Source organism: Lipophrys pholis (assembly GCF_963383615.2).
Source record: "Lipophrys pholis genome assembly, chromosome: 10".
Lineage (NCBI taxonomy): Eukaryota > Metazoa > Chordata > Actinopteri > Blenniiformes > Blenniidae > Lipophrys > Lipophrys pholis.
The window spans coordinates 16,360,473-16,501,743 of record NC_137640.1 but is presented as its reverse complement, the minus strand read 5'-3'; the positions used below and the strand labels follow the sequence as shown (position 1 = coordinate 16,501,743).

General features: G+C 39.5%; 14 protein-coding genes across 17 annotated transcripts; 8 read left to right on the top strand and 6 right to left on the bottom strand.

The window, feature by feature from the left end:
* Positions 1-5,492: 5,492 nt before the first annotated feature.
* prkacba (protein kinase, cAMP-dependent, catalytic, beta a) lies at positions 5,493-17,143 on the top strand (the record flags this gene model as incomplete). 2 transcript variants are annotated; one of them, XM_080472702.1, is made up of 10 exons in its annotated part: positions 5,493-5,570; positions 9,122-9,183; positions 9,879-10,007; positions 11,070-11,168; positions 11,317-11,399; positions 11,588-11,714; positions 12,014-12,109; positions 13,132-13,254; positions 13,561-13,725; positions 13,848-17,143. In XM_080472702.1, the coding sequence occupies 10 exons, from the start codon at positions 5,525-5,527 to the stop codon at positions 13,971-13,973; spliced, it is 1,056 nt and encodes a 351-aa protein (XP_080328828.1). In that variant the 3' UTR covers positions 13,974-17,143. The 2 variants fall into 2 exon arrangements, with proteins under 2 accessions (XP_080328828.1, XP_080328827.1); XM_080472701.1 differs by lacking the exon at positions 5,493-5,570 and adding an exon at positions 7,249-7,381.
* Positions 17,144-17,259: 116 nt separating this feature from the next.
* samd13 (sterile alpha motif domain containing 13) lies at positions 17,260-22,214 on the top strand. Its single transcript, XM_080472709.1, has 5 exons — positions 17,260-17,463; positions 17,821-17,943; positions 20,244-20,286; positions 20,410-20,521; positions 20,602-22,214. The coding sequence occupies exons 2-5, from the start codon at positions 17,916-17,918 to the stop codon at positions 20,743-20,745; spliced, it is 327 nt and encodes a 108-aa protein (XP_080328835.1). The 5' UTR covers positions 17,260-17,463; positions 17,821-17,915; the 3' UTR covers positions 20,746-22,214.
* On the bottom strand, positions 22,142-27,492 carry uox (urate oxidase). The gene is made up of 8 exons (XM_080472708.1): positions 27,209-27,492; positions 25,994-26,206; positions 24,501-24,617; positions 24,315-24,393; positions 23,675-23,861; positions 23,479-23,602; positions 22,555-22,638; positions 22,142-22,457 (listed from the first exon to the last, which is right to left on the bottom strand). Exons 1-8 carry the CDS (start codon positions 27,227-27,229, stop codon positions 22,383-22,385), a joined length of 900 nt encoding a protein of 299 aa, XP_080328834.1. The 5' UTR covers positions 27,230-27,492; the 3' UTR covers positions 22,142-22,382.
* A 2,636-nt stretch (positions 27,493-30,128) lies between these two features.
* On the top strand, positions 30,129-35,718 carry LOC308115275 (deoxyribonuclease-2-beta-like). Of its 2 annotated transcripts, XM_080472704.1 has the most exons (6): positions 30,129-30,344; positions 30,543-30,717; positions 31,394-31,472; positions 32,808-32,969; positions 33,728-33,925; positions 34,408-35,718. In XM_080472704.1, exons 1-6 carry the CDS (start codon positions 30,235-30,237, stop codon positions 34,740-34,742), a joined length of 1,059 nt encoding a protein of 352 aa, XP_080328830.1. In that variant the 5' UTR covers positions 30,129-30,234; the 3' UTR covers positions 34,743-35,718. The 2 variants fall into 2 exon arrangements, with proteins under 2 accessions (XP_080328830.1, XP_080328831.1); XM_080472705.1 differs by lacking the exon at positions 32,808-32,969 and having other exon boundaries at positions 30,146-30,344.
* On the top strand, positions 35,641-39,263 carry LOC308115276 (deoxyribonuclease-2-beta-like). 2 transcript variants are annotated; one of them, XM_080472706.1, is made up of 7 exons: positions 35,641-35,718; positions 36,673-36,770; positions 36,863-37,022; positions 37,121-37,199; positions 37,286-37,441; positions 37,536-37,727; positions 38,105-39,263. In XM_080472706.1, exons 1-7 carry the CDS (start codon positions 35,707-35,709, stop codon positions 38,437-38,439), a joined length of 1,032 nt encoding a protein of 343 aa, XP_080328832.1. In that variant the 5' UTR covers positions 35,641-35,706; the 3' UTR covers positions 38,440-39,263. The 2 variants fall into 2 exon arrangements, with proteins under 2 accessions (XP_080328832.1, XP_080328833.1); XM_080472707.1 differs by having other exon boundaries at positions 37,587-37,727; positions 38,105-39,061.
* Positions 39,264-39,344: 81 nt separating this feature from the next.
* Positions 39,345-45,774, top strand: rpf1 (ribosome production factor 1 homolog). Its single transcript, XM_080474321.1, has 9 exons — positions 39,345-39,645; positions 41,745-41,801; positions 41,924-42,004; positions 42,088-42,183; positions 42,532-42,685; positions 43,069-43,151; positions 43,829-44,010; positions 44,099-44,225; positions 44,911-45,774. Exons 1-9 carry the CDS (start codon positions 39,400-39,402, stop codon positions 44,950-44,952), a joined length of 1,068 nt encoding a protein of 355 aa, XP_080330447.1. The 5' UTR covers positions 39,345-39,399; the 3' UTR covers positions 44,953-45,774.
* Positions 45,775-45,784: 10 nt separating this feature from the next.
* Positions 45,785-48,617, bottom strand: LOC308116249 (guanine nucleotide-binding protein G(I)/G(S)/G(O) subunit gamma-5). The gene is made up of 3 exons (XM_080474322.1): positions 48,425-48,617; positions 48,127-48,280; positions 45,785-45,926 (listed from the first exon to the last, which is right to left on the bottom strand). Exons 1-2 carry the CDS (start codon positions 48,503-48,505, stop codon positions 48,155-48,157), a joined length of 207 nt encoding a protein of 68 aa, XP_080330448.1. The 5' UTR covers positions 48,506-48,617; the 3' UTR covers positions 45,785-45,926; positions 48,127-48,154.
* Positions 48,618-49,383: 766 nt separating this feature from the next.
* Positions 49,384-53,924, top strand: spata1 (spermatogenesis associated 1). The gene is made up of 12 exons (XM_080473523.1): positions 49,384-49,587; positions 49,684-49,790; positions 50,883-51,000; positions 51,189-51,242; positions 51,344-51,755; positions 51,919-52,084; positions 52,165-52,225; positions 52,369-52,486; positions 52,570-52,695; positions 52,923-53,098; positions 53,261-53,359; positions 53,445-53,924. Exons 1-12 carry the CDS (start codon positions 49,522-49,524, stop codon positions 53,577-53,579), a joined length of 1,638 nt encoding a protein of 545 aa, XP_080329649.1. The 5' UTR covers positions 49,384-49,521; the 3' UTR covers positions 53,580-53,924.
* Positions 53,871-58,794, bottom strand: ctbs (chitobiase, di-N-acetyl). The gene is made up of 7 exons (XM_080473524.1): positions 58,612-58,794; positions 57,213-57,351; positions 55,921-56,129; positions 55,580-55,751; positions 55,389-55,486; positions 54,778-54,939; positions 53,871-54,405 (listed from the first exon to the last, which is right to left on the bottom strand). The coding sequence occupies exons 1-7, from the start codon at positions 58,723-58,725 to the stop codon at positions 54,217-54,219; spliced, it is 1,083 nt and encodes a 360-aa protein (XP_080329650.1). The 5' UTR covers positions 58,726-58,794; the 3' UTR covers positions 53,871-54,216.
* Positions 58,795-63,533: 4,739 nt separating this feature from the next.
* LOC308115537 (vitellogenin-2-like) lies at positions 63,534-73,361 on the top strand (the record flags this gene model as incomplete). Its single annotated transcript, XM_080473095.1, has 33 exons — positions 63,534-63,573; positions 63,954-63,974; positions 64,081-64,232; positions 64,371-64,622; positions 64,712-64,873; positions 64,963-65,111; positions 65,292-65,436; positions 65,547-65,704; positions 65,785-65,950; positions 66,032-66,157; positions 66,243-66,461; positions 66,557-66,774; positions 66,890-66,987; positions 67,069-67,193; positions 67,607-67,708; positions 67,809-67,928; positions 68,021-68,207; positions 69,071-69,164; positions 69,286-69,471; positions 69,558-69,699; positions 69,790-70,000; positions 70,107-70,543; positions 70,653-70,697; positions 70,777-70,833; positions 70,918-71,124; positions 71,210-71,352; positions 71,485-71,623; positions 71,716-71,842; positions 71,957-72,140; positions 72,235-72,271; positions 72,671-72,836; positions 73,005-73,166; positions 73,249-73,361. The coding sequence occupies 33 exons, from the start codon at positions 63,534-63,536 to the stop codon at positions 73,359-73,361; spliced, it is 4,890 nt and encodes a 1,629-aa protein (XP_080329221.1).
* Positions 73,362-85,765: 12,404 nt separating this feature from the next.
* LOC308115536 (vitellogenin-1-like) lies at positions 85,766-94,959 on the top strand (the record flags this gene model as incomplete). The annotated part of the gene is made up of 32 exons (XM_080473094.1): positions 85,766-85,805; positions 86,548-86,699; positions 86,795-87,046; positions 87,131-87,295; positions 87,390-87,538; positions 87,624-87,774; positions 87,859-88,013; positions 88,096-88,261; positions 88,352-88,477; positions 88,586-88,795; positions 88,883-89,100; positions 89,190-89,287; positions 89,371-89,495; positions 89,615-89,716; positions 89,823-89,942; positions 90,029-90,203; positions 90,403-90,496; positions 90,586-90,771; positions 90,869-90,992; positions 91,079-91,286; positions 91,367-91,599; positions 92,030-92,098; positions 92,190-92,396; positions 92,490-92,632; positions 92,722-92,851; positions 92,938-93,055; positions 93,146-93,326; positions 93,406-93,500; positions 93,977-94,071; positions 94,169-94,334; positions 94,503-94,664; positions 94,792-94,959. The coding sequence occupies 32 exons, from the start codon at positions 85,766-85,768 to the stop codon at positions 94,890-94,892; spliced, it is 4,716 nt and encodes a 1,571-aa protein (XP_080329220.1). The 3' UTR covers positions 94,893-94,959.
* A 1,559-nt stretch (positions 94,960-96,518) lies between these two features.
* Positions 96,519-108,769, bottom strand: LOC308115535 (atrial natriuretic peptide receptor 2-like; the record flags this gene model as incomplete). Its single annotated transcript, XM_080473093.1, has 22 exons — positions 96,519-96,629; positions 97,142-97,233; positions 97,913-98,011; positions 98,447-98,599; positions 98,794-98,933; positions 99,388-99,475; positions 99,829-99,922; positions 100,025-100,144; positions 100,324-100,431; positions 100,521-100,569; positions 100,680-100,824; positions 100,949-101,070; positions 101,905-102,048; positions 102,155-102,241; positions 102,494-102,638; positions 102,784-102,856; positions 102,986-103,131; positions 103,484-103,586; positions 105,845-105,968; positions 107,500-107,632; positions 107,867-107,957; positions 108,725-108,769. The coding sequence occupies 22 exons, from the start codon at positions 108,767-108,769 to the stop codon at positions 96,519-96,521; spliced, it is 2,412 nt and encodes an 803-aa protein (XP_080329219.1).
* Positions 108,770-111,445: 2,676 nt separating this feature from the next.
* lpar3 (lysophosphatidic acid receptor 3) lies at positions 111,446-119,929 on the bottom strand. Its single transcript, XM_080472655.1, has 3 exons — positions 119,745-119,929; positions 117,449-118,200; positions 111,446-113,324 (listed from the first exon to the last, which is right to left on the bottom strand). Exons 2-3 carry the CDS (start codon positions 118,188-118,190, stop codon positions 112,996-112,998), a joined length of 1,071 nt encoding a protein of 356 aa, XP_080328781.1. The 5' UTR covers positions 118,191-118,200; positions 119,745-119,929; the 3' UTR covers positions 111,446-112,995.
* Positions 119,930-121,688: 1,759 nt separating this feature from the next.
* On the bottom strand, positions 121,689-141,018 carry mcoln2 (mucolipin TRP cation channel 2). The gene is made up of 14 exons (XM_080472807.1): positions 140,840-141,018; positions 140,074-140,227; positions 139,439-139,612; positions 137,982-138,138; positions 137,183-137,261; positions 136,979-137,075; positions 136,785-136,884; positions 136,371-136,483; positions 135,945-136,094; positions 134,521-134,622; positions 133,625-133,747; positions 130,020-130,226; positions 128,186-128,319; positions 121,689-123,396 (listed from the first exon to the last, which is right to left on the bottom strand). The coding sequence occupies exons 1-14, from the start codon at positions 140,881-140,883 to the stop codon at positions 123,360-123,362; spliced, it is 1,671 nt and encodes a 556-aa protein (XP_080328933.1). The 5' UTR covers positions 140,884-141,018; the 3' UTR covers positions 121,689-123,359.
* Between the last annotated feature and the right edge of the window lie 253 nt (positions 141,019-141,271).

Below are 141,271 nucleotides of genomic sequence, written 5' to 3'. Positions count from 1 at the left end.
GGGAAAGTAAGACTGTCTCCCTTTCAGCAGGGTAACCTGAAGGTGAGTGTATGCATGCAGGGGCATCAAGATTTGGAGTTGCATTGCAGTTTAATACCAGGATAACTGACACCAAAGGGTCATAAGGGGGGGAACCAAATACTAAAGTAAACCACCACAACAGGTTAGTTTGGGGACTAAGTTATACGAGGCAGAGACAATATATTTATTCATATAAAAGATTAGACGTATATGTGGTCTGTCAGTGGCAGACTGGACTATAAACAGACCAGAATAAAGGTAATAAATCATCAAACATGGTGTGTTATGTAATTAAGCAGTCCAATGAATAAAGCTAAAACTAAACCACGTAACCAGCAAAGCATTAACGCTGGGCTGAGCGGAGAACCGGTGGGGACGGGCAGTGCCTGTCACAGCGGAGTCGGTGTGGTACGTTCCACATCACTGGAGAGATTGTAGGCCAACCCATCTCCCGACACTCTCTATTCGGAGACCGCAGCGAATTGGATTTTCTGGATCTCGCGTGAAATGTCAAGGAAGCCGCCTGCGATCACAAACCCGAGTGCCCGCGAGCCTGGACAGGTGTATTGCAGCCATCATCATCATCATCATCATCATCATCATCATAATCATCACCCCGGATGCTAACGGGCTCTGCTAACGCCAGATGCTAACCACTTGCATAGGTCAGGTGGAGGAATCAAAGAGGGGAAACAAGCCGTTACAGTGTGGACTCAACCAGTTAAACTTGTGGCGCCGCAGGAACGTTACAAGGTCCCCGCCGAGCGAATGTGGGCGTCTCCAGATAACGTTGCTATAAACACAAACGCCTCCGATGCGCTGCGCGTTAATCCAAAGGGGACATAATGACCCCTACTCTTCCTAGCAAAGGATGCACAGACGGAGCAGCCCGTCAACGTTACCTCAATTATTCCCAGGCAGTGCAGCTCCTCCTTGGCCGCTCTCATCCGGGGGACGCGGCTGTCGCTCCGGACTCAGACGCGGGCCTCTCTCCGGAAGAGCCGCGCTTGTTTTCAATGTGTTAATGATGTCTGCTGGAGCGTTACTACTGTAAATGGACGTTGTTCCAGGGCAGAAAGCAGTCAGTAAATTGTAGTGCTCTCTTCTGCAGAGTGTTGGAGCGGCTCCACGGCGAGAACCAGGGTTGCCAGATCGCGCGAGAGAAACAAGCGAACCAGGTCTTTGAAAAAAAAAAACGGAGAGGTACCGATCCATTTCTCTCTCGACACCGGAAGTCACGCGATCTTCATGGGTGTTAGAGCATTGTTAAGTGGAGACTTCTCCCGTCTTATCCTATAATTGTCTGCAAGACGTATTGGCGGGGGCACATTTGGAGTACCCCCACTCACATTCTCAAAGGTGTTACTTCCAGTCTCAGCAGGCTGCAGGCACTGTTGATGTCCATTGCAATGGTCACTAGTGAAATACAAACCTATATCGTGTCCTGATTAAGTTTCTGAAGGACATAGGTATTTGTCAGTTTGTATCACCTATCCATGTTCCTGAATAAGTGATTTGTAAACTTTTCCGGACATCAACATTGATTGACTGTTTTTGTTTTGTATTTTAGATGAATCCCTCTGTAATTGTTAAAGGATCCAGGCTGGGGTTCATAACCCCATCATCCACAGAGTATGGCTGTCCTCATTGTCCCAAACAAAACAATGACAGATGGTGTGATACAGACAGGTCTGCAAAATCGCTGTGCAAATGCACTGCATATCTAATAATAATGCTGGATGACATTTGTCTGTTTACATGTATAAAGTGGTCATATGTTAGATAGATATGTTGGATTACTTTGATCTTGGTTGGGTACTGTAAATTAGATTGGCCCATGCTTGGCTTAAAGAGATATGTAAATAAACATACTTGACTATTAGCAAAAATAGTTCAATTTCCTAGTATTTACATTTGTTAATGTTGTAATTTACTAACAAATGTATCGTTAATTAACACATTTTAGTTGCGGAAAAGTCTTTGACCATCAAAGAATGTGAGTAGCTCCTCGAGGGAAAACATTCTCCAGTCTTCGGGCTGAAGAGAAAGCTTGAGCAGGACACTGAGGTTAATTATCATGGCGAACCTTTATACACACAACTGAAGTTTTAAGGATTGAAGTAATATGAAAACACAGTTTAACGCGTAGGCCCTCCAGCAGTTTTACCCTATGGCAGTATAGCGAGAAAATGGTCCAGGGTGGGCTGAATCAGCTCTAACTGTAAGCTTTATTAAATAGAAAAGAGCAACAAAAGACACACTTGGCTGACATACTTAGCCCGCTCCTCTTTAGGAAAGGCTTCATGATTGTTTGTTTAAACATTGAAGATTAGAAAAAAAAACTGTTAACCTCAAGTATTAGTTGTTTTTTCAGGTGGTGGTGTTAAAAATGGTCTGTCTGCTCAGGGTGTCGAGTGACTCAACTGGTAGAGTGACACCCCATGCACAGAAGCTGCACCCTCGATGCAGCGGTTGTGGGATTGAATTTGCCTATGACCAATTGCTGTATCTTCCTGAAACATTTATTGTAAAGGATGTATCAGTTTTGACCTGCGAGTATTTGTCACATTTTCATGACTAAATGTCAGCTCAGTTTATCTTTCTGTCGATAGTTAGAAGATGCTGATTAATAAATGGTGGGACTAGAGTCTGTTGATGCTGACTAAAATCTAGTTTTCACAGTTGCTGTTGGCTCTTTTTTTTTCACCACTCATCATCTCTGTCTGCAGGATCCTCCAGGCTGTCAAGGACAGGAGAATCAAACAGTTTTTTCAAAGAATCAGATCAAGGTAACTTTGATAAAAGAAGAAACTGCGCTGTTAGTAATTCTCTATCAGCGATTACATGTTCACATTTACTCTGTGACGATCTAAGGAAGGATGCATCCCAATCGGATGAGCCTGTGGCAGAACTCATACAGTCAAAGATGCTGCATTTCACTGAAATAAAAATCTTATAGTTTTGTTGGTTCACAGAAATATCAAAACCATATCAAAATCAGTTTGACAAATTATGAAGGTGCGAGCAAGCCAAATTAAGAAAATACATCTCTTTAAAAAAGCTTACAGTTATCAATATTTGCAAGTAACTGCAGAAAAATAAAAACCCGAAGTCACTCATAATAAACGGACTTGGCAACCCTGGGCAAAACCATTCCGCGTTGTACGGAGGGGGGGTGGTGGCGTCCATAAAGCGCTGAAGTTTGCAATCGCAATCTGGAACATGCAGGACATCTAGTGCCCATATCGGTATGAATCAGTCACCACATACTACACTAGCCAATTATGAAATTTGAATTGATAAAATAACGATTTATTTCGCGAACTTGAATATGATTTGTAGGTTTCAGTAACGCGCAGATACAAACACAGGGCTGCCTAGCAGCTGTGTCGCTGACCGTGGTGCTAAAAACAACCCCGCTGGTAATGGGCGCGCCCCGCACAGAGGTCATTAACGAGCTGCTGTCTCCCTTCACTCCGGCTTTGGTGGGACGTCACATCAGTCATGGGGGTAAAGATTACAATTCAACTGATAATGAAGAAAACAGGCTCTCAGTTAGATGTTATTAACTTTCAGTAGTGTGATATATTTATAAGGAAAGTAGAAAATGTATGTTGACTGATTTGGGGGGTTTTTAGACATTGGAATTTATGTGCATTACCATTTTCTCATTAAATAAAACTAATAAGAAAATTAAAGAAAAATACACAGAAGGGGCAAAATTTTTAAGTAAATGTACACTGTAGACTACAAGGACTCCTAGTTAAAGAAGAGTCTCATTTTATTAATGTACAAAAAATTAAAACAATGGCAATGTTAGCACTCTCGCTTCAAAGCAAGAAGGTCATGAATTCAAATACTAGCCAGGCCTTTGTGTGTGGAGTTTGCATGTTCTCCCTGTGCGTGCATGGGTTTCCTTCAGATATACTGTATATACTGATTTTCCGCCCATAATCCTCCCACAGTCCAAAAACACGCATGGGAGGTTAAATGGTGACCCTAGGTGCACAGAATTCCAGCACAATATAAAATATATATATTTTACCCACTATCAGTACAGGCTTTCGTAATGCTGCAGACACTTGTAAAAAATAGTTTAAGTAGTTTTTAATGCTGGTTAATAATGTGGCCCCATAAAGCATTCTAATCTAATTGGCATCCATGGCAACCATAATTTTTTGGGCAATACCTGTAAACACTGTTTGAGATATTGAATCATCTGTGAACAAATAAAAAACATATGTCAATAATGAGTTTATGTTTTGTGGATAGAGTGGTGCTTTGGGATGGGGGGGTTATGCTCTAATTTTAGGTTAAAATATGAGTTAATTGTCATTGTGCTGAAAACTGAATAACATTCAGGGATATTTATTGTTATTATTATGCTGTTGAAGGTATTAGTTTTCTTTTGATGTTTGGTTAATTGTCAGTTCACTTGCTTCCTTGGTAAAGTTATATTTAGTTCAATTGCCTATACTGATCTGATGGCATTCCTACTAGAAACATCCCTTGGAAGGTTTTGGGTTTTGCTTTTGAGTTTTGGAGTTAAATGCAATCTCTTAAAACAGAAAATCACAACTTGTTAAATATATGCTTTAAGCTCTGTAGTATTATGACTCTATTATGATTTTATTGCACCTCAAAAATGAGTCTGCTTTGTAGTGTGTGTGTGTGTGTGTGTGTGTGTGTGTGTGTGTGTGTGTGTGTGTGTACACAGGTTTGTATGAAGGCCAGCGACTGGCAACTGTCCTGTGTATAACCAAATTATAGCCATAAAAATGACAAGGTCATTACTGCATGAATTCTTGAATAAACCTTAGTGATTGTTTCTATATTCACACACACACACACACACACACACACACACACACACACACACGCACACACACACACACACACACACACACACACACACACACACACACACACACGATAATAGTATAAAATATTGTGTTTTGTGTGTTTAGTAACTTTGAACAAAATAATTATAATCAAATATTAACAAATTATAACACAAGGGGAGAGCGTGCACCAGCAATTATAAGTCATGGGTACACCAATGGTGAAACTTGTAAACTGAATACAGTCAAAATTAAAAGATGGTTTAGTTCAATCGTTCTGTATGTTGTTGCACAGTAATATTTCCATATTGACATGTATTATTTCCGACCGGTCACTGAAGGCGGCAGACTGTAGGTCTGACAATTCCCACACGACGTGAACGCAGCACAAAACGACAGCAGGCAGAGGTGAAAAGTCTGGATCATGTTGTCATTCCAGCGGAGGCATACGTGAACGACAAAAGGACCTTGTAAATAAAGACCACCGAGGCAGTTAGCAGAGCACGTCGCGGTTTTTGTCCACCAACAGGAGACATTTATGTCGTTTTCACCCCTCCAGCTAACACCAGCTGAATTTTGTTAGCTAGCTGACGGAGGACCCTGTTAGCTAACCACCACCATCGTCGCTCCCAGCCAGCTGTGAATCGCCCTGTCTTCCTACGATGGGAAACACGGCAACTGCCAAGAAAGGCAATGAACAAGAAAGCGGTGAGTATCTGGAAGGCCTCCAGCTGACCTGCTCGTTGTTTAAAGTGAGCTATTGTACACAGTGATGTCTCTGATCAAAGCCAGTGGGGGGAAGCACCGCTTTAGCAGTTGTTGACCAGCGTTAGCAGACAGCACGGTAGTATGGGCTGCAGAGCAGATCCATCTTTGGTAGGGCAGTTTACAACCTCTGTCTCCCCTCTCCTCGCCATCTCTGTCAGCTTAGCTCCACTGAAAGCCATCCCGCAAAGGATACAGTCAGGCTTTGTATTTAATTTTTTTTCTTTCAAAGTGACACAGGCGAAGATGACAGTGGCATTGCTGCCTTATTCAGGTTTTCGTAGTGTTTAATACATCATAAAACATCCGTTCTACGTGATCATTAATATCCCAATTTACAGCAAAAATGCAATATTTAACTTGAGTTGCCAAAGAAGCGCGTTTCATCTCCGAAGTGCTCACATCACGTGCCTGGAGGCAGATAACATCAGCAAACACTGGTTTCTACTGAAGCTGCAGTACAAGGCTTGGTCACTGCTAACAACAGGTACCTGATAACCAGTATAACAGCAGCTAGACCTCAAAGGCCTCTTGGTGTGGTGAAACCACATTTTGTATTTTTTTTGTGTGCGTTTCTAGTTTGTTTGTTTGATACACAACAGCCACTGGTGTATTTTTAAAGCCCCATTGGGTTAAAACTGATGAAGCAAGTCAGCTGCCATCATGAAATGTGCAATAAAACAAAATGTTAAGCTGCGATCCAAGCTCCCTTACAATGGCATCATATATTTGTATTGATGCCACACCATCTAGAAAGAGTAGCACCCTTATCAGCCTAATTACACCTGTTGAAAAGCAATTTTGCAATCTTATGTTCTGTATTAATCACATAAAAGCAATAGCCAGAGAACAGCCTATTGTGTTTAGTACGCATTTGTAAGTAATGACCAGCCTAATCCACTCAACTGTGGCATAGTGGTCTGTCTGGAGAGGTTGATCTTGACCTGCTTTCTGATTGGCAACAATTCACAGCCTCACGGACTTGGGACTCAAGCCACTTGTAGTTTTAAGTCATGTGTCCAATAACATTGTGATGCCAACTACAGAAGCTTGTTAACTTCTTATCGTCATTTGGACTTAAGGCTGTTATTTTAAGTGACGTATACTAACGTAAATCTAAACTCATTTTAGATTTTACCCGCGCAGGCTTTGAGAAAAAACGTCTGCACCTTCGGGTCAGATCACACAGGGTGACTTCTAGTTAAGAAGTTTACTGCGGAACACAACCGCCAGAGAGCACACTAACCTGAAGAGTACTTCCACTTCAGTTGGTCTGTGGGTGTTACAGACTTACACTGTGAAGTTCACATAATTCAAGTGTTTTCGCATGTCACTTTGAGGCTATTCCAGAGGGCCTTCTGTAAATTCTATATCTTTGTCAGAGCAATGAAAACATTTGTTTGACAAAAAAGAAATGTGCTTAAAAGACACCACATGGAAACAACATGGACATGCAGTTGGCCGTTGAAACTGAAGCAAAGTGCTTAAACAGGAAGCTGAACTTTCTGCGGTTATTCAAACATTACAGAGCCCTTGATAACATACAGGAAGTTAGTACCACTGATGTTCAGTTAGAAAGAGCTCTCATTTTGCCTGTTAGCTTTCTCGCTCGCATGTCAAAATGGCCCAGGGAAAAGATCAGTCCTTTGCCAGCCGTCTTTTCCACAGATACCGTAAAGGTAGCCAGGAGCACAAAGGACAGGAGAGTGAGGGGCCTCATATCTCTGAGTTCACCATCATGTGGGATCAGTTGAGTAAGTCCAGTGTTTGTATTCGTAATTGTGTCGAATGCCATCTTCAGCTGGCTGGGTTTGATCTGTTTGGAGATGGAGTAGCTCATCACCGTACAATTAATCAGGTGGTTTATGTGGTCAAAACTCAGCAGGGACTTTAGTATTTACAATTAACTTTCCTGTTTTATATGCTCAAATGTTTGTCCTTCATGGGTTCATTGAGACCATAAATAGTTGTTTTATAATTCTTTACTATTTCGAATTACCTTCCCCATCAGGTTGCGATCACGTGTATGTTCACATATTGTAAATCCACAAGGGACGTTATTCAAAGTAGATCAAGTATAACACTTTGGAGAGCAGGTCATTTGTTGTGCTTCAGTTGTTTATTTCATCTTGATATCTGTGCTCTGTCATTTGTGTGCATTTGTGTATATTTGTGTACATTTGTGTACTGTTAGTGTTTTTCAACGATGACATGTTGTTGTTTTTTATGTGGGCTTTTTGCTGTGTCTGTTAATCAGTCTTGCCTTTTCTTCTTTGTGCGATAGTGAAGTCCTGCAACAGGTCAGAAATCCAAACATAGAACCAAAAGTCTAAGGTATCTTCTGTATAGATTCAAGAACAGATTTAATCATCATTGACTTCATTGTCAACATCCAACATACATACGTAGTTGCTGTGCAAGGAAAGAAAACTCGTTATTTTTCAGTTTTACAGTCAGTTCAGTCGAGTTTTGCTTAATCTTTATACCAAATAAACAATATTTAACAATAGAAGAATGTTATTACAATGTTGTCTGTCAGATGGTATGCTTGTCTAATTATTGTCTTCTCTGGTGTCGCCAATTTGTTGTCTGAATCTAACATTTTCTTGTTCTTAGCTCTTCATAAATGTCTCTTCCTCTCTTTCTCTTCTCCATCATTTCCATCCATGTGGGTGAATGTTCCTGCAAACCCTTGGTGAACTGTAGAGACTTTTGGTATGCTCATTTTTCCATGAGAGGTCCCAAGTCATAGAGAAAACCTTTATTATCTGTTGTAGGCATAGTTTGCTCACATTATACTCCACCTAAATATTAGCAGTTGAAGTGCTGTGTATGTGCAGAGTTTCCACGCAGTTCATGCACTTTCTATTTGGATTTTTTTTTTTTTATCAACATTACAAAGTGTACCACCAGCGACACATGAGAGGCCTTTCAATAACTCTTTGACTTTGGACACCTCATGTCTGCTGTGACTTTCACAATGCATTGTCTTCCGATTGCCTGCTCTGTAGTCTTAGTTATGTTTGGCATTTTGTCGTTCTCTCTGCCTATTGTTGCCCCCCTCCCCCTCCCCTCCCCCCTCCCCCCTTTTACTCTTACCTTTTCTTGAAAGAGATGCAGAATAGCTTTTCTTGAAATTGGCCAATTCTGCAAAGCCCACACAGCTCTTTGCATCACTTTATTAACTCAAATGTCCTGCTTAGGTGTGTGTTGTTGAATTTCATAATAAAGGTATTGTTTGGTGTTTTTTTGTTTTTAAATTAGAGTCCTACTTTCCTCGTACTTGACATTTGCCTGACCTTAAGATGCGTTTGCCCCTAAACGTGTGACTTGCCTTACTTTGTTTTCCTGAACACATTGAATTGCCCTGTTTGTTGTTCCTCTGAATATTTTAACTAACTTTGCCTGGCTACTAACTTTTGTAATTATTCTTTCATTCTCTCTCTCTCTCTCTCGATTTCTTCTTCTTTTTTTTTTTTCTTTTTTTTTAATAGTGAAAGAGTTCTTAGCTAAAGCCAAAGAAGATTTTTTAAGAAAATGGGAGTGTCCGGCACAGGTAGGTTTTCCCTCTGTATAACCTGCTTCATCAACTTTCAACTGCTTTGTTTGTTTGTTTTTTAACGAGAACGGCCATAAGACATGATAGCTTTTTCTCTTTTAGTTCTTGCTGGTTCAACCCCTGTTTTTCTTAAATGCAAGTTGAATTTGTAATTTTCCTGAATAATTTTCAACGTGTAAAGATAATCTCGACAAGCTGCTTGTGAAGAACATTAATTGTCTCAATCATTAAGTATGTAAAAACAACAAATACTGTAAAATTCTACTAATCAGCCATTTAACGTGTAAATAATGACATTCTGAGTCACTTTACCATTTACCATCTTCACTGTTCACCCATTACTTTTATTGTTGACCACCTCACAGCTTTGTTTTTCCACAGTTTTTTTTTTTTTAAAGACACACTCAATATATAGTGTTATAAGTATTAGTATTGTTATTATTATACATGAGAAGCAACTATAAGCAAACATGAAGACACGATAGACAGAAAATGTCAGTGTACTCCAGCAAAATTTAACACGGTCCCATTTGAACATACAGATTTTGATAGAGTTGATTTATTGCATACCATTAGGTTGTACAAATATACCTAATATGTGAGAGAAGACACAATGTAGTGGTATCTGTCAGAGCAGAAGACGTAGTAAAATGACAAGCTGTCTGACTTTCACCGCTCATGTGTTTCCTCAGAGCACAACGTGCTTGGATGACTTTGACAGGTTCAAGACTCTGGGCACTGGCTCATTTGGACGAGTAATGCTTGTGAAACATAAAGGAACAAACCAGTTCTATGCCATGAAGATCTTGGACAAACAGAAAGTAAGTAAAGGATTCTTGTTAAAGCCCTCACAACCCAGTGTCTTAATGCGTCCAATCATGCTTTATATACGTGCAGACACTTTGTATCTCAGAAAAGGAAATGCAACACTTCCTCTCATGCAATACCAACACGCTTTCAGTGGAAACCTCAAAGCTGCTTCTGACAGTGTTTTCACTCTTAAATAATGATGTGAAAGATGTCGAAGCAGCACGTCCACCGTGGGTTACTCATACAGCAGTGTGTCGCCCCCTTCGATTTTCAGTTATTTTAGGACGGAAACGTTTGTCTTTATCCTTTAGCTTTGTAGTTTCTCCGGTGTGGTTTTTCAAACTTCCTCTTTTAATTTGGTCATGTTTTGTTAACTGGGCTCCTATTAATTGATTGAACTGATGACTTTTTGATTTAGGATGCAAACATTCTTGCCTTCACTTTTCTTTTTTTTTTTAACCCCGCCTCTGGATAGTTCTTATATAACCTTTCCAATAGAAATATTGCAATAGATTTCTCAAACGTGGCCAGAAGTTTCCATGAAAGTACATGAACAACAATGAATACATGTGTTGGCAACCTTCTTGAAAGTTTAGGTATGAATCACACTAGAGATTCTGACCTGTTGGTTGATGTCTCAAACACTGTTTGTGCTGACATGTCAGTGTAATATCTAAGACTTAAGAGTCTTCTGACAACAACAAAAAAAAACAACATTTGTTTCACAAAGAGCTACCAAATTAGATTGGCCTTTGTCTTTTTACTCGAGAGCTCACGGGCACATTATTGACAAGGGAATTGACTCCTGAAGCTTCAACAGGCTTTTATAAATGGTTATCCTCTTAACTGCTTGATCAAATAACAGTGAGTTTGATAAAAAAGTTTATATTTACAATATAAGAATACCTATATTGGGGGGGGAAAACCTTGTCCGGGTGTAATTGGATATGAACACACACTGTCAATAGTTTCATTTCATTCATTTCAGAAGTCTTAATATAAAATTGCAAAATTGTTCCTATGTGTTTATCTTCAACCTAGTTTTTTTGTGTATTTTGTTGTTTGTTTTGTAGGTGGTGAAGTTGAAGCAGATAGAACACACACTAAATGAGAAGAGAATACTACAGGCTGTCTCTTTCCCCTTCCTCGTCAGATTGGAGTACGCCTTTAAGGTACAGGACAGTCCTTTGGCATGCATGTCACAGTGCGAGATTGAATACCCCCCACATGGCATGTTTGTTCTTCTCCATTCCCAAATAGTGTGCATTCGTTACAAAGGGGCCATAACCTTATTTAAAAGTATAACGCTTTAATTGTCAGGACAACTCAAACCTCTACATGGTGATGGAGTACGTACCCGGTGGAGAAATGTTCTCGCACCTCAGACGCACTGGAAGGTTCAGGTACGGTGCACAGTTTATATTACTAAGAAAAAAAGTGATGAAGGAATGTCGTTGATGAAAGTGATGAAGTTGAGACGGATTCCACTTTAACCTGACAGTACAGTGATAACAGAGGTTTTCCTCTTCAAGTCGGAGATCACCTGTGTCCAGGTTTTTAACTTTTTCTTTTTTCTTTTTATCTCCTCCAGTGAACAACATGCAAGGTTTTATGCAGCTCAGATAGTACTCACATTTGAGTACCTTCACTCCTTAGACCTCATCTACAGAGACCTGAAGCCTGAAAATCTGCTCATAGATCAACATGGCTATATCCAGGTAGGCACATCATCACTGTCAAGTTGATCCTACAACATGAACATGACTAAAGGGTCAGTGACAAATCCTCTGTCGTATTTAAGTCACAACCCCCTGATACCTGAAATGTAATCGGATACTCCGCTCTCATAGGATTTTTATGGCATCTAACTGACTAAAAGCTGTTGTAAATTGAAGTCTCAAGTTTAATTTACACAAATAGATTTGGGCCTTTGTTAACAATCTTGGTACAGACAAGCGGCGCACATTGGCTTCACATTCATGGTCTTATCATGTTGTTGTTATTGCTCATTCCTCAGGTGACAGACTTTGGCTTTGCCAAAAGAGTAAAAGGGAGGACCTGGACATTGTGTGGAACCCCTGAGTATCTAGCTCCAGAGATCATCCTCAGCAAGGTGAGGCCTTCGAACGCAACATAGTACCTGTGGGGGGCGGCTGTGGCTCGGTTGGTAGAGTTCGCTCGCCAAGTGTCCTTGAGCAAGACACTGAACCCCAAAATGGACTGGTTGCCTTGCATGGCAGCCACCTCTATTGATGTGTGAAGAAGTGAATGTGATTAGCAGTGGAAAGCTCACGCGGTGGAAAAGTGCTACTTTCAGTAAAATTCACTTACCATTCATTTTAAAACTGGATCTTATTGTCTCGGTTCTCTCCTGCAGAAAACTACAAGGAACTGACTTTCATTTTGACGTCTACATTTGTGTTGCGATAAATGGAAATGAAACATCAATGATTTGAAACAAAATAGTTTTTGTTGCCAAACTGGATTGTGTGACAGGTTGAGTCAGTCAGATGACCTGAATCCATCTGAAAACATGTGTCTTCTAGACAAAGACTCACGACGAGGTCACTGCTGTACAGATCTGTTACGCCATTACCAAGAAAGAGATCAAACAAAGATTAATAAATTATGCTGCTTTAAAACTGAAGTGTATTACATTCACTTCACATCAGTAAGTCATTTTTTTTTTTGCCTTAAAGTTTTTGTTTCTTTAAAATCTTTTCTTTCCTTGAATTAACCGTCGGGTTATTTCTCCATTTTTTAAAAGATATGTTGAAATTGTATCGGAAGCTCTCACTTGCATTAGTTAACGTTGATCCTGTTGAAGCTTCTATGGTGCCTTGTGTGTGAGAAAAGAGGGTTAACACCATCAGGTTGTCAAAGTATTTTTTTTTTAATCTTTGTTCTAGGCCAGATGTGTCTACAGACGAACACATTCTCCCCTTTTTTTTTCATGAAATCTTAGATTCAGAAGAAGAGACATTTTTAAATGGCTATGCTTCCCGATTGTAGATCTCGAAATTCATCAATTGAAAATTATGTCATTAATCCTTCCGTCTCAAATGTAAAAAGTAAAACCAACACATGTCCTACCAAATCTGACGTAAACTGACAGTGTCTTTATTTGTCTTCCAGGGCTACAACAAAGCTGTGGACTGGTGGGCACTTGGAGTTCTCATTTATGAGATGGCTGCTGGTTACCCTCCTTTTTTTGCAGATCAGCCCATTCAGATCTATGAAAAGATTGTGTCTGGCAAGGTATGCAAAGATAGCCACGGGTCAATTCCAGGTTTAAATATTTGTGCTATTTGACTGCTCTGCCATTTCTCTTCTTGCCTTTCACACACTTGATATTCACTTGTTATCCAACCAACCAGCTGAGCACGCTGAAGTGAAACAGGGAAGCTTTTGGTCTAAACTTGTCTCTATTTATAATTGTTGTTGACACTTATTTCTTCTTTTGAGAGCATAGCTCGACTGAAGTCCGAATTCCTTGTTTGTATGCATAACCTTGGCCACCATAACCAAGACATGTGTTGTTTTTTTCTTTGCTTTTTGCATTAGGTAAGATTCCCCTCTCACTTTAGCTCTGACCTGAAAGATCTTCTGAGGAACCTGCTTCAGGTGGACCTCACAAAGAGATTTGGCAACCTGAAGAATGGTGTAAATGACATCAAAAATCACAAGTGGTTCTCCACAACAGACTGGATTGCCATCTATGAGCGAAAGGTGAGCCTTCATTCTGACTTTGCTCTATAGTGATCTGACATGTTTCACGTGGCGTGGTGTCGGTCCATCAGGTCGCTTGTGGATGTGAGAACAACTGCACATATGTTCCTGTGTATTCTCAGGTTGAAGCTCCCTTCCTCCCCAAGTGCAGGGGACCAGGGGACACAAGCAACTTCGACGACTATGAGGAGGAGGACATTCGCGTCTCGCAAACAGAGAAGTGTGCAAAGGAGTTTGCAGAGTTCTAGTGAACAGGCACGAGTCCCATCAGGGCTCTCATGTTTCGGGATATTTGCACTCTTGTTTGAGGGTTAACGTGGAACTGAGGCCATCGTGTGCTCAAAACAAATGCCTAGTTCCTTCATTCCACACAGCTGAATGAGGTCCTTTTTGCCATGATCCTGCGTGCAGTTAGCACTAATCTATACACAGGCACATTTTGCACACACCCGTTGTGCTGCATCACAAGTACTAGACCACATTTTAATTGTTTGTCTTCTTTTTTTTTTTTTCTTGTCTATGTTTGACACTTTTGAGCCCCCCCCCCCGCGTCCTTTTTTTGAGTTTGTAACGTGAAACCTAATGTTGTTCCCATTTTTCAGCGACACAATGAGTGATTGATTGTATTAGCTGGTGTTACACATAATGTGATTTGAGCTTTTGGGGAATTGAAGGGATCTTATTTTCTTTTTGTTTTGGTGTTTCAATTTGACGGAGGTTACCAGTCATCTGCCCGTTACAAACCCGAGTGTCATTTAGGGTACAGTTTGGTTTTCTTTAACCAGGAACACTGAACCGTGAACCATTACTCGTCAATCTGGCGTCCTGAGGACCTAGAATATATGTATTAGTACATTTGAGCATATACATAGAAGAGACATTTTAAAAATACTTTTCTTTGTGAAGCATGACCAAAATTCAATCAGAGAGAATTGATGTTTAGTGACGGAAGAGAAACACTGGGAACTTCTTGGAAGGGTTTCAGTTTTAGCATTCTGACACTTGAAGAGATGGATTAAGCACGACAAGCGATGTTATCAATCAGAACAATGTCGGTGCTGTGTTTGCTGATTACCTGTAGCATTGTTTATCCATATCTAGTTACAGGATAGTTCCTTTTTTTTTTCTTTTTTTTTTTACCTCAGTTTTGGTGTGGTAGACACTGAACAAGTCAGTACATCACTGCACACACGCAAAAGAAATCACTGTTTATACGACATAAAATATCAATATACGTATACGAGTTTATCAACATTGCATTTTTCAACAGCTGATTTTTATTTATTTTATTTTTTTTATATCAAAAAGGACAAGCAATGTTGGTCACTTGGACTCACTTTGTCCAAATTGGTTGCTTTTTTTTTGAATTTCTGTTCTAACTTGTGTTTAAGGAGATCAGTCAAAAAATATATATATTGTGTATCTGCCATATATGTTTTGTTTTCATTTTTATTTTTGCATGTTTGTCTTGGTTATGCAGCGAGTCATACAAGCTATTAGTGCTCTACAAAGTTTTGTTGTTGTTCCTTTTACCTTGAATTTGTTCCATAGAAGAAAATACCAAACCATTTACCTAGTTAATGAAAGAAAAGTGAAATATCATACCAGAAAAGTATTTTATTCTTCCTGGTCAATACTTATTTGACCCACCTTCTAACTTAAGTTGTAGCTTATTGTCTCTTTGCATCATTTTCTTTTAACCAACTTGGACATTGTGATGGGACAATATTTGCTCATTTCTTTTATGAAATCGGTGAAATGTGAAATTTTCAAAGGAATAAGGTCAAATGTCTGGCTTTTGAAGTTATTTTGCCTGTCATGTTACTCACTCCTTTGTATTGTTTGCGTGTCGTTGATTCATATGTTTTCCAGTCTGAGGTTTCGTTGAAGGATTCTTCTATACCATGTACTCTTTATGTCCCATTTATTCTGACGTATTGCCTGTCCTTGCTGCTGAAATGTAGTCCTTGCCTCGACAAACTCTGCTCCGGCGTGATAGCTAGATGTATTGTCTCTGAAGAGCCTGTGTGTCGAATGCTGAAGAAGGTCTACCGCGTTGACTTCTAGGTCTTTCAGATGTCAGGAAGGTTCAGCTTTTGTGGATTCTCTTATTCTTCTTTGTCTCAAAATGTCCTTCACTGGGAAGTCAGAGTTTGAGGTCATTTCTGCAGGTTGGACACTCAGGGCTGTGAGAAAAATCTAAAGTTTTAAGTTTCACACTGTGTCAGAAACAACGATGTGCTGTTGATGGCCTTTTTCTGTCGTTAGAATCTTCAGTTTCCGGTCGTTTTCGTTGTTTTTCGACACGTTGCTCGAGACTTTGCATAGAGAAAAAAAAGCAAACTAATCAAATTCAAACAATCATAAACAACCAAATGTGAAAAGGGACTGAAAGCTATTTTTAGGTACTGCTGTGGATAGTGGATATTCCTTAATTGCTAAATTTACACTTTTCTTTCTACTCAACTGAGCACTTGATAACATTTTAAGATTTCTTTCATTTCAAAGACACAGCTCTTCCTTAAGCTACTATTATTTATATTCGTAATACATTTTATTTATGGCCACCTTTCAGGACACCCAAGGTCACTGTATAAAGAACATGTTAAAACACAGTTAAAAACATATTTATATTTAGAGATTATTTTAAGATAATATTTACACTTGCATAGTTCTGAGCATATGTGAGACCCCAAATATTTTATTTGCAAAGAATTTATCAATACTGAATATATTGGATTATTTATTTGTACCATTTTCTTTATTTGACCTTTTTAAAATGAAACATTCATAGTGATAAACATGATTACCATAGTAATGCACACGGACACCTCTATTGCCTATCTAAAATTGTAGCTCTTTAATTTGAGTTATTTCTATGTTTCTCCACTTTTTTCTTACTCTGTGCAAATCAACTTCATCAAACTCCATCCAACTGTGTTTTGGCAGTTTGAAATGCGAACAGAATGTTATTGCTGAATCCACCATACTTCAAATTGGAAATATTCTGGGTAAAATGAGCATGTTTCAGTCTAAACTGCCTGTGTGTGTAAATGATCCCAGAACATGTGCAGAAACTCCCCACCTCCCTCCAGCACCATGTGTGTAATAATGTTTGTCAGATTTGATGTAAACAATCGCACTTTTCCCTGAGCCACTTCACACTCCTGACTGAAGGAAATCAGTTTATGAGTTCATCATAGCTAGTAACACATGCCGATATGGGATCAATAATCTGAAATGTGTCTGTATTTAGTTTGTGATTCTTTTTTTTTTGTTTGTTTTTTCTTTTTCTTGCACATCATTTAGACGGCTGACACGTTTTTCCCACCCATATTTACTTGTGTTTGCAAGGGAAATATACTTTGCTGTAGCAGATTTTATGTAACAAATGGTATGTCACTATAATAAATTCTTTTTATTAAAATCTGTGGCTGTACTTGGTCTGGATAGACGTTGGATTTAGGCGGTCAGATGGTGATCTGTCACATGAGGACTACAAACTCCGGCCGCACTCCATTTCCCAGAATCCTCTGGTGTCATGTGGGCGACAAGCGAAAGCGATGAACAGGGGCTAGTTGGGCTTTTACTTGATAACATTTTCATTTTATCGGGCGAAAATCGGAAATGATTAGGTACTAAAATACATCCGACATCACGGGACTTTTTTTTCTCATTCGAATCGGGATCGCAACTTGGCCGAGCAGTTGTTGTCAAGCGGGAATCCTCTGGAATAAGGTAACTGTTAAATTTTATATTAGCTCGCTGAGCTAACTATCCCTGTTAGCTTGACGTTCATACAAAATACGAAGAGGCAGAGAATAATTAATCGGTGGTTCGTCAGGTAACACTTTCTATATGTCGCCCTGCCGATGTCAGCTAATGCGTGGGCGCCCCGCGTTTGTAATGTTATTGTATTTTTAAAAGCGTGATTTTTTATTTTTTTTGTTTTGTTTTTAGGTCGTCACGATCACCGCTCAGCTCGCTGTGTTGAACACTAAAGTGTTGTTTTGGCACGACTTGTGTTTGCCGTTTTAAAAAAATATTTTTTAAATAAAATGTCGTTTGAATTGTACTGTGCTACTGTTATTCCAGCGGAGACGTCCAGTGAGCGCCGGGCTGAGAAAGATGGTGAACAATGCTGGGTTTTGAGCTGCCGACACACTGAGTTCTGCGAGAGTGGACATCTAATGAAAAATTACTGCAACGTAACAGATTGTAAGAGTCTCATTTTCTCCCCAGTTCGGTGCTCTGAGGAAACAGCTTTCACCTGCCAGCAGTCACACCGCAGCATGTCTCTGCACTTTGTTTTCTGTTTCATCGACAGCCCCCTCACGTGCACTTTTCACAGGAAAGAAATTAAAAATAAAAAACCATCGAAAACTAGATTTAGAAATACAACTGAACCAGCAAAGAATCCCTGCCAGAATTAATGAATAAGTTCTCAATTTTTGTAGGGAAAAAAAGGAAATTATTGAATTTCAATTGCAGGTTTGTATTTTCATAAAGTCTGTCTCAATTTGATGAAAATTCCAAATTTGCTCTTTTGTATATATTCCTACAGTAAAGGCTTTAACAAAGATGAATATTGGTCCAAGATAGAGTATTTCCACTAAAAAACAAGATAGTATTGTGTGATGATGGGTATTTTTGAGCTTTTAACATGTTAGAGTTTTGCACATAATTGTACTGCATTCTCACACTCCAAAAAATAAAAATGTAAATCTTTATGAAGTGACCGGTTTTTCTCAGAGGCCCTTTGGTTAATGAAAGAAGAAGGAAGTATACCTTATTCATCCCCTGGGGAAATTATTCCTCTGCATTTCACCCATCCTATCCACGGTTAACCTTAACTCCACTCAGTATGAGCAGCAGGCTGCCACAGTGTGGAGCCTGGGAGCTGGTTAAGGTGAAGAATTTTGCTCCGAGGGGCACAGTGGTGCCCTGTTGGCAGTAGGATTCATTTCTGCAAACAACAAATTGGGCAAAGGCTGGATTGTGGCACCATTTTAAGTTTTAAAAAGTTATTAAAATATATTCAATCAATTAAAATGACCTTTGCATTATAGTAGATCTCGTAATTAAGAATTTATTTTGTGTGTTTGACTGTAATGTCAATGTAATTCACTTCAAGATAGTAGAAAAATGCAAGTATTCTATTGCTATAATTATCTTGCTGTTGTTATTACACAATCCCTTAGCGTTTTGTGAACATTCCTTATTGGAAAAATAATAAGCATACTAAAATCATTACATCCTATCTTGTAAAAGTAAACAAATCTATTTATGTTTATGCTATGTGAATAACAAATGTACTTGTTCTTAGTTATGGACACATGAGCTTGTTGGTTTCAATTAGAGATTCTCAAACTGGTAAGCATACCGTCAATGATATTAACTCCCTAATATTATATATGATATTAACTAACTAAAAAATATATAAAATTGTCAAAATGGTGCAAAACTTGAAATGAAAAAATCTAAAACACATGAAGCAAAAAGGGCAAGCCTCCGCTACTGGTGTGTTCAGGCCAGCTATAATGGTCGGACTTGATATTTTTTCTTTCCATATATATTTTTTCACACTGTGACAGAATAAATGCGTTTTAGAAAGTCTGGCCGTTTTAAAATCTGTGATAGTTTTGAAATGCGTGAGAGTGTCGGAATGTTTGAGAGATTTTGTGTTCAGAAGATTATTTTGAGTGTTGTCCATTATGCTCAAATGAATTTGCAGTTCCACTGTGCAGGCCTTGTGTACTTAGAGTTATGCGTAGTCTTTGAAACAAGCTGATGCCACTACCATGAATTACACATGAGCCACTACAGGCAACAGTGAACCCCCCCCCCCGAAAATAAAATTATCGTTTCACCGGGCAATAACCTCCAGCGGAAACAGACTCAGAAGTGGTGGTTTCCAACTTGTGCCTCTTGGGGTTAGATTATATTAAGAGAGACAAGAATAGGACAAAAGAACAAACAAGTTGGCAGCATAGTAGTCGACACACTTGATGGCGGAGAGAACAGATCACAAACTTCAGATTCACAGCCAGCTCGCCATTTAGGAAGGGACAGAGAGAAGAAAGCACCAACAACAGGATATAAACCAGGTCATTGAGTTGAAATGTGACAACCAAGGCAATGGACCAGGGGACCAAACCCTTAAGCTTCATCATCTAGAACACTTGTAAGAAAACCAGTTCGATCAAAAATGAACAAACAGCCTATTTCAACTGAAATAAGAGGATTTAAAAGTATTTTAAAAAATTGTCTCGAGCCTTGCACCCCAGAGTGTGTGCTTTGAACAAAGTTAAAGGTTTCCAGTGTTTCATGGAACTTCAGTAGATAAATATTCACCCTGTGTTGACAACATCTGTATCTGCTCGCTCACCAGTGCCTGGCTGTTTTTGTGATTGAATCTTCTAATTGTCCAGCTCGATGGAATTGTATCTTCAAAACTCCAGAGTTGTACACAGCGGTATCATAATGCTTCATTTAGCTTTTTTTGTTTTGTTTTTCAGCTGGCATGGAAGACAAGGCTAATGGCTCTGTTGAAACCAAAAGGTAGGCCCTTCACTTCAAGCACGACATAATGTTTTTGTTGTTATATAAATTAATTTGTCAAATAGCTAACACAGATGAGTTTATGTTCACATTACAATAGACCGATTATTTTCTAACCCGCAGCCCAGTGGAAAATGGTCAGTTGCCAGACCCTTCCAACTGGGGGGTTGCAGACGTTGTCAACTACTTCAAAGCTACAGGGTTCGAGGAGCAAGCCACTGCTTTCCAGGATCAGGTTAATTATTGTCAGAATTTCTTTCATCAAATCAAAAGGGACTAGATCTCCAGCTAATTGTTTCTCTCTCCACCTGGCAGGAAATTGATGGGAAGTCGCTGCTCCTCATGACGCGTAATGATGTCCTGACAGGGCTGTCCATAAAGCTCGGGCCTGCGCTGAAGATCTATGAGTATCACGTGAAGCCACTACAAACCCAACACCTCAAGAGCAATGCCTCGTAGCACCGCAGGTCAGCCCAATCACCCGCCTCAGTGACAATCATGTGTCAGGAGAACCCCTGCCAGGTTAGCTGGCGCTTCACAAAGACTCCTCGGCCCACAGTGGCATCTTAAACAGGATTTGAGTGCTGTATGTTTTTATAAGCATGGACTCCAAAAATGGATTGCACATGGTGTCCACTGTTTACTGTTTCACTGTTTCATCCATTCTCATTGTTGCTGCTTGAGATGTGTAGTTCTTTTTTTTTTCTTTCTTTCTTTTTCTTTTTTCTTGTGTTTTAATTTAAAGGGGAGAATTGGGGGAGAATACAGGGATGATTTGTCTGTGTGTGTGTGTGTGTGTGTGTGTGTGTGTGTGTGTGTGTGTGTGTGTGTTGTACGTGGGTGTGTTCACAAAGTGAATTTAATGACAATGTGTGGCGGCAAATCCCTGCTAAAACAATGATCCACAAACTAGATCCACACACATGGATGTAAGGGAGTTCTGTGCGCAAGTCAAACAGCTGCAGAGACACCAAATCATTTTGTAATCCAGAATAAGTTTTCCCTGAATTGAATAACTTGAAGTTTCCACTGTCACTTTTTAGGGAGGTTCAAAAAGAGTTTATTGCAAACAGGGAGCCAGCCAATCATAGGTGGCAGGACTATGCACCAATACTGGTATCGGTTGTGATACTGCATGGCACACCCATGATTGTAAAAGATCTGCGATACAACAAGTATTACATGATGTCATGCGTCAGGAGAAGGTGAAAGACATTTATTAAGTCCTCATAACAGTCGGTGCATCCCTGGACAGGATTTTAACCTATCACATGTCAGGATATAATGACGGGCTCCGCCCACTTACTGCCAAAATGAAAAAAAAATACTCATGCCAGCAGGTGAAAGTGCCAGTGGGTTTGTGCCCCTTTACATTTTGCTCATGCTTGAAGCAGCATTTTCTCCTGAAAGGCCACAATATTGCTCATGCAAGCCCGGATAGTCAATCTGCGAAGGCTGCGGAAGTTCTCATATTAAAATGTGTGTGCACGGCTGATTGACTTGCAAGCGCTGCTCACTTACATCCACGCACCTTGATTTTGGCATGAATTTGCCGTCAGTGTGACGGTTCCAAACAGTGTCTGTATATAAGATGATATAAAGTTAAAAAGTGTGTACGGTCTGTCATACCTGAACGCTTCGATACACACAGAGTACAACTGTCAAGCTTTTAATTTTGCTCGAACATATTTTAATATTCAAACTGCACATCTGAGTCCACAAGTCTTGGCATGTAAGAATGAAGCTTTTTTTTTTCTTTTTCCCAGACACACACATACCTACCTGTGGTGCTTTTAACATTGCCGCACAGACATCTGTACTGAAGTGTGTATGACTAATGTATATGTGCAACATAACACTGGAGTTTGAATATTTGACCCCAAGATTTGCAATAAATGGTGCTCTTTTCTTCACCAAAGAACAATGTCAGAACTGAATGTGGTTTTATTTTATTCACTTTTCACAGTCAACAGCAAATCATACTTTTTCTTGTATATCTTCATTGAAGTTATACATGATATCAGCTTTTCTCTTAAAAGGACGTCTGGATTGACGGTCCCATTTCAGCAGCAGTGGTTTCTGATTGTTGTGCACCTTCACAGTCGGGCTTTCTGTTTCCTGCGTACAGTCCCCGTAATGTTCCCCGAGGGGTTATCGAGGGGAAGAAGTACCTTTTGAGAGGCAAAGTAAGGCGTTAGAAGGTGTTAGAAACCACATCTTCTCCTCCTTAAACAACTTTTAAAGTTAGTTGCAAATGTGAGAACTTACTTCATCTTTGTTGCTGAGACCCAGTTTTGTCATGTCAATGGTGAAGTAATGCTGGTTGGGCATAACGATCTCTATTTCTTCCATCTAAAAGACAAAACACTTTTCACAACCTGACTTATGGTGAATCTTTGAAGGAAGGTTGCCTTTGTAGTGCAATTTTCAACCTTGATGTGAAAGTAGATGTGGTGATCATTTTATTTCATAACAAATATTGCACAAAAGTCCTCAAGTTTATAAGATTTTCTTTTTGAAAACACTTAATTATCTACCCGCACAAAGTGCTTGTAGTAAGAAAAACAAGTGTTAATATTAATTATGAATGAAACATTTGACATCTCTTGATTTGTGTAAATAGAGTTTAGTTCGAAATGAATGCAAGAAACAGCAGTATCTGGCTGCACAGTATAATTCAACATCATACGCTCCCGCTTCCATCTGTGCAGGATCAGGTTGAAAATATGATAGTAGAGTAGGGGTATGTTTTATACCTGTCGTGCTTTTTATTGTATTAATTATCACAACAAATTATTTTGACGTGACAATACTTGTTGACAATCACACTTTTTAGCCTTGATCTTCCTATCCTGTCACCACTCTCAGCATTGTATGCCGTCTTCTCAAACCCGTAAGTCCTAGATTGTATATATCAGAACATTTTCAAACTGCCATATTGAAACTGATGATGTAGAAAATTAAAGTTATCTTACAAACAGTCAGAAGCACTCATTACAATTTTCTTTTTACATTTCTACAGCCATGATATTATTTTATTACACCATATTGTTGTCATGTCTTGGGTGTCCCTGCCAACGAATATAGCAAAGAAATTAAAGTAAATAAGTGACTCTTCTTCTGAGATTAATGTTAAATTTTTCATGAATAGGTTATGTATCAGGAGCAGTTCATTGAGTTACAATACCTCACCTCAGGAATTCTGTCCAGGGCCAGGACCTGGGTTTCATAGAGGGTCTTCTGCACAGAGGGTGAGTACTCCCCACGATCATAAGGGCCAGCAAACTTCTCAATGATCGTCTCTTTCACAGTCTTCCTGTGACATGATTATTCGGCATTATTGCTTTAGCACAAAGTCTATATTGTGAACGCAATTGTGGATATTTACCAGGCATCATCAAAGTTGACATCCTGACTCTTGTTGTATAGCCACCGAGAGTAGACAGAGGTGCAGAAACACCTGTCCTTGGTTTCTCGCAAAGTAGTGAAGCGGTCTTGGAGGAAGCCTTCAAAACCAGACTGGGTGGTTTTCAGCACCGTCATGTTCTTCAACCCGCTGTGGACTACAGGGGTGCCTGTGTAGGACACAGAGTTAGTGACTGGAAAATATATCGGATAACCCATTTAAACATGTGCATAAAAATTATTTTGTTTTTTTAATAGACTGAAGCCTCGGTAGTTTTTCATTCATTGTTCATACATGTTTACACTGCAGAACAAGTGAAGGCCACAACAGATCAGCCTTGATGTCATCAATTCCACACAAGCAAATTAGCTACGGCAGCGTCTTTTTAAAAGAAAATGGATTCAAGCAAGTATGTTTTTACCTTTAGAGCTAGAAGCTCTGCCTTTGTGTGTGTGTGTGTGTGTGTGTGTGTGTGTGTGTGTGTGTGTGTGTGTGTGTGTGTGTGTGTGTGTGTGTGTGTGTGTGTGTGTGTGTGTGTGTGTGTGTGTGTGTGTGTGTGTGTGTGTGTGTGTGTGTGTGTGTGTGTGTGTGTGTGTGTGTGTGTGTGTGTGTGTGTGATCACCATTGAGATTTTGTTCAACGTCACAGAAGCGACAAGCCTCAGGACTGAAGATAAATGCATGAGCATGCTCGACTCCATTCTGAGGAAAAAAAGTGACATCTTCTTCATCAGTATCTAATGAGATTAAGGAGCACTTCAGTCCCACCCAAACCATTGATCCAGGAGCCAACAATGAATGAATTGTACCTTCTCCAGTCTTTTCCATGGAGCTTCCTCCATTGAAACTTTGGCCTTCAGCACATGGTTGAAAGAGGTCAGGAAATGATTACAAATGTCCAAGGAAAACTGTTCAATGTTCTTCACCTGTAGGTGTTAGACAAAAAAAGAGAGACAAGCTTCAAATCAAAAAGGATCAATAAGACAAATAAGACTCAGATAAAGCAAAAAAAAAAAGCTGACTCTTTTATGAATTGTAAATCAGCAACTTTAACCACTACACCAGTCTAGACATTGTCCCAGAAACACAACATCCATTTGTGTTTTAGTCTCTATTGTTGTGTATTGTGATAGGGAATCTCACATTGTTCTAAGTGCTTATGTTTTGTCAAAAGACAACCGGGGCTCAGTTTGTCTGACGACTGGCAGTTCAGTCCCCCACCTCGTTGTGTCCTTGTGCTGACGTGTCCTTGGGCAAGACACTGAATCCCAAGCAGTTCGCAGTGCTGTGGCGATGACCTTGCATTGCAGGCCTTCACCACTGATATTGTGTGGGTGTGAATTGGTGAATGTGACGGATCATGTGGAGCGCCTTGAGACAACTCGTATACGTAAGTGTATCTCAGTAAAGTCCATTTTCAGTGTCCAATGAAACCCCATTCCTACCTTTTGTTGGACTGTCAAGCTATTTGTTGGCCAAATTTGCTATCTGAAAAAAATCATGGCTCCTGGTTGCATTTATGAGTAAATGGGAAATGGGACTTGTACGACTTTCACCGGGGTAAAATGCATCTGAAGGTGATCGAACTGGGAGGCTTCAGCGATCGCCCAGATTAAGATTTGTTGTCACTCCATATGGCAGCTGTTTTGGTGACACAATTGATCTCACCTTTGGCACAAGTAAGTTGTTGTTTTGTTTTTCTTCATACTCGTATTAGTTGCTGTAGATTAGGACAAGTGGCTCACCAGTGTATCACAGAGAGACAGGCAACTCAACACACTCACATTGACTCCTCCGGGCAATTTACATTCACCAATGAACGTGTCGTTTTACACTCACTGTCAAACAGACATACGTAATACTGACCGTTTGAAATGCACTACAGGTCCAACCAGTTTTATGTTTAAATAACTGCAGTCTGAAGTTTGTTATTCCCGAAAAGCACATTCAAATTAAGTTCTTTACTATAGGTTTGAAAAAGCCCAAAAATATGGCATGCTGCATTTCTAATTGGTATATTGTAATGTCACAATTATACAACCTTTTTGTTGGATTCTTAGTATCTTGCTGTGTTTTCTGAATGAAAGAAAAATGTCTTGGAAATAGCACAGTGCTCTCAGCTCATTTAACCCCAATCACTTACAGACAGTCTCTTTAATCGATATTAAAATGAGGGGGTTGTGTATGAAGTAGTGCCGATTGGGGGGAAGTGCCAATGGAATGAACTTGTAGCTCTGCTCCTGACAGAGATTACAAGGTGCAGTGCATCGTCTTGTTCCTGAGGGAGCAATCGCAGACTCACCCCCTTGAGCTTGGCCAGAGCGTGGACTGTGTTCTTAATGGTGTCGGTGGGGATGATGTCCGAGTTGTCTCCAGTTAGATAGTCCTTACGTGTCTTGAGCGTGAGCTCCACATCGGCCTTCAGCTCGATGATGTAGTGGTGACTCTCCTGTCTCCGGATGACCATCACCTTCACTGCATTCTTGCCGTAGCCTGTGCGCACAAACTCCACATTCTGCGCGGACAAATGCCAAGTTATTAACGCCATCCAAGTCAGCATTCACTTCGAAACATTTGTTTACCGTTGATGATTATATGTTCAACAGTTGGTGGTTGTTCAGTGCTATTTGTTGTAATGAATGCAATTCTCGAAACAAATGCATTGTTCTGGATTGTGATGTCGTTTGACTTGGAACCGTTTGAGATTGATAACACTTGCCGTACGTCACTAAACATGAAATAGGAACAAAATTGGAGCAAAGATACTTTTTTTCACTTGAAAAGAGATTTTGTAATGTTCATCTGGATTTCTAATATTGCTTTTTTTTATTTCAGTCCATATTTGATGCAGGACCTCTCTTTTTATTTAGAATGCTTTCAAATGATAAATGAAAATCAAACTCCATCATAGAAATATGATGAGCTTAAAACTTGAGCTTATGCTTATCATTATGCAACATATTGATGAATAGTTGAAACAGATCAACATGATTCTGCTATAAATCTGCATAATTTAAAAATGACAAACGCTAAAATTGTTTTCACTGTCTGAAATATTCAGATTGTATTTGTAAACTTTCTTTAAATTTCTCTCTTTCAGTAAAGCAATACGGTAAATGTGCATAAAACTGACGTTCGGTGTCTGATTGAATATTAAATGTAGAACTTAATTTGTATTGAAAAGAAAATATGTATTTGTTTTGCAGCTCGCACGTTGAAAAGTGGTTCACAGGTCGGACTCCTGACGATTATTGTCAGGCCTCACGGTCGCTGACCCGCTGATCTGAAAAGGTCATCATGTTTGTCTGTGTGTGTGTGTGTGTGTGTGTGTGTGTGTGTGTGTGTGTGTGTGTGTGTGTGTGTGTGTGTGTGTGTGTGTGTGTGTGTGTGTGTGTGTGTGTGTGTGTGTGTGTGTGTGTGTGTGTGTGTGTGTGTGTGTGTGTGTGTGTGTGTGTGTGTGTGAGTGTGTGTGTATTTCCCCTTTAAATTTGATTTGTATATCTCAGTGACCAGTTACCTGAGCTGAAGCGGTTGTCATGATGCCTTCCTCTTCTTTACCTGCTGACAGTTTGATGTCCTCAGTCTCTCACCCTGTCTCTGGCAGAAGGTGCATCTGCCAGTGTTCCAGCATTTTGTTCAGAGGGTGGTGCTACCTTTGCACTTCGACCAGTGGGAGTTACTTTAAAGGACGTTCAACCTGTTCTACTAGAACCATAACTGTAACTGCATAGTCACACTTGCAGATCCATTCACCAACATCCATCTTAATGTCCACTGTCCATCAATGAGGTTCAGGCTAACCTGAAAGAACCAAAAGGTCCAAACACAGATTAATTGTATTTTGGCTGCACTTCTTATAGCTTCAAATGTTGCTAAAAATTCTAGTTATTTGTCATTTGTTAATTGTAAGTAAAGTTTTTACTATAGGTGCTGAACTTACAAGAAACGTGGAGATGGTTGGACCTTTCCATTCCTTCAGGATGGTCTTTCCATCTGACCTCAATGCACTTAACACTAGTGCGTAATTGAATCGTTGTCAAACTAGTAGCTTTAGATACCAATATGTTGTTTGAAAAACACATTATAATCTGCATGCAGATCTTTAAAAACCTGAAGTATACCAGGCTACTTCCCAATCCAGAAACTCTTTACCGTTTCAATTTTAGTTTTTTTTTTACTAGAGGATATCAGCTTAACAATAAGAACACCGTTTATTCCCTGCTTTCAATTACAGTGTCTAAAGTCAATTGTGACCAAAGTCTACTATTACGTAACACATTATCTGAGCACAGTTCTGTGGTACTGGTACCTGTGGTCTTTAATACTAGTATTTTGTTTCAGTTCCCTTCAGTATTAAGAATAGCTGTGATTTAGTTTTTCACTGAATTTGACAGCTTTTGGAGATTTTTTGACAAGTAAATTAAAAGAAAGACATTCGACTTTCGACTTTCGACTTTGCTTTATTTATCCCTCGGGATGACTCCGTCAGTGAAATTAGAGTTCCAGCAGCTTAATAGAAGAGGAGCAACACATCGAGGATAACAAAGATGAGTTACAGAAAAAGGTAATTCACCTTAACTTAATTAAATATAGAAGTGGCAAAAAGAATTAGACTCCTAGCAAAATATAGGACAAAAAATATAGAATAATATAAACTCTTAACTAACCTTAACTTATCTAGATATAGATTTTCAAAAAGAGTAAATAAAACTCCTACCAAACTTTAGTACAGAAAATAATATAAACTCTTAATTAACCTTAACTTACCTAAATATAGAAATGGCAAAAATAATAAGTTAATATAATTTAATAATATAATTCAGTTACATTTGACAAAACAATACTGTTGAGAGTAAATCTGTCGCTTCTCTGAGTTCAACTTGTGAAAAAACACAGAGAGAAAGAAAATCCAGCTTCACGTTTCTTGACACATTTCAAGAATCCATCCATCCATCCATCCATCCATCCATCCATCCATCCATCCATCCATCCATCCATCCATCCATCCATCCATCCATCCATCCATCCATCCATCCATCCATCCATCCATCCATCCCCATCAAAGAGCAGCAACCAATCCCACCAGAGATTGAACAAACAGGAGGCTGGAGATATAACAAACACATCACAGTAAACGAGAGTCTCTCAGTCGTACACAATATTCACATTCCCATCCAGTTTAGTCACCACTTAACCTAAAAGTATATCTTTGGATTGTGGGAGACTGTCATAGTACCCAGAGAAGTTACAAAGATTCAAAGATTCAAACGCTTTATTGTCATTCTCATAAATGCAACGAAATTCCGTTGACAACCCAACATAATATGCTGTAGGAAAACATACTATACAAATCACATTTAAGCAGCAGTGCCACTATAAAGCTGTGGTGAAAAACATTATACAGTCTTAATAACAATTTCCATGAGGAGCTCTAACTTTAAAAATTGTTTCTCAAAGATTGTATAAATCTAATATGTGTAACACAACTTTGTTTTCCTCTTTTGTTATATGTGATGAACATGTGATCATTTTAATAGGATTGGTAAACTGGGACTAAACCATCTTTAAACCAAAGTAACCACAGGCCTTGGTTGCTTTATTATTTCCACCCAGATTTTTCATATTCAGTGCAATAGCATGGTCATGATATTTCTATTGTATCGTGCTTAATTTCTTACTATGATTCTCTAAATATCTGTGATTTCATTTGTCAACCATCAGATTACTTTAAAAACACTTGCTGTCACAGCTGTTTTATAGTACTATGGTATTCTCTCGCTCTCTCTCTCTCTCTCTCACACACACACGCACACACACACACACACACGCACACACGCACACACGCACACACGCACACACGCACACACGCACACACGCACACACACACACACACACACACACACACACACACACACACACACACACAACAACAACAACAAAAAACCATCTCCCAAATATCAGTATCTAATTAAAATCTTCTTTATGTATGTTTCATACTGTCTCTTAATGAACCCTTTTCTTCTAATGTGGTTGAACTTTTGTGATGTTGGTGCCAGTTTTCTGTACAGATGCTGGTTTCCTTCCTCTGATGAAGAGATATGGAGCTGTGAACGAGCTTCACATGATGTATATTCTTGGAACTTTCATGTTTTTCATGTTATCGAGATGAAGTTATGAGCTATCCAGAAAAAAAGGAAGGAATATGCTAAAATAAATAAAAATGAATTTTAATTAATACATTTTAGAAAGTACAGAAACTGTTTCTAAATACACATTAGCGCATTAGTTAGATCATAGCTATATATGGTCTTTAACAAAAAGAGCATTTTAATGGATGTAAAAATCATGATTTCATTAACCTACACAGTTTTGTCAGTGCTTCCATCTCATGTGACCATGTCTTATGACTTCCTGTTTTCCATCCACAAGCAGCTGTCATCTGTCAAAGCTACTCAGTCATAAGGCACTCAGTTTCAGAGCGGATTTCAGATTGCTCCTTTTTATTTTCCACCGTGTTGACTGCAGCTGCAGGACTCACTCGACATGGCTGCAGACTGCATTGTATGTCTCCAGGTTATTGTCATGTTTTTCTGTTGCACAGGGAGCAGTACTGACATTTCCTGCAAGAATGAAGCTGGTGAGCCTGTGGATTGGTGAGTTTATTACATACATTTTATTATTGATGACGATGCAAAGGATGTCGTTTACTTAACCTGGTTTTACCAAATCTGAGGTTTTAGCTACAGTGCTTGAAATGCATCTCATCTTGTTGCATTGAAATGGACAGCTTTTTTGTTGTTGTTGTTGTTGTTATTTTAAACAAAAAACTAATATATGACAATTCTCCCCAGGTTTGTCATTTACAAACTGCCAAAGGACAGGATTGGTGACATTGGGAGTGGGGTGGATTACATGTACCTGGACTCGTCAGTAGGGAAATGGCAGATGAGTAAATTTATGATTAACAGCAGCCAAGGAGCCTTAGGGAACACACTGAACCAGCTTTATAAAGGAGAAGTCTACAAGGTGATCCTGTGTTCCTCTTCTTTAAGTATGTTTCAAACTCTCCTTCCTGAGTGAGGCCCTTGTCTCTTTAATGGGGTTGAACTGTGGTGAAGCTGGTGCCAATTTGCTGAATGGATGATGAGTTTACACCTATGAGGAACTGAAGCTGGACATGAACAAACTTCCCTGATTATTCAATAACAGTCTGTTCTTGCACCATTTATATTTTTTCACAATGTGCAGAAAAAAGTACAAGGTATCCAGAAAGTAGCTAAAAGACAAAGTAAGATAAGATCAGATTAAAAAAAAACTAGGAAATTTGGGGAATCCAGTTAGATTTAATTATGATGGTTTTGTAGAGATGAAGATCAAATGTGGAACAACAAAAACAGTTCATAGCATCATGAATATTTAGAATAGGTTGAGCAGTTAAAATAACTTCCAATAAGTAATGCAGGTGTACTTTCCAGTAATCTCATTGTGTGATCACCAGCATGACAAGTGGTTTCACCATTTTTGGACATTCTGCTAAAATAATTCCACCACCAATGGCAATAAATGTACTGGGCAGAGATGAAACTTATGCCTGTTATTTTGTATTCATGCATGCAAAATATCAGAAAAATTTAAAAATGTATATACTGTATATTTTCAGATTTTTTCAGATAATGTATGATTAAAAGAAATGTTCTTCTAGTCTAACAGCTCGGTTTATGCACTCTACAATGATGGACCACCAGCCCTGAAATACATCCAAGGATATGGACACACAAAAGGTAATCATTGAAAGAAAAATAGACAGCTTTTATTCACTCATTTGAATAAAGCCTGTACAATAATTTGTTATTGTGGCTGTTTCATGAATGTATTACTTCTATCTCACTGAAGATAAAGCTGTGCAAAATAACAACATACATGTTGAACCAATCGTCGTTTTACTTCCAGTATGTAAGCACATCTTATGTTGAATGTTAAGATAAAGAAACGTCGCTTTCAACATTTTACAGTGAATGCCCTCTAGAATATAATGCTGATTACCAAAAAGTTGGGACACTGTGTCAATGTAACAGGATGCAGTGGTTTGTAAATCTCATAAACCCAAATGTTATTCCCAAGAGAATATACGTACATGTTAGAAGTACAACATCTCTTCCAGGGAAGAGATGTTGTATTTCAGCAAGACATTGCTTCATAATAACCCTCATACAGTATCCATTAAGCCAACATGTGTCCAGGTGCAGTCCAGACCTTTCACCAACAGACAACAACTGACGCATCATGGAACCAAACATCTGGTTATGAAGGCCTTTAATCCTTCAGTAGACATGAATGGGACAATATTCCTCTCCTAACACTACTGCAGTTGGTCTCCCTACTGTCCAGATGTTTAGAGGCAGTTGTTCAAAGAAGAGGGGGTGTTACACAATGGTAAACATGGGACTGACGCAACTGCTTAGTGTTGCCATTTAATGCAAAACAACCTGATATTTTCCTTGAAAATGTATCATGTATTTCAGTTTTAAGAACAAAACCCTGCGATGTTGTTTGGATTCTATTGGGAATGAAGTACAGCTTCAGGAAATCTATATCCCATTCACATTCAACAACACATCCCAACTTTTCGGGGGGGAATTTCAAATTGGCATGGTTTGACGTTGACTGTGAACAATTTGTCTCTTTTTCTGGAAATACTACTTGACCATATCACTGAAAACATGTCATTTTTAAGGATAACACTTAGGGATGATAGTTTAACCTGGAGCTGCAACTTGTTCGGAGTACGCTGTGCCATTATTGCAGTATAATGTGGCTACCTTAGGAACAATTAAGTCAATATAGCGGCTATATATGTAAATGAAAAAATATTTCTGACCTGAGGTAGCATTTTGCAGGAATCACAATGTTGCAAAATAAATACTGGTTGATGTGATTTTTGGCGTCAGGGGGAGGAAACGGGCAAAGAGCATCAGCCTGATAACTGCTGTGGACTATGAGTTGGTCTGACTCAACACTGATGGCAATGTTTGCAGACTTACATGCTGGTCTGCATGTCTGTTTGCATCTATGTGTGTGCTCTCGTTTATAGAGATGTGTTTCTTTGCATCCTGCAGGGGTGCTGCTCTTTGACCGGGGTCAAGGTTTCTGGTTATCACACAGCATTCCTCATTTCCCTTCATTCCCTGAAAAGGGCTACTTTTACCCCTCCTCTGGCAAAGTCAATGGTCAGACTGCTCTCTGTGTGACCTATCAGTATGAAAACTTCATTCTTATAGGTGAGTGAACACTCATGAAGCAAAAACATGCTTAGTGCTGGTGGAAAACGTAACTTTGAAGCTAATGATTCCATAAATAAAGTAAACGACTGAGGCTTATCTATGTTTATTCTCATTTGCCCGGGGAAGAGGCCAATTGAATCAGGTCACCTGGACTTGGTCATAAGTCTTAAAAGACATTTTGCCCCTTATCCAAAGTGACTTCAGTAGTCCATGCTGTTCCTTTCACTGCTGTTCCCTTCATGCCAGACTAGTCAAGAGAACAGCTTGTCAACTGATGTCAAGCTGGAGCATTTCTGGCAGGAGCAAAGGTCCAAAACTCTTGCTTTTAAATTCTTTACCATGTGAGCATGATGACACTGCTAAACATTATGGCCTGAATGTCAATATCAGCTGAAAGCCGCTAGTGACGTGGTGACAAATACTCCTAATTGGAAACCTTTTGTGGGCTGAGATTGACGGCTGAGGTTACTTTCAAATTTTGCCACCACAACTTTACAAAACCTCAAAGGACCTCAACTAAATCCTAGGCTGAATGTTGAAAAAAGAAAACATTTACATCAGTGATCGCAGACACTGAATTACATGTTGATTTACACTTTGATTTTGTTCTGTGCATCAGAAAGACAATAATTACAATCATATTGAAGGTTAAATACAAAAAACATACTGATATTTTTAAACATTACAAATGTTCCTACCGTGTACCATGCAGTTGTGCCACATGGATTAAATGTTATTTGTTTATTTATCTTCAGCAAAGCAGTTGGCCTACCTTTACCCGCGCTTCTACAACTGCTCTGTGCCCGCTGCTTTCTTGGCTGACCTGCCACAGTTGGCCCAGTTATGTGAAGGCTCCAAACCACAACTGACCTCAAATAGGCGAATGGAGCAGCTTTTTTCCATCCAGGGGGAGAAGTTGGTCAGCTTTGTGAAATCGGAACACTTTGTGGATGGTAAAGTATTTCAACACAGCAGAATAGTGTTCAGCACTCACACTTAGAGACCTCGGGTCACTTATGGAGTCTCTGTGTGGGGTTTGCATGTTATGACTGTGCCTGAGTGGCTTTTCTCCAGCGACTTTAGAATTTCCCCAGAAACTCAAGATATGCATCTATACCTTGTTGCTCTTGTCCAGTGATGCCCTGCCATTTCTCCAATGTTAGGTGGGTTATGCATGACTCCAACTTTGATAAGGTGTGATAGATAAATGGATAGATTACAGGTGCTGAAAAGGTCAAATGTGCTCGCCAAAGAATATCACATAGCTTTTATAAGCCATCTCTGTCATCACGCTATTAGGAACCTGATATTTGGGATATGAAATCAGATGATTTGTCAAAACAGCAACAACAAAAAACTAACCATAAATAACGTTAAAAATATTTTTTGCAGCGTTTCTTCATGCAGTCATTTCATCTACACTTCTCTCAATCAGATATCTACACAGGCTGGGTGGCTCAGGCTCTGGACGCCGACCTTCTAGTGGAGTCCTGGCAGAGACAAGGCCGCGAGCTGCCCTCCAACTGCTCTCTGCCCAACCACACCATGAACATCAAGAGGATTCAACTTTCCAAATCAGTCCTGTTCCAGTCCTACCACGATCACTCAAAGTGGTGTGTCTCCCAGGCTTATAAGGACCAGGTGACCTGCCTTGGGGATCTGAATCGTGCGAGGGCCCAACTGTGGCGTGGTGGAGGACTGATCTGTTCCTTCAATCCGTTGATTTACAAGGCCTTCAGACAGGCTGTGGATTGGTACGTTGGCTGCTAAAGACGCTGATTGGCTGAGAGAAATTCAGTCTCTGAGGTTTCTCTTGGTTTGAAAATGTGCAGGCCTGAATGGAGATGTTTAATGTTTAATGTTTTCAAGTGTGAGAAGCCATGAAGCCAAACCAAAAAGACTTGTAATTTGTTTGAATTAAACACAATGTTGTTGTGTTTCTTCTAATAAATATGCAATTATATATCATATTATTTATCATATATAGTTATTTTTGAGGGGTGATCCCCCCCCCCACACACACACACAGGTTTGAGGTAAGTGCTGATAAGGGTGAGTTTGTGCGACTGTCTGCCTCGCTGTGTTGTTTGCTCACTGGTGCCCTGGCGGCCTGTCCTGCAGGTACCCTGCCTTTGCTCCCTAAAAGTTTGGTTTGACTCCAAAACTCAGCCCCTGGTTGAATAAAGCAATACATCAATTAATGAACAAATGAGAATTGTGTTTTAAGAGTAAAAAGCAGTCCCACCTAATGGCCTGATTATCCAATTTACACTGAACATGAGGTTGAAAAAAACTGTTTTGACGTTTTATTTTTTATTTTTACCGGCTGAATCAGGAATTCTGCCACAGGACTGCAACTTTTTTTTCAAACGTACAAACTGTCTGTAATGTCCTGATACATGTAAAACTATTACCAGTGTTGGATGGGTAACGTCATTGATATTCCGATAAGTCAAATTACATTTGACTTTCATGATGAGTTCTCGCTTATATTTTAAATAAAGCAGCCTATGTATATTCACGAGGTCAGTAAATTAAATCAGATTCTACTCAGCTTGAAGGGCAGATGAACATTTGCAGTGTTGAAAATGAATAATCATGAAAGAATCATCAGTGATGACGTACAAGGAAGCTGCTCACATATAAAGCAAAAACGAGTTTTAAATTCCTAGTCAGTCAGTCAACGGTGAGCTAAGCAGTATTGTTCATCGTCCGAGTCTGAGAAGAACCGAGGATGGCTACATATGTAAGTAAAATAAAATCTCAAAATGGTGCTTAAGTGATCATAATTACTTCTGTGTTAGTTGAATATGGTTTAATTTCTTGGATCCTTTTTATTGTTTCAGAGGCAAGAACTTATATTTATATGACTTTCTATTTTATCAAGTTTTATTCTTTACTTATTTATGTTTTGATTTTAACCGAGCCTCAAGTACACAAGTTTATACTATGTCATATACATGAATGACAGTAAAGAATCCTTGATTCTTTGAACTTTCTATAGAAACCGCCATCATTGAAACCCAAAGTCTTTATCTCAGGTATTTAAACTCTTTGTGTGTGTCACTCTAGGTTTCGCTGACGGTGGTTTCTTTAGAAACCTGAGGTCATTAGCATATGAAACGTTGGGTGACAAAGAGTTAAAATACCTGAGCTCTTCATCATTTAGTTTGACTCACCAGCATCCCCAAGTGAAAGGCATGAACAGATGAAGGTGCCTGGATAATGGGAGAAACATTGTCCAAGACACATGACCACGTCTATATGACCTGATTCAATTTGCATTAAAAGTCAGGCAAATTACAATTACCAAGCCTCTACATTACAGCTGAGTATTATTATTAGTACTGCCAGTAGAAGTAGAAGTCATACTAGTAGTTTCACAGGGATATAATACAACCACTGGAATGTTGCTGGTTGCATTACTTTGTGTCTCAGATGTGGTCTGCTTTCTGAACCAGGACCTCCAGGGTCCACAGGCATTTAGGTTTTACACATCCTCTAGCAAAATAAAAAGATTGTTCATTTGTATTTGTCCAGCACCTTCAGGGGGGGGGGGGGGGGGGGGGGGGTCTTAATATGCACTGCCAACCTCACAACCAGCTATGAACTTTTCCTGTTTTCCCCTGGGCTGCTGCAAAAACACAAAGTTTATTTTTTGTTTTGGTGAATCTAATATGCTTATGTTTTATTGTTTCAGGCAGCACCAGTGACATTTCTCTTGAGCGGTGTTCTTCTTTTTCATGGCTGTTATTCAGATGTGAAATGCCGGAACAGCCGGAACAAGGAGGTTGACTGGTTGGTACAGATTTGTAATAATTTATATTTTGGGATTTTGCTACTTTAACTCAATTCATTTTAAAACACACTATTTGTTTCTGTGTCATTAGGTTTATCTTATATAAACTGCCCCAAAACACAAAACAAAGTTTGACATATTTATACATGGATGAGAGCACCAATGGATGGACACGCAGCCGCAGGAGAATCGACTATCAATCTGGTTGTCTAGCAAACACCCTGAGACCTTATCTTGACTTCAATAATACGGTGACAAATTAAAATGTTTATTCTGAGTACTGCAGTTTCCAATATAATTGTCATTGTTAAGTTTGGATTTTTATTCTTATTTGTTTCTTTTTTTACAGACTGAAGGCTTTGGATACATATTATACAATGATCAACCACCATTTAAAGCAATTTCTACGACATATGGACACAGTAAAGGTGGATACAGCAGTGTCTTTTTGGGGACATTTCAAATTCTGAAGAGCTAAAAGTAACAAAGCCATGTTTCTCCTGACTTCCTCAAGGCGTTGTGATGCTCGACAGACACAGTGGAGTTTGGCTCTCTCACAGTACACCAAGATTTCCACAAAACCAAACACACTTCTGGCCCAAAACTGGAAATATGAATGCTCAAATCTTCATGTGTGTTACGTACCCCTTTGATCAATTCAGTACAATTGGTAGGTCATTGCTCATCTATTTCACCATTATGCTGTTGCTGCATTTCTTTTCCAAACAGATAATAATGTTGTCAAAAACAATTTAATTCCTCAGCATTTCAGCTGGGATACATCCGTGTGTATTCATACGAGTCATCTATACCAGAAAACTTTTCTGATGAAATAAGATGCATCATAAACCAAAAACTCTGTCAGAAGTTCACATCAAGGTTTCGTGTGCGGACACTGAACTCCACGGCGGGCAAGAACTTTATCAGCTTTGCTAAATCTAGAAGATTTAAGGATGGTAAGTGGATTTATGGATTAAACATCATTTTATAGGAATAATAAAAATGTATTATTGAATGGATAACTCAAAACAGACGTTCACTACTCTTTTAGTCATGCGATGCTACATTCATCTGCAGTTTTTAATTTGTTCACAATGTATAATGTGTAAGGGACTGCACGAGCCAACTGTTGACTGTAAAATTGCCCCTCGGTTTAAATACATGTGGTTGTTAGTATTTCTCCAGCACCCTGTAACCGAAGATTAAATCAAGCAGTGGAGAATATGGATGGATTAAATTTACTGCAACATTTTTTACCACGCTATTCTCTGAAACGGATTCTTGATTTTCAAATAGATGAATACTCTTTTTCTTTTTTGATTCCATAATGCAGATCTTTACTCTGGGCTCATTGTCAATCATACGACTCAACCTCTGTGTGTCAAGAGCTGGGGAAGACTGCGTCGACCTCTAGCCTCTATACCTCATCATGTCTACAATGTGAAAAAAGTCAAGCTGGGGGATGAGACAATCAATGCTACTAGGGATCACTCCAAGTGGTGTGTGACTTCGGATGGTGGCTGGGCTTGCATCGCTGACATGAACAGGGAAGAAAGCCAGAAGGACAGAGGAGGAGGAGCAATATGCATCAACGACACGTTAGTTGGGAGGGCTTTCTATGAATTGATCCCACTGTCTGAAAAGTGTAAACAACATCAAAATACATAAGAGAGATAAAGTGTAATTTAAGATGCTTGTCTTGGGCCACACCAACAAACAAACAAACAAACACATCTAAAAAGTACTACGAAAAATACCTAATATATCACTAAATCAATATATGAAATGTATATGTTAAAACAATAACACTGCTGGTGGTTCTGGCAGGATGATAATAATGGGGAAAAAAGAGAAATCATGAATAAACCTTTGTGATTGTCTCTATATTGACACACACACACACACACACACACACACACACACACACACACACACACACACACACACACACACACACACACACACACACACACGCACACACACACCCACACCCACACACACACTCGCATTGCAGGCAGGTGTGTAAAACCAATGTTCACACAAGAAACATGTTTATTCTTATTTACACCTCAATAACTTCACCTTCCTGGTATGTGTGTGAACAACTTTATACAATTGAGCGAGCCAAAGCCTTTAATGAGATTTGGGCCTCTAGCCATTGGCATTTGTAGAATTTCCTATTGATAGCCATCAGGACTTCAGAAGAACAATACATTGTACTCTTTTTCATAACACTTTGTGAATATATAGATGGAGAATTGAAAATAAAAAAAATTTTTCTTGTGCTATCAGAGTTACAGCGTTTACCGGTATATTTATTTGATGTAGTTGTAGCATTGCCTTTGCTCCATCAGGGGGCGCTACAACACCATCAGCGATTATACCCACCTCATTTTGCGCAAGACATTTTGAAAGCTTGCAAGAATCTGACTCTGAGTACATTTTTGAACTTGTAGTTTCTGTTTTCATCGGAATACATTTAACTGAAACTGAATTCTGTACAGAAGTTGCTTTTTGGCCTCCTCGCCACTAGGGGTCAGACTCTCTCTGTAATTTGATCACCTCCTGTGCCCGGAAATGAAACAGACGTCCGCCTCACCACACGTGAAAACAGTAGCTTGAGCAGACATGGACATTACGGAGGTCTCCGTGACTCCGGACAGTAAGGCGAAGAAAAAGAAGAATAAGACCCCGAAGAGGAAAGTGAGTCATGGGGGAGACGGAGAAGGAGTCGACTCGGGGAAGGCGGGAGACGATGAGAAGAAGATGGAGCCAGCGACATCTACGTTTCCCCCCACCTTCAGTGTGTCCGAAATCAAGAATAAACAACGGAGGCACCTCATGTTCATGAAATTCAAGCAAGAAAAAAGAAAGGTAAACTCCCAGACCAGTGACCATTTAAACTGGATGATAGAAGTACATCATGAACACGTGTGTGTTCAACTTGTGAAGTCGATCCAACATTGTTGAAGGAAATCACTTAAATCCCCTCCATTAAGCTTTCAGACTTTTAGTTAACCGAAAAGCCAGTGTGTGGAACTCGGTAATAAACACCACAACAGACGCACCAGAGATAAAATGGTAACATAATGCAAATGGGAATCTGTTGAGCCTTGAACAATCCATTTGGTCGTTCGTGATCAGATCAGAAAAACTCAAGATCACTGATGGACAACAGCTGTGACATACCTTGATGAATCAGACATCTAGTGCCCGTTCACACCTATTAACCTGCGTTTTGAGTGGTCCGATCACAAGTAGAGCCCGAAAGACAAGTGTGAAAAGGCTCCAAAGCGTTTTTTCACTCAAACCTCTTCCCGACGTGGTGAGTGAAGCATCTCCCCACATTGGCTCTGAAGCGTGAACAGCATGTGTTGCAGACGGATCCCAGGACGGTGGCTTCGCAGGACAATCCCTTATACATAAACGTCATCAATGTGCACAGTGTTTTAAGAGAATGGACCAGTCTTGAGTTATGCAGTCTTTCCAACTTTCCAAAGCAACTATGGAAAAGAACATAAACGTGTGTGCCTTTGGGTCTGCAGAGAAACGGGGCCTTGTAGTGGCCTGGACAGGGTATCGGTCCACCGCAAGCTGGACGACTCATAACTACACTCCGGGCCATTTAGCGGAAGTGATGTCAAGGAAGCAATACAATCCGATCTCAGGTGATTTAGCCTGAAACGCATTCTACAGAAGAGGGCAAACCGTCTGCATCAGGGCTCATCACTTGTTATTTGATCATCAGAAACGCATGTTAATCGCAGGTCTGAAGGAGCCCTGAGACCAGGGGTCCTCACTTCCGGGCCTCGATTGCCGGTGTCCTGCATGTTTTAGGTTTCTCCCAGTTGCAACGCACCTGAATGCAATAAGGCCTCGTTACTTTGCTTTTTCACAAGCTAGACGATGACGTCAACATCAGATTGAGGGGTGCTGGAGCAGGGAGAGCTAAATCGTGCAGGACACCGGCCCTCGAGGCCCGGAATTGAGGACCTCTGCCCTGGACTGTAATCAGGTCAGGGCCTTAAGCAGCCTCAAATCATGATGCTCCCTCTACCATGCTTTACCATATGAATGATGCTCGCAAGCTGGTGTATGGTGTACATTTCTAAATGTTCTTCCTTAACGATTATATTTTGGGGATAATTGAATATCTTTCACTCGGGAAGACAGAAAGCTTTGTGGGGTTTTTTTCTGAAACTCTGGGCATTGCCTGGCAAGAACAGCTTTCCTATATCACAGAAGATGTCATTGTCATCATTATAAAATAACTTTAATGCATATTCTAGCAACTGTTAAATTATACATTGCTTTATGAAACCAATGTTACAAAGTGCTGTACACGAAAAGTAAAAAAATAAGAAGCAAAAAGAAAAAGACAAAAAAGGTTTAAGTTTTTAAGTTAAAAGTTACTGTTGCATGATGTCTGTTTTTGCACAGGTCTGTGTGGGCGCACACAGAGGTTCCACCCAGGGGAAAAAGAGCAACGTCCCCTCACAGGAACATTCTGTTGGATGGAGGGATGGAGAAAGACCATTTCCACTGATTAACCACAAAATAGATGTATCACATGCAGAAAAAATTAACTGCGGGAGTTGGAAAAAATGATTGTATAAAGCTGAAGATTTAAAATCTTCTCTTCTCTGTCCCTCTGTTCAGAGTGTTTCCTCACAGAATCCCTCAGTGAACATTCAGCCACTGTTAGCAAGCCATTACGTAGTTTGGCAGTGACCAGAACAAATAAATCAATAATTAACTCTAAAATACACTGGAAACAACAGTTAATTTAACTTCTTACACATGACCTGACATGTTAAATCACACAAAAATCCCATAACTGGGGATGAGGTGTATAATCATACCGACTAATTTAAGAAGTGCAACCAGAGTTTATTGTCTTTCTACTTTATGTTACTGCCTTATTTAGAAAAGTTAAATGGCATCATCAAATGTAACTTTTCTTTGTTTTCCAGGAAAAGATGCAGCTGAAGAAAAAGAAGCGAAAGGAGAGGGAAGCTTTAGGTGACAAGGTGAGGTTTCTGTTCTTGTGGTGTTTGAAATTGTATCCTATATTTCGAGACATATTTTAATAAATTATGTCAATTATAGCAGTAGCATTAACTTCGAACCTTTTCTTCTGTCACTCATGTAGGCGCCACCAAAGGAGGTCCCTAAGACGATTGAGAACCAGAGAGTGTACGACGAGACAACAGTTGACCCAGAGGACGAAGAGGTATGAGCAGCATTTTAAGTTTTTCTCACCATGTGTTGATGAATCGGCATAACTTTATGGTTTTTGATGCATTTTGTCCACAGGTTGCTTTTGATGAAGGGACAGATGAATTTTCGGCCTACTTCCAAGGATTAACAAATCCCAAAGTGCTCATCACAACATCAGACAGACCCAGAGGGGTACGTGCATTATCATTTTGAATGCTTATTTTTGGTCTTGTTGCTGCCGTTTCAAATTTATGATAGTACTTCAAGAAAAGTATTTTTAACATTTCCTTTATCATTCACTGTTGACGGTGAGCTAGTCCTATAGAGTCAATAGAAACGGGTGCCTCGCCAGAAGCTGAATATAAGACAGTCCCACTTTTGAAGACCAATTTGTTATATGCAGCTCAGGATGGTGCTTTACTCTCAATCCGTTTCATGCAAAGAAGACATGGCGGTTGTATGAGTTTGGGTTTGTTGAGGCTTATTCTCTCATTTTGGACACTTTATGTTCACCACACTCGCTCTCTGTTCATCTTGCAGAGGACTGTAAAGTTTTGTGAGCAGCTGGCCACAGTGATCCCAAATGCTCACGTGTACTACAGAAGGGGTTTGGCTCTGAAGAGGATCATCCCACAGTGCGTTTCCAGGAACTTCACCTACCTCTTGGTCATCAACCAGGATCGCCAACTGCCCAGTATCCTCACAGGAGAGAGGATTTACAGTGGCCTATCAAGTTATTGTGATAATGCAACAAATTCTAGAACTATTTCTGTAGAGCTCCAAAGTGTCTTTTCAGATTAGAAACACAAGAGAAAACAACCCCAATACGAGTGTGCCAGTTTACTCCCGGCTATTTACTTTCAGTCGTGCTTGCTTGTTGCATCATAGGGCTGAGATGGCCGAGATCACATTTCAACATAAGGACCTCACTATCAGTAATCACACTGCGGTTTGATTCAACTGGAATAAACCGAAAAGGGGACTACATTAGAAGTATTCCAATAATGGATTTGAACAAGTTTTGACATGGGAAGTGAACTGTTTTCTTGTGTGGTCATCCTTAACTACTTTTATCAGACGGTCTGGTCCTGTGCCACCTCCCCGACGGGCCGACCGCACACTTCAAAGTCAGCAGTGTTCGACTACGTAAGGAGATGAAGGCAAGTTGATGAACCAAACTCTTCTGACGGCGCTTGGCCACATTTCATCTCGTCTAGCTGACAGTCAAAATCAGGAAAAGATGACTGCATGATTACTGAAGGTTTTTAGTAAGTTAATTGTACTTAATTTTTACACTCCAAATTTGAGTAAATGAGAAGGTTCCTGAGCTCGTTACAGTACGTATCACCATTGATTATTGTTGTATAACACAGACAGTTACTTGACCTGGAGCATGGATAGTTTGAAAAAGTGGGTTGGAAGTGGCTATAAGAGCACAATATCCAACAAAAATGTGCATGTCAATGAAGCAGTTCTAGTGTTTACTGTCACCTCAATGCAACATGTAACGTATATGGATGCTGAGAAGGTAATTGTTAGTTCTAGTGTCATATTTAAACAAAATTGTTTATTAATAGACTCTGGAAGCTTATAAACACATGATTTTGGTATTTAAACATTTCTGGCTATTCATTAGTTCGGTTATCTTTTGGAATTGGTGAATTTAAAGAACTCATAGTGCCGCCTCATTGTCGATAAACCTTGTATGTTCAGGATTTAGAATATAAAACCTTTTTATTGCAGCACTGCTGCTAAATTCAACCAGTGGTCGTGTAAAAAATAACTTTCCAAAACCTGTGCTGTGTAAAAAAAACTGGGCCATTTTCCCCTCCTGCAGAGAAAAGGTAAAGAACCAACCGACCACTATCCGGAGGTGATCCTGAACAATTTCACCACTCGTCTGGGACACAGCATCGGCCGGCTGTTCGCCGCGCTTTTTCCTCAGGATCCTCAGTTTGTGGGTCGGCAAGTTGCCACCTTCCACAACCAGAGAGACTTCGTCTTTTTCAGATTCCACAGGTATGTGTGTTGCGCCGGTGAATTGTCAACCCCCCTCGTTGTTTTGAAAGGAGAAAGTCGATTGAATAATCCGTTGCGTCTCATTAAGGTACATCTTCAAGAATGAGAAGAAAGTTGGTATTCAGGAGCTGGGACCTCGCTTCACCCTCAAACTCCGCTCTTTACAGAAAGGCACCTTCGACTCAAAGTTTGGAGAATACGAGTGGGTCCTCAAGGTACGTTTTTAGCAAATTAACATTTTAATTCGCGTATAAACAAGTCAAATTCTATGAGGTCCGGTCGCGTGTCTGCCTGAGGTGAAATGGCTCATATAGCAGATTTTTAGTCACTCCTCAAAATGCCTGCATTCAGATGAAGTATTTCCAACTTGTTACTCCAGAATTTGGGTGGATGTTCTATTACTATGGCATCCTGTTTGTCATTGGGTTACTTTTTTAATAAACTTATTTGAAGGCGACGTTTGGAACAATTCCAAAAAGCCAATTTTGTCTAATAGTTGGTTGTGGTGAATCAATGATTTATCCATGTCTTTTTTTTTTTCCATAATGACCAAGACCAGCTGCTGTTGTGTATTCAGTCTGCCATTTTTCTGATTGGATTGGAGACAGACACATAATATTTGATTTACATCACTGAACAGGCTGGTAATACGTACAAGACAGCATAGTAGCATCCAGAGTGACATCGTGACTATTTTCTTTCAATAGCTCATCTTAGAAATGCTTTACAAGATAGTGGTGCTTTGTAAAGTAGGTTTCATTACCGTTTGGCAAAACAGAGATGCTCTTTTTGCTTCCTGTGTTCCTGTCACCCTTTATAAATCCTCTCCTTGCACTGGAGGAACTACACAGAACCACTATGTTGTGCTCGTTTGTATAAAAACTGTGTTTCTGTTTTCAGCGCCATGAGATGGATGCCTGCAGACGGAAGTTCCAGCTTTAGGAATAAAAAAAACAAAAACAACAACCATCCCAACAGGAAATCTTGATCCATTTTCAAAGATACTAGAGCTTTCGGTTGACTTGCACAAATGGATTCTTTGACAGTTGATTTTTTCCCAAATGGATTTGTTCCAATGGTTAAAAACTTGTAGAAACAACACTGATTCTAATGTTGGACATATTTCCTGTACTTCAGAGCAGGACTGGGAAACTCCTATTACTTCAAAAGGTCACACACGGCTCAATTGGATCAGATGTGTAAAATACTAGCTTGAAAAATCTATACAAATAAATGTTTTTTACCTTGTTTAAATGCAACGCTTTGGCAAAGGTCTGTGTTTTGTCGTTTTCAGCAGCCTGTCATGCACCGGTGCATGTTTTCACCATCTCCCCCTCGTAGTGGTTTCAAGTCTATTACATGAGCACCCATTATACTGTGTATAATTGTCTGACAAATGAAGGATCAGCATTGATATTGTCATCACCCCTACTTTGAGTGTTATTTGCATTCCCTCATCAGATCTGTGACATTTCTAACATTCGGTTCTTGACAAATTATAAAGGAGTCTCAACAGTACGATTGAAATTCCATATATGGGTATGTATACTAACTTTCTGTATGTGCGAATTTTCGAAACTACAATACCACACGCATCACATTTGTAAATGTAGTTTATTCAAATACAACATGTAGTAACAAATTCAAATGTGGAATCACTCTTTGTTTAATCAGTCATGGAAAATCTACACTTCAAAAGGCACGTGTGGGTTTGATATGTGTTATTATATGCAAAGAGCTTAAATCTTTTTTGTTTGTATGAGCACCTGGAAATATTTCTGTGGAAGTTTTTAATCGAGGCAAAATTAGACATAAAAACAAACAAACTTAAGTTAGTTATTTGGCCCAAACACTCCTGAGACGATTCCAGTCCATGAAGCAGGATCCCGGAGCTCCTGACCCACAAAGTCCAAAACCTGCAGAAATATCACAAACATTAGCAACGTACTCCACCTCTCTCTTCATTCAACAGCTGTCCCACCACTGCAGTAAAATCTGTTGCAAAGGTCTGAACAGTGCCTGAATTTATATTTCGGGGTACTGCACAACAATAAATACTGTGGCATGTGCTGTGACTATACGTTGATATCAATATGAGCCAGTATTGGGCATAATTAGAAGTGCATGTCAAATGTTTGATTCTGAGTATATATAGATATATATATTTTTTTAAAGGAAGCAGAGATTTTGTAATTAGACATATTGTAAAAAAGAAATCCACAAAAACTACATAATGTGTTGTTCCAAAAGTGCAACCAACTGTTAAGGGCATACAAATTGAAGTTCAACTTCAATATTGTTTCAGTTTATTGCAACTGTGTCAGTATTGATCCATATTGGGGGATTTAATAAATTATCACCACGCCGACCACGCTCAGTTCATGTTGTCATGGGTTTTATTTCCAGCAAAATAAGTACATACTTTTCAGAAACCGAGCTTTTTAAAGATGGTTTTGGTTTAGACCAGATTAAATGAGCATATAATTCTAACTCTCTGCTGAAGGCAGCGCAGCAGCTTATAAGATAATGAGGCTGCTGTCAAATTACTAGTACTGAAAGCTTGTGGGCTTGGAACTGATGTGAGACGGACCAGCCAAAAGGAAACTGGCTCCTAAAGGAGGCGACCTGAAGAGACGCCATTATTACAGTTCTAAAATATTACCAGCATGTTATCTATAGTGGCTGATGTTGCTAAATGTGAGAAAAATAGGCGCCGAAACACGCAATCTATTACATGTACAGACCAATTCCTTTGTTCACTGAAGACATTCCAGTTTCCCCCTGCTGCTCCCATCATCAATAACTATCAGCTGGCCTGTTGCAGGAGCAGCCATGCAGCCCAAGCCATGACAGTACCTCCACCATGCTTCACAGAGGAGCTCGTATGCTTTGGATAATAAGCAGTTCCTTTCTTTCTCCGCACTTTGGAAGAGAAGAATCTTGGTCTCATCTGCCCATAAAACTTTGTTGCAGAGCTTTTCTGGCTCATCACTGTATTTCTTTGCAAATTCCAATCTGGCCTTCTGATTCTCACTGCTGATGAATGATGGCCTCTATAGTTCTGCTTTTGGAGTCTTCTAACTATGGGTTGTGATGCCTTCACTGCACGGTGGAGCTTGTTGATGTCAGTTACTAATGTTTTGGGGTGTTTTCTACAGCTCTGACAAGTTTGTCAACTGCTGTTTTCGGTGGTCTTCATGTTGGTTTATCCTTTTTAACAAGAAATACAGACTTTATAGGTTACAGTCAAGGCATTTATACCAGTCATTTAGATTTTTTAACAATCTACCTTAAAGGCAATAAGAAGCACCAGTCAGTCACACAAGTGTGAATAGTTTTGAAAAATGAATAGGTTCAAACAAAGGGTGGTTTGTCCTGAGGTTTTTAATGCATCAAAATGTAAATATCAGGAAACAAAAGCTGAAATTCTGAACTCTTGTCTCATATTCATCTTTTGAAATGACTTCAGTGAACCACAAAAACAAAGGAACTGGCCTTACCGTTCCAATACTTTCAGGGGACAGTATAATACTGCCAGCATGTTATCAAATGGACAAATACTGGGTTGAAAATGTAATTTTTCTATAGATATTTTAAGCTATTAGAATCCTTTTGCGAGTCCAGTGGGCTTGTGAGCCATTCTATAAGAACATGTCCGCGATGGTGACACTTAACATTTCTCCCAGGAGTGAATGTGCCTCTTTGAAGCTCTTGATTTTAAAACAATGGAGAATGTAGTCTATGTTTTGTTTTTATGGTGTCCCTCTTTACCATGGGTTGAGCATGCATATGAAGAGAGTCTGCATGTGGAGAGCTGAAGAAAGGTGACCTCTGACCCGCACAGTGCTGGACACTGACAGCTCAGCTAATGTGTCTCAACTACAATTATGAAGGCAGGACACAACAGAGGGATACTATAAAAAAGGGATGTAGGACCTAATTTATTGACTTTTAGTGGTAAATGTTCAACAAGGGGACATGGTAACATCCTTTGACTTAGGGGCTCCATTTATCCAGCCTGCCCACACATGTGTGTCAGACAAGCCGAAGCTACCGTGGAATCACCGTGAAGAGAACCGTGTCATGTGCCTGATGTGCGGACAGAGTGATGCTCACAGGGCGGAGGTCTGTCGGCCGGTCGCTGCTATAGGAAGGAGCAGACCTTCTGCGGTCTGAACGGGTTGTTGCTGGACGACATGCCGGTGAGCAGAGGGTCCTGCTGGGCATTCTGGATGCAGAACTGCTGCAGGTCCACCGCGGCCTGGGACACCTGGGGAGATCCGGAGGTGTTAAAAAAAAAAGTCCCTGAAAGTTACAGCTGAAGTTAAAAGGCCCCCACGATGAGTTCGATCCGAGCCGTCCGTAACAGGCGACCGACGGACAACACGCCCTGAATGTGAGCTCCGCCGTTTACCTTCACTCGGTTCAAGCCCGCTTCAAGGCGCAGCTGCTGCACGATCTTTTTCATCGCTACGATGTTGGATGATCCCGACATTTCCAGAGTTGTGCAAGGAATTGGGTCCTGATAAAACTTTGAGGAACGCGTTCAGTCCGCGAGCGGCTAACTTCTTCCCCGACAGAGACTTTCCGGTTTCCTGTAGGAGGGCGTGTCCGCGGGGAAGGTGCGTTCAGGATACTCGGAAATTTACATTTCGGTATGTCGCACCATTTTCTTTATAATTTTTTTTCTTTATGATTTCTTTGGGACCGTTGCACTTAAAACAAATTCAGTAATATAAATTTGTGTTTTAATATATCAAAAGTTTTGCCCAGCATGCATGCCAATAAATGCAGTACAAATGGCGAGTGGCTTCCAATTTGTTTTTGACAATTTAAGCAAACCTAATGAATTACAACAGATTAGGAATTAAATGAAAAAGTCAAAGTTACAATTTCTCTTGCCACTGTGTTCTCACTTTCACTCGTATTTAAATTACATTTCATATTTGTTCAACCTGGACCATGCAAGTATGTTGTATTTCGTAATTAAAGAAATCGAATAGGCCATAACACGCAAATACATCCCACAGCACCGAATCTAACCAGCTTATTCTAACCAGCTTTTAGGCAGTTCAGCAAATTAATTCAATAAACTCCTTTATTAATTTCCTAATCCAAAAGTTTACTCAAAAACCCCTTTGAAAGGCTGATTTCCTACCGTCCCTGAAAGTAGCGTCGGGGTCATAACTATTGCGACCTCTCGTGGCGACAACGTCTAAGAAAGACACACAAAATGCACCAATTATCGAAAGTTAAGACTAAAGTTGAAATCGTCATGTAATACCGATTTCAACCTGTAGTAGGGAGTCCGCAAAGGGTGATGAGAGTTTAGAGACTTTCTGCAAGCATCACCAGCAGGGGACCGCAGCCGGCACTCAGAAAAGAAAGTCCTCTGGACAACTGAGTGTGTTTGATCAGAGCAGGTTGTTACTGAGCAGTGGTCCACGCCTCCATGAGTCTTTGGGCAAATGAAAGTAACGGATCTGTTCACACTGAGCCCCCTGCTTCTCTATGATGATGGAGCTGTCCTGTGAGTCTGTGAGATGTGCAGGAGACACAAGACCAACCAGCTGCAAGGTATGTAAAGGAGCTCACTTCGCATTGCAAAATGTCTCTGTGTGCTGAATTTACAACTATCGCCTATAATGAAGTTTATTGCTGTGATTTATTTAGTTTGTGGAGCTCCACATGTTGTATGTACCAGGAGACCAGTGGAACGTGAAGCTCAATAAAGCATCTGCTGAAGCCACAGAGAGCTTCATATCTGCAGGCTTCATCAGGTGAAGACATAAAAACCATCTCACTGAGAAAAAACTATGTTAGTTTGTATGAACTCCTTGAGGTTGTGTTTACACTGTAAAGGATGGACGTGCTGATGCTATTGGGTTTTAATGACAGGGATTTCACAAGAAGTCATAAACTCTGAAATACAAACTGCAAACCGTGTTCCTGTTTAAAAGCGGTCATGACACTTCAAGTATTTGTCAGGGATTTTGTTTTAATAGGCAGTCATATGTCTCGATAAGTTTTAGTGGTTACATACGTTCATGTCATTTGAAAAGCCACATTCTGATTGTGCTTTGGGTTTATTAACTTTTGTCATGATCAGGAAAATACAATACAATTTCTTTGGGTTTTTCAGTTTAGTAGAGGACCTGTGGTTAAGTTGTTTATATTCTCGTTTTGATTACACAATTGCTTCAGAATTTGACATTTTTGATTTTGTTTTATTCTCTTGAATGGCACACAAAACCTTTCCAATTTTATGTTTGGGTGTCAGTATGTTGGTAAAAAAAAAAACTGGAGTAAAACCAGAAATGTTCTGTATCAGGTTTATGGTATTCAATCTCTGGGTATTCATTTCAAATTGGAACAAAAAAAAGATTCCCAGTGCATTTACAAACAATTCTCTTATTTCAAATGTGTGTTTTTAGTAATGCATACATCCATTTTGTTGTTTAAAAAATACTGTTCAAATGATTCATGATTCAAGGGGTTTAGTGTCACATGTAGGATAGTCGTGAAATGTCTTTACCATTGCTCCAGCAACTGTGCACACAGGATAGAAACAGATACAATAATAATAATAATAATAATAATAATAATAATAATAATAATAATAATAATAAGATGAAAACACTTTAGTATAGAGGGAGAGCATTATCAGATGTAAGAAAGCTGAAAGAATTTTATAAAAATTTTTTTATATAAAATCAAGAAACAAAAGGTCAGTATATAGTGTTGATGGTATCTTGTGCATCGTGAAACGAACGTCTCCACAAAGACCTCGGTCAAGGGCTGAACAAAAATCTGTTGTGATCATATGCTTTGTAATAGTTTTTTAACTCTATTTTCCAACATTGTGCCGTGAGGGTTTACCCTGACGTCACCCTGAAGACTCTGAGGGGTGATCTGGGCGCTCTTCTTGGTGCCGAGAGGAGCGTCAACAAATTCTCCTTCCTGAAATGTGTGGGCCGCAGTTTGGCTCTGGTAAGTGCATCTCGCAGTGAGCTTTTTGTGAGGCTTGCTTGTGTTTTATCAAGCAGACAGTGGAGGCATACAATACAAGCCGTTAACCATTCAGACATGCTGTGTCGATGGGAGTGAACCGTGTGTGAGGAGGAAGCCAGTTTTTACAGCAACGTTTTTTACAGCTACAAAATTCCTGTCCATTACAGGTCAAAAGCAAACAGGAGCGAGACCTGAAAGTGAAAACATTTGCCCCACCCTATGTATGTTTGATTTTTGTCATTTTCTTACTAAGCAGTTGATGTTTTTGATTCATTTTGTCCCAGTGGAGCGCAGGTAATGAATTGTTTCCTCTTTTGTGAAGGCTGAACAGCCAGAGCTTTACCTGTTGCCTATTGTGGAGAACGACAGCAGTGTCTGCTCTCAGTCCCTCACCCCGGACACCAGCAGCAGCTCCTCAGACCACCAAATCTATTACCACCCTCCCAAGATGTGCAGCCTGCCAACAGCAACAAAGGGGCTTGTTAAATTCCCCCACATCCCCCAGTGTTCCCAGCAGCAGCCACCTCCCACCCCACGACTGGAAGAGGAAGAGGATGAGGATGAGGATGAGGTTGAGCAAGAAGATGATGAGCACAGCTACAGCTCTTCAGCAGGAGAAGGAGGGAATGAAGAGGACACTCTCTTACCGACCAGGACAGCAGAGCAGGGAGTTTGCCCCTTGAAGCCACAAGGTCACAAGACATCACAGCCGGTTTCACTGAATATAGACAAAAGTAAAGACGCCATTCATCAAATGTTCCTATTGCAAGTACAAGTTCAAGTTCTTGTGACCTTACTTTTGTTTGTTTGTGTTTAATTTTTGTCTAGTCCTTCTAAGCACCGGTAATGTTTACTTAACCTCTGTGGTATCTTCTTTCACTGTCTCTTCATCTGCAGCTTTACAGCGAGGTGAAGCTGATTTGGCTCAAAGGACGGCGTCGCCAGACAAAGAGGCAACCTGCCGAAATAGGAAACAATGTCACCGAGGAAACAGGGTGGCTGGACATTCAGGAGTGACCGAGTCTCTGGACGACAGAGATTCAGGATTCTCCCTCATAGACGGGTATCATGAAACTCGAATTATGATCTTCAATACTTATTGCAGGAGATTTGAAATGTTGCCGTTGTGTGCCCGTTTTTCAGAGCTGGGAAACTGAAAGAGGCGCACACACCGAAGTTCATCGTGAAGAAACGAACTAACGGGGTAGTTAGATAGCGTATGCTTGAAAAAAAACCTATTTAATGAGCTTTGCTTTGGACTCCTCAAACATGAGGATTGTTCTGACAAAATACACAAGATGCTGTTCAGATTGAGAATCAATGTTCTCGGTTTGATTTGGTTTAAAGGCCACAGAAATTCCAGCTGGGATGACGCGGCCCGTACGGTGCACCACTCCACCACCAAGTCTTCATTTGGCTCCGGGCGCCTGCCACTCAGCTGCGTCTCCAGCCTTTAACACAAACAGTAAACACAGCTTGTAAAACACCCCTCAGAGTTATGCCAAAAAAATAAAAACATTTTGTTTATACAGCTTTTGTGTCTTTAAGGAGAGGAGCTCACTGAAGAAATCAAGCTGGTGAGGGAGGAGAGGAAGCAGCTTGAGTGGACCAGACAGGAGCTATTAAGAAAGGGGAAAGACTTGTTAGCCCAGAACCGGCACCGCAGGAACCAAGGTGGGCATGAAAGTGTGGATAATGATATATATATATATATATATATATCATGGTATATTTCACTATTATCAAAAATGAGGCTTGGCAAAGTTTTTATTACTTACAAAATGTTTGATTTTAATACTCCTGCCGTATTTGTAATAAAGGTGTTCAAACTTTGATGGTAACAAAACAATACCTTACCCCTCCTCTGTATCTTACTGACACTCACTACCATTTCTATCTAGCGCGTGACAGTTGGAAAAAGAAATACTTTGAAACCAAGAAGGCCACAGCGCCACTGGAGGACAGTTTAAAGAACCTCAGACAAGAACTGGAGACATTATACAACAAACTTCTGCACCAGCTTCAAGTCAGAGAGACCAGGGGGAGGTCAAGACGACAAGGGAGATCCTCCACAAAGGTGCAAAGTAATAACAGTACACGTCTGGGAAATCCCTCCATCACTCCTCCACTTTATCTTGGACGAGGTCGTCAGAGCTTCTCAAAATGTCCCCAACATAGTGCATTTGTTAACTTAAGTGTATACATGTATGTTTTTAACCATTCAATTTAAACATTTCAGAATGAACTTATAATACAGATCATGACAGAGACCTATGAGATTGACAACTTGAAGAGGAAGATAGAAGATGCCAAGATGAAGCTGGTAACCGAGACAAAGGTAAGTAAATCCAATGATCATTGCTTGCCGAGCTATACAGAGCTGGCTGCTCGGCTAAAGCATTGACTTTCTTTGTGTCGTGTAGTTGAGGAAGCAGGCGGCAACAGAGCTGAGATCACTGAAGGCTGAGCTGGCCCAGAAGAAGAGTCAGTCGTCTCATGCTGGACTGAAGGGACAAACTGCACGGGACAGACCAACAGTACAAAGCAGCTCCATCTGAGCCCTAAAATACAGACTCAAACTAAATCTTTTGTCTCTTTTTGTTCTTTTATATTGGAGTAGTGACAGTTTTGTGCTATTGTGCCTTCAAAATTTAATTATTTTGTAATTTTTATGAATTGCATTCATATTTTTTTTTTTTAAGTCACTTCAAATATTCCAGTATGGTACAAATGATCTGCATTGATAGTATGGGTCTGAATCCACCACTGTAATCCACATAGTTTCTTAGAAGTATTTGCATAAGTAAGCACTGCAATTTACTGTGTGTAAAATTCATGACTCCCAACAGATTAATCAAAAGTTTTATTTATGACAAACAATAAAGTGCACAAATCTGAAGATCAATCTCGGTTAAACAAAAACAACATTCTTTACTTCATGATAAAAAGATTGTGTGTTGAGGAAATCACAGTAAGAATCATAGTTGGGTTTTTTCCAGCAAGCACAGAGGAATGTCTGACAAGTAACCAGATTCAAGGGCAACTGCAGTAAAAGTCACAATAAAATGTGAAGTGCAAGCAGGCATCCTGACGTTCCAAAGCCACGCCCTGTTCCCCGCCACAAAAGGATATATTGGCTTGGCAACAAGCGGGAGAGGGCTCGCGGATGGTGAGAAGTTTTCTTCGTGGTGCCCGCTAGCATCCTAACAGGGCATTCCACATCATTGTGGTCTGCTGCCTGGCGACGGGATCAGCACTGTAGTCCAGGATGTTGCCGTTCCACATGCCAATACCCCTCAAACCTTTAGCCTTCACTGCATCTGCCTTGGGACAAAGGCTTTGTGGGTCGTCATACCAAACCTGATGAATCTGTCCACTCTGGTCCTGTGGGAAAGAAAAAAAAAAAACAATTCAAGAAACTATTAAAATAAAATATGGCTCCAGCTTTTGTTTTGGGAAGGCTCCACCCAACACCAAGAGGCTGATTTGCAAGAGCATTACAGAGCTGTTACAATGAGGGGATTAGTTTTGTTTGAGAGGCGAAGCTGTGGCAGCTTGGGTGGATGCCGACACTCTAAGTTGTATTTCATTCAGACTATTCAGAAGTGAAGCTGGTTGAGCTTGAACTCAGCGGGAAGACAAATTCAGGAAAGACGCCGCGAAGGATCAAAACGTCTGACTCAACACATAGCTGGAGATTTCAAACGCAAGCGAAAGGTGACTTTCAGTTTAAAATGTGACACATCGTTTCTGCACCTTGTAATTGAAGTAAGGAGCTTGCTGCTTGTCATCCCACAGCCTGCCGGACAATGAACTGTTGACCTGCTGCATGAGCCACTTGTAGGGTTTTTGTGTTCCTGCTGCATCGCTGCAAGGAGCGCCACGGAAAGGAACCTTGGCTATCGAACATATTCCCTCCTGGCAAAAGACACAGTTTCTGGCTGCTATAATTAACAATACATCAAGTAATATGAACAGGAAAGAGCCTCTGGAGTAAAGGAAGGTAATACCTCTGTGGAAAACCACTAAGTTACACAAAAAATGGAAAAAGAAAGAAAAAATAACTTTATCTCATAACTTTATCTTGCTTTCCAATATACAGCTATTATTTTAATCATCGCTGGCAGAGATAGTCAGCTATGACTCAAGGAAGCACAAACAGAGAATATGTTCGTATGTGCAGGTCCACGGTATCATCATGTTCAAGTTTCATTATATAGATTACTTCATGTAGACTCTTAGTTGTTTTCCTGTAATATCAATTAATATTTGATCATATGTTAATTGGACAATTCAACAAACAATATATGGGGAGATCATTTAAAGATGAGCTCATGACATGACTTTTAAAATGATGATTATCTTACCTGGGAAAGGTTGAGACATGGGTAATCATAGCCATACCAGGGCACTCCCATCACTATCTTTTTAGGGTCAATCTTCATATCCAAGTATTGGTCATAAGCTTCAAAATAGCAGAATGCCAGGCATGTAATGTGTTGGTCATAGTTTCACAGGAGCACGCTGATTTGATCTCATTTCTCACTATTCAACTAACCGTCCAATGTTTGAGCACGTGGGGCATTGGCCATGGCAATGCAGTCATCCATGATCTGGCTCTGCTCGTCATAGGACATCACAAACAGCAGGTCGCAGGATTCGGCGATGGTGACATAATCATAGCAGCGCTTGTCGATACATTTGGGGGCCCAAGCAGCATCAAATGAAACCTAGAATTCAGGGATTAATGAAAATTTATTGTGACAAGACTTTGGGATAAAGGCGATCTTACAGGACTTACCTGTTAAATGAAACGACAGCTCACCTTTTCAAACGGGACTGGCATGGCTTGTACATCCTAATTACTGTATTGCCGATGGACAAATAGATTGTTCTTACCTGAGAACCTGGGATCTCCCTGTGGAAGGCCTCAGTGGTCTCTTTGACCAGAGCCGTCAGAGCATAGGACTCCTGTGAGCCGTTCTCCACTGCCTGTTCGATGTCTATGTTGATCCCATCCATAAACTGACTCTTGGCTAAGCTGACCTTGTCCATTATCCACGCTGTCCTGTTGTCCTGGTCCACAATGTAGGAGAGGGGAACATCACCTGTTCCCACCAACAGGTGAGGAGTCAGATGGAAAAGAGGTCGGTAAACTACAAACATTGTGAGGATCAGGAGAGCAATATCATGTAAGGTCAATTTGTTTCCATCCAGAAGGAGAAATGTGTAGCCGACTCTTATTAATTCCAATCTTACAACGACTGTTAATGATGCATGAAGTGTATTTATTTATAAATAAAAAACAGAACTACTTAGTGGATCAAACTTTTTTTTTAAGGTTAAGGTCAAGACCTAACCCAATGTAGGTTTCTAGTAGGGTTACTAGGAACTAGTGCTACTGTGTTACTAGATGTGGAGTGGGTCTTATGGAATTGTCGAGAGGACAACTTCAAAGCCTCTACAAATCTGGTGCAGTTCAAAAAGCTCTATTAAAAATTACTTCCTGCATAAGCATGCAGAGGTAGTAAACAGAAACACCTGGTTACATAAATAACACTCGGGGCTTTTCACATCTTTAAATGTCATTTCATTTTCATCTTTTTCTGTACGACCCAAAACAATGACATCCTTAGTGCCATTCGCTTCGGTTTTCTTTTATTTGCACAACGGTCCATAAATAATAATAAGCTTCGTACTATTAATGTCGGTTCTTCTTTGTAAGACTATAAACTAAAATACACTTAGTGCTATTCATTTCAGTTCTTCTTTTCTTCGTACATCTATGTTTAGTACTATCAATTTCAGTTCTTCTTTTCTTCGTACATCTATGTTTAGTACTATCAATTTCAGTTCTTCTTTTCTTCGTACATCTATGTTTAGTACTATCAATTTCAGGTATTTTCTTCGTACATCTATGTTTAGTGCTGTTAATTTAATTTTCAGTATTCCCAATACGATGTACAAAGAGTGGTGTAAATTACATGTCTTCAATCTTATCATATGTACATATTTAAAACTGCACTTCACTGCATAGTGAATGACGAGGGGTAGGATTTTCTTAAGTTCAGTGAACTACCTATTCATTTAAAATATCTACGTTGTTTTCCTTTTCTCTTCTTCTGCAGCCTGTGCTTGATTGATTTATGCTACTCAAGTTCAGAAAAAGAAGCCCAGAGAGTTTACTTTACCTTTCAGTACAACCCGGGCACCCTGCGAGTGAGCGTAACACATGAGTTCAGCGTCATACTTTCCAAAGGTTGCCACAGTCGTCACCATGCTCCAGTTATAGGACTTCCAAGTCTTTCCACCCACATCAAAGACAAACACCTGCGAAAAAACAGGGAAGCCATGTTTAGAAGCAAAACTTCACAAAAAAGTAATCCTGTTCAACGGTTGTCTTAATCTGACCACGAGCACAGAACTGTCATAAACAAAGCAGAGTTAAAGATGAAGATGTCTTCACTATCGGTGCGTCTTAATCGATTAAACTATGATGTAGTCAAGCTTGAAAAATATTATATTATTAAGCATAAACTGTCACGAGACAACAGGGCCTTGAGTGATGTAAAACTACAAATATTGATAATTATCAATTGAATCATTTAGCAGTGGACTGAGTTTTTAATTGATTCTGTGGATAGGAGGCTTTAACTTCACTGTTAATGCAGGAATATGCTACCGTCTGCTGTCTGCATGTGGTCACAGCCTGTTCTCATCGACGGACTGCTTCAAATACGAGGCGCATTCAGTCGAACGTCAGTAAAATGCAAACAGACTAAATGTAAGAGATTACAATTACGTTACTGTAATAAAAAAAATGTGAATATACTTTGATGAGTTTTTTTTGTTTTTCACAAATATAATTTTACTCATGCTTGAATAAAAGCTGCATCATTGGGCACTCACTTACAATTTTACCGAAGAGACAAACGTTTAGTGAAACATTTAACACCCAATAATATATATATATATATATATATATATATATATATATATATTTTTTTTTTTTTTTTTTTTTTTTTTTTTTTTTGGGGGGGGGGGGGTTTAACTAAAAGTTGAGAATTTTTCTTTAAATGCCCTCTAATGACAAAACAATTAAACAGTAACACTGAGTTACTTTGGAGAAAAGCAGTTCGAGCTATTTTATCCGTTTTTAGCTATTCTGGCTGTTTCAGCCCGGCGAGTAGACCATTTCAGAAAATCATTGTGGAATGCAAATACATCCAAAATGAAAACTAAATGTTTGTTTACATATTCTGGAAGTTTCAGGGAGCCACTACAGAGGGGCTGAAGAGCCACATGTGGCTCCTGAGCTGCAGGGTGCTGACCCCTGGTCCTCCAGAGGCAGTTGGAGAGTGACGTCACCAATCCTAATCTTTTTGATTGATTTACACTTAAGCCTGTCGTGAGCTTTGCAGGATGAAAGTATTCCCCATAAACTAAACATAAGATAGTCCGAAATAGCCAGTGCAGCTTAAGGAATAAAAAATCATTATTGACGAAATCAAAGTTGTGTCAGACGTTATTTGCACTGTCGTGTGTCCCAAAACAAAGTTTTAGTTCCCCTCGTGACCCGCATGACTTTACCTCAAAGTCCCTCTGCTGCGTGATCTGTTCGCAGAGCTCCGGGCTGTCACAGGGACACCCGCCGGACCTGCAGACAACAAGCAGCGACAACAAGTACAACAGAAAGCCAAACATTTCCCCCAAAGACACGCCAAAAGTAGCAGAGACAAACGAAACCAAGTCGGAATGAGGACGACGCTGAAGTTAGATTTCGTTTGGTGCCTCCGTTTCTCTTGTTAAGGGAATATTTGAGGGAAAATCAAATCACTTAAGTATTTAAAAGAAAATCTTCTTTTTCTTCTTTTTCTTCTTCTTCTTTTTCTTCTTTTTCTTCTTTTTCTTCTTTTTCTTCTTCTTCTTCTTCTTCTTCTTCTTCTTCTTCTTCTTCTTCTTCTTGTTATTATTATTATTATTATTATTATTAATGTTGCTTCTTTTTTAATGTCAATGCTTATCATTGTTGCTTATAACATGATTGACATGTATCTGTATAGGAAGCTTGGTTTAAAAAGCTTTCAGTTAAATGTGTTTATTTATTCACAGAAAGAGTTTTTTTTCAAGGACTCCCTGGAGCTCACAGAAACTATTTTGAATCAGACATCTATGGACACTAAGATCCTGGAGTGTGGGGCTGCTCCTCTGCAGATTCCAATGATGAATGTGCAGCTTGTCAATGTTTGAATAGGAATTTTATGGAGAATAACAAAATTCCCAAAATGTTGGTGATAATTCAGTCCAAGTATATGAGTACAGTTAAATATTGGTTCATGTTGGTATGGCTTCAACTAAAATGTTCAGCGCACTTTAACACTATACAGAGATTTTTTGTCATTATTTTAAAGTTGTTTTAGTTATAGCCTTATCTCGCGCCTCAACTCTCAAATGGCAAACTAACTTCAGACTGATGGGGCAGTGTTTCTGTATGGCGAGTGAAGTGGGACAAACTTCTTAGTTCCTCTTGGTTTTTAAATGTAGTTTTGTTTGTTTGTTTTCATTAAAAAAAGAATAAAAGTTTAAAATGAGTATCAAACCGGCTTTCCTGCACAGCCAACCAAACCAATATAAATATAGTACAGGCTGTATTATAGCAGAGCTGCACAAAACCTTCTAGAAGTACAAATGATCACCTTTGATGAGTTTTTATTTCCTCTTCCATCTCTTTTATTTTCTTTAACCATCACAAGTTGAGCTTACCCTCCTATGGTTCATGTGCCTCAATTGATTTTTCTTTTTTTTTTGCTATTCGTTTTATACCAACAATGTCTTTGTGTGTGAAACTTTAAGCATTTAGCCTCTTAAACACAATAGAATAGAATAGAATAGAACTTTAGTATTCTTTTACAGGGAGTTGCTTTGTTCCATGATGACTGTCTTCAATGTCTGAGATGGAGATGATTTGGACATATGATCAAAACTACAACCAATGAGTGCAGTCTTCAAGTTTCATAAAGTTTAGACTGTAAGTCACATGTTTCCTCAATACCCTTTAAGTTATTCATTCCAGATGTTTGATTTACAAGCAATACATCCATAACATTGGATGTGTTTGGCTACTGAAGTACATGTTTTTTGTTTTTTTTAAAAAGGGAAACCAAATTAAACACACACAACCTGAAAGTCATCTTCACTGCCTTACTTAGTTAGGTTATTTTGATATTAGGTGTCTCAACTAAATAGAACATTGCATGTACGTGTGTGATTTGTTACTTTTTTGTTTTTGCAAAATGAAATAACACATATAGATAGCTTACATTTCACGTAGAGATCTAAAATTCTAACATTTGCAAAGCAAGATTTCATTGGTCTCACATGGTTCGATGTGAAAATATGCAGACATCTTCTTTACCTTTCAAATATAGAACTGTAGGCCCGCCTAAAGGTTTTAAGCATTTAAAAAATAAAAAATAAAAAAACCACAATACAATTTGTATGACTGCTTTAATGTCAGAACTCAGATTCATCATGTCTGATTTCATCTACTGAGATTTCATTCATCCGAAGTTATCATGCCAATTATAGGGGAAACTGTCATGAAATGCAATGTTTTCTGTATAGTGGTGATGTATTGAGCTTAACAGTCAACATTTCACACTTAACTGGTGACAACAGAGGCTGCAAATGATCATACAATGTGGGATAAATTACGTCTGATTAGCTTTATTGCAAGAATAAGGTAATTAAGTGCAACATTATGCTGTTTTGATCAATTATAAATGCGCAAAAAAAGAATTCCATACATTTAAATGTAATTCAGTCGTCACAACATCTTATCATAATTTATTTATACCCCTTACAATTACCAAATAACATACATTTTATTTTATCAAGAATTACTCATAAATTGATTGATATCAAACCACTTTTTAAATTTGTTTAATTCAGATGTGATTTCTTTGCTGAGCTGTTTCAAGTTCTTTCCTCTCCAGAAAATATTTCAGTCGTCAGCAAACAAAACAAAATGAAGTATATTAGAGATTTTTATATATGTCATTTATATAAAGCATAAACAGTTTCGTACCCAATACTGACCCCTGTGGGACACCACAAAGAAAATCCAAGCATGAAAACTGAAAATCACCCATTTTCACAAACTGTTGACCGTTGCTTAGATAACTTTTTATCCACTGCAGAACCATCCCCCTGATACCATATGACTCCAGTTTCTTGATTAATTGCTCATGATTTATTGTGTCGAATGCCATTTTGAGTTCTTTGAACACTCCTACTGCACATTTCTTTTTGTCGACAGAGATGGTGATTTGTTCGATTGATACTTTTAATGCCAGCGAGGTGGATCTTTGTGATCTGAATCAATATCGACTTTCAGGAGGCAGTTTGTGTTTGTCAATAAATTTGTTTAACTGTGAGCAAAAACATTTTTTTTATACTGTGGGAGCAGAGAAACGGGCCTGTAACTATGAAGTGGGATGACTTTTGTAGTTTTTATTTCTATTGGGAATTTACCAGCTTAGAAAGACAAATTGCAGCTGTATGTCAGAAGCTGAAGTATTGCTTCTATAACCTTTTTGACTATTGTCATATCTAGTCAAGTGATCATTTATACATAATATCTATTATTTTGCTCTCCTTCACGTCTGTGAGAAACAATGGGTTTGGATTTCAAATTATTAATGTTTCGTTCCACCTATCAGCTGATCCAGGATTATGTATTGTTTTTCTGCCAGATTTGGACCAACATTTACAAAATACCTGTTGAAGTCGAGTCAGGAAGTCATTCATATTATCAAGGTTTTACTTTTGTGATCCACGGTGTGTCTAACTACTTATTTCTTTTACAGTTTTTTTTTTTTTTAATCTATTCATTGGACAAATATCATATATACATTCAAAGGTACATAATGGTATCATACAGTATATTAATACAAAGGTATCATATATTAATTTAAAGGGATTTAGAAATGTTTCATATGCTTCATCAGTATTGTCTTCGCTTAATACCGACTCCCAGTTCTGTTCACACAGAACCTCTTAAAATGCATTTATTGTCTCTTCTGTCTTCACTCTATTAAATTGTTGTCCTGTAATCTGTTCCTCTCTCCCGTAGCAGCTGTCATATATTACAAAAACTGGCAGATGGTCACTTATATCAACTACCAGGGATACTGTTTGATGTGACTAAAGTTTGAATACAAGCTGCTGCTGTTGAAAAGTTTAGTCATTTTGGGTTTGAGTCCCATCTTTGCAGAGTCAACAATACCTCAGAGCAAAGTGACACAAAGCGTTTACAGGTCAGTTCAACATGACCTACGTTTGAAAAACAGTGTAAGATTAGACCCTATTTTGGATGAAGCCAATACAATATAGTTTTATGAATTATTTTTGTGAACAGCATGTGGTTTTTCACTTATTTTACATACAAATAAAGTTTAGTCTACTCACCTGAGCCCTGCAGAAATACTTTTATGGTGTGACGACGTCTATGGAGATCAACATTTTGTTTATATTACTGCATTCATGTGCTTTAATTATTATATCTTATTTAATTTAATTAATTTGTTCAGCATTAATCATTCCCATGCTTCTCTGTTGTTTGCTTTATTACTAATTATATGCATTGTTTAAATTTGAAATGTTTTTATTTTTTATTTAATAACATACTTTATCAAATTCAGTCCAAAACATACAGTGCAATTGACATGCAGTCAACATTTTTCATTCTTTTCGTCCCTCAGAAACAATCAAAGACCCTGTAAGCCTTATAAACAACCCTCCCAAACCAATAAATAGACCTCTTGGTTAAGATAAATAAATAAAAATGAATAAATAATAAAAAGTGGAAAAATAATTTAAATTTGAAATGTTTTGACAGCTGTTGTTCCTGCTTTATCTTTATTAGCTGTCAAAGCTCTTTGTAAACTTGGTTTTTTAAAGGTGCTATACAGATGACGATATCATTATTGCCAGAATCTTATTCTTGCTTGCGTTTTATTCAATCTCTCTGAGGTCCACATTGGATTAGGCCTTGATTTGGAAAAGGAGTCTGGGGTAAAAAAAACTAATCAAGTCTATTTTGGAAGTTTCAATGACTTGTTGTTGTGAATTCCATTAAAAGAAGAATATACATGACATCCATGAAACACATGTTTGTAAAACATTTTTTTATTAAAAATAAAATAAAGAAATCTGTTAAAAACAAAAGACATTGTGCATCATTTGTGTCTTTGTCATGTCGTCTGGACTAAAAACCTCCCTATAGCTATTTGAGAAATTGGGACATTTCAGGAAAGTCAGGAGTCAGGTTAAGGCAACAAACTGCAACTTTGATGTTTATTTATTCTGTTTAATCTGCAGGATCAGGGCACTGTAACATCAGTAACTGTGACAACCAATGTTTAGTTAATGATACAGTTTGATAGGAATAGTCAGCAAAAACTGCCTATAAAAGGAAGAGCTCTGGTCTCAGAAATCTACATCCACCAGCCATGAGGGTGCTTGTGTTAGCTCTTGCAGTGGCCTTTGTGGGTGAGTATGTCTTTAGACATTTAAAACTCGTTGTTGTAAAACTTGTTCAAAATGTGATGTTAAACTTAAAGGCCCTAAGTGGAACACATGTTTTTTTGTAGACGGATTGTGACAATACTACAATGATAAAAAAAAAAAGTAGTACTTCTTCAATAATTCTATAAAGAGTAACAAGAATTTACATTTTAAATTTTAGAAATCTACTACTGCCTTAGCTGACAGTAAAATGTAGTTTATTTTCAAACTATGCTTGAAAAAACATTGCAAATTAAAAGTGATTGGAAAATAAAGTGAATTCTTACTATAAATAAAAAAATATCTTTTTCATATCTATTGCTTCCAATGAACACTAAATTAACTTTTCTTATTCTATTTTGCAGCTGCGAACCAGGGTAACCATAGTAAGTTGTTTTATTGAAATTAAGGCAGACACAAGTCCAAGTCCATTTCAAAATACAGCAACAATGCAAACAGATTTTTATGAAGATTTCTTTTCCTTTTATTCAGTCCCAGAGTTCGCTCCAGGACAGACATACATCTACCGATATGAAGCCGTACTCATGGGAGGTGTGGCGGAACAGGGCCTTGCTCGGGCTGGAGTTAAAATCCAGAGCAAAGTTTTGATCCGTTCTCTCGGTCCCAACAACGTCATTCTGAAGGCAAAGAACCTCCATTCATCTTTCTACCAGAAATACTTATTATTATGAACAAGAATCAGATTGCAAATGAGTGCAAATGAAATTCTTGTTGCAATATAATATTGATATGTTTCTCAAAACTCTCTCTTGTCTTTCTAGCTTGAAAACCCAGAGTTCTTTGAGTACAGTGGAATCTGGCCCAAAGATGCTTTCATTCCAGCCAACAAGCTTACTTCAGCCCTCTCTGCTCAACTCTTGACACCCGTCAAGTTTGAGTACACCAATGGTGTTGTTGGTAAACTGTATGCACCAGCATCTGTCTCTGAAACTGTGCTGAACATCTACAGGGGAATCATCAACATCCTCCAGATGAACATCAAAAAGACCCAGAATGTTTATGACCTTCAAGAGGTACAATTTTCAAACATTGAGTTAGTTTTTATGAAAAAATCCAAATGCAGACACATTTAACAAACAATATTTTGATTTTTATGCTCTAGCTTGGAGCTCAGGGTGTGTGCAAGACCCAGTACACCATCTCTGATGATCAGAAAGCCGAGCGTATCTATCTGACCAAGACCAAGGACCTGAACCAATGCCAGCAGAAAATTGTAAAGGACATTGGCTTGTCTTACATTGAGAAATGCGCTGAGTGTGAGACCGTAAGTACTAATTTACACTCACGACTCATTTCTTAAGGTGAACATATCAGTGTGATGGTTTGATGACTGTGTTGGTGTTGTTGATGCAGAGATCAAATGCCCTGAAGGGAGCATCTTCCTATAGCTACGTCCTGAAGCCTGAAACCAGCAGTGCTCGGATCTTGCAGGCAACAGTTACAGAGGTCTACCAGTATGCACCTTTTGAGATCATGAATGGTGGTCCCCAGATGGAATCTAGGTAAAGTGTTTTCTTTTTAATCATCCCATGAAATGTGCATACATTCTGATGTATTTGCAGTTGAGCTAATGTTTTTCGGCCCCGTGGCCAGATAAAGTTGTTTTTCAATCCACTAAATGAACAGATTTGCAGAACACGGTGTCTTACTGGTGATTAATTATGATGTATATGTGCTCACAGGCAAAACCTGACATTCCTGGAGCAAAAGAACGTACCAGTGGAGCCCAGTGCCACCCAGTACCTTCAGCGTGGATCCCTGCTGTATCAATTTAGCAGCGAGGCCGACCAGACCCCTTTCAGTCTTCTGAGGAAAGATGAGTCTCAGGTAGTTTATGGAATGAGACTGTGATCAAGTTTCTCTGTAATCCATGGGCTTCTCTATACAAATCCATATGAAATGCTTTGGGGTTGTTTTGTTGTTGTTTTTTTTGTCAGATTGGTGAACTTCTGAACCACTTGGTAACTTCTAACAAAGACAAGGTCCATGAAGAAGCTCCTCTCAAGTATATTCAGCTCATCCAGATGTTGCGTCAAAGTGGATATGAAAGCATCATGACTCTCTGGAATCAGTACAAAGATAGACGAGATCACAGGTACATGCGTCTTTCATTCAGGAAAAAAAACTGAGACAAAATCTTGCTGTGGATGATTAACTGAAGTTTCTTATTTGTAGGCACTGGATTCTGAATGCTATCCCTGCCATTCGTTCTCATGTTGCACTGAAGTTCATCAAGGAGAAGTTTCTTGCAGGCGAGCTGTCCACTACTGAAGCTGCCCAGGCTCTGCTGGTCTCTGTTCACCTGGTGAAAGCTGACAATGAAGCCATCAGATTTGCTCAGGCAAGTCAAATTATAAAATCATCTTTTGTATTTACAAATACAAAAAAGCTGTTACCTATAGTCAACAATATATTCCATTAGGAACTGGTTGGGGAAAGCAAATTCCAACAGAACAAAGTTCTGCGTGAGATCGTCATGCTGGGCTATGGTACCCTGGTGGGAAAACAGTGTTTGGAGAACCCAGATTGCTCTTCTGACCTTGTGAAGGTACGAATTGTCCAATGATCTCTTAACATGCTCGAAATTCATCTTTGACATCAGTAACTCTATTGTTTTTCATTTTCTCTCAAAGCCTGTCCATGAAGGTCTTAACCAGGTTGTAGAAAGTCGCCAAGTTGAGGAGATCATTACCCTTCTTAAAGTTCTGGGTAACGCTGGACACCCTGCTAGCCGTAAGTCAATCCAGAAAGTCTTGCCTGGATTTGGCAGTGCTGCTGCTAATCTCCCTCTGAGAGTTCACATTGAAGCGGTTCTGGCCTTGAGGAACATGGCCAAGAAGGAGCCCAAGATGGTGAGAGAATATTTTTCTGATCTGATCTGTTGACAGAAATAAATGCTCCATGGCATGTGCAGTTGTATCTAATAGCATTGACCTTTGTAAATTAGGTCCAGGAAACAGCCATTCAACTGTTCATGAACAGAGAACTCAACCAAGAGCTCCGTATGGTTGCTGCTATGGTCCTGTTTGAGACCAAGCTCCCCACTGGTCTGGTGATGACACTTGCCGATGCCATCCTCAAAGAAAGAAACCTCCAAATCTCCAGCTTCATCTACTCTTACATGAAGTCCATGACAAAGAGTACCGCTCCTAACTTTGCTGCTGTGTAAGAGCTTAGAATATCTTACTGTTTCTTTTCTGCTATAGATTTTGAAAAAACCAAACAACAAAAATTAAACAGCAGGGAATACTGTAAGAAACATTTCATTCTCCTCTTTTAGTGCTGCTGCCTGCAACGTCGCCATTAAGGTTCTCAGCCCCAGACTCAACAGACTGAGCTACCGCTACAGCAGATCCCTCTATGTTGATACCTACAACTGTAAGTGAAGTATAATCTCTTTTTTTATGAGATTTCAGACTGATACACAGCATTTCAAAGATTTTTATCTTTTGCCTGCAGATCCCTGGATGGTTGGTGCTGCTGCCAGCGCCCATTACATCAATGAAGCTGCAACTATTGTGCCAAAAACCATGGTGGCCAAAGCTCGTACTTATCTGGCTGGAGCCTACGCTGATGTTATTGAGGTATGACCATGTCTTGTGTCTATGCCTAAAAAGGAAGATCCCCATTATTTTCAAATCAGTAAATACATGCTTTCTATGTATTTATAATATACTTTGGAGGTATAACTTCCGAACTATACATCAGGAACCTGCTACACATTCATCCCTTTAATACAAAGCAAGGCCTGTTGGCAAAATAAGAGCAAAAACAGGGATAGTTATTTAAATGACAATTCAACTTAGCTTCCCTCAACATTAGACAAAAAGCTACATTCTGCAATTGTCTACCACATCACCAGCTTCTGTTTGAGCTATTTTAGGATTTATTCATGACATTGGCGTAAACTTTGTTGATTGTTAGTGACATTACAGTTACTTTTTTTTTTTTAAGAAAAGTATGTCAATATATTTGCATTTGTTTTGCATTTGAACAGCTTGGTGTGAGAAGCGACGGAATCCAGGAGGCTTTGATGAAAAACCAGAACATTCCTGAGAATGAACAAAGAGTCACCAAGATGAAAGCAATCCTTAAAGCTGTAAGTTTAATGAGCAATTTCAATGTGCAAAGACACATTTCTAAAAAAGTATGATAAGTAATTAAAATAAATTCATCTTGAAATATCATTTCTATCACAGCTTTCTCAATGGAGGGCTGAACCATCAAGCCAGCCACTTGCCTCTGCGTACGTGAAATTCTTTGGACAGGAAGTTGCATTTGTCAACATTGACAAAGCCATTGTTGAGCAGGTCATTGAGGTAATGTATCAACCAGGGTTTCACTTGACTAAAAAGTAATAACGTTGTTTTGGTGAAAATTCTGAGTATCACTAGCAACTTTGTGTTTACAGCTCGCAAAGGAAGTTACAGCTCAATCCAGTGCCAAGAAGGTCCTTGAAGCTCTGGAGTCCGGTTACAACCTGCATTTTGCTCAACCACTGCTGCTTAGTGAGATTCGTCGCATCCTTCCCACTGCTGTTGGTTTGCCCATGGACCTCAGCTTGTACACTGCTGCAGTGACTGTTGCATCTGTTGAAGGTACGACTTGTCATTTTCTTTTCTCTGTGGAGCAGACGAGCAAATGATCAATTCTAATGCTGAAAATGCATTGTTTACTATTTGGTGAAAGAGGTGTGTGTGTGTGTGGGGGGGGGGGGGGGGTATAGATTAAGGAGGGAAAGAAATTTCAAACAGCCATGTGCATGCACAACCCTAGAAGCATTTAGTAGTTCCTTGTTTCGAGTGGGACTGCAGAACAGACTGTCGGGGGAGCTCAAGCAGTGTCCAACCTTGAAGCAGTTCAAACAACGGTACAAACAAATGGTGTTCACCAGGTATAGGAAAGAAGAAGAGACAAATAGGCATTGGGGGTGTTCACTGTGACAACATGTTTAGTTATCTGTTACTTACTCACTTTGTTTTGCTTTGTTTTGTGAATATGTGATTGGTTAAAGGGGTCATATTATGTAAAATCCACATTCTAAAGGGTTTCCAACAGTAATATGCGTCCCCATACCTGGGAATGATGCTCAAGAGGTGAAGAAAGTCTGTCATCTCACTCCCTGGCTTGTTTAATTTAAAAAAATTTTTTTTAAGTGTGTTGCTCCAACAAGAGAATCATAAATCAAACCCTGTAAAGGTAGGCTCTCCTTTTGACCCTCCCACAACAGCTCTGCTCTGGCACATGGCACCATGAGAGGAAGTGTGGAAAAGCTATATAATATGACCCCTTAAATTAAGATTAAAATAAAAGATAAAAAAAAAGCACTGACTGGAGAGGGGGAACAATTTAATAAGCTTTTGCTTTCTCCTACTCCTTTTTATACACCCTTTGTCTATATTTTAAACTTTAATGTATTTTGTTTTTACTTTAATAAAAAAAAAAAATAATGAACGAATAGTGCAAGCCACAGTGAGCCCACGTCCAACTGAGAGTTTCACTGCTGCCCAGCTGCTGAAGTCTGACATCCACATGAGAGTTGCACTCAATCCAAGGTAAATCCTCTCTACCACTTTCACCACAATATTCCTTGACCATTTTTTTCTCAGCAATTAAGAAATGGTAGCAACTGCATTGAGAGATACCCTTCTAATTGATGTTTTCTGTTTCCTGCAGCGTCTCCGCTCATACCTATGCCGTCATGGGTGTTAATACTGATTTCATCAAGGCTGCTGTGATGTCAAAGGCCAAGGTGCACTCATTTGTTCCTGCAAAGATGGAAGCACGAGTTGACATGGTTGGAGGCAACCTCAAGTTTCAGCTGCTGCCTGTTCAGGAAATCAATAAGATTGCATCTGCCGAGTATGTAAATGTTTTTTTGCTGTGCTGTAATTTCAAAGATGATATTTTTGATGTGGTCCAACATTTCTTTTTCTTTCCAACTATAGACATGAGTCTATTGCTGTTGTAAGAAATATGGATGATATCAGAATCACACCACTGATTCCTGCTGAACGTTTAGATAGGGTGTCAAAGGAGACTCCCAGTTCACGAGTTTCAAGGATGGCATCCTTCTTCTTTGGCAGCCAAGTGAGTTTCTTTCAATTATCAGCTTCTTTATTTTCATAACACAAGCTTCTTATCAAAAAATAATGTCTGACCTCTGCTGTGGTTTTATAGTCCGAGTCATCTGAAATCTTGCATCCTGGCCAACAACAAAAAGCTGATATCCCATTCCCCAAAACCTTTGTGAAGAAAAGGTGCATTGAAAGCAAAGAGTTTGGCTACAAGATGTGCGGTGAGACTCAGGCTCGCAACGCTTCCTACATCAAAGCATCCCCACTCTACGCTATGATTGGAAAGCATGTTGCTGAACTTGTAATTACTCCAGGTAAGTGACATTAATGACTACTGTCACTAATTCAAAATGTTTTATTTTTTAAATATACATATTAACATATAATGAAATGCAAAACATTTACCTATTTGAATTATAGTTGCTGGGGAAGCGGCTGAGAAGATTGAAATTGAAGTTCAAGTTGGAGAGAAAGCAGCAGATAAGATCATCAAAGTTATATCCAAGAGTGAGGAAGAGGAAATTCTTGAGTCCAAGAATGTCCTGATGAAACTGAAGAAAATCCTGGTTCCTGGTCTTAAGAATGGCACGTCAAGTTCCTCCAGCTCTAGCAGCTCTCAGTCATCTAGCTCTCGCTCAAGCGGCTCCAGCTCTTCATCTTCATCCTCATCCCGTAAAGTAAGGAAGTCAGCAACTGGGAGCAGACAGCCTTCTGACACTCGCACCGATAGGCGCATATCTCAGACACAGAGCAAAAAGTCCAGCAGCTCATCAAGCAGTAGTTCCAGCAATCTGTCATCCAGCCAGTCCAGAAGCAGCTCCTCCTCCTCCTCTTCAAGTTCAAGCTCTCAGTCTAGGGTGAGTCACATTCACCTTCTATCATTGAAATAAAAAAAAGAGAAAACATCAGCATAATTCAGATTATTACAGAATTATAGAACATTAATAAAACAATATCTTGTCACAGCAAGGACGTTATCCCATGGAATTTGTCAAGAGCCACATCCACCAGGTAAAGCTCACACCATGTGAGGTATCTACTTCAGGTACATTGTTTGAGCAGGCTAAATGTGTGCTTTTTCCTTTTGCAGCATGCCCTCCCCAGCAGCAAGAGCAGTGCTCACAGCTTTGAGTCCATCTACAATAAGGTGAGTAATCACCTCACAATGTTTGCTGTGATATAACACAAATGAACACTTTCAGTTACATCAATACCCTTTGTGAACTTCCAGGAAAAATACCTTGGGAAATCTGTTGCTCCAGTTGTGACCATTCTCGTCCGGGGTGTGAGACCTGACCAAAAAGTCCAGGGGTACCAGATTGCAGCTTATGTTGACCAAGCCACTTCCAGAGTGCAGGTTATTATTGTCAACCTGGCTCAGGACAACAACTGGAGACTCTGTGCTGATGGCATGGTGCTCAGCAACCAGAAGTTAATGGTAAACTCAATATTGCGAGCCAATTATAAAATGCTGTCAATTAGCGTGTTTCTTGGGATTTGACTTGATTTGGATTTTCTCTTAGGGCAAGATTGGCTGGGGCACTGAATGCAAGCAATACAAGGCTGAGCTCACAGCTGAGACTGGTCTTGTGGATCAGAAGCCAGCAGCCCGTCTGAAGGTTAGCTGGGAAAAACTTCCAAGACGCATGCAGAAGTACATGAAGAAGTAAGGTCACAAACTAAAAGCACGCCATCACTTACAGCTAAAAGCTTTGAAAATAAACCGCCCTCAGTTGTCCTGAATACAAGTGGAACTGAACTGTATTGTTTATTCATTTTCTAATCTGCACTTGTCCAGGTTGTCAAAATACATCACCCGTATGGCTGTGGGAACTGGACTGAACATTGCAAAGACCAAATACATTCAGAATCAGATCAAACTGACGGTGGCTGCTGATTCTTACCAAAGTGTGAATGTTGCACTGCAGACATCAAAGGTGCATACCGCCCATTCTTATTCATAAACAGAAAATGTTTATGTCACAGTTTGTAACTCAGGTTGTCAAACTTTTGCAATTATTTATTACAGGTTTTCATCTATAAACTTGGAGTGAGTCTTCCAGTACCTCTGCCAATTGGACAATCCGCTTATGATGTGAACGCCCACCAGAACTGGGCTGAGAAGATCATCCATCTGCTTGCTAAGGAAACTTCAGGTGACATTATAGAAAGGGACAGCTTTCACATACATGGTTAACAATTTTCCTATTTAAATTCAAGAAGCTAAATATATATATATATACATATATATGTTTTTATTTTCACTACAGCTGAGTGCAAAGTTGTCCAAGACAAGGTGAAAACATTCAACGGTGTCTCATACAAAAGTGAGATACCACACCTTTGCCCACAAGTCTTGGCTCAAGATTGCACAGATGACTTGAAATTCATAGTTCTGCTGAGGAAAGACCAAGCAACCAACCAGAATGAGGTCAATGTGAAGCTTGAACACATGTAAGTGCCACTACTATTTATATTACATTTTGTGGGTAAACCTTGAGAACCAGGAAATAACAGTAACACATGGATATTATTTGTTCTTCTACAGCAATGTCGACTTCTATCTGAGGGATGGTGCTGTCAAAGTCCGTGTTAATAAAACAGAACTTATTCCTCCCACATATGAGCATCCTGATGGTACCTTCCTCTATTTAATCATTTGTTAAAACCTTTTATTAAGGAACCAAAATAAATGGATCCTTCAGTCAGACCTATTAATTTTGTTCATTAGCTGTAAGTCACATTTTTAAATGTATAACAAATATTATGAACTTTCATTTCAGGCAAAATTTCAATCAAACAGAGGGGTGACAGCATTTCTCTCATTGCTCCAAGCTTTGGTCTTCAGGAAGTTCAGTTCTCTTCACAGGAAATAAAGGTGACGTATCCCAATACGCTTTACCTGATAAGGTTGACATATATTATCATCAACATTGCTGCATACTGAACATTACTGTTTCCTCTTATTTATTTATTTTTTTCAGATTGAAGTTGCACACTGGATGAAGGGAAAGACTTGTGGACTCTGTGGAACGGCTAACGGCGAGGTCAGACAAGAATACCGCAAACCAGACAAAAGCATGACCAGGGACCCAGTCAGCTTTTCTCATTCCTGGGTTCTGGGAGGAGACAGCTGCCGCGATTCCTCTCGTAATACTTACAGGATTTACCCATTTTTCTTAATTAATTATAATTAATTGATGATCAGTTTATTGGTACTCTTTATGACAATCCACAACAGCTAAGACCCAATGAATATGAGAGTTTGGTTTCTGACAAGGAGTGCATAGTTGACAGCATTGTGTCCCACCTTTTCAGAGTGCTTGATGAAACATGAGTCGGTGAAGCTGGAGAAGCCGGTCAACATCTTTGGCCAGGATTCCAAGTGTTACTCTGTTGAGCCCGTGCTGCGCTGCCTTGCAGGCTGCATGCCCGTAAGAACCACCACTGTCAATGTTGGCTACCACTGTGTACCCTCAGGTGAGCCCGCATACAAGCACTGTTTGATCACAAAACTGAGATTGTCTTGCTGTCCCATGTCTAACAGTCATTTCTGTTGCAGATTCCTACATGAGTCGCCCTGATGGTCTGAGAAGCATCCAGGAGAAGAGCATTGACATGATTGAAGCCACAGAAGCTCATGTGGCCTGTCGCTGCACCGCCCAGTGCTCTTAATCGCATTGCTATCACTTTTAATAGCAATGATTATCGGTTTTGGTTTTGTTAAGTATTGTTACTCTCATTGATTGAAATGTAAACTTAAATAAACTCAAGAAGCATCTGAAACACTTGTGTTAATGTTTTTTTTTTCTTTCACTTCTTCGTTGCCAAATATCAGTGATACAAACCAATGACTGATCTATCCTCAGAGGCCCATCATCTCTTGCATGCCTCACTACAGTGAAAAACTAAACAAAAAAAGGGATAGTTCAAACAAAAAAGGCAACATATTTTTGCAAATGAAAAAATACATAGACACATTTAAAATCTCATCTTTTGTGCCAACAATCATCCACTTCTGTCATGCAAGTCTCAAAATAATTTTATTTTGTGTTGACACCTCAGCTTCACATCTCCTTAAACCTCAGACGACCAAGCGATCAGCTATGATCTTTTTTTTTTAAATACAAAAAATGTAGATGTCTGGAGTGTGTGCACAATAACTACATACTTCAGACAAGATGGACACAAACCAACTGGAATTGACCACATTTGTCCTTTCCTCACTGTGTCTATGATTCTCTTATTTCATGTTGTCAGCTGTAGAAGTGTGATCAATTGAGGACCCCCCTTTTTTTCAAGAACGCGAGTAGAAAGTAGATATTTGTGTTTCAATGTAGGTATGAAAAACAAAAAGTTAAAACTGATTGCACATATAAAGTACAATTGATCTACAGATATGTGGAACATTTTACGAAGTAGTGATGCTTCATTATTTCCTAATTCTAACATCGTGATGGATTAAAGTTGTTATTGCTCACCTGTAAAAAAGGATCGGCGATGATCGGCACTAGAAATCTATAATTGACCGTCCTCAAGAAATCTGGAGGTGATCTTTGGCAGTGCTGTTGGCCAAAATAAAGTCTTATCTCTACCGCAACACTTTTTGAGAGAATCGTACGTGCCTTTATTTAATCTAGGTGAGACTACGGCAACTCCCTCTACATTGGTCTTGATCAGATGTCTCTTCATCGGCTTCAGCTGGTTCAAAATGCTGCTGCAAGACTTCGAACAGGGACAAAGAAACGGGAGCACATCCCTCCAGTTTTAACCTCACGCCACTGGCTTCCTGTCTCCTTTAGAATTGTTTTAAAGAGTTTATTACTCCTTTTAAGGTGTTAAATGGATCGGTGCCTTCTAATTTATCCAAGCTTTTACATGTTTATCGTTGAGGTCAGCTAATCAGATTGTTCTTGAAGTTCCGAGATCCAGACTCTAAAATAGAGTTGGCCATGCCTTTTCCATGACTGCACCCAGTCTGTGGAATCGCTTAACTCTCCACATTAGAGCCACTCGGTCTCTCGAGTCTTTCAAGTCCTGACTCATGACACATATGTACTCTCTGGCTTTCAATTGTAGTTGAGGGCCGACACTGTAATAGTCTGGCATTGTTTTCCCCATGTATTTACTCACAGAATGTTTTATTATTTCTGTGCCTGCCTCTTTAAGAGGCAAGGTGCAAAGAGTACTATCCGAGGAGCGCATTTCATTTTAATCTTCTTAATCTTCTTCTTCTGCCGCTTGTTCTGCACGTAACTGGTGCCGCACCGTTGGGAGCACTTACACAAAAAAGCACATCAAAACGTGCAGAGAATTCGGAAAATTCATTGTGTGGGACCCTATAAAAATCTTACGGCATAATAAATATTTTCAAGCAACATTTACAATACTTCATTCATAGTTAATTATCCTTATGAGTGACCAGATATCCATCAAACAGAACATCTTACATTGGTTAAGTATCAATTCAGAGACAAATTGGGATGGTGCTTTAAACATTGTATTTCTGAAGGAAGAGACTCATTGTAGACACTCATTTCAACTGGTCTGGACTGTACCCTTAGTGTAGGTCAAGAGCACTTCATTCTGCAAATACAACTCATATTTGCATATAATGCAGCATCTTAGTAGTCATGAAAAACAAAAAGAGGAAGGTCAAGCTGCATGAATAGATCAGGGGTCAAAATGTATTTGTCATGCCCTCCACTTCTCAACCCTAATTTGGTCCGTTGGCACCATCTGGTGGCCTCCCTGCCTCATGGGCATGACCTCTCACCTCCAATCAACTCAACTGCTTCCAGCTGCGGCGGGGAGTGGCCACCCCACCTGCACCTCTATATAAACACCGGCTGACCACGAGCCGACGCCAAACCGTAATCTACTTCATTCTGGCCCTCTGCGGCGCTGGATTCCTGTCTGCCTCCTGCCTGCCTGGAACTACGATCCCCTCTAACCTTCCCACTCTTCAGCCGATTCTCCCCACTCCTGTGCCAGACTCCTCCGCCCGTCCTCTTTGGCTGCGATCGTTTGTACCTTATGTTTTACGCAGTTAGTTTAGCCCCCCCCCAGCCTGCTTCGTTGTATTTACCTTTTCTAGTAGCTTTTCCGTCAGGAGTTTCCTGATCGTTTTCTCTTTACTTCTTAGTATTAGTTTTTGCCTAAGTAGTTTCTTTTTGTTCCCGCTCTTCTTTTGGTTCAAATAAATCCGTGAACCAAATTCTGTGTCTCCTGTTTTGCTGTCTGCGCTTGAGCCTCAGTTCCGTCCCATGACAGTATTTTGCTACAAACAGGTGTTTTCAAACAAGCAAGGATCTTTCCCTGAAGGTGAAATCTCTGTTGTGAAACCTTATCAATTAACATCATTGACTTATTTACACTGTAATGCAGAAAGCTCTTTCTTGCCTATTAAGCTGCAAACGACACTGTTTGAATAATACCACATGGTGACTAATTCTGAAATGTTATTGATCAATTTATCGACCTCGTGGAATTTTGGAAGATTGTGAATGTCACGCATCAGCACACCGATTTAAGAACCCATGGATGCATTGCGTCAATAAAGAATGTCAGGAATGTGGCAGGTATGACGGGAGAATGATATTCGTAACTCATTGGGCCATATGTAAATGCACCTTTACATGAGAGTACAGCATTGTAACCTCAAATATGTTTCTCCTGACATTGTTGCTGATTGAATAGTGGAACTGAATATTGCAGCAAAAAAATTAAATCAACACAAAAATCGAAGCCCCATGTCAGCTGTCTTTATTAGCTTGATTTGAGTCAAACAATTTTAAAACTTTTTTTAAAAATTTATTCAAATATAACTGCCATAAGCCACTCCTCCCTCTCCACTGGAACTCCATTGTTCCCACTCTAATCAAATCAGTTACAATGGCCCCCATTCTCAAGAAACCTGATGCAGACCCAAAAATTCCAATAACCTCTGTCCCATCTCTAATCTCCCATTCATATCCAAAATCCTTGAACAAACAGTCGCATCCCAGATGCACACATATCTAACCTACGATTACTTGTATGCAGGGTCGTTTCTCGCTATAGGTAGACTAGGCAAGTGCCAAGGGCCTCCAAGCCAACAGGGTGACCCCAAAACTGTATGCGCAGATTCATCTGAGGATTAAGATTACCTGTCTTGTCCTTATTCTGTCGCTTTCTAGTTTGCTTATGTCCCATATATGCCTAAAAAATTAATAAAATGTACACACACACACACACACACACATATATTATATATATATTATACCAGCCACCCAATACTGGGCTGGTGAGCTGTTGCCTCGGTAGGTGGGTCTGACGCGCTAGGCGGCTATTGTTTAGCTTTTTTGCTTTGTGTCCATCAATTGAGTCCAACGCTCCGGTAAGATATAAACAATCTCTTTATTTCAGTTAAGTTCTTAAGTTCAATTCTCCAGAGCACAAACCAGAAGTATTTTCCGTTAAACTCCGCCAGAGCGGTCAAAAACCTGTGTGCCCTTCCGGGGTCAACACCTGTCTCCTCCTTCATTGCCCCAATCTAAATGCGCATGACGTCAGTGACACACCCACACAGGTCAAACATTTGTACACAATCCAATATCACATTTGGCTCCTACACACCGGCCCCTAATTGACATGGTACAAAAAACAAAAAAAAACATGGCAATTCTCAAAACCTAAAGGAGGCAAATATTGTATTGACCACCTTTCCTATTTTAGTTCTCATATACCAGACACAGCTTGGAAATTGGCCTTTCAATTATATTGGACTTGGTTTTCAATTTCACAGATCTCACCAAACCATGAGTGTCTGGATGAACATCCAAAACTCTTCCCAAAGGCCAGGATCCCCGTGGAGCAGATGGATCCATAATGGCCACAATATCACCAACAGCAAGGTTCTTTTTCCTTTCATTCCATTTCTGTCTTTGTTCCAGCAATGGTAAGTATTCACGGACCCATCTCTTCCAGAATAGGTCAGAAATGTACTGCACCTGCTTCCACCTTCTTCTTCCATACTGGTCCTGTAGCGAGAAGACTCCAGGAGGAATTGATGGTTTTCCTCTTAGCAGGAGCAGATGATTGGGCGTGAGCGGCTCCAAATCATTGGGATCATCTGACAGTTTGGTGATCGGTCTGTCATTTAAAATAGCTTCAGCTTCACATAACACTGTGGCCAGCCCATCATCATCCAGAGTCTGCTGGTGCAGCACTGAGCTCAAGACCCTTCTAACCAAACGGATCATCCTCTCCCATACACCACCAAAATGGGAGCCTGCAGGTGGGTTAAATGTCCACTTTACTCCAGCCTGCACCAGGTTTCCCGCTATTGCTTCCTGGTCCAATTTGGCGAGAGCTTCCCTTAATTCTCGCTCCGCTCCCACAAAGTTTGTTCCATTATCGGACCACAGTTGCTGGACCTGTCCTCTCCGACTTATGAAACGTCTCAGAGCGTTTATGCATGCATCAGTATCCAATGAAGATGCTACTTCCAGGTGTATGGCTCGACTCGCCATGCAGGTGAATATCACACCATACCTTCTGCAGCAGGATCTTCCTCTTTTTACTTCGATTGGACCAAAGTAATCAACCCCTGTGTTGGTGAAAGGTGGATGGTCGGGTAAAATCCTTGCGGCAGGTAGGTCGGCCATCTTCTGCTGTAAAGGTCTGCTATTGTAGCGCTTACAAAAGCTGCACTCTCCAATTATCTTTCTAATGGCAGAATTGCCCTTTGGCATCCAGTACTTTCTCCTGATGGACGACAGAGTGTGAGATCGACCAGCATGTCCAAGACTTCGGTGTGCGTGCCTGAGAATTAGTTTGGCAATATGCAGCTCTTTACCAAGGATGATCGGATGTTTAGCCTCCACAGGCATTGCACTTTTATGGAGCCTGCGTCCAACTCTCAACAGCCCGTCCTTAAAGATGGGGTCCAACTTGTAGATGGAACTGTGGCAGCTCACCTTTGAGTTTCTGGAAAGAGCTTCAATTTCCAGCTTGAACTTCTGGTGTTGGCAGTAACTGACGATGGAAATTTCAGCATTTTGCAGATCTTCCAGGGACAAATTATGTCTTTGTGGTTGTCCTTTATGGCGAGCTTTGTCACTTTCTGAAGGGAGTAACTGATTGTTTCTCTTGCATTTCTCCTTCAACCATGACTTAAACTTTAAATACCAAGCCACAGCTCTCTTGAGCCTCCACCAGTCTGAGAAGAATGAGATCAGCTGGTCTGTGGGTGCAGGAGTGTCCACTTTGGTAGAATTAGCAACTACCTCTCTCCTGATCTCTTTATCTTCCACATCCAGTGAAATGTCCAATGTAGTGTTGGGCCACTTTTCCTCCTCCAACCACAAATATTCTGGTCCTTCCAACCATCTTTTGTTTTTCAACAATTCTGAGACCTTCAGCCCTCTGGACACATGATCAGCTGGGATTTCCTTTGTCCTGACATGTCTCCATTGCACAGGCTCAGACAAATCTCTTATAGTGGCAACTCGATTTGCTACGAATGTGTGAAAACGCCGGTCTTCATTGTTCACGTATTTCAACACAGACGTGCTATCAGTCCAAAATACCGATTTCTGGAGGGCCATTCTCAGCTCTGCTTTAATCATAGCATCCATTTTTAAAGCAAGGACAGCTGCAGATAACTCAAGTCTGGGAATGGTCACAGCCTTTAAAGGTGTTACTCTGCCTTTGCCAAGAAGAAATGCAACGTGTATTTCATTCTCCTCATTCATCAACCGAATGTACGAGACTGTTCCAGAGCCAACTTCGCTGGCATCTGAGAAATGGTGTAGTTGGGCTTGCTTTATTGCTCCAAAGTCACATGGCTTAATACACCGATCCACACCGAATGCAGCCAACTGGTTCAGTTCTTCCAACCACCTTTTCCATTGCTGTAAAATATCCTGTGGCAAGGGGCCATCCCAATTACAGCCTCTTTTGCACAGCTCCTGCTGCATTATTTTGCCCTGAAGTGTAACAGGCGCCAAGAATCCCAGCGGGTCGTACACAGAACTGTTGACTGACAGCATTCCACGCTTGGTCAGAGCCCGATGTTTCATTTCCAATCCAAATTTGAAAACATCGGTCTCCACACACCACTGAAGACCAAGCGCTCTTTCCACAGGAAGCTTATCAATATCCAAATCCAACGGTTTCAAATCTTTGGCTCTCATCTCTTCAGGGATGGCTTGCAACACAACACGACTGTTGCTTATCCATTTTTCCAAGGCAAAGCCTCCCTTTCCACACAGAGTAATTAGCCCATTTATCAGTTGGATAGCTTCCTTATCTGTGGCTGAGCTCTTCAAGCAGTCATCAACATAGAAGTTCTGTTGGATTGTTTCTACAACACTGGCTGGAAACTCTGGCTGATTGTCTTGGGCAGTTCTTTTTAGAGCGTAGGCTGCACAGCTTGGTGACGAGACAGCTCCAAATAGATGCACCATCATCCTATAAGGCACTGGTTCTTGTGTCGTGTCTCCACCGGGCCACCACAAAAAGCGTAGGAAGTCCCGATCCTCTTCCGGCACACACACTTGATGGAACATAGCCCGAATGTCTCCCATGAAGGCAATTGGCTGTTGTCTGAACCTCATCAGGACACCCAGCAATGTGCTTGTGAGATTGGGACCTTGTAGTAACTCTGTGTTTAGGGACACACCTTTGAATGTGGCACCACAGTCGAACACAACCCGTAGTGTTCCCTTTCTTGGATGCCGCACTCCATGATGGGGAATATACCAAATTCTTCCATTGTCAAAGTCTCTTTGAACTTCAGGCACTTGTTCAGCATAACTGCAAGCAGTTATGTTGTTCATATATTTAACATACTCCTGATGGAAGTGCTGGTTCAATTGGAATCTTTTCTTCAGACCTTGTAACCTCTGTTGGGCCACAGCAAAATTATTCGGCAAGTGAACATCTCTGTTCCTAAATGGTAGGTTTACCGTATGCCTTCCACCTTGTAATTTTGTAGAGGTTTCCATGATTTTGAGAAACTTTTTGTCTTCCATAGAAATTTCCTGTTTGTCAACTTTCTCACAGAAATCATGGTTGTACTGATTCGTCAGCAATTCTTCCAAGTTGCTTATTGAAATTCTATTCACTGTGATATTTGGAGCTTCTAGCTCACTATTACCATCCAGCAGCCCGTTAACCACCCAGCCAAGCACGGTTCTGACTGCATATGGGCCATTTCCTTGGCTATTGATGACTTCCCACGGCTCCAGCAGCCTGGGTGCATTGGTACCAATCAACAGGTCAACATTGGCATGAATAGATGGCATGTGAACCTTTGACAGATAAGGCCATTTCAACAGATCTTGAGCTCTTACCATGTCGTCTGTAGTGACTGGCATTTCCTTTTGAGTATAAACTTCAGGGAGAGAATAGAACTGCGAGCTCTCCAAACCGGCCACTTCAAGACTGAACAAGGAATATGCTGAGCTCATCTTTGTTTGACCCATTGTTCGCAGCAGGACTTGGGTTCTTTTTCCAGGGAGGCTTAGGCGATGCATCAGCTGTTCAGAGCAAAATGTTCCTGTGCTGCCCGGATCCAAAAATGCATATGTTTGAATAACAGCATCACCCTTGGCAGCTTTGATCTTAACAGGAAGCACTGACAGCAATGTGCGACCTTCGCCGGCCCCTGTATGTCCACAAGTGGTGTGAGAGATAGAAATGGGTTCTGGTGTTTCTAATACACGTTCTGGAGAAGTCTTCTTTCCATTTATATGCAACACAGTTGGATGGCTTTGTTTACAAATGTTGCATTTCAATCTTGCTTCGCAGTCACGGCTGATATGACCTCGACGTAGGCAACCAAAACACACTCCTCTCTTCTTCAATAAAAACACTTTGTCCATGTGTCTCTTTTTCTGGAATTGCTTGCAATTGTCCAGTGAGTGTTCCAATGAACAGCAAACACAGTTATCATTTGTTTTCTCCTTTGGTGAGAGTGACTGCTTAACTTCGTTGTGTGCACTTATAGCAGTAACTGTGCTAGCCACCACATTTCCTCTTGTTTTGTTACTGGACTGTAACTTAGGGCGACTTAATGATGTTGTGTTAGAACTGTAGTCTTGCAGATCTCCAAAGAAAGGGTCCGAAAGGATCCTTACATGACGCTCCACAAACTCCACCATGTCATTGAATCCAGCTCTATACCCAGTAGACTCCATTATGTCATGAGCCTTGCTGCGCCAGCGCTCTCTCAGCTTATATGGCAGCTTCGCCAAGATTGCCCGTATGTTAACTGGCATGTCCAGCTCCTGTACATACTCCAGCTCATCCATGATGTTACAGCAACCTCGTAGGAATAGAGCGAAGCTCTGAAGTGCCTTGGTATCATCTGCTCTAATTGTTTGCCATGACAGAGCCTTGCTGATGTATGCAGTTGCAATTGTGTAAGGATTTCCAAAATGATTTTGCATTAGAGCTTTTGCAACAGCATAGCCACGATCTGCAGTCATATGTTGACAACTTCGCACCAGTTCACGAGGTTGGCCTCGGGTGAATTGCTCCAAGTAATACAAATTGTCCCCTGCAGTTGCTTTGCTTTCCACTCCTTGCTCAAATGCCTTTATGAAAGTCCTATAGTGCAGAGGATCACCATCGAAGATGGGAATGTCTCTTGGTGGGAGTGTCATTGACCGCTGCTGATTCATGAGAGCTGCTGTGATTTCAGTTTGTGTTCTCATGATTGTCAAAATGTCTTCAGGCATCCGTTGGCTAGTCAGTGACTGAGACTTCATTTCATCTTCTGCAGCTTGTTCTTTTGTTTCCATCCTTTTACCATTGTGTTCCAAGCGTTGTTTTGTTTTACATTTGTTTCCATCTTGTTCCACCAGAGGGTGCTGTTCACTTGTGTTCCAATTGTTTCCACTGTTTTCCACTCGATGTTGTTGTCTTTTACTTGCTGCATTCCATTGCTTTGGTCTCACATCCACAGGTTTATTTTCCAACTGTAACATTTTTGTAACAAGTTCCTCCTCTTGTTGTGCTGTTTGTTTGTCATTGCAATGAGGAAGTATGAACTCTTGGGCAGTGGGGTTTAAAGCTTGTCCATCCTTTGCTCCAATTTTATTGCAGGTACTCTTTGTTTTTGAGTTTGCTTGTGACTGGCACTCTTCATTTGCATCATAAATTTCCATTATTGCTTCTGATGCAGCCAGCTCTGCTTCCAAGTCAAGCATTTCTCTTCTTCTTCTTAGTTTTGCTTCCTCTTGTTCAATAGCATGTCGCTTTTTTAGGACCTTGACACGAGCCAAAACTGCAGCTCTTTCTGCTGCTGCCTTTAGTTTAGCAGATGAAGCACTGGACCTGTTGCTTTTCCGGCTGCTTCTACTGCTTACATTTGACACACTGTCTTCTGCAGAGAGTTCAGTTTCACCATTTTCATTTCGCTGTGTGTTTGAATTCATTTGTGTTTCTTTTTCAGTTTGAGAAAGCCATTCATTGACACATGAAAAACACTCATTGTTTGGGATCATTTTTGCTCTAAACCATATTTCATGTTTTTCACCATCTTCAACAGACAATAGACCCTTGAAAGAATCATGAACCCTTTTAGAATCATCACACATCATTTTCAGTTCATCAAGAGCATCCATCACCTTTGTTTTATCACCATTTGACATAAACTCATTCAATTCCCTTCTAATGTTACAGGCTTTATTTAGTTTAGATTTTCTAGTATTTTGTAATTTATCAAGTTTTTCAGCAAAAGCCTTTTCTGTTAATTTAACAGTACGTTTTTCAGTTACCACATTATTAGTATTTTGTTCATTTTCAATGTCCGTGTCCGTCGTCAACGCGCACGCTCCCTCCATTGTAGCGACGTGGCGAAAAGTTCAGTTCAGGTGAGCGCACCGAAAGTAGGTCAACGAGTCACGTGACTCAACGCGATGACGTAAAGCCTCCTTGACTTCCTCTTCTCATATCAGATTGCTGTTCTGATGTGTTTCACCTGTGTCTGAGTGTGTGATTGTCTTCCCCTGGTGGCTGTGCTTTATATTGGCCAACTTTTGTGTGTTCTTGTTGTCGGTTCGTTGCTGTGTCTCAGCATTTCTTTCTGTGATTGCCTCTCTTGATAGATTGAAGCGCTATATCTTCTTTCACTTTCTTGTGATAGACAGATTCTGTTTTTTTTTTGTTTGTTTTACCTGGTCATAATGGAGTGTTGACCAGATCTCTCTCTCTCTCTCTCACACACACACACACACACACACACACACACACACACACACACACACACACACACACACACACACACACACACACACACACACACACACACGGAAATACATTTCCAAAACTCACCTGGATGAGTTCCATGAAGCAGAACTGAAGAAGACTTTTGTCCAGAAATCCTCCATTGAACCTCCATAGTCTCTGAGGTCAGCAAACAACAAAAAACAGAACTCCACACACTGATTAAAAAAAAACCCACCAATAATTAGGCCGTGTTTATCTTAATGAAACTAAAGTGGGATGGAGCTCCTTCAACACTAATCGTACATCCTCCTTTCTCACACCAAGTCCATGTTCTCTGCACTTGACGCATATATACCAGTATCCTTGAAGTTACCAAGAGTATTGTCGTTGATTGCGAATGAATTCAATCAGCTATACGATGGCTGTGTCCCCTCGAACAAAGTATCCTCTTTACAGATCTGTCACTAATGTGAAAGTTGTGTCGACTAGCCAGTAAATCCTTAATATCTGTATATTTTAACCCGATCTCAAAGTAAATTATGGATACTCTAGTTTTGCGAGATCCCGCAACAGTTTATTTTTTTTCTTCCTTTAATTTTAAATGTTTTTACACTACATTTAGGGGCTCCATATAAATCAGATCAGAAGGATAAAGAGGAGAATGACAAAATCACAACAATGTACTGTATATAGTTCAGAAAATGCAAAAAGAGAAGAAGAAGAAGAAACAGAAAGCATTTGATGTATCAATCTGGGGTCAAATTGGATAATCTTCAGGCTAGGTGTTAATATCACAAACAGTATGATATCCTTCAAAACTTTTCATGTTGAAAGATACGTTTTAGCTTTATTCTTACTGTTATTCCCTGGAATGAGGTGAAGCAGAGGAGATAGAAGGCAAACTAACAATCTAAAAACAAACAGAGTGAACATGTTTCATGTGTCAATAAGTGATGGCAGTGGTCACTTTTATTTCACCGATGATACAAAGATGTGCGAAAACATCATGACCTTTTTGGTCACCCTGACCACAGTAAACAAAGTGAGCAAACAACCCCAGTCACGATGTCCTCTGCTGTGAACTTTGAAGTCTTATCTGAAGAATACTGTGGAAAGATGCCACAAACACTCACAGAATAAATCATTCAGAAAACTATTCACTATTCAGAAAAAGAATGAATGGCCTGGGTATGAGTATTTTATATGAGTGTGATGAGCCAAAACCTCAAACACTGAATGCCTAAATCAATTTCCATGGATATATGAAGTATCTGTGGCCAAAAAAGTCAAGTTTGTTGTATACATGTTGTATAAATGGCTTTTTCCTCAAATATCAGAGGATTCAATCTATATAATCCCTGAGGGACTAAAATATCTTTATTTTATTTATTAGAAAAAAGAGATTCCACTCTGTTTAAAACCTAATGCAGGTGAAAGCTTTAATCTTTTAAAATAATTAGGAAAAAAAATGAATCAGAAATATGTGATAACATATAAAGCCTAATCAGTTAATTTGAGGATTATTATAAGAAAACAAAACATACTGTCTAAACTCATCGAATGTCTGACGAGATACAATAAGCATTTTGAATCACGACACTTAAGCTTGACTTGGCATATGTAAAGAGCACAAGGTCAGGTTACCCTAACTTTAATTCTCTGATACCAAAGCCGTCTTAACCAAACTATAATCAGTTTGAAGCTTAAAAATTAATACATCATCTATCCAATCAAGCGCACCAATCAAACAAGCTGGAGTTCATGTCATACCTTCGTGACATCCCAGTTGGGTTTTGTCAGCACATAACTTCCCTTTAAAAGGCCACCTGTGACCACAAACCAGCACAACCCCATCAGCCATGAGAGCGGTTGTGCTTACCCTGTTTCTGGCCTTTGTGGGTGAGTATGGATGGATTTTTCTAAAACTGCTTGACTTTTAAAATGTAAAAGTTGTTTTACAAGTATTTAACTGCAAGCTTTGTAGTTGGATATACTTGAGTTATGTTTCAGCTTGAGGAGTCTGTATTATAGCAAACCAGCCTTATGAACAGTATAGGGGATATTTGCCTTTTTTAATGAAGGTTTAAGTGCGTTCAAGAGCTCCATATTGAGTTAGTCAAGGATGTGCAAAATCCCTGAGACTCATCTACCAAAGTACTGTTTATTTTAAAATGATCTGAAATGATTTTGAAAATGTGCTCGTTCATGAGTCTGATATTGGCCAAAAAAAAAAGGAAGAAAAAAGAAAGAAAGAAAATAGTCTTTGCTATTCAGTGTTATACGCTATTTCAGTTTATTTTAAATACAAACATTTGCAGATTGCCTTTTATTCTGAAATGATAGTTTGCTGTATTAATACAATGATTAATATCATTTGAGCCTCATGGCCAAATAGAAAGTCAGATTTGCATATTTACTTTTATATTGAACACCTGAGCACTAGTGTGATGATTACATTTATTGTCCATTCACCTGTTCAGAGAACTAATGTTTTTTATTTAATATTTCTGTTTTAGCTGGTGAACGCTTAGGTAAGTTTAACAGTAATTGTATGAACATCCTTATTATGCAACTTTTATTGCCGCTAAAGTTAGTTCAAATTTCCCCATTTAAAATTTGCTGTTTCATGTGATGTTTACAGCTCCACATTTCAACGCCCATGACACTTACGTGTACAAGTATGAGACCTTGCTCTTGAGCGGTCTACCAGAGGAAGGTCTAGCCAAGGCCGGACTCAAACTCAGAAGCAATGTTCTCATCAGTGCGACAGCCCAAAACATGTACATGTTGAAGGTAAAGATAAAAGACCAAATGAAATTGCAATTGGATGTATTAGCCTATGTCTAAAATGTCAACTGTAAATAACAAAGCACATTTTATCACTTTAGCTGGCAGAACCTGAGCTCTTTGAGTACAGTGGCATTTGGCCTAAGGGTTCTTTCAACAAGGCGGCCCAGTTGACTTCAGCCCTGACAGCTCAGCTCACCACTCCCATCAAGTTTGAATACAATGATGGCATTGTGGGAAAAATACTTGTCCCGGAAGGCGTCTCAAAGCTCATCATCAACATCTTCAAGGGTATTCTGACTGTCATCAATCTCAACATCAAGAAGACACAGAATGTCTACGAGATTCAGGAGGTTTGTGAAATATCTTATAGCGGTAGATGCAAATCCACAGCTGGAGGAGAAGTCACCATATAAAATATATCTTTTGCTCAACAGGCTGGAACTCAGGGTGTGTGCAAGACTCTCTACGCCCTCACTGAACATGATGAAAACTCAGACATGATCCATCTGACAAAGACCAGGGACATGAACCAATGTCAAGAGAGCATCTACAAGTCTATGGGTTTGGCTTACACTGAGAGATGTGAGAAGTGCCAGGAGGTAGATTTGAACTCACACATAGATTGATAGATGTCATTTTACACTGTCAATGTAAACTTTAATATCAATGAGCAACTACAATTTGTCTTTACAGTTTTCCAAAAACCTGAGAGGTGCAACATCACACAGTTACATCTTGAAGCGTGAGCAAGACAGTGTCCTGATAGTGGATGTGTCTGTCAATGAGCTGATCCAGTTTTCACCATTCACTGAGGCTAAAGGAGCAGCTCAGATGGAGACCAAGTATGATGATGGATTTTTTGAATTTATAATTCACAGTATAATAACTATATTAACTACATGTTTTTTTTTTTACATTGCTTTCAAGGCAATCTCTGAGTTTCCTCAATATCCAGCAAGGCCAGATTTCACCAAGCCAGGGTCAATATTCTCCCATTGAATCTCTCAAGTATGAGTTCTCCAATGAACATCTTCAGACACCCCTTCAGCTGATCAAGATCAACAATTTACAAGAACAGGTGTGGTTTTGAAGAGCTGTGAATGTATGAATGAAAAGATTAATATTTCTACAATATGGTTGATCACCGACTTTGTCCTTTTAGGTCAAGTCAACTCTGAATCACCTGGTTACATTCAATATGGAAAAAGTCCATGAGGATGCCCCTTTGAAGTTTTTGGAATTGGTTCATCTCCTTCGTGTTGCACACTATGAAGACCTGGAAATGATCTGGCAGCAGCAAAAAAGCACCACCGCAAGGTACTTATACCTGATGTATAATGGAATCATGTCGAAAGGAAGCATCAGTACTGTTTCCCTTATTTGCTTTTTGTTTTTTCAGGCAATGGATCTTGGATGCTGTCCCTGTCATTGGTAATCAGAATTCTCTGAGATTCATCAAAGAGAAGATCCAGGCTGAAGACATGACTGCTGTGGAAGCTATTCAGGCTTTGATGGCATCAGTTCAAATGGTGACAGCAAACAGAGAGGCCATCAAACAGATTGAGGTGCGTAACTCCAAGAGAAGGATCATTAAAAGTAATAGTTAGTAATAAGAACAGTGTCATGAAATATTTCTCATTTTTGATCTGTTCTAGGAGTTGACACTTCAGGACAAAATCCAGAAGAACTCAGTTCTGCGTGAGATCGCTTACCTTGGTTATGGAACGTTGGTTTACAAATACTGCGCTCAGAATGATGCTTATCCTGAAGATCTCATTAAAGTAAGAATACCTTGTCTTTTATGTTGCGTCAAGATCACTTGCATGTCATTTCACCTAACAAGATAGATTTGTGATAATGTTAAACATTTGGGTGTTTGTTTTTTACAGCCTATTCAGGATCGTCTCAGAGAAGCTCGGGAGCCACAAGACATTATCCTGCTTCTGAAGGTTTTGGGAAATGCTGGACATCCTGCTAGCCTGAAATCAATCACAAAGGCCCTGCCCATTCACGGCAGTTCAGGTGCATCTCTGCCAATCCAAGTTCATGCTGAAGCCATCATGGCCCTGAGGAACCTTGCTAGAAGAGAGCCCAAAATGGCAAGTTCTCAGCATTCATTAATATCCCAAAGAATTCTAGTTTTAAAGGAGAACTTCGAATTGAGTTTGCTTTCTCTTCTAATTTAGGTTCAGCCACTGGCTGTCCAGCTCTACAAGGACATGTCTCTTCACCCAGAGCTTCGTACACTTGCATGCATTGTGCTGTTTGAGACAAGGCCTCAGATGGGTTTGGTGTTGGCCATTGCTGCCAGTGTGAAAACAGAGAAGGACCTACAAGTAGCCAGCTTCACCTACTCTCACATGAAGTCTCTGACCAGAAGCACCGCCCCAATCCATGCCTCAGTGTAAGAGCTCCTCTTTGGTCCCACGTCCTTCTAATCAATCCAAGCATATAGATGTATGTTTACTCATCTTGTCTTTCTTTTCCTTGCAGTGCTGCAGCTTGCAATGTCGCCATCAAACTCCTGGGCTCAAAGCTGGATAGACTGAGCTTGCGTTACAGCAGAGCCATACATGTGGACACCTATTACAGTAAGGCTAATGCAGTATTGTTGAAGACAAGTTTAATGAATATTTTAGCATCAATTAACAGATTCTTGTCAACTCTTTGTCAGACAACTTAATGCTTGGTGCTGCTGCCAGTGTTTTCTACATCAATGATGCTGCCTCAATTCTGCCAAGAGCAGTTGTGGCAAAGACCAGTGCCTACTTTGCTGGCGTTGCTGCTGATGTTTTGGAGGTTAAACTTTTTTTAATTGAATACTAAATGAGCATTCTTGAATATCAAATGAATACTCGTGAATATTTAATATTCAATAACTAATTTGAACATTTTCATTTCGATGCTATTTTCCCCAGATCGGCGTAAGAACTGAAGGATTACAGGAAACTCTGATGAAAAACCCTCAACTTCTTGAAAATACTGACAGGCTCACCAAGATGAAACGTGCCATCAAAGCTGTAAGCAGCAGAGGACCACATGGGGTCCTAAATTACAGGATGTGTTTCCAGGATGGAACTCAGCAGGTTACTGATCAATTGTGCCATGTGTCTGATTTGTCTACAGCTCTCTTACTTGAGATCACAGGCCAACAGCCAACCACTGGCCTCCATTTATTTCAAGTTCTTTGGACAAGAAATAGCCTTTGCTAATGTTGACAAATACATGATTGAAGAGGCCTTCAAGGTATAGTTCAAAGGACTCATCATCAACACTAGTTTAATCAAGGTTTTATATGGACACAGTTTTCACTCTATATTTCTCCGTAACAGTTTGCCAATGGACTCAATGTTCCAGAATGGGGCCGTGCTCTTCTGTCTCGTTCTCCCTACCACCTTACAAAGTCTATGCTGGCCACCGAAGTGCGATACATCCTGCCTACAGCTGCTGGTTTTCCACTGGAGTTCAGCCTGTACACTACTGCTGTGGCTACTGCGAATATTGAGGGTGACAACAACACTTTAGCATGACATATGTCACATCCATTCAAATGATCTAAATGGCTTGCTTTAGCATATTCAAAGCAGACATGCCTTTTTAGAGCAAACCACATGCTCGCTTTTATGGAGTTGCCTGTCATCTGACCGTATTGTCAAAGTGTGGCAAGCATTGCAGTAAGAGCTTGTTCATGTGTTTGTCTCAACAGTTAAAGCCACCTCAAATCCACAGCTGCCAGAAAACTTCCAACTTGATCACATTCTGCAGACTGATTTGCATCTGGAGACCAAGATCCAACCGAGGTAGGTCAAATATCAGACACAAACTAGATAAACACACCAACAAAATATCATCGCAGAAAATGTAACATGGAAATGTCTTTATCTTCTAGTGTTGCCGTGAACTCATTTGTTGTGATGGGGGTGAACACTGAGAAACTTCAGGCGACCCTTGTGTTAAGAGCTAAGTTCAACTCTGTTGTGCCAGCCCATGTCAAAGCTAGACTTGACTTCATTGAGGGCAACTTTAAGATCGAAGCTCTTCCTGTTTCTCTGCCTGAAAACATTGCAGAAGTGCAGTAAGTTTGAAATAGTTTCATCATAAAACTACAAAATGTCACTTCTAAACTCTACATATCAATAGGTCTCTACATTTATGTTGTTACTTCTCAACAGAGTTGAAAGTTATGCTGTGGCGAGAAATATTGAGGAGCCTGCTTCTGAAAGAATCACTCCTATAATTGAAGCTAAAGCTTCAAGTAATGGTGTAAGAGAGACTTCTTCCACTGCTGCTAGTGAGGTGAGTTTGTTTTGTGAGATAGCTATAACTGTGTCTAGATTTGATCCAACAAATAAATACAAAATGCTATGTCTCTCTTCTTGTAGTCAAAATCCTCAGAAAAACTTCCCCAACACTATTATCCTACCAAGTCCTCCATCAAAATAACCCGGTCTAACAAGAAGTACTGTAAATCTGTTGGCGCTGGACTGAAGGCCTGCATCAAAGTCAAGACAGAAAGGGCTCTTCTCAACACAGAAAAGCCCCTTAATGCACTGGTTGGAAGATACTTTGCTGCACTTTCCTTCAAACAAAGTAAGCAGTGTGCAAACGTTTGTGCAATTTTAAGAGGTGCTGGCCACAGATGAATTATTAATTGCATTAATTGCTTTCAGCTGATGGTGATGTTGAGAAACTTGAAATGGAAGTTCAGGTTGGACCAAAGGCTGCAGAGAAGCTTGTTAAACGCATTAACATGGATGAAGAAGAATCTGCTGATGCAAAACCAGCCCTGATGAAGCTGAAGAAAATCCTGCTTCCTTCAAATCGCACCTCTTCCTCCTCTCAGTCCAGTAGCTCCAGTAGCTCTAGATCCAGCAGCTCCCAATCAGGATCCAGCAGCAGAAAAGTAAATAACAGCAGCGGCAGAAACAACAGCAGCAGCAGTAGCAGCAGCAGCAGCAGCAGCAGAAGCAGCAGAAGCAGCAGCAGCAGCAGCAGCAATGCCTCCAAAATGGTTCAGAGGCCTTCCAAGTCCAAGTCCAGCTCCGCCTCAAGTGTTGCATCCCTCTTCAGTGATAGTTCAAGTTCTTCTTGTGCCAGTGCCCACGCCTCAAGAGTAAATATCTTCTTTTTTTTTCACAAATTTTTTTTTTAATTTAATACGCCAGTGTACAATCTAATAAAAATATTTCTTCTCAGCAGCAGAGTGCTCGACCAAAATTCCGAGGGGACCATCAAAGGAGGGTATGTCTTTGTAGCATTGCAAATGTTGATCGTAATGTCGATTGTAACCACTGAGTTTATGTGACGGTGTCTCACAAATGTTGCTCTTGTAGGGTCGCAATTCTCAAGCCAACTCCTCAGGCAGTGGCGGTGAAGCAAGCTTTGAGGCTATGCGCAAGCAGGTAAAATGTGAAAGTAGGATCTTAAAATCTTCCTGTCAGTCAGGAGTTTTGTCACTGTTCTCACATAAATTACCATTTACTGTCTCCACAGAGGAAATTCCTTGGCAGTGACAGCCCCCCCGCACTTGCCATCCTTCTCCGTGTCATCAGAGCTGACAACAGAATGCAGGGATACCAAATCGCAACCTACATTGACAGACCCACTGCTAGGATTCAGATTATTGCTGCTGCGTTGGCTCCTAATGACAACTGGAGGTTCTATATCGATTCCGTTGCATTAAGCCGATACAGTGCCCCAGTAAGGCTCTAACTTTCAAATTTATCAGATGTTAAACTAAGCATACCAGGTAAAACTAGCAATATCATTATTAATTGTTCTGTTTCTTAAAAGACAACATTCAACTGGGGAGCATATGGAAGGGAGTATGATGCCTTGATGACAGCTGAAACTGGTGTCATTGGTTCCAACCACGCAGCTCGCTTCATGCTGTCCTGGAAATCTCTTCCTTCTGGTCTTAAACGCTTGGTCAAAATGTATGCCACTTTACAGATATTGTTTTCACACTACACTGTACAATCTATTCCATGTATAGTTTTCCTGATATTTGAAGATTCTTTCACAGGGGGGCGGGACTGAAGAATTTAAGAATGCTGTATGACGAGATGAAAGTAACTGATAAAAGCCGCACCAAGAAGATGGCCTTTACAGTGGTTGCAACATCTGATAAGACCATTGACTTGATGTGGAAAAGCGTAAGATTGGTCAAGCTCTTTACTCATTAAATGAAGTCTTAAATGTTCCTGCTTTCGATAATAATAGAGAATCCTTCTGTCAACAGCGTCACTTCTTCAAGTTGTCTCTGGAGGTGCCCTTCATTCTGCCTTTTTATGACACTGCCTCATACACTAGCAGCTTCACAGATAACCTCCACCACATGCTTGTCGAGGCTGGCTCAGGTAATAGCTGATATCACTCGTTTTATCTAAATGCAGTGGCAGAGATTTTTTACTGATGACCCAATTTAAAACGCCTCCTTTTCTCAACAGCTAAGTGTCAAATTAAAGGAAGCACATTGACAACATTCAACAATGCTGACATCACCAACAAGGAACCTGTCAGCTGCTCCCAGGTTTTGGCAAAGGACTGCACTGATGAGAGTAAATTCTTGGTTCTTATGAAGACCAATCGTGAGGGACACAAGGGCATCAACATTAAAGTGGCTGACATGTAAGAAGAAAACATAGAAACTCTTTCATTTTGTCAGGTTGCGCAAAGTTAACTAACATATATATTTCTGCACTTACAGAGATGTTGACATCTACCAGAGGCAAGACAACGTCGTCTTGGAAGTCAACGGACATGAAATACCACTGGCCAGCCTGCCATACAATAGTCACGAAGGTTTCTATCAACAGTCTTGAGCCTGTCCAATCTTTAGGGTCCTATGCAAAAGAATTATTATTATTATTATTATTATTATTATTATTATTTATTATTATTATTATTATTATACAACTCTTTTACAGCCAAAACTGCTTCATTTCTGACGGCCTAAACCTGCTTCAATCTTTGTGAAAATTTGCACACACGGCATAAGTATCTTAAAATTGTATATTTTATGGTCACTGCACATGTGTCTGGCAAAAGGATTTATTTAGATTCATTTTTGCAAACTTTAGTTATAACCCCAATAAGTCATACCTTATTTTCTGTCACTATGGCAGTCGCAATAATCTTTAAATCATAATCTTTAAATCATAATCTTTAAATCATAATCTTTAAATCTTGCATGAATATTTAACGATGAAGATTTGTTTACTTATAACTATGCAGATCATGATTTTTTTCTTATTTTTTACTTTCTTTTTTGTTTACAGCGCTGGTCAATATCTATAAAAAGGGAAATGGTGTTTCTGTGTCTGCATACAAACACGGTCTTACCGAAGTCTACTTTGCCAAGGACATTATTGAGGTAAAAACAATGCTAACCATGATTCTCATGTCATTGACTGCAAGGCTTCAAGTGTGATTTTACAGTTTTCGGTACTCTATCCTAACTTGTAATGTAGATTAAAGTTGCTGACTACATGAGAGGCAAAACCTGCGGAGTGTGTGGAAAGGCTGATGGGGAAGTCAGACAGGGGTTTCGCTCATCCAATGGACGTGTGAGCAGTAACGGAATCAGCTTTGCTCATTCCTGGACTCTACCTGCTGAGAGCTGCCAAGACAACAATGGTGAGATACCAATTTTGGTAGAGATAATGTATTTTTCACGAATGCAATTTATTTCGCAGGTGACAACTATAGCATGTGTATGACTGCATGTAACAAAAGGAGGCCTTGAAAATATGGGAGAGTACAGTGCTTGTCTCAGTAACTAATTCATTAACACTATTTTCTTAGAGTGCCGTCTGAAGCACGAATCTGTGCAACTGCAGAGGCAGGTGAACCTGAATGGTCAGGATTCCCAGTGCTTCTCTGTTGAGCCAGTGCTTCGCTGTTTGCCTGGCTGCTTCCCAGTGATGACCACCCCTGTCACAGTTGGGTTCCACTGCACATCTGCTGGTGAGTGCCCCCACCCAAAAAATAATAATTTTTTTTATATAAAATGTCTGTTGATTAAGGTTATAGAACACAGATGTTGACTAAAAATGCACAGCTTTTAATACCTCTGCTCTGTACACTTCTGCAGGTTCCATCATGAGTACTAGCAGGATCTATGAGAGCAATGTGGACCTGAAGGAGGAAACAGAGGCTCACCTGGCCTGCAGCTGCAATGCTCAATGTGCCTAATAATGTATCCTGTCAATCACTTACATCATGTGTATGTTTCAAATCTAATCTTCAATAAACTGCATCCAAAAACAATTTTATTGAGCAATGTTATGTTTTTAGATGAAGAAACGAGAACAAACGCACATGTTTGGTGCAAACCAAATCTCAGATCACAATAAATTACATTCAAAATGGTGGTTATCAGAGAGGCGGGAAAGTTGACCTCTTCTCGACCATGTGCTGGGAGAACATGTCCTCTGTATGTCTATGACTAGTACTTAAAATTACTTTTGAAATTATGCAAAAAATAATCCTATGTGCATGCACTTGTTTGTTATGAAAAAAACTGAGAACTTCCAAAAAAAAAATGTTTATTGCATAATTGAACAATACAATAACAACTCTTTTTGCACTACACAATGAGCAATACATGACACAGCCACAACAGGTCAGAGTCTATTCCTTTCCAACCAAATGTCTTTCATGTGTTGCAAATCTTATTTGCATGAACAAAGTATTTATCTCTTAAAAAAAACCTCAAAGCATGTTCACAAGTTCAACAAAGTGCACAACCCATGATCCAAATTAGCGGTCCATGGCTTTTTAAAAGCGATGAGCAGATTTTTTTATTTGTCACATTAGAAAGAGTACAACAGGATCTTACAATACTAGCAACATTCTTTGTGCAACAACAGTGGCAAAAACGATAAAAAATAGTATTAATAACACTTGTGCTTCTATTGCCTTGATACACATGGTCTCCACATAGTCCAAAAATCTTTAATATAAGCAGTCAGATTCCAAAAGTGCTATTTTTTTACCCCAAATTGAGTTTAACAAAGTTGTAAAGACTTTACAGTGAGTCAAAAGTATCTTGGGTGAGCGGTCTTATTTTCAGGCAGTGACGATCTTATCACAAAAACAATATTACAGACTACATGACAGAGAAAAAAGTAATACTAATGTATGAATGCAATTTATTTACATTTATTTTAAGAGAGTTAAGAAAACATCCTGTGCGTTAATTTGCTTTTATTCATTTTACTCTGATCTGCCTTTTTTTTTTTTTGGTCAGGTCTCTTTTTAGCTACATTTTGAATCATGATCATATTTGGTTTGTACACAACAAATACATCATTGAGGTTTCAAGAAACCAAATCTTAATCCATTTGCCTTTTTAAGATACTAACTTTCTCTTTTATACATGCATTTTATGTACCACTTAGATATTTGAGATCCTTTTGAACTTGCATTATCAATTGAAAAAATATATATCGTGTTCATTATCATTTTCATCATCATCTTCGTCATCATCTTCGTCGTCCTTATCATTATTGTCATCATCATCATCGTTATCATCACCATCACCGCCAGCATCGTCATAAGATTCATCATCATCATCCTCATGATATTCATCGTCATCGTCATCATCATCATATTCATCGTCATCATCATCACATTCATCATCATCATCACATTCATCGTTATCACCGTCATCATTACTGAATGTACAATCCGATATATGATTTGAATTTGAAACATCCGACTACTATAGTTGCACAATGCAGTTCACTTGAACACAAATCAACTCTACAACATGTATAGCTTTACATAAGCTATTAGCCTTTTTGCACAATTAAAGTTCTAGTCACTAACTGGTACAGGGACAGCTCTAGATTCAGATGCTCTGAGCAGAGGGTCTGTCTGATCATTCTTTTTGGCTTCGAGCCACCATGTTGTCATATCACCTTTGCCCTGTTCGGTTAGGAGAAGAATGAGCAGAGGGTGAATGAACAGAATCATATTGAAAATCACTTGTGTTTATTGAATTTTAAATAAAGCATTAGGACTTGATGGAGGGCTGAGAGGAGCAGCTGAGACTGTATCAGAACAAGGAACCATGAATATCAGCATAGCAGCTGTGTCTCTTAATGATAAGGTAAGCTTTCAGTTACAAGATACAATAGATGCCTGTATAGTTCATAGTAAAATACTTCCCTGACAAGAAAAATGGTCAAACAGCAGATATCATATGTCTGTTAATTTTGTAGTTTCTTTTGTTCTTTTCAGATGTTTAATAAATGTTCTTCAACTATGAGTGGAAAAAATAAGAGGTCTGAATCCCTTTTATTTGAAAAAATTGATCTATTGAGGAATTGCTCTTGAGATTGTTTTTTGGGAGGGGTATATTCATCACAAAAATGAAGTGAAATGTCCGTCATTGTTTCACTAATTACAAACTGTTACACACATGAATGCTTATTTACCTTCACATTAAGGGTTCCTCTGCAGGTCAGTATGTAACCTTTCAGGGTGTGAAGTAAATCAGCGGTAGCACCGCTCACTTGGATCTTCAGCGCTATGGTAAAAACACAAATAATCAATTTGATATTTCATTGCATACCAATTTTGTTGTTTGATAAATCAACTGAACTCCAATGGTTTTGTTGAATTACATAATCTTGATATGCCTTATTGGTCTTATAATAATAGGATATTGCATAAAGGAGACTGAAAGCTTATTATTGCTTTGTGACAGTGGATAATTTCTGTGTATACAGAATACAACTTTAAGGCTGTATGAAGTATGTCAGTAATTGTTGTACTCATAGTTGTTAAACATTGCTCTTTTATATATAATGTAATGACAATATATCACAATTTTAACTTAAAACTTATCAATTTGTAGACAATATCACTGACATGCTCTCTGTTTTATTGCAATTTAAGTCTAAAGACATGTTTAACTTTGAAAACATTTGTGATGCTTTCTTTTTCCAAATGATTGACAATAAAATTTCTGGACCAACATCATGGTGATGTGGTAGGAAACAGCTTCTTGTGTGTGTTAAAAGTCCATTGTTTTGAGCAAGGTAATATATGGGGGGGCATTGTTAAAGGTGTTGAGCACTGTGAGGAAATTTTGTGATTGATAATGGTCAAACCATAACAATAAGACAAGGCTTTCAGTGGTCTTTCAGTGAAACATTATACTTAATGTTTCCCAAGACAGTAACCCTCATTTCCTCTTTTATTACCTTCACTAGTTGATTCCATGCGTGACGCGGTGTTGACAGTGTCCCCAAACAGGCAATAGCGTGGCATTTTAGTGCCAACCACACCAGCTACTACAGGTCCTGGGTAGAAACAAACCAAAACAGTAGTCTGAATATGACTTAATAAAAGCATTGGGGTTGTCTGAAAATTTGCACTTTTATGGGTACAATGTTTGGCTTCAGCACAGTTTTTATTGAGGTCCTTTTTGTTAAAGTTAAATCTATCAATCTCAGGTGAACCAACTGATGGGGGAAAAAAACAAAAACAAAAAACCATATACACACACACACACACACACACACACACACACACACACACACACACACACACACACACACACACACACACACACACATATATATATATGTTTATATTTTTTTTGTTATTTATGTATTATTTAATTTTTTTCATTGTATGATGGTCGTATAATAACATTCAAGCTTCACACGACTCCTCAATGATATCCAGTATCTCAGAGTCGTGACTAAAAAGATGCAGGTATTATGTCCTTGTACCTGAGTGGATGCCAGCACGGATCTTCAGCTGTGTGTTGGGCTTGTGGGGGATCTTAAAACTGTGGCATACACTAACAAGATCCAAAGCCATGCTGGCGATCTCTCCTGCATGGTTGATGCCATTTTCTTGTGGAATCCCAGAGACCACCATGTCTGTTGAAAATAAGCCATACCACCACAGACAAAACAATGTCAATCATCATGCTAAAACTTGTTCATTAATGAAAACAATTTTTTTTTAATATGAAATTAGGATTCAAGATTTGCTTGTTAGCATTTCAAGTACAGTGTATACTAGTGAATCTATGTGCCACATTGAGTGAATTGTGTAATCTATTCTTACGTACAAGCATCGCCTATTGTTTCCACCTTGTAGACATCATAATTATCAATAATGTCATCAAAGGTGGTGTAGAGCTGGTTGAGGAAGTCTACAACCTGGTGAGGAGTGCTGGCACCAGACAGCTGAGTAAATCCAACAATATCACTGTCAGGAGAGAGGAACACACATTTAGTCACCTCTTGTTTGTCTCACTGTGTACACTGAGATGTCAGGTTTACCGCAGTTCACCACTTTTACCCCAACAACCGATTTTGATAGATACTGAGCACTGCAGGGAACACCGGGGAACACCCACAAGAGCCAGTTTTTGAGATGTCTGTGACCTTGTCAAACTGAATCAAGACCCCACAGTTCACACTTTACTTTTCACCTGCTTTTAACATACTAACGTTGAAGACAAAAATGTCCACTTGTTGCCTATTATATCACACCCTTAAATGCCATGATTCAATTAAAACTGCAGTTTTTTAAATTCAGTTTGATTACTTTCATTCCAACGCGCACACACACACACACACACACACACACACACACACACACACACACACACACACACACACACACACACACACACACACACACACACACACACACAAACCTGAAGTAGACTGTGGCATTGTTGAAACTCTGAGCTTCTGTCGTCCGGCCCTGACGAAGGTCATCAGCCACTGGCTTTGGTAACATACCTGCAAATGAATTTCACGTCTTTTGGACATTCACTTTTACTGCCACTCCACTAGATGGCACTAATTACACTGACCGGCATCTCTAAGACAGCAGCTCTTCAACATTCAGGTGTTTATATGGGAACCCATTACATTTATTAACTGTCAATAAACAACTCATGTGTGCACATACTGTAGTTGATGAATTTACATGTACTCTGAAATTATAGTTGGCTATTGATAACAATTGACAATATGCATTGTATACACAGTCCTGTCTATGTCAAAAAAATCAACATTATCTCAACAACAGTATTTAAACAGTCTTAGTGCAAAGAACTGTTTTTCTCTGTCCTCATCGGTTTGTGACTTACTGTACAACAGTCGATCTGTCTTCTGTTTCTCCTGCAGTAGATCTTGTGTTCTTTCTGCAACTATGGCCTCCAGATGCTTGCTGTACTTTTCCATCTGTAATTAAACAACTTTGTGCCTGAAAAAACATCTGGGTGACACAAATAGCCTCGCGTTAATTATGTATGTTGATTTTGTCAAATTCCAGTGAATTATTACCAGGTTCATCATCATGTCCACAGGGCTGACTTTGAGTGGGTTCATCTTTTCAAGAGACTTCTTCACCTGATCGAATGTGGGCCTCAAAGTAGTGTTGTGACACCAGCACTTCTTAATTAGCTGTTCAAGTTTTTCAGATAAAAAGATAGAAATCAAATGTTTATGCAGCTACTGATAATACAATTTTAGTAATGGGTAGGTTTATGTTTTGTTCAGTGTTTACCAATCAATAGGAATACAACAATCAAATTTGTCCACGTAAATTTGTGTGGAAATAATTCATTTAATGTGGAACAAACCTCACAATAGTCTCCCTGATTGGGACAGTCAGTGTCAGCCTTTCCCGCCTTAATTTCAGGGAGAGGAGGACGCCACGTAATGTCCATTGTGAGTCCTTCAATCTGGTCCTGTTGGAGAGCAGTGCTGGTTACAAGGTACACATCAAAAGCAAGCACAAGGCTGCACGGTAATCTATGGAGCCGGCTGTTATACTCACTGAAATAAGGTCAGAGCGAGTGGCGATTTCAACCAAGATCATAGAGAAGCTGAGGGATGGAGGGAAAAGCTTGCAATGGGACACAGCTCGATTTCCATCATCGACAGAAGCAACTCAATTTTTTCAACCAAAACTAAATGCTAAATGGCTCAAACACACCTGTAAACATCTGCTGCTGGTGTCATGCTTGAACTGCTTCCCAGCACAACCTCCGGTGCACAGTATATGATGTTTAGATCCCCACAGTTGAAACCATTACTGAAGGCTTCAAAGTCTTCTTCTCTGTAGGTTGTGAGCCCATAATCTGAGCCCAAACACAGAGAAATGTACAGTACAATATAATGCTGTTGATAATGTGATAATGCTGTTGACTTTAGTCTAGTCTCTTGACTAGTGTTGCACTGTGACTGCATCTAATATTTTGATACCTGAGATTTTGCACACCCAGCGATCATCAACAACACAGTTTCTGGAGTGAAGTCTCCCGTGAAACACCTTGTGTTGATGGAGGTAGGACATCCCACGGGTGATGTCGGTTGCGAAAGACAGCCTGCATGAGTAAAAATATTATTGTCCATGTGTTCTACACATTCGCTTTCAATATAGAGTAGAGCAAAAATGTGAAGATTTTGAAGAACAATATTTTCTTTTCAAAACTTAGCCTCATAGCTTGCCTTATATTTTCTAACACCATTATCTTTCTGTCTGTGTTGCTGGGAGCAATTTAAATCCTGGATTCGTTAAGGGGTGAAGATTCTCTATTCAATATTACAAATTTATTTGCACACAGGAGAATGCACACAGGGCATGCATACAATAAAATGTTGTGATACGTTGTTGTCCTGATCAACCATTTAACAAAGCAGATTTTAAAACATTTTCCCAAAAAAGAACAGGGGCTTCACTTAATGTTATCAATAACAATTTAAATCAAAAACATAGATTTTCACCAAAATGTATGCTATATGAATATGCAAATATATTTGTATTGCTTTTTCCCATTAAGACATTAATACCTTAAATTTACCCATCTTAGCATTCCTTATTCATCTTTATTGTTTTGTGAATTTTTGAAATCCACAAAATTCTCTAGTCCATAGACCTCAATACAAAAACAAGAGAACAAATACGATATTAAGTGAAAAAAAACCCCACAAATTTAAGGCTAATCCCTTTACTGACAACAGGTCCTTTGGCAGTACATGGTATTGTTTATCAGATAAAGCAGTGGTTCGCATCCTCTTCTGATCTGGGATCCCTCTTCAGTTTACACCAAAGTGAAACGTGTGCCAGGCATCATCATAAACAGACACATGTCAAAGAAATGTGTTTGAGAGCCTCTGAGCTAACATATAACAATGAAGCAACTGTGATGTCTTCCCACCTGAAGCCCCAGTTGATGGGTATGTCGTCATTTAGCAGAACATCCGACAGACTTCCTTTGGGGCAGTGCTCTGTGATGATGGTCACATATGGAACCTCAATGGAACCCCCGATAAATTTGCATAGATTCGGGTGGTCCAGTTGCCTGACCACAATGAAAGAAAATCAGAACTTACAGGAGACTGTCTTTAAGGGGGAAATGTAATAGTAGTTAAAACAAAAAACAAAGAAAAAACAATGTGTCTGCTCACCTCACTTCTTTCACCTCCCTTCTGATGGCTTTGGACAGAGTGAAATGTTTCTTATGAATGTGCTTCACTGCTACTGTCCTCCCATCACTGCAAAACAGTGAAGCAAACTGCATTTCTATGATTTAACATAATAAATGCATCAATACATTACCACACTCAAATGGCAATAGCACTTCAATTTACACACATGGGCTTAAGCAGCCAATACTATTTATGTATTATATTGTCTTTATCCATATTATTACAGATAACATCCAGTAAAAAGTACACACTTCTACTTGTGGTTGTCCAAAACCTGAATGCAATGTATTTATTGAAATTGACAACAGAATTCCTCACTATATGCCTGGCTGTATGCAGCCTTGTTTGAAAGAAGTGTTGACCCCTGTGAACACAGTCACATCAGTGGCTCGGCTAATGCAGGAGTTGCTCTTGGCAGGCTGCAGACTTGCCGTGCTGTCGTGGTCTCTGTAGCCTAATCGACCTGCAGGCAAGACAGTTGAATAATATTGTCATGTTGCCTCACTGAAATTGATTCATTTTGGTCGCTTGCTAAAAAGAAAAAGTTAAGTCATGCTTCCAGTGGAAACATATTCATATAAGTAAGCTGTATCTTTTTAACATCCTACCAAAAATTATATTCTTGTAGTTGATGATCCAGCTTTCATCCCAAAACATCTTCTGTTTCTGGTACTGAAGCCACTACAGGAGTTAAGAAAAGAAAGAAAATCAATACTTGAGTCAGCTGTGCTTGGATCCAAATCATAGATTGTCCACAGAGTACAGTTTTATACAGTCAAAGGCGTGCTTCCATGTGTTTCAGGGACTGACCACCATTGTTAGAATGAAGCCGCTACTAAACAGGGTGACTGGAAGTCCGATGGCCACCTTGATACCCATGGACATGGGGCAGATGCCACAGTCTGCAGGGCAGTTCAGACACGTCTCCTCCAGTTCGCAAACATCATCCCCACACACTGAAAGACAATCAAAAATTTCACAATATTAGGTCCATCACTCATCTCATATATTGCTGTGTGTGACAGAGTGAGAGAGTGAGCGAGAGAGAGAGAGAGAGAGAGAGAGAGAGAGAGAGAGAGAGAGAGAGAGAGAAAGAGAGAGATTGACACAAACTCATTTTGGTGCTGTGGCCACAAGCAGTCTAATCACATCCTGATTAAACTAGAATGGTAATAACTCCTAAATACAAAATCTTGGATGACTCCAGATGTTCCTTGTGTTTCAGTGCTGAGGTGGAGACGTACATACATTTTGAACAAGTCTACATTTTTACATCATCTTTAACATAAAAAGTCTTAGCAGACTGACCTTGAGCACTGATAACAAGCACTTTGGACTCCAGTGCTGCATGCATCTGTCCTATTTTAATATGAGCAATGACCGAGGTGACTCCCACATGGATCAAAACCACCTTAAAAAAAAATAAAAGAGTGGAAAACATTTTAAAGCACTTAATTGGAGGAACTAGTAAAAAAGAAAAACACAAATGATCAGACCTGTAAAATAAATAAAAATCTTTATTTTCAAAGAAAAGTTCAAGTATTAAAATAAATTATCACATTTACTTTTGGTGAAACCTATTGTCCGGTCAGATTTGAAATAATGTAGGCGACATGAAATCAATCCAATGGGGGAGAGACAAGTAAAGTAAGAGACAGAGACTTGATGAAGACACACAAGGATCTCTGACACCCGAGGCCTTGCTCAAGGGCCCACAGTGAGAGTGATCAGTTGATTAGTTTGGGGACAAACAATGTTTTTCATTGTCCTCACCAATACCTCTGTTCATTTCAGAAATTTGAACTAGTGAAATCCCATTCCATGAGTTATTTCCACCACATTTTATAACAATGTGTCACCTGAATTCATCTAATTTTAAAAAAATGTCAAAACTGAAGTTGTGTGTGCATGACATGGTAATGTGAAAAATGCCATGAATCTTCTACACATGTAAAAGTAAGGTTAATAGCCTCATTGGTTATTCATAACAGTCCAGTTTGATTCCACTCACCTTTGAGGTCCAGTATTTTTGGGTCATCTTTCCAGCTTTGGATACTGTGTGGGTCACTATTTCACCATCATCAGGAATCCATGGGCCACATATTCTACCTTGTTTCTTTGAAGAGATAGGAAAATCATGATGTTCAATTTGCATGATCTCACAATGTGTGTGTGTGTGTGTGTGTGTGTGTGTGTGTGTGTGTGTGTGTGTGTGTGTGTGTGTGTGTGTGTGTGTGTGTGTGTGTGTGTGTGTGTGTGTGTGTGTGTGTGTGTGTGTGTGTGTGTGTGTATTTCTTCCGGGTACTGTGGTTTCCTTCCACAGTCTAAAAACGTGTAAGTGAGGTTAAATGGTGATCGTAAGCCTCCGTGTTGGCTTTGCCAAAAAGTCACTTTTGGATGTTGTTAATTAAAGGTAGATACCAACTATCGCATGATTGAAATATGATTTAAAAAAGACAAATAAAAGCATGATCACTCTCCACAACAGATTGCTTAAATGAGACAGTATAAAACTCACATCTAAATATGTTTCCATTCATTTCAGAACATTGAAGCAGCCAACAATAAAAATGAAGGAAATGTATTCAACGTCATTTAACTGCTCAAATTTAACTATAATACAATGTTGATTCAAATATTTATTCACATTTTTTTTCAACCTTAAATGAAAACCAAGAATTTTAACCTAAACTCAAAATTGTCAGAACTGTTCTCCAAATCACTTTTAATAAAGTGACCTGTGTCAAACAATCACTTCAGGTGTATCAGGTGCATTTTGTCACGTCTTCATTGGCTACCAGTCAAATTTCTAAATGATTCTAAGATTTTAATCCTCACTTTTCGAGCGTTGCATGGTCAGGCCCCTCAATACATTGCTGACACTTTCTGATCTTCAGGCCAGAGTCTCCCGAAGGTCCGGAAGATCTGCCTTAAAACCCGGGGGGACCTGTCCTTTCAGGCTGTAGCCCCCAGACTCTGGATCGACTTGCCCCTGTCCCTGAGCATGCCCGACTCTATGGACTCTTAAAAAGCACTTAAAAGCTTTTTTTTTTATTTAGGAAGGTTTGTGGTTATGTATTTCATGAAATTATTCTTATGTTGATTTAGTGTTCCCATTTTATGTACAGCACTTGGTGAATTTTATTTGTAAAAAGCACTTTATAAATACACTTTCCTTACTTCCTTACTTCCTTATTTCCTTACTTCATTCCTTACTTACTATGAGAGTATTCATGTTAACACTTCTCAGCCATAACATTATGAACAACTGGGTAGGATATCATTTAGCTGTCAGAAAAGCCCTTAGCAGTCGGGCATGCACCAATGGACTTATCAAGGTGTGCTGTGGTATCTGGCTCAAATATCTTAAAATATTTTTCTGATGGGGTCATTACAAAGTGGCTTTTGTAAACCTCATGAAGTCCTTATGTTTTCCATTTTTCTTGCCTCAAGCATATTAAACTTTGAGGACAAAATGTTCACTTGCTGCCTGATGCATCTTACCGACACAGTTTCCGAGAAACGTGGATAATCAGTGTTATTTGTTTCACCTGTCAGTGGTCGTTACATCATAATTGACTAATGTATAGTGAGAAAAAGGTGTGCAGTGTTTGGAAAGCGCTTTATCGGGTGAACACAGCGTTGTGTAAAATTTAAAGAGTTACCCACCATGAGGCCCAGGGGACAGGAGTGGATGTTGGCGTGATACACACAGCAGTTCATTTCATTGGCGTTGTTCCAGTTTGATGGGCACTCATGTTCGTGACAGAATCTCTTTGCCTCTGAGGCTTCACTGAAAGTGAAGGTTAATGAAGAGACAAGCAATTAATTAACATAAGAACCCATGTTGCTTTTCCTATTGCGTAAGCTCACACAGAAGCCTAACACTTAGGCCCTGTCCACGTGACGACGTTGTTTCATGAAACTGCATCATTTTTGACCGATCATCCACACAGCACTGCGTTTTAGGTCCAGTTTACACGTAGCCAGGTATTTGCAAATACGGTCATATTTCTATGTGTATGGGGCTTGCATTTACGCACAAATGCAGCTATGAGTCACCAAAAATGATGATATCTGAACACGGCAAGGTGGAGATTTAGAAAAACTCTGTCTTTCCATTCTCAGGTCACGAGGGGGAGATGGATATTTATGTCACAATATGCGACAGTGTCATCAAGTAATCAGTGTCATTTCTTTCTTTTGCAACACCTGTTTACAGTTTGAATGCTGTAATGAAAATGGTTACAATGAAAGCAGTGCTTGTGCTTTATTTGTTTTATGTTCTAACACCACATTTAGGAAGAACTCTGCTTCTTTAGCGGTACAAACAAATAAAATGTGCACCATTATTGCTGAAAGAACAGGAAATAATATTTGTGACGTTGTGTTTTTTTCCAGGATTCTGATTGGTCAGCATGGCTTCATGCTTCTCGTTACACTGCCCCCTTCAGGTTTGGTATGCTCATAGTATCTCTCAATCAGATTTTTATGAGGGTCTGTGTAAAGGAAGAATATTTTTTTTTTTAAAGTAAAGAGGGAAAGATCAGTTTTTGTGAATAAACAGCTATGTATTTAGTTTTTTTTTAATAAATGGGTTCCATCACCTTACCTCTCCATCTATAATCCCATGACGCTCTCCACGGAGTCACTTAACAACAACAACAACAACAACAACAACAACAACAACAACAACAACAACAACAACAACAACAACGGTGGACCACATGCTCCAGATCAAGCTGCTGATGCTGGTTGGTTTAACAAGGCGAGATGTTGGATTTCTCGAATACGAGGATTTTTTTTTCTCTTCTCTGTTTTGGGAGTATTTATGTGGCAGAGTTACAGCGTCACCTGGCATTTGCACTACATTGTTTTGAGGGGTGTTCATAGTGACGTGTAGACACAAAAAATACGGTTTTGTTGGCGTGGACAGGGATTCACTGTCACCCTCTTGGACGGCAAACCTTAAATGATAAGCTGAGTTTCACTTCAGATTTCAGTTCTCTATTGAATAAAGGGAATAGGGTATTGAAAATGTTTAATGTCTGTATCCCCTTTTACAGATTCTTGAAAAAAGCATTTATTATAGTTTTCTTGTGTATTTTTAGGTATTATTAAAGTTACACAAATGTTCTAAGTAAAACATTTTTCTTCATTTTTTCTTTATAGTTTTAAATTTCCCTGAAATATCCACATATGTGTTGCTTCTCAGCAGTTATAGTACACCAGATACTTTTTTATTGGTGTATCACAGCTTACTTTCTTCTTCCTCTTCATCTATGTGTCCTTTTAATGGCACATAGATTAGGTAACACCCTCACCTGAACTGGAAAATCTTGTTCCTGATGGCATAGTCATAGAAGGAATCTGATGCGGTGACTGTGTACGAGACATTAAACTCTTCTCCATTGGTTATTTTCTCTGGGGGACGTTGCACCCAGGCCATCTCCAGACCTTTGACAACACACAGGTATGACACCTTAACATGAACGCTAAACTGAAATGACTTTTGCTTCCAAAGCCACAGTAAGAACATATATAACATCTGTTAATGTTGTCTACTTCATTTACAGTTGAAGCAAGAAGGAGATGAGACTTTATGGTAAATCAATAGGAAATGTTACCGGAAAAAGTTGACGATCACACATTAGCAGCAAGACAAAAAGGAAAAAAGGAAAAAAAACTTACCACCACAGGTAATCATGTTGAAGTCATTGGGATTGCTGATTGGCCAACAGTCATACTCAGTATTGTCGAGATCATGCCAGCAATTTGCTCCCTGCAGACACATAAACAGAATTTTCTCATTCTTTACCAAACAAATGTGAAGCCTAAGGTGTATACGCTGGTTCATCACTGATTCAGAGCTGTTGTATACAATAATAAAATACACAAGTTAACAACAGTTAACAAACAGCAGCGGATTGTAGCATTTCACGACATCCCTAGACTTTTATTATTTTCTGTACTTTTTTGCCCAAACATTTCAAGAATTGAGGAGATAGTGTCTGTGTATGTTGTTAGTACATGCGCGGTACATTCTAAAATTACTTGATGAGTAACCAACTAAAGCTGTATGTAGGCCAAACAGCATATCTGCTTTGCATTAAGTACTTCAAGCTTCAAAGAATGATATAAATTGCATACTTTTGCTTGACTACATGGTACTTTGGCATTGTTGCGCACTGTGTACATCTATTCAATCAAACAATATTTCCCTCTCACACGGCAAGTAAGTAATGCAGCAGCACACATTGAAACAGCGCAGGCACAAGACCATATGCCCACAGCAACAAATGTTTCTGACAAGACAACAAAAGCAAGGCCTTTCCTCAACAGTTCAAGAATATTTAATTATTAGAAAATCTCTGGCACTGTTGCCTATAAATCCTTCTTAAATGCGTTTCCCACTTTGCCTTCATTTTAGTGTATTTGTATCCATAATTTATTCTTCAACTTATGCAGACATTAAACTGTCTTTCGTCTTGAGAATTAAAGCTGGTATTGTAATACATGTTCAAATCTTCATTAATGTGAAACACTCACCAACAGGAAACACAGACAGAGAGATGTCGCTATCCGTAGAGCCATGATGACTGCAGCTGGCTTTGACTGGACCTGCTCTGAACGCACTGACCAAGTGAACGACCAGATCCCCCTGTGTGTGTGTGTGTGTGTGTGTGTGTGTTTGTGTGTGAGAGAGAGAGAGAGAGAGAGAGAGAGAGAGAGAGAGAGAGAGAGAGAGAGAGGGAGAGAAAGACCAAGTAACGGTAAGATTCCCTGATTCTTTTCTTATCTTTCTTTCTGATGCTCACACTGTCTCCGCCCTCTATCTTGGTTTTTAATGTCCAATCAGCATGAGAGGCTCTTCAATCATATTTGGAGCATGGTCTCATTCATGGGGTCCTTCAGCTCACCTTCACTTGCCCTCAATTACACCTGAAGCTCAACTCCACTCGACTCCAAGTCGTCTGCACAATAAACAACAGTTTGTGGATCTAAACATTCTATGTTTTACACAGGTTTCAAATTGTGTTCTGTACAGTGATCAATCATCTTGGATTATAAAGGACAGAACACATTCACATTGACAGTGATAATGAGTATTAATTGATATGTGTTGCTGTCATTTTTCATGTATGATTTAATGTGTATTACTTTGTGCATTGAGATTCATTTGTCTTTCAACCCAATGGCTGAATTTTCCTTGGGCAAGGCGCTGAACCATAACTTGCTCTCAACACATTGCACAGTGTGAGCACATTGCATAGCATCTGATGCATGTGTTGGTGTGTGTGGGTGAATGGATCATGTTCAAGAGTATTGAAACGGCCTGAAGTTGCTGTGCCTGTCTGAAGCTGTGGTGGATACACACCACCTGGTGACACTATATTTCCATGATGTTGCTGGTGGAGTAAGAATACAAGCAAAAATACAGCTCCCAAGATTCCTTTTTAATTTTATCTGGCTGTGGCAACCTATAAAAAGGGCCACTTGGGAATAGATTAAATGCATGGTTGAACTCTGTAGAAGAAACCTAAAGTCAAATAGTTGAATTATTCAACATTAAAAATTGTGTTTTTGCACTAACACTCACAATAAATTATACAGTACAGTTCACCTGTTTGTGTCACTGTTAAATGGAAAAGACTCATGCTCCTTCACTCAGCAAGAAACTACTAAATATAAATGAATGGATATTTACACACAGTGAGGGCCGATTCAGAAGGATGCTAGCCTTCTCTGCCTTTGTCTGTTTGCCCTGAGATTTAGAACAAATCTAAAGACAGACTTTCTGAACATCTGTGAAATTTAATTGACTTTTCAAGAATGCATAATTACAGCACAGCTGTAGTAAAGTGGCTGCCACACCACACAGTTTACAGTTCATGTTTTTGGAAATGCCAAACCAGAGTGGTACGCAGCAGTCACAGCAGGTTTACAGAAGTCTTTGCAGAGGACATGCAGTTCTCGCTACTATAGAGCACGTTTTTCTTTTTCTTTTTTGTTGCAAGCCACACGACTTTAATCGAGTCGAGTCAACAAGTGAAAAAAAAGTGGGCATGATCGCGAGAACCTTTTTCTTGAAATATGTGTAATGTATTTCTTCTGCTGTCAAAGGACGTCGCTTGTGTTTAGGGGACTATATCATGAGTAGTGTGTAAGATCTTATGGTACAAAGGGATTTTACCATGTGATTAGGCACGCTGTAAAAATAGGTCACCTACAATTTGCAGGGAAATGAAAAAGGCGATGGGTTTGTGGTTGTGAAGGGTGAACAATAGGCCTGTATTTCAGGCATGTCACATTGTTTAAATTAGAGGGGAGGTTTTAAAGAGATAATCAAGCAAAATGTGCACATTATGGTGATAATACATGTAGAACCTGTTAACTGACTTACATGGAGATGCATAGAATATAACATTTTAAAAAAGCACTTCATTGTAAACACTTCTATGTGCGAACCTGTTTTCCAAATGACGCTTTTATCTTTCTATAACTCTTTGGCCAATGATGTAACTCAATGAAATAGAAACAAAAGGTCACCCATTAATTCCCTTGAAGAGAGTAAATCACCCTGTAGTGCCACCAGAAATCCCAAGTAATGGTACTTCATCAGCTGCAGTACAAATCATTAAACTCGAGGGTCAAACAATTCTTTCAATTGTTTTTGTTGGTGCTATATATACATTTTTGTCAGCTCACGGTGATGATTGATATTATAAAATGTAGACATATATTGCCTCAGTCAAACAGGAGTTACAAGTACTTATGTTCGCTCTGGTTTGGCTGATAGCAGTGTCGAGTGGGAGTGGTTGTCCACAGTGGCTCCAGCAACTCACAGATATAAGCATATTGATGCCAGTTAATCTTTTACAGTAGTGTAGATTAACATCTGTCCCCATAAGGATCTTTTTCTCCCCCGGCCTTTGCTTGTGTTTGCTAATGTGTGATTGCTGGAGCTTTTCAAAAATATTTAATTTGTATCTCAAGTGCTCAATGACCATATTGTTATTCTCTGTATTAAATATAAATAAAGCCGAGTTAAATGAAATACTGGTCATTAACAATGTACACAACCAGTGTGCTAGATATTGATATGAACGCATGTAATCACCTTTGTTTCAGTTGCTGGGGAAGTTTTGTTAAAACTACAAAGGTTTAAAGAATATTCCAATTAGCATACCTGATTGTGGCTTTTATTAGATGCACTAACAGGCCACTGTAAACAGTTATATGTCATTTAAAAAAAAGCCCAGAAAATTATAGTTTATAATAGTTTTTTTTATATAAACACTACAAAACCAAAACCATTACTTTCCATTGTCAAGGTTTATCTCAGTCACACTATTATTGACCAAACAATCTTCATAATCTGGACCATTTATTAATGAAATTTATTTACCAGACCATTGAACTTGTAAACCGTGTCGGACACCAATCTCATATACACGGCCAGAATAAAAACAAAATAACTTTAATGAAGGTTCTTGTTTTTTTTTTTTACAGCAATTATGTGAATAAATACTGTACAAGTGAGTAAAGTCATTTGAACCCTGTAAATGATTTAGCAGTGGGGTCATCAGAGCAGCCTGCAGGGCCTTGTGTGTGTGTGTGTGTCTGTGTTTGTGTGCGAAGGGAGTTGGAATCTGTTCAGTCGTATCCTCATCGGTTCCTGCAGGCACCTATTGTGTGCGCGCTAAGCCTCGAGCAGGAATCCAGCATGTCGCAACATCGTTTTTACAACCCTTCCACTCTCAGGTGAGCAGCTGTTTCATCAGAGCAACAGCAGCCACTCAGCGAGCTGAGGCGGATGTGTAAAAATGCTATACAAGGAAAACAAGTTTGTCAAAGAGAGATGAAACATGTGGAAGGTCATCTCTTTGTTTAGGGGACCGAAGCAGGAAACAGAAAAGAGGCACTCTTCTACTACAGGCCAAAATCCTTGACAGTGTCTCGTTGGTGATTTCTTTTTTCTTCCTCTTCTTTAAAAAAAAGAAATAATAATAATCACAAACAATGATGAGAACAACCTGCTCAGGTTGTGCATAAATGTCACTGGACTACTGCACTACCATGTAGATGGTTACAGTTCAGTACAGTTACAGTTTTGCTGAACTGGTTACAGTTCAGCAAAATAACAGTAAATGTGTAAAACTGGAAATAAATCAATGTCCCGCTTATACAAACCATTTCTCAAGTGCCTGACTACAAAATATTTGCATTTCTTGACTAGTTCCTGCACTACAGTATTTCTTCCACAAGAGCAAACTAAGTAGACCTACAGGATAATTCAAGCAGATATCCACAAGTTTAAATGAGTAACTCATACACAATCTTCACCCTTCAGGGGGCAAAGGTGGAAATGTAGAACTGTGTCTCTCAATCAAACTTCTATCATCAGTCACTGAACCGTGGCCTCAACACACATTTAATGCACCCAGAGGTAAGTGATGATAGAAACAAACAAAAAAAAAGACTTATGATGAAAAGGGCCACAGAATACTCCCCTTTGCACAAGCACGAAGGTTACGTTTCCAAAATTGATCGAATCCTGACAAAGCAACATATTTGTATCCATTGAAGAAAATAGTGCATGAACATTATTTCTCTAACCACAATTGCAGCTGAACAGTTTGACTGCAGCAGTTCTCCAGGGGAACACTTTACACATTGGCAAAGCCAAGTCACTTGGACCCACTGGGGACAAAGTGTTCAAGTCAGCTCCAGTCTGTGTCTTCATAAGGTACTTCCAGCCAGACAGACAGAAGTTCAAAAATGATTCAGAAAAAAAAAAGAAGTTAAGATTCTTTTTTTTAAGTCTTTAGTATCTCCTGGTTGTCACTTTTCATCTCTTCTGAGGGTGGTTGGCTGGTCCCTGTATCCTGGCCAGAGCTCAGTGGCCTGGCGTTGGCTTTTGTAGACCGCTGTCGGCGAGTGCCATTGCCAATACAGCGCATAAGATTCTTAAACGTTGCCCACATTTCTTCGTCTTTGTAGGAGTAGATGCAGGGATTCATGACGGAGTTGGCCACGGCCAGGAGCAACAGCCAGCGTTTTGTTTTCATGACATTGCAGGTCTTACAGTTCAGGCCATCCAGCAGGAGAACAACCAAGCCGGGGGTCCAGCAGATCACAAACGCCCCTGAAATGACAGACAAAATACCAAGTTAGACATTTATCATCCTGTTGAAGAAGGTTACATTTTGGAGTAGTCTGTCAGTAAAATGACAAAAAATAACAAGACAATTTTTCAATAAAGTTTAGGAAATTTTTCAAGGTAAACAATTAAACCTTGAAGAAGGTTAACATGTCGTGCTGTCACCTGTTAAGTTTTTACTGACATGGGGCTCTGGCCTACAACATGCCATGTACATTAAGATGCACAAGATTAATATAGAGAAAACATGCAATTTTACAAACACAATTTCTCTGTATCACAATGCACATTGATGCATTTTAACAAAGTCAAATCGACATTGAAAAAAATAGAAATGGCCTTGGCAGAGGATTACAACAAATTACATAAAACAAATACCGAGAGTTTATGTGTGCGTGTGCATACAATTCATTGGTGCAAGGAAGAAGTCATTTAAATCCACAGTTCATATTTACATAGGAGGACCATATTTTATGAGCCAAATAAATACATTTTAAAAAGTCAGGACATTGTGGAATATTTAAATAAAAACAAGACGCAATGATTTGCCATTCACACAAATGATATGTGAACTCTTCTCAGTGACAAAGATTTCTCGAAGTGTTCCTTAGCCAAGGTAGTTGTTGAAGAATGTTGGTTTTAATGTAATGCAGCACCTATAGTAGCCAATATCATTTCATTCTGCAAAATGTTACATTGGGTAGCATTTATTAGATTTTTTCCCCAATTTTTCAATGTCTTTTGCTTTTTGTCTTTCCGGCTTTATTATATACATAGTCCCAACCTATACAGTTGTTTGATCCATGTTTCAAATCTAAAAAGAAAATTGATTTCAAACTTAACATTGGGGGACCTGGATAGAAGTACTGAATATTGAAGTTACTCTACCAGAAAAAAAATCTGTAAAATATAGTTCCTATTAAAAGGTATCACCTCGACACAGAGAAAACCAATACACGAAAATAAGACCATCACCACTAATTTCCAAACCGCAGTTGCCTAAATTCATCACACCAAAGTCGATATGTTTACAAATAAACTGGAATTTGTAGCCATCAAACTATGTTGGTGATTCGCTAACTGCCTTCGGAAAACTGCTTGCCTGGGTTTCTGGGATATCAAAGTTGCCGTTACGGCAGCTCAAGCGAAAATATCAACATTTGACCGATTGAGCCCGAACAAAAGACAAACTTTCTCAAAGAAAGAGTATTCAACCCAAGGGAATATTCTTAAATGTTGTGAAACTGATCGTTGATTGTTTTTCCAGATGCAAACTCAGATCTCGCAAGATCGTTCACAAACGGGATCTTGTGGACACAATGTCTCGGGGAAACTTCGGTAGGCTCCATGAGGTTAAGATGTCAACAAACCCAGGGATGTTTTGCAAAATTTATATGCTGGAAATACGTGTTTGGAATGAGTGTAATGATGACTTTCCTTCAGAAAAGGTATTGACAACGTATTTTGAGATGTACATCAACAACTAAAACTGCTAAAGACATACAGGTTCCTATAAATACACACCAATGTCAGTTTGCACACAAACATATTACAAACGCACAAAATTAATTGCACAAGCACAAATTACATGAGCCGTGCAAATATTACACTTCCATAGTTCAATTCTCACACACACACACACCAGCAACATCATAAGATCCCACAACTGTTCAGATGAATGATAACTGACGTCCTCATGACAATACAAGAAGCAGAAAGGAGTTTGGCCATACAAGGTCATTAATGTGCTGAAATACAGTGCACAACCCTATGTGTTTAGTAAATAATGTGGTGGGTCACATGGCTACCCAAACAGCCAATTAGCCATCGACTACAAACATGTTAGAGCACAAACACGGAGCTACCAAGAGATTTCTGGAAATGAAAGGAAGCGGCATGTCACAACTCGTCTTCACAACCAGCATCTCTGCAGCTTCAATGCATCTGCAGAACAACAACATGCACTGTTAAATAGTTCCCTCCTCCTCTTGGTCTGCAGATACATCGAGATTTAGAGGGGTTTTCTGAAGGTCTCACGATCAAAAAATAGCAAAATGCCCAAAATACAGCGAGAGCACTGAAAAGTACACCTTACACACATTTGAATCTGGACCCTCCTCCTCTCAAAAACACTAAAAAAAATCTCATCTAAAAAATGACAGGATTGTGAGAGCCCACATTTTGAACATGTGGTCCTATTGGTATTTATGTGAAGATGGTGGTTGCGCTTGAGATGAAAATAAAATCTGCAACTGCCTGAAAAAGGTTGATGTTCCTTTTCACAAGCAGGTCCAAACACTTTCAGACACGCTACAAACAAATGGCTTTAGGCTGTGAAAGTACAAAAAAAGGATGCTTCACGGGTACCAGTAAAAATATGAACAAGAGAGTACATAGGAGATAGCTATGTTCTTTACCGTTTTTACATATATCGGTTAGTAAATATGTATCAAACTGCATAATTATATATCATTAATACTTTTTGGAGATTGTTTGCCAAGCAGGCAATTAGAGCCACAAAGTCCAAGAACATTTTCAAATGCTTCAGCACACACTTGTTTTTTTCCTCTGGTATTAACAAAGCCTGTGCCTGTCACACACATCTCTAAACTGGTTTGTCCAGTTGTCATTTCTGACATGGCACACTGCTTTCCGCCTGCAACAAGAGTTGACTGCTCCTCCCATAATTAATACATGCCTCAGACCTGGACCCAACCACACAAGCACTTCAACGCGTTTTCCTCAGTGTCAAAGTTTCTTTTTGTGAACTGCGTCACTAAAACGTATGCTATGCAAAGTGCACACAAAAAATAAAGCAGCTACATGCAGTGATTGAGTAATATTGAGCCTCAGAATAAATGCAGTCTCTCCATTGCAATGGTGCTTACCGGACGATGAGGAGTTTAAATCAACTTAAGATATTTGAAATTGGAAGTGGGTTTAGAAGATAAGACTTGTAAACCTGTGCTTCCACAAGAAAGGGGAAGAGCATTTGAAAGCAATTGACAAAGTACTGAAGTATAGGCTCTTCTTTTGTGGGGGCTGGGGAGGCGGGGACATTAAATGAAGGCTAGTGTGGTGTGGTGGATGGTACGCCACACAGGCTGAGGAGCAGTGTCCTCGCAGTGAAGAATAATTACACAGCAGTCTCAAGTAAAGTGCGTACCGAGGCAAACGGCTCCTACGCTACATGCAGGACAGCGTGCTACTCTCTGGCCAGATGAGTCCCTGAACAGGCAACGTGGAGTGATCAATGTCTATAGTGAAGTGTCGTGAAATCTGTCCAATCTTTTTATTCTGATGACTGAAGAGTGTGGAACTGGAACCTGGGATGAACTCGCCTGAACCTGCGCCGCTGCCTGAAATGCACCAGTCTCACAAGGATTACCGAGTTCAGCTACTCAAATACTTGACGTAAAATATACTTTCAGTGAAAAACTGCACGCCTATTATTGTAAGGCATCCGTTTACACCTGGAGAAAGAAAGCGGGCTATGCCATCTGCCTGCATCATCTAGACTGTAAATAGAGGACATTAAAAAAACAGGATCCCGACTCTGTTTTGTTCGTGATAAAGACTTATAATGAAATAAAAATGTCTTCAGAATAAATGGGTGGATTGGATTAAAAGGAAACTAAAGTGGCAAAAGAGTCAATATAAAGTTTCTTCAGACATAGCCATGGGATAATTGTGAAAAATTTCATGGGCAGAATTATTCTTTTATACAATAATTTCAACTAATAAAGGAAATTTGGAGTTAAAAGAAAAAGCATTTAGGTGCCGAAATTGTGAATGCAGAAAAATCTGAGCACATGTAAATGAAAGTAATTTTGCAATAATTTTAGGATTTGAGTCTTTGGCTTTTATTTAGTTCATCCAATAATCCTTGACACACACAAACATTTATGTTTGTAATTTTTTCTATGAACCTCTCTCTTATCAGGAAAACAGACATTTCAGCTCAGCACGTGAATGGCTATAATCTTAGGGACAACTACACACCTTGATAAAAATCACACTGCTGTGCACCACGACAACTATTCATGCTCTGACTCACAAGTGTATCATCCACGATTATGCAGTGACAACAGTCGACGAGAGGAACCTACCAAGCACAACCAAGACTGTCTTGATGAGTTTGATAGGCGTCCTCTTGCGGTTGATGGAGCCGCTTGTGTGTGGCGTGAGCACAGCCGTCTTCTTCTTGACGTAGGCGTAGATCCGCAGGTAGATGACCACCATGACCAGGAACACTACCAGGTTGGACAGGGACCAGAAGATCAAGTAGCTCCTGCTGAAGATGGGGGCCAACTGGGAGCAGTCACTCAGGTTGCAGATGCAGTTCCAGCCCAGACTGGGAACGGCCCCCATGAAGATGGAAATGGCCCACACCAGCACGATCAGCAGGGTCACCCGCCTCTTCGTCAGGTTGCTGTGGACTTTCCAGCTCATGACAGAGATGTAGCGCTCCAGAGCGATAACGAGCAGGTTCGCAAGCGAGGCTGAGAGGCTGATGTCCAGGAGACCTTGGCGGATGAAGTATCCTCTGACTGTAAGTTTCCGCGACACTTCTCCCGTGTTGAACATGAGGTACACGTACGCTATGCCTGCCAGGAAGTCCGAGGCAGCGAGGTTCGAAAGGAGATAGTAGAACGGATAGTGAAACCTCTTATTAGTGATCACGGCAGCGATGACCATAGAGTTTGAGACCAGGATGAAGCAGCAAAAGAGGGAGCCCACCACCTGGACCAGGATGAGCTGGGCTGTGTCCCATTTGTCAACACTGCCACTTTTGTTGTAGAAGAATCCCATGGACTCATTATAATAGCAGCTGTAGTTGTGCTGGGCCATTTCAGTAGGTCTGTGAAAGGCAAAACATAGAAATTGCTCATTTATCTGCCACATCATTTGCAGGGTTAGAATAATTAAATTTCTTATTTCACAACTTTCTTCCATCTGTAACAGTGATGCGACTTATCTGGGTTTCCTAAAAGTGGAATATCAACCCGAACATGGAGCATTCAGGCTTCTCTTTTTTAAAGATCAGGCATCTTTTTTTTTTATTATTCAATAAAGCTCATAGTGAGAATTAGCGCAGGTCATCATTTCTCAGTTCAGCTGCTATAGGTTTCAGTTTTTGCAACACCTTATTCAGCGCACTCTTATCTCCCCATGAGTGTATATGTCAGTAATTTCGTTTCTCTCCCTCCAGTAATCTAGACTCTCTCTCCTCTGTATCTTTCTTAAGGGTCTGGAGGTAAGTGTCCCATACCGTGCATACCTACATCATCATCAAAAGAGCTCTGGCTGAGGAGTCATTTCCCGAAATATATTTTGCACCTGACTTAATGTATTCTATGTAAAACACTGTCTTAACCTGTTGAGTCTGCAAGAAAATCCCAGCAGGGAGTCGACAGTGTGTTGATTTGCTTGCTGTCAATTCTCTATCAGAATCCAGTAACACAAACCAAAGCAAACAAGCAGCCAACACCAGTGAGACTAATTCTGTACAGGTTCCGTGGTAAAAGGGAAATTTTCGTTTCCACGATCAAAAGGTCCAATTCATGGTGACGTGAAACTGTTAGCCTTCCCTCTGCGTTTCATTATGTGGAGTGATAGGCAATGTCTGTTTTAATTGGCACGACACAGTTAAAACTGATTTGAAATTACTGAATAATATAATAACCAGTAAAGTTAATGGTCATACATTTAGCCCTAATCTGAAGGTTTGATTTCACGTCTTTTTCATTTATTACTTGAAGAGTGTCTTTTAAAGTTTGCAAGAGGTTTAAATGCTTCACTTGAGAACAACAGCCCATTAAACCTCAGAACATATAACAAAGGATGATACCAGTGATGCAAAATCCCAAAGGAAACAGTTCACTGTATCATAACAGTGCCTGCCGACAGTTTTTCCCGAGGACAAATAGTTCCAGAGCAGAGAGAAATTTCATGAATGTTATCCATAGATACAAGGACACATACCAACGCATATTTGCCTGGAATAATAATAATAATCACTTCGACATTAACGTGAACAGAAAGGAACATTAAAACGAAAGTCATTACAAAACGATCTGCAAAATGTCTTCCCGTACAAACATCGTAACGCTTCAGATCAAACTTCTTAACACTACAGACATGCAGCAGGAAAAGTGTCTACCTGAAGCAGGTGTAAAGTGTTTTCAAAGAGCTGCTTCACTACAAACCCGTCGGACTCGGTTTACCGACGCCATGGGAATAAAAGAGAGACGACAAGTTCGCAATGGGATGGGTTGAGATAAGATAAGCGTCCGTGTAATAAAAGACAAAAACGTGACAAAACATCTCGTGCGTGCGGGAGGAGAAGTGAACCAAAGACCCAAAGTTGTGGAAAAGTAGAAGTATCGGGGCAGGTGAGCTTACCTGTGTGGGAAACGGTCGTCCGTGGTGCGTCAGGAGAATAAAAGTTTCGAAATAGTGTGAGCTGAGTCAGTGAACATGTTGTCTGAGTGGCTTTGTGTCTCTGCAGCTCGGAAGGAGGCGACAGTGTGATGAGGAGTGGAGGCAGGAAAGTTGAGCGTCTTTACTTGGAGGCTTCAGGGCGCCGTGACGCAGAGGGCGTGACCCCGGAGCCGAGCCTCCCACCATCCCCGCAGGCATGCACGGGACCTCCGGTAAGCTTACCCAGCATCAGTCACACAGTCGTGATGCACTTGATTTACTTTTATGGATTATCTCAATTTGTTTATAACAGTTAGGTGAAAGGTCGATCATACACGTCTTTGCGCATAATAAAAAATAATACAGTATATCCGTATCTTTTTTCTGCGCTCCAAATTCTTGTCATTATTCTATATTTTTTACTCGTTTATTTATTTATTTGGGAGGGGGGGCACCTGAATGTGTTATAAAAGGATGCTGCCACGTGTCTCTCTGTAATATTTAGTTTACTAATTGGAAAGAAATGTTTTAAATATCTTATCTGTGTCAGGGTCCATCTAACAAAATTTCTGATTTTCATTGTCAATATTAGCTTGGTCATGTCCCTCTCGGTGATACATGGTCACTTTTGAGTCAGTCTGAATAAATTCTTTGACATTGGGAAATGAGATTCTTCTATTCACATGAACACTAAATATAGAGTGATGGCATTAACCTGTGGTTTCATATGCACCAAAAATATCATCCGATTCAGTCAATCCAATAATATTTGACTTGCACACATGATCTCATATCCACCTTCAACTGGAAGTCATCCAAGTAAAAAGATAGGTCCAGACTATTCAAGGCTGGTGTGTTTGTTTTGAAGGTAAAACACCAAACAAATATTCTCCTTGTTCAGAGTTCACATTTTTTTGGAGGATGTGGCAGCAATAGCTCATGCAGCAGTTCATATAACTGTTTTTAGTTTTGTCAGTTATCACATAGTGTAATTTTTTATTTTTTGTCACAGAAAAAAGTATATAGAAAATTCCTCAAAGGGAGGTCAGGGACGAACTGTAAGTATGGTCTCCATTTCCTGTTCAAATTACATTTAGATTTGTTTTCTTTTTAACAATATGGGTGGCAGCTTTACATGATGATTAACATGCAGAGTCCACAAGTTTCCACATGTATAACATGCATAGTAGATAGTTTGTTCAGCTGAAAGGCAATCTCATGAACCCACGATTCATTTTTTTCAACAAACACAGTTTGATGTGACAGGATTGATAAGGACAGTTACGTGTGCATTGACACAAAATATTGACTGAAAATAGATTAAACAAGCTCGCGCACAGTAGTAATGGTTATTGGACACCCCTCTCCTTCTTGGAAATATAAACATTTACATTCATTTTAAGCAAGTTGAGACAACTGTATGCTTCTTTCTTAATGGATATTAACAAAGAATGACTATGTCTGTAAAACTCTCTGTTCTATCTGGTGTCCAGTATGTAATGATGGGGATTTCATATATATGTTTTATGACATTTGTCTTAGCCACCACCTGCCAAAAAGACATATTGGGATGTCCTTTTTTCCTAGTGTATTCCCAACAATTATCTCACTAAATAAGTCAAAGTAAAAAGATTAAAGAAAAACAGCTCAATGTCAGGAAAACTGTGTTAAAATAATTAAGTGATCCCAACTTTACTGGTTCAAATGAGCCGATTTCTTCTTTGTCTGTTTCTTGGCCGGTTTTCTTTGTTTTTGTCATCTGGAGTCTTACTAAAAAGCACTCCAGAGTGATATCATTCATTGCAAGGAATCATAAGGACGTTTTATCTGTATGGAGAATTTTTTTCAATGAAGTTCATATGAATGCGAATGGAACAAAAAAATGACCAAAACAAAGAAGAAAAGAAAGATCAAACAAACGGCAGAAAAAGAAAACATAAAAATTTAATTTGCATATTATTTTTTAAAGAAAGTGAACAGTACAGCAACAGGAGACTATAGAGCGTAAGCTCTTATTCAGCTTACACCAATTATCCGGAAACTTGTGTCATCAATTTCAAAATCCCCTCCATCCGTACAGACAAAGTTACAAAAATGATGTTGTAAATCCAAAAGAGTGAGTGCCCATGTCAGAACGCAAAAAATACAACTATGCAGCATAGTGACGTAGAAGTCTTTCCTCTCAGCAAAAAGACCTCAGTTCTGTGGTCGAACCTTTAGTTACATAGTTTTCATAGATGGTGTAACATTGCTTATAACTAGAAAACATCACTGTGTGGGTTCAGCCATTAATCTTGCCGCTTCCTGTTGGTGCAAATTGGACTTTGATAGGTACTGTATATCATCAGCATTTATCAGAATTGCCGTTGAGATTAAATCCCGTTTTGTGTTGTGCTCATTCTTTTGACATTGATTTACATTCAATAAAAAAAAAAAATACACATTGTACATTGTCTTTGGTGCCCATTGTTACTTTTATCTGTTTTGTTTGACACAGGATATGCATGTTGATTGTATTAATTAATGTTGTGGAGAAAAGCAACAGGAGTGTTTGCTAACCCAGATGAGCTGCACTGACTTGTTCAAAGGAAATCCTCAGAATAAAAAGCCTGTTCTTGTTTTCAAAACAAGGATTTGCTTTACTCTGGTGTCAGTTTAGACTTGAAGCTCCCATGTGGGAGCAATTATTACTATCATAATGTCAGTATTGCCACAAAGGGAACATTTTCTATGGGTTGGTACTTTGTGACACGTATCATTATCAGAAGTAATGGATCACTGAGTTAGTCAGACGTTTTGGAAAACACAAAGAATGACAGCCCACCAGATGACAGCCAGTTGCACCCTCTAAACAAGGTCAGATCAAATTACACAGGGGAAGGAAAGACATTTGATTTAATCAAGTTCTGAAGCACAGTGTTCACACTTTATATGAGCTTGTCCAAACATGCCAACTTGCCTGTAGTTTTAATGATGAAGTTGACTCATAGAGTACTTCTGGTGGAGTAAATCAAAACTCCCCTCTCACTCAGTTTCATTGATAGAATGTTTTTGCAAATGAGACAAAACTTTGGAGCATGTCATAATTATTTGAGCATCAAGGAACTTCATTGTGCTTGAAGTTTGTTCACGTTTGACATCATCGGTGCCTCAATAGAATTTTTGACCGTATAATTGGGAAACTTTATCGACTGCAATCTTTAGTTTTTTTTAACACTTGATGAATAAATTACATTTAACACCTCATTAAATTGCATAGCATCATTTTACATAGCAACACTCAAATTCGGACAAACAAGGAATATCTTTCTTTGCCAAATACATGGGTACACTTTGAGGCTCAGTCAAAATCCTGAAGGCCAATAAATATTGTTAACCCCAAAAATCTTTCCGTCTCAGCTTTGGAGTTCCAGTCACCCATGGAAAATTAATTTGGTCTTTCATATTGCACATTATGAAAAGTTGCACTCTTAGAGAGGCAACTTCACTTTCCAGGATGTTGCAGTTAAATCTCTTCGTCTCCAGCTGTTTATCAAACATTGTCCAGTTTCCTGCATCCTCCTCCCTGAATCTTCTCACGTGTGGTTGGAACAGATGTCAGCTGATCAGAATAATGTCGTCATTAACTGGAACTCTGCAACAACAGAGAAGACAAGCATGAAACACCAAGTCCAACAAATGCTGGATCAACAGTTGTCTTAAAATATTGGAGCGAGTTACACCTTGGTAATGACCTTTATAGAGAAGGTTCAAAGGGTGGGGGTGGGGGGGGGGTTTGAAAAGTAAGATCTTTTTCGTTAATGTATAGCTATGAAAAACTGTATAAAGTGTTTTCATGCTGGCCTGCTTAAGCAAGAGTAAAACCACATTTTGCAACCTCCACATTTGCTAAATGGATCCAGCTGCATTCAAACTATATTTCACATCATTACACCGTGGAAAAGGACAACAATCGCACTGAAACCATGCTGAAGCACGAGGTGTCCACCATTACATTTGATCAATCAACTAAACATTTTTCTTGATTTATTGATCCACACTAGTAAAGGAATTTTGTGTTTAGATGTCATATCCAACACTCTCCACAGGAAGCAGAAACTCCAACCCAGCTTCTCAATCATCAAAATAATACTGTTGTGGTACTTTCTGATCAGATTCAGCTGCGTGAAGTCATAAAAGCAGAAGCATGGCTTTTCCATGCATCAATTCATCGTTAATACAGCTGCATTCAACTAAGGGTTTGAGGGGGCGCTGGAGGGGAACCAGGTTGACTGTGGTTCACACACAATCTCTCCTACGGGGAATTTAGAGGCACCAATTAGCCAAAAGGCATGTTTTTAGATTGTTGGAGGAAACCAGTGTACCTAAAGAAAGACCACGCATGCATAGGGAGAACATTGCACAGAAAGGCCCTCAAGCCCAATCCAGATTCAAACCAGGGATATTGTCATTATAAGGAAAGACTGTTGGAACACTATCACCATGTGGCCCTGCATGGCTTTTTGAAATGTAATATTCCACCTTAAAAAGGTATCGACAGGATACAAAGGCTTACAAAGTCAGGACACAATATCAGGTTGATATCAGGTTACCATGTTCCCATTTTGAGAGCTGATCTGCAAATTATGTGCTTTCAAGGGAATTGTTTGGTGTGCTGCATATAATTGCATGTGGCCATTTTCAGACAAGCCGAATATTGTGGAATTGCTACAAATTGAAAAAAAAAATGTCTTCACGTTTAAACCGCTGCTGTCTGTTGAGGATGTGAGAGTGCTTCATACAAAGAGAATAAAAAATGAGTCCAGTCCTTTTCTTAAAAGGTTTAACTGCCATATTTGATGTAACATTTCAAACATGAAATCCACAGGTTGGCTAAGGGCGTGACTATGAGGACATTGTGTGGAGCTTAACAGCTGTTTCTATTACGCAAGGCTTGCAATGTTTATGGTAAAGGGTAAACAGCGGCTTCACATAGAAAAGGAGTGAGACGTGTAGAGTTAGAGAGTCTTGCTTCTCAGGTTACCCTCCAAACAAAATAAACTGTACTTGAAACGGAAAACTGAGAAAAAAGGATCAACGTACATGGATGAAATTTCATCCAGAATGTCATTAACATGTTCGCCAAGGATCCTGATCTAATTTTTGAGACAAAGATACGGAAAGATAAAATTTAGTCAAATTACAGGCTCCAAATGACTGCACTTACAGTCGGTGCATTTTGACAAGACGGCTAATGAAGGAACTTATCCAACCCTAAAACACAACAGACAGTTTTATGAGCATATCTACCAGGAAGACGCATATTTAGCTGCATTACACTACTTTACATGATGGCACTGTAATTGAAACAACACTTCCTCAAATACTTTTCTTCCACAGCAGGAAATCCTGGGCAGCTCAATGACAGAATACAACGAGCAAACATGTAGGGGAAAGCACAAAGAGTGTTACTGTCTGTAAACAATTTGTTCCTGCTTTCAACACTCTCCTGCCATCATTGTTTCAGCAAAGGATTTTATTTTTCACAGCCAAGGAATTAAGTTCTTCTTCAGAGGGTACATGGCATCAAATGATTTCATATTGCTTAGAAACATTCAAAGCTCTCTTAACAAAGCTGGTAATGGTTTGGTGACAAATCATGCATAACTCTATACAAATGTTTACGGTAGTTGTCTTGCTGAGGCAAATAACATAGTTTTGCACACAGTCACACAGAAAAATGTCGTGCCTTTGAAGTGAGAGGACGGTGATGGATACAGAAACCAAGTCTGGACTGTGTTTACAAAGCAGCATTTATCTTCACAGTAAACAATCACAGACTTACTTCACAGGAAAAATTAACAAAACTGACCCAATTTACAGAAAAGCTGGGTAAATTTAAGAAAATAAACAAACGGATGAGGGATCAGACACTTATTTAAGCAGCCTATGATTTGCAGTTTTATAATGTCAACCATTACAGATATAAATCACAGCTGTTAATGCTAAGCCTTCTGGAGGGAATTTTATTATTATTTTTTTTTACATTATTTGAATGAAAAATACAACTTGGTGTATACAATATTGAGCCTTTTCTTTAACTGCCAGGAACACTAAAAAGATTACAGCTTTTACTGTTCAATTTCATTCAAGTGTGTCGATGTTCTCTACGCTCTTTATCCAAATCAAAGAGCAGCAACCAAGCACAGTGAGAAAAGCCATGCAGGCCCAGCGAAAATATAAACTTAAATTAAATCAGTTTAGTGCATCCGGAACAGGGTTAAGCATTGTTTTTCTAATTAGCTTGTCTAATAAACAAGAAAGTTCTAAGAAAATATGTTGCCTTGTTTGCTCCATTAATCTCTCTAAAATTCAAGAATATACATATGTGTGTGTGTGTGTGTGTGTGTGTGTGTGTGTGTGTGTGTGTGTGTGTGTGTGTGTGTATGTAAGCAATACAAAGGCTCTAATGCATGGCACGACAGCTGTTAGCTTCTGTACACGTTATGGACACTGGCAGCATGATAATTAGCCACTTCAGTTTCTTTTCAGGAAGAGAAAATGTGAAAACACATTCTCTCTTATTTCAGGAAATATGACATGAGCTCAGGCACATTGAAACCTCAGCATGTGCAGTTGTAGGACTTTCTTCTTTCATAACTAAGTTTCAGGTTGCATTTTATAAAATTGAGATGGATTGTGTAGAGTGACTTTGGTTTTCTGACATGCTCGTCATTCCATTGAACAAAGCATGACGTTTCACTGCGTCTCTGAAATCTTTTCATAAAGAGTATGCATGGCAGACAGTGAAAAAGCTATATTGGTGCAATCTCTTATCTATGAAGTTTGGCAGAGCGGTGAGAACTTACCACAGCCAAGCCTTTGGAGAATCCTCCATTCATTCCCGACCATGATGATCTCACATTTGACCAATTCGCTTACTCATTTTGGAACATAATGTAGCTAAAACGTTAATTATAATTTAGGCATGTGTTCACAATAGAAATACATCCTCAATCCTAGAGGGAATACGATAACATAGAAATCTATGTTCAAAGCCTATAAGCTATCTTTAAGAATGTAGAACCAAAAGTCAAAGTATGAAACCACGCTCAAGGGAAATCTTTATTTTGTGTGAGTTTTATAAACTTTGTTGTTTCATAGAAACAGGAAGTAAAGACTGCAACCAGTTCAACTGCTACAGATACTTCTGTCAACTGCAGTTTCACATTGGACGTGGTGGATTAAAATTAAACATGAATTCATTAGATTAAGGTGTAGAGTGAATTTACTAAGCAAAATCAAACACACACAACAGTAAGCTGCTGGAATGTGAATTCCACCACAATATGGATACCCTGAGTTTAACATGTAACTTAAAACAAACATTTGAAACTATTGCCAAGGATACTCCTTTTGAGGCTCAATTTCACTTGTGACCGGTTTTCAGGGAGACAACGCAGCAGAGAGCAATGACTGGGGGTGGGAGGGGGTTCTTCCCACTATGCAGCCTCAGTTTCTCTGTAATCAGCCCATCACTGGGTGTGTCTGCATAGCTCTCACCACTAATTTCATTGCTCTCAGGCCACAGAATACAGAGCCAAACCACAGCCTAAAGGAAACTCCAGTCTGCTGCCTTCTGATGATAGAGATTGGCTCATAGTAAAGGAATGAGCAGAAAACGAGGATGTATAGAAATATACTACGTTTTGCTTTAGCAACATGGTGGACTTTTTCAAACTACAGTTTATGTACAGTGCTATTTTGTAGAGTTGTTTAGTTGCATCTGGCTGATTTTTAGACTGAAAGAAAAAAAATGACAGGACACTTTTTCCTTTTTTTTATCATTTCTAGTTCATCAGTTCAGTTTTTCTTGCACTGAACACAATGTACGTGTAATCCAAATGAAAGAAATGTCACTATATGTCATTGTTGTTAGAGTAGTTTTATACACCTGCTAGTGCTTTCAATGAGAAAGCATGTGAATGGACTCCAAGAAATGTTTCAAATGGCCAGCAGCAGCTTTTTGTTTCCTGCAAACAAGTGATTCTTTGCATGAGCATTGAGAGCCACAATGGCAGAATAGAATGATTAAAGAATAACAATTTATCTTAAAAGCAGGCTTTGTTGGTAACCCGCAGGCTTTCAAGTGACTTGTGGTCCATAAATACTGCAACATTGATTAAATAGCAGCTACTAATATCTTTATAATTCCCTTACTTATTTTCTCACTTACTATGCGCAGAGTGATTTCTGCAACATATTGCAACTCTGTTTACAAGACAATTCTATAACTACAATAATGCCACAATTAAGGAGCTTCAAGAGACAACAAGCAACAGAAGACAATCCCTCCCAAGTTTGCAAGGAGAAGGTCCCACGTGTGGTCTTCAAAATGAAACGTTTTGAAAGCATAATTGCATTCGATTGAATAGCTTCCTCACCGTTGACAACAGCAGATCACAGAGCTTCTGATGTGAACTTCCGCCTGACTGCACTCCTCTATGACAGGAAAGTCCTTTTGGTCTTTGAGAAACTTCTGCAGATCTGTCAATGGGAATCCATTTTTCTGGTAGTTCTGTTTAAAAAAAACAAAAAAACAATTCAAACACAGTTCACACAAAGTTTGAAAAGGATGCAACTTTTGTTTTACCACATTTGAGAGACTAATAGAACAGTGGATGGAGAAGAAGACTTTATTCTAAAAAGAAGACACACAAATAAAAAAATAAAATAAACACCCTTTAAAAAAGGTCCTGAATTTAGGCAAGGAGCTAAATATTTGTCACATAGGATGGTCCAAAGTTAGGTTGTCAAATTCTATTTATTTCATATTTCAAATTCATCCCATTTTGATTTCTGTTTGGTTGGACTATTAAAATACCATGACACATCTTCAACCACAACTTTCTCAGTATCAGTGCAAAGAAATAATCCTTAAAATGTTAATGGACTTTATGATAAACTGACACCCTGCCTGCCATGTGTTACTTAAAACAAAGCGTGGACAAAAACAAGTCACTTCTAAAATCAATAAATTACTGCAGTATCAGCAGGTATGTTTCCTCTTGATGCCAATGCCATTTAGCTGTCAATATGTTTCTTTTTTTTTTGCCCTCGTCATGTTCGGCAGCTTGGGCCAGCAATATGATGTGATTGAGAGCCTTCTGGAGTCAGAACAGCTTTGGCTCTTGCAACAGGAAGAGACCTGTAGTCTCCTCCTGTTGCTGCCTTTATTAGAAGTTGGCATGGCTGCCGTACTCGACCGGGGGGGAACGCTCAAAGAGAGAGAGAAGAGAAGAGAGAGAAGAGAAGAGAAGTTGGGGGATAACATACAATACCCTTGTTGTGCTACATATAATATTTGCAGTTATCACACTGATCCAAATACTTTCCAACTGTTATTAGATTAAACCAGCCTGAGCCGCTCTATCTAGACCGTAACATGAGTTTCTAGATTAAACCAGCCTGAGCAGCTCTATCTAGACAGTAACATGAAGCAGGAACATGAATTAACAAAGAGGCAACAACAAAAGAGGAACATGATTTTGAGAGTTTGAGCAAATGATGACAGAAAACAAGCAACTTCAGCAACACCTTTCGTGAGGAGTGGAAGTGTGTGTGTGGTTTGTCCACTGGGTGTGGCCTGAACTGTTGTGGGGGGACCCGTAGCAACACCCCGAGGCCCCAGGCAAGAGGAGCCCACAGGAGAAGGATAAAGGGCACAGGGCCCCAGGCACCGACCCAAGCCGCCAAGCTGAGAAAGGCCGGAGCAGGACCCCCGGGCCAAGCAGGCCGAGAGCCCCCCCAATCCCGGCAAGGCAGAGATGGCCCCAGCTGCCACGCCCCGACCAGGCCCGGTCGGAGGACAGTCAACTCTCCACCCCCAGGAGCCTAATCGAGGGTCCCTAAGACTTTGCTGTATACTTGAAGTTGCTGCTCCCTCTGGTTGTAATAAACCTTGACAGAGCGAGTGAGATGTTGGAGCTGATGGGGAAGTGAGTTGTAAACATTAAGTTATAGCGACACAAAAAATTACCAAAATGCGTGCCTTTACACATTTTCACTTCTCACGTGAGGTTGTGTCGGTACGGATTTCAGACATCAAGGGGGAACAAAATGCCACCAGTGCTTCTTTCGTGCACCACAAAGTCTTGCGAGAACACTTGCTCAATGAGGGGATGATTTCTAAATGTCCAAATCCTGAGCTTCCATTACCAAACTCTGCCAGGTGTAGTGATATTTTGCATGTTAGTCATTCAGCAAACCAAGAATTACCTTGATGGTCTCGTAAGCATCCGTGATAAGAGCGATGAAGAGTGACAGCACCATGTAGATAAACAGGGAGATGAAGGAGTAAAGGTACGCCCGACTGAAGAGCCACACCAAGATGTTTTTGTCTTTCAGCTGGGCGAAAGTGGTGAACATGTCGTCGCCATTCAACAGGGAGAACAGGCACTCTGCGACGCGACTCAGGCCTTCAAACTGGAGAATTGGAGCAGACAACAACGCAATGAACAGTGAAACAGGGCAAACAGTTGAATCTAGCATAGAATCTCAGCTGATAGAAAAACAACAAAATATATTTTTCACAGCACAAACTGTTTTTCTGGGATACTTCATTTTTCTACAAATGCCGTAAAAAAATTCTAGATATAATTTGTCCCTTAACTCTTGCCTTGTTGCAAAAATATATCCAATGTGATGGAATGTTGACCTGTGCAGAGGGTACTCTGCTCCCCACCCCCATGCTCAACTACGATCAGCCCCAGACCCCTGCAACAAGACAATTAATTTGGTCTATAAAATAATTTTATTATATTTTAATCAAATTTTATTTTTTCTCTTTCTACACACGTACAAGAAAAACCTCAACATTCCCACCCAAGTTAGAAACTGGGACTATCCCAGGTGCATCAGTGTTGTTGTATGGTTGTTGATTAGTTATTCAAAAATGAAACTATCACTGAGTCATTGCATAAGGTCACATCCTGTAGCGTAACACAGGAAAGTGAGTCATTCATTTTCTCCCCTTTGGGTATCTCGTGTGTGTATATATATATATATATATGAAAATCAAGATTACTAAAAGTGATAATTGAACCTAAGCAATACAAACAATTTCATTATGTGCTTCAAATGGTCACTTGTCAACCAGGTGAAATGTTTTAAAAGGTAAAGAGATCAAACATATTTTTCATTTTCCTTTTTCTAAAGTGTGATTGATGAGCGATGCTGAAGAAAATGGACCAGAGGACAGACACAGGCTAAATGGCTAAAAGCGGTGACATATTTAAAAGGTGGCAGAGGTGCCAAAGAGACTAATCACTGAAAGGGAGAGTCTGCAAGCCAACATTTAACGTTTGCTTCAACAGAATCTGATAGTATCTGAGAACAACATCCTTTTGCAGATTCAGGGCACAGCACTTGAAGACGTGTGGAAAGTCAAGTCCTATGACATCCTCTGTTTATTCTTTCAGTAAATACACAGAGGGTCCTGGAAGGGCTGACAGCACGGTGCAGGGGACTCCCCCAGCCACCAGAATGTAAATATCCAGGCCGTGTCTCAGCTGATTGCTACACTGGACAAACTTAAGAAACTAAAACCTGCTTGACTTCAACTAAAGTACATTGTCACCTCCGCTGATTATTAAAAATAAAGAAAAAAATAATAATAATTCAGGTAAAGCATTTCACAAAATCAGGCAGTAACTGAACATAGACATATCTCACACAGGTGACTCTATCTATATTCCAACTGAGGATGGAAATTCATGCAATGCCAGACTTTACATATAGTTTGAAGCAGAAATAAAGTGTGTTTTATGTTATAAAAGAACCCTCTTAAGTGCCTTTGCTCAAACACCTGTACAGATATCCCTGTTAGTACATGTGGAAATGGAATACACCGACCTTACAAGCACACTTCAAAAAAATTTACAGCAGTTACTCCTCTTCAGGTTAACATCATCAACAAAACTGAACTCGGTCAATGAGACCCGAGATGTGGGACAGCTGTACTCGGTATATCTCACATTTGTCTCTTGAGTTTTGACTTGTTTAGACGCCAATTTCTCCTCGGACTTCCGTAAATAATTTATCTTAACAGCCACGGACAGCTAAACACACTTGCATTTACCCTGATGGCATTTAAGATTCAGGACCCTTCCAGATAAGATGACCACCTCATAAAACTGGTAAGTGGTGAATCAAATGTTGCTTAATCCTTATGTAAACATATCCATTATTTAAAGTGGAGAAGAATAAATCCCTACGGTTTAAAAACATTTTTTTCTGACCACTTAACTTAAGTCTTACATATTACTGAAGTCTGGCTGCACAGACTTTCTTCTACTGCAAATTTTGAGAGAGAGAGAGAGAGAGAGAGAGAGAGAGAGAGAGAGCGAGAGCGAGAGCGAGAGAGAGCTGTCAGACAATCAGTGTAGAAACACGCTGACCTCTAGCGGTCATTTGATGTACTTCGTATTTCAGTTTAAGGGCTTTAAAGCAACATCATCTACTATAAAAGTTCTTTCTCTCCATAAAAGAACTCCAAGGCATTTTTTTTCTTCCTCTTTTTACAGTTTCCTCAACTGAGATCACATAATGCTGAAACAGCCGTTTACAAATACCCAGTATATGAGAAGTCTGAGCAGTTTGTTTTCTGTTACGATAAATGAAACATAATGAAACCATATAGATTACAAACCAATAATAACAGATATAGTTGGATTTATAATGCATTTAATAATTTTTTGTTGACTTCTATAACTGGTCAAATACCATAAAGAAAGTACAATATCCTTGCTATTAGAGCTCATGTTGACATATGGAGGTAATTACATCAGATAATATTTTCTTTTAATATTTGTCTTAATATTAGTCCTTAGTTGTATTTAGATTTTTTTACAGGAAAATAAATAACAGTATTTGGAAAACAATATGTAATAGTTTTCTTTTTTGTGTGTGAATCACTCTACCAATATATACACAAAATGTACAAGTAGGTTATAGGATTTTAAATAATGTTTAAGATGAGGAAATACTAGTTATGGCAGAACCAGAAAAAAACAGTATTAAGCAAATATTTTGAGCAAACTGTGACAGATGTATAATCTATACACAAGAATCATACATTTATTTGTGTAAATGTCTATCATCAATAACTTTTGTGTCAGAGTGAGTTTTAAGCAAGTGAGTGTTTAACAAGACAGTCATTTCAAATGTGTCCAAGTTGGTACTTCCCTTTATTCAACCTCATAGTTGTGGACTCAGCAGTTTTGTGTGAATAAACAGTGTGAGTCAGTGTGAGTGGAGACTCAAGAGTTTCTTTACGTTTCTCCCCGACCTCACTAAAAACATAGTAAATAGTCTTGTTAACATTCAAAGCTGTTCTTGTTCAGTCTCCAGTCTATCTCACTGACCCATTTACAGCCAAACAAACCTTTTAGCTGCCTCTGACCTTTATCAGTCGACCTCCAAAGAGTACCACCATCTAACCTTCAACACTATGAGCACCAGAACCATCACATACTCTGCTCCTCATCTCTGAAATGACCTTCAACACCACATACACATATCACTGTGATTAAAACACATAGAAAAGCTTAATGACTTTAATTGTAAAATTGTATTTGGTCAATCGTACCTAATGTCATTTTCACTTCTTCCAATTAATATATGTTTATTTATTTTTAACTATTGGTCATGTATAATTCTGTGCCTGTTCCTGATGTAAAATAACCTTGAGTGTCTTGAAAGGCCCCGTTAAATCACGCTTTGAATGATAACAATAATGTTGTCTTTTTTTTTTTTCCCACCTCTGAAAAGTGACTTCGCCGAATGAACCGTTTCCGCTTAGCTCGAACCAAACAGAATATTACCTTTTCATGGTACGGCCCAAGTACAATCCATCCACAGAAGGTATAACCAAGGTAGATCATGCCTGCACAGCAGCAGAAACGCAGGACCTTTGGGAAGGCTGCTTTCATGGTTAAAATCAGCACCTAAACATGTAAGACGTATGAAACTGTTCAATCGCAAGGAAATCGGCACAGATGCATAATTATATTTCAGTGCGAGGAGGACAAAGTCAGATGTGAACAGATGCATGACGGGAACAAAATTCAAATTACATACGTCAATTCATTTATTTGTATTGACGTCTAATTTATTTTCAAATGATATAACAGGCAGTGAACAATTATAACTTCTCACTCTGAAAATGTGACTTGAAGTTTCTCTTTACCTTTCACAAAATATGTAAAGCAACAATTTTGTTATCAATACTTCAATCATCTTTGCATATAACAATATATTTCTTAGTTTTGGCAGATGTAGATTGCTAGAATACAGTATTAAAGTAATTGCAAGAATCGGCTTGAGGATTAAGATTTGTGTTAAAATGTCTATATGTCGCCATACTTATTTTAGGAATAGTGTCCATTTGTATGATAAAAATGCTGTCTCTTCATCCTGTCACTGTCATGCACAGGACAGTTGTATAACTTTCTCTTAACGTAATAGCAAGATCATTAAATAGAATTGTGTCATGTGAATGAAGGCAACAAAAAAGCATTTGCAAACTATAAAGGCTAAGAATAAGAAAGAATCAATAAATGTTTGTCATTTCTTAGACATAAATAACTTTTTCTACAGTTTAATTTCAGTATGAGCAACACTTTGCTTGACTTCAAATGGAAAGCACTGCCCCTCAATATAGTCTGGGTTTATGTATTGAGATCTGCACAATTATAAGAAAGAAACCACTCAGACTCACGTTGTATTTCTGGAAGTATCCCAGGTACCTGATCACACCCACCCACACCAATAACGTAGACGTTCCCAGGAAGATACTGCACACATCATAACTTGTGAGACTCTAAAAAGGGAGAAAAAGAGCAAATAAGAGCATTGGAATGGAAATAGTGGAAATGCAGTATTCTTATATATTGTTTCAAAAGTGCACACTGTAGGTGAGAAGAAAGTTACATATCACAGGAATATTAAAGTCATTGTGAAACTTTAACTGGATTTTAATAAACCAAGCCTGTAAGCAATGACATTTATTTAAACTGTATTGTAATACCCGGATGGGAGTTTATGCATTTCAAGATTCGTACTGCAAGTACAACGGAATGAATAAGGACTTTGTGTGAGTGGATTCTGCAATTCAACGTATATACATATTTTCTATTTCTTTTTTTCTACTGTCTGCCAGCAGAGTCCACAGATGAGAGTTCGCTATAAAGCTATAATATACTGCGGTGCATTTCTATTCAATTAGAGTTTAAAGCTTTTCTGTACATGGTTCCTGAAAGTAAATCATTAAAAAAAACTTTACCACTCTTGAGCTTGTCATTAAAACTTTTAAGTGTCATGAACCATGTGAAATCTTTTGATAGGGTTAAAAGTCCAATGTGACGCAATCAACAGAGCCACATCCTACAGATTATTAACCACACTGACTAAATGACTGTCATGTTCAGCAGTTTTAACATCACAAAATCACTCAGTTCTTGGAAATAAAATGAAAGAAAACATTTTAAAATGTGACTGTACTTAACATACTGATAATATTACTGTGTTACCTAATGCCACAGCGAAACGCCAGTCAAGTTGTAGGCAGCGGAGTTGCACTGTGGATATTTTAGGCAACTAGATTTGACAGGGAAGGATGCTAACAGAAAGCAGATGCCCCCTTTGGTTTAATGTTATATAGAGACAGAAAATTAACAGGACCACAATAACAAACAAGTAGAATATTTTTACTTAAGAGGTAAAGTCATTACGTAATACCCCCCTTTTGCTTTATTATTTTTTTTAAACCAAAGTTGATCATTTTGACTCAGCAGTCAGTTCAGAAAGGGCCATTCCACACCAAAGTCCACCTCCATGTCAGAGGGTCACCTAACAGACGTGCCAATATATTTTTAACTGCTGCAATTGAGAGTAAAAGAATATCATGCTGTGCAGTATTTGGTTAAGAACTTTACCTGATACAATGCATATGTTTGTAAAAGGGATCACATGGATTTATTTTTACAGTGTAAATTTACAAACGTTATAATTGGGACAATAAGAATAAAACTGAGTTTAATTTTTAAGTTTTAATTTATTTTTATTTTTTTTAAAAGTTAGTTTGTTTCATGTACTATAATGACCCTTGGAATCCAAAAGGAAATTATGAAGGAAATAATTTACCTTGGCTTGTATTTCCATCTTTAGTATGGATCCGACTATGGCCAGAAGGTCGCTGATAATAACCATCACGTACCAGCCATTCAGAAACTCGCTCTGGTCGTCCTCACACACCTTACGATTGTAGTTCTCAAGGGAGAACCGGGAGAATCTCTTTAAAAGACAACAACATAAATTCAGTACACCGCCCTGTACAGAGCCCTGAAGTGAAAACTGGAAAACAAACAATTGAAATGACATAGGAGAACCAGAGAAAAATAAACAAGCTTCCATTTTCAACTGTACTTTGTTAAAAACCAAGTTCCCATTTTAGGCAGAAAATGTGAAAAGAAAAATACTTAAAAATATCTATACCTTGTATATGCAATCTGCATCTAATTTGCAAAAGGATAATTAAACTTCTGTGTGAGCAGATCGAGCACTTCTGACCTGAAGTAACCTGATGGCCAGTACAATGGAGCGTGTGCACAACACGGCAGACGTGAGGCAAACCAGGATGACAAAGGCATCAAAGACCAGCAGATAGTGTGTGTTCTTTTGAGCTGGAAAAAAAAAACAAAAAACATTTTAACTGCATGTGAGAAACTTTATCTCTTACACAACTCACTCACACTCATTACTGACGCTGATAACTGAGTCAGCAAGAAAACGCCTCACCAACAGCCGCTACCAGGAATAGGGAGACGACCAATTATGAGCAGATTTTCACCACTCTGGGATTAATTAGCACTGAGATGGTGCTGCAGTGAATGAACCATTTACAAGAAGAGACAATAGCCTCTGCTCATCTGGCTGGTTTCATCTAAAAGATTCCCTCTTTTAGTTCAGAGAATGACACTTTACCCGTCCCAGATATCTTCCAGTCACGACAAGCACCGCTCTGCGCATCGATGTCCAAGAATAGTTTCACCTTCCCACTGTGACACTGGTTGTCAAAGGTTATCTGCAGCCACAATTTGAAAGGGGACCAAGTGTTCATCAGCACATCAATTTGACAGTTAGTTAGCTGTCCGAGCCAGCAAATGATTAACCAATACCGTAACGTCGAAGGAGTAGCAGTCAGGTAACTCCCGCGAGCGCACTGTCTGGAGGTTGATTCCCTTCAACTGGAACGTTATCTTGATGTCAACCAGCCTGAGAAAGACAAAGGGCCAGAAATTCAAGCCAGTGGTTGCAAGCGGCAGCGCAAATGTCACTGTATGCATGAGGAGCAGCCACAGAGTAGTAATACTGATGTACACCTGTAAAAGTCCAGATCAAAGAAGGAGGCGTTGTTGGTCTTCCACTGGTTGGGAGTCTTTGGATCATGAGACATACAAACTGAAAGAAAACCAATAAACGGAATGAGAAAATGAGCTCTGGTGTTTAGATCCTCTGCTGCTTCCTCATTTTCTCGTGTTTTAACATAATGGTGCGACATAACATGAAATTAATACTACACTTCTTGTTCACAACAAAACAGAGAGGCACTATTTTAATTTCTTGTACAATTACACACTGAAAGCATTAACCTGAATGCTTTCAAACTCATAACTTATCAAGTGATTTATTTCGGAGAGGTACATGACAAACATTTGATGTCGATCAATCCAGCAGCGTCTGTGCATTTTCATAAAAATCCAGCCTCAAAGCTGTTCTGTTACCTCCAGAAACCCAGCAGTGATTCTAATTGTGTAGAAGTGAACTTCACTTAGATTTTATTTACAAAACTCCATCAAGAAGATATTTCTTTTTACATAATTTTGCACTGCAAGCTGGTAAAGGTTTCATTCTTGTTGTTGCAACAGTAAATATCATCAGTCCTGCATACATTTATCTCTCTTCCACACCAAACTGTCCAAAATAGCTGTCTCCAATGTATTCATCTCACTTCTGCCACTGCTTTCTTCTTCACATTTTTCAGATTTGACAAAAAAAAAAAAAAACGAGTTTATATTTCTGAAGCCATTTTAAGCTGAACAGAGTGAGAAAAGAACAATTATCTATTTGAAATACTTTAGTAAAAGCGTGCGAGTTCATGACATGAAAGTGCTCTCTTACCCGTCTCTAGCTGAGCATCGATGTCATAGGTCTCTTCTGAAGGCGCCACGCTGCCTCGCTTGTAGTACTCTTTACAGATGACGAGAGGAAGCAGGTTCCCCTCTGCATCCTCGGCGTAACTGATGGGACCCACAGAGAGCTCACCCAACTGGCTGTACTGTAAATATCAGAGGCCTCAGGTAAAACACACTCTGGCTCAAGAGTGTAATGAACCCTATTTCAAACAATAGCATCTAAAACATTTACAATTTTAATCAATCCAGTGGTTTATATTCATCTTTCATGCAAAAATATTATTTACGATAGAAAACTTTCTGGAAAAATCTGGAATAAGTGAACGGCAAAAAAAAAAAAGTCTCAATGTGTTTTTAAAACAGCAATGGACAGATAAGAACATGAACCCTGAGAATGCACTCTTAAGTAAATATACGTAAGATAAGGAGCCTGACAGTCTAAACTTCTCGGGGAAGTTATTCCAAAAACCAGAACGCCCAGTTGGCCTTGGCTCTCCGTCTAAAATGTGGAAGTGCAACCAGTCAAATATTGACTAAGCATGAATGGTATTTAAATTTTTTTGTGGGGAAACGTTGAAATGGCCATTAAATATTCTGTCTAATGAAGAAAGTCAGGAGTATGTTTGTTTGTTTGGTATAGGTGAATTTTGCAGCCTAATTATGGATGAGCTCTTATGTCTGTAAACACTCAAACATAGATGAAGTCGGTGTGTCAGAGATCCGCCTGCATGATGCTGATTCGAATTTCAAGAGTCTAATAACAGGTACAAAACCAAAGGAAGAAGCCTGGACGACTGCTTTTTAATGCACATGCAAGCAAAAGTTAGAATCGCGGCACATTTTGTGATGAAAACAAAGGATTGTATGTTTGAGAAATAAAAGAACGCCAGATGATGGAGCAATGGAGAAATGTGGAAATGTTATTAAATCTTCAATATTTACAACTTGATATTCAAGTCAAAAACAAAAATGCTATATGAAGGTAAGTAGATGTAATGCAGACAAAATAGAGATTAAAACTGAATTCACCAGGAAAGTGGGTGCAGCATGACTTTCACGCTTCATGAAAGTGATGTGACTGTTTGCATTCATTTAGATCTTGACAAATACATTTATTGAATATATTTTGTGCGGTCTGCTGGTGAAGTCGCTTTAATCACCATGCAGGGATAAATAGTGCCATCCTGTCCCGTCTCGAAACATAATCAAACAGAAGTCCAGAGGGGCCACATTTCTCTGGTTTCAGTTTGCTTAGTGGTTAAAGCAGATTTCTAAAAACAATTTAACATATACATGTGTTATCTGTACAGAGGAGACCTTGAACAAAATGTTTATATGTGGTCAGACAGCAAAACAAAATGTAAGCAATAATATACTCTGTATCTTGTCATTCAGCTGTTCCATGTGTATAAAAGAATTACAGTCACAGGTGAGCAAACTTGCCTGATCCAGGACATAAAACAGACTGTCGTAGACATCGTGTTGGGTGTAGACTGCGATGCAGTAGTCATCCTCATCCACCCCACTGTAGTCCTTTAGAAAAAGAGTTTTGAGGGCCATGGTGTTCTCCTCCTTATAGGAAACCACCAGCTGGTTGTTGAGCCCAAACAGGACCAGCTGTGAAAGACAGACAGAGAGGCAGCGTTGAAGTAGTGCGGTAATGTATAATGTAAATACTTGCAGTGCATAGTCAAGTAGTCAAGGGTGGAGGGAAAGTACACGAATTCTTGTTTGTTTGCAGATACGTTTCGATGAGTACTTTTGTACAACAAACAAAACACAGAGGATCACCCCTAGATTACATTCACCTTTTATATAATGTCCATCCTCTATTGATCAGTGGTTGGTTGTTTTTTTTTTAGTCCTTAATATGGAGTATTACTTTTTATATTTTATTTTATCACTACATTGTTTTTCAGCTTTATTTTGTGAATGTTTTTTTCTACTGAAGCGACAAGAGAGAAAAAAATGGTTATGTAGAGGCCGGTGTGTCAGGATGTGTCATATTACTGTTCCAGGAAGGGCTGATCTTCATCCGAGGCTAGTAATAGTTTGTCTTTAAAAACTGCTGCACGTACTTGTGTGGTGATCATAATGATTTTCAGAATCTGGACTCCCATTTTCCACGGTAGATGACGGCGGGCTCTGTACTTCTCACAGGGACTCATAAAGTAATACTTCAGGTCATCTCTCAGGTTCTCCTCTTTCACTGTCTCTTGGATCATGGCAGAGCTGAACCAAGGAAGACAACAACACAAAGGAACGATAATCAACAGTAGTTTGGTTAAAACTGGACGGTAAAGGATGGTGGGTGATGTGGTGAATGTGAAGCCACAGCTTTTAACTCATCCTCCATTCGCCCCGGGGTGTGAGGATCGGGTTAAAAAGCAGAAGTGAAAGTGTAAATGCAGTTATTTCATGAGCAACCGTGTTTGTCATGTGCACCGAATTGCTCTTTTCACACAGGAAGAACTCCGTGTACTCGAATACACTGTCTGCATTCAGACTGCAGCCTCGGTTCAAGTCCAAGGTTAGCTTTGAGTGTACTTTCAATATTTTCACAACAAGTTTGTGAACCACATATTCTAAAAACAGCCAAAACTACATTTTACTCTCCAGCTTTTCAAAGCCACAAGCAAAGAAAGATAACCATTCATGACTGTGTCGTGGAATTACACAAACTCGTATCATCGTCATGTTGTTATTGGAATAACAAATCCTCCGTTTTGAAACATATGGCGTTTAAATGCGCTCGTGTCAGCGGCCAGCACTTGTTTTTACTCAATAACTTACACATGACTTCACTTTTGAGTTCAGAAGAACATTATTTAAAATAACACTCACCTAACTGAGTTGCTCCGGTCCAGATATCGAACCAGTAGTTCCATAATTACTTAATAATATTGGTGGCGGCTGCGTGGAGGGAATCGATCACACCGGAGAGACGCACTGTGCACGCGCCCTGAGGACTCCCTCCAGCTGAGTTTACCAACAGGACGCGCAGCTCGCGCTCAGCCACTCTGAGCAATGTGCAGGTGCCCAATATACTGGGCGGGGACTTCCGGTGGTAACGTCAATCTAAACTAACTTTCATTCCTTTTTTCAAGAATGCACCACTACGGATCGAGTCTTGTCTTTATCATTATTCAAGCATTTTCAAAGTGTGGTGCTGTTCTGCTATTTGGTGTACCAGAAGACTCGTTTGCCATTTAGAGCCAAACATTTAAAGAAACTTGCTTGTTTGTTTTTTTTCCATATTTTTCTTTAACTTTTCGC

Coding starts and splice junctions, on each gene's coding strand:
- samd13 (XM_080472709.1), top strand. CDS start 17,916: ATGAAAAATTACTGCAACGTAACAGATT. Junction 17,944..20,243: donor TTACTGCAACGTAACAGATT/GTAAGAGTCTCA, acceptor TTTGTTTTTCAG/CTGGCATGGAAGACAAGGCT. Junction 20,287..20,409: donor GGCTCTGTTGAAACCAAAAG/GTAGGCCCTTCA, acceptor TCTAACCCGCAG/CCCAGTGGAAAATGGTCAGT.
- uox (XM_080472708.1), bottom strand. CDS start 27,229: ATGACAACCGCTTCAGCTCAG. Junction 24,618..25,993: donor CTCTGGCCAAGCTCAAGGGG/GTGAGTCTGCGA, acceptor TAACACCTACAG/GTGAAGAACATTGAACAGTT. Junction 23,862..24,314: donor CGTTGAACAAAATCTCAATG/GTGATCACACAC, acceptor TGTCCTACACAG/GCACCCCTGTAGTCCACAGC.
- LOC308115275 (XM_080472704.1), top strand. CDS start 30,235: ATGGCTGCAGACTGCATTGTATGTCTCCAGGTTATTGTCATGTTTTTC. Junction 30,345..30,542: donor GCTGGTGAGCCTGTGGATTG/GTGAGTTTATTA, acceptor AATTCTCCCCAG/GTTTGTCATTTACAAACTGC. Junction 32,970..33,727: donor TGAAAACTTCATTCTTATAG/GTGAGTGAACAC, acceptor ATTTATCTTCAG/CAAAGCAGTTGGCCTACCTT.
- LOC308115276 (XM_080472706.1), top strand. Junction 37,023..37,120: donor ATCTTGACTTCAATAATACG/GTGACAAATTAA, acceptor CTTTTTTTACAG/ACTGAAGGCTTTGGATACAT. Junction 37,200..37,285: donor GACATATGGACACAGTAAAG/GTGGATACAGCA, acceptor GACTTCCTCAAG/GCGTTGTGATGCTCGACAGA.
- rpf1 (XM_080474321.1), top strand. CDS start 39,400: ATGGACATTACGGAGGTCTCCGTGACTCCGGACAGTAAGGCGAAGAAA. Junction 39,646..41,744: donor TCAAGCAAGAAAAAAGAAAG/GTAAACTCCCAG, acceptor TTTGTTTTCCAG/GAAAAGATGCAGCTGAAGAA. Junction 41,802..41,923: donor GGGAAGCTTTAGGTGACAAG/GTGAGGTTTCTG, acceptor TCACTCATGTAG/GCGCCACCAAAGGAGGTCCC.
- LOC308116249 (XM_080474322.1), bottom strand. CDS start 48,505: ATGTCGGGATCATCCAACATCGTAGCGATGAAAAAGATCGTGCAGCAG. Junction 48,281..48,424: donor CGGGCTTGAACCGAGTGAAG/GTAAACGGCGGA, acceptor GGATCTCCCCAG/GTGTCCCAGGCCGCGGTGGA.
- spata1 (XM_080473523.1), top strand. CDS start 49,522: ATGATGATGGAGCTGTCCTGTGAGTCTGTGAGATGTGCAGGAGACACA. Junction 49,588..49,683: donor CAAGACCAACCAGCTGCAAG/GTATGTAAAGGA, acceptor TGATTTATTTAG/TTTGTGGAGCTCCACATGTT. Junction 52,085..52,164: donor GGATTCTCCCTCATAGACGG/GTATCATGAAAC, acceptor CCCGTTTTTCAG/AGCTGGGAAACTGAAAGAGG.
- ctbs (XM_080473524.1), bottom strand. CDS start 58,725: ATGTTTGGCTTTCTGTTGTACTTGTTGTCGCTGCTTGTTGTCTGCAGG. Junction 56,130..57,212: donor TGCCCGGGTTGTACTGAAAG/GTAAAGTAAACT, acceptor TGGTGGGAACAG/GTGATGTTCCCCTCTCCTAC. Junction 54,940..55,388: donor CATGTCTCAACCTTTCCCAG/GTAAGATAATCA, acceptor GTCTTTTGCCAG/GAGGGAATATGTTCGATAGC.
- lpar3 (XM_080472655.1), bottom strand. CDS start 118,190: ATGGCCCAGCACAACTACAGCTGCTATTATAATGAGTCCATGGGATTC. Junction 113,325..117,448: donor GACAGTCTTGGTTGTGCTTG/GTAGGTTCCTCT, acceptor CTGTCATTTCAG/GGGCGTTTGTGATCTGCTGG.
- mcoln2 (XM_080472807.1), bottom strand. CDS start 140,883: ATGGAACTACTGGTTCGATATCTGGACCGGAGCAACTCAGTTAG. Junction 138,139..139,438: donor TGTTTTATGTCCTGGATCAG/GCAAGTTTGCTC, acceptor TGATATTTACAG/TACAGCCAGTTGGGTGAGCT. Junction 133,748..134,520: donor GATACTTCCAGAAATACAAC/GTGAGTCTGAGT, acceptor TTACATGTTTAG/GTGCTGATTTTAACCATGAA.